The sequence below is a fragment of the Myotis daubentonii genome, chromosome X (genome assembly GCF_963259705.1).
Source record: "Myotis daubentonii chromosome X, mMyoDau2.1, whole genome shotgun sequence".
Lineage (NCBI taxonomy): Eukaryota > Metazoa > Chordata > Mammalia > Chiroptera > Vespertilionidae > Myotis > Myotis daubentonii.
In genome coordinates this window covers 77,787,267-77,931,445 of record NC_081861.1, presented here as the reverse complement: position 1 = coordinate 77,931,445, position 144,179 = coordinate 77,787,267, and positions in this window count along the sequence as shown.

The following is a 144,179-nucleotide window of genomic DNA, read 5'->3' as shown; positions in this document are numbered from 1 at the left end:
CTAAACTAGCCGGAGTTGTAAATATTATCAGTTTTCTGGCTATGTGCCACCTTTCCACTGGTAAACTCCGTGATTGAAAACGGCTGGAAATGTAGTAAGAATCTATTTGCTTTTATTTCAAGTGTTTCTTATAAGTTTTTTATCATTACTGGAAACAATAATTGCGTATTTGAAGAGTTTTACCACAATTAGAGAGTGTTCCTACAACTACATACTTTATCATCAGCATTTTAACTGATTCACACAGGAAACACCAGAGAAATTCGGCCTCCAATTGTTAACATAAACAGTATAGTCTTCACGTACAGTCTTTCTACACAAATTTTGAGCTGAATAAACCTGAATTCCTAATATTTGAAAGCGAACTCAAGTGAAAACTCACCCTAAACTAGACGGAGTTGTAAGTATTATCAGTTTGCTGGTCATGACCCAGCTTTCCACTGGTAAACTCCGTGATTGAAAACGGCTGGAAATGTAGTAAGAATAAATTTCCTTTCATTTCAAGTGTTTCTTACAAGTTTTTTTATCATTTCTGGAACTTATAATTGCGTATTTGAAGAGTTTTACCACAATGAGAGAGTGTTCCTACAACTATATACTGGATTCGTCAGCATTTTAACTGATTCACACAGAAAACGCCAGAGAAATTAGGCCTCAAATGTCAACATAAACAGTATATTGCACACTTACAGTCTTCCTACACAAATTTTGAGCTGTATAAACCTGAAATCCTAATATTTGAAAGCCAATTCAAGTGAAAACTCTCCATAAACCAGCCGGAGTTGTAAATATTATCAGTTTTCTTGTCATGTCGTAGCTTTACACTGAAAACCTCTTTGATTGAAAACGGCTGGAAATGCAGTACGAATCTATTTCTTTTAATTTCACGTGTTTCTTACCAGTTTTTAATCATTTCTGGAAACTATAATTGCGTATTTGAAAGTTTTACCACAATTAGAGAGTTTTCCTACAAGTACATACTGGAATCGTCAGCATTGTAACTGATTCACACAGGAAACACCAAAGAAATTCGGCCTCCAATTGTAAACATAAACTGTATAGTCTTCACTTACAGTCTTTCTACACAAATTTTGAGCTGTATAAACCTAATTCCTAATATTTGAAAGCAAATTCAAGTGAAAACGCTTCCTAAAGTAGTCAGAGTTGTAAATATTATCAGTTTTCTAGTCATTTACGAACTTTCCACTGGTAACCTCCATGATTGAAAATGGCAGGAAATGTAGTAAGAACCTATTTCTTTTTATTTCAAGTGTTTCTTACAAGTTTTTAGTCATTTCCGGAAACTATAATTGGGTATTTGAAGAGTTTGTCCAGAATTAGAGAGTGTTCCTACAACTATATACTGGAATCTTCAGCATTTTAACTGATTCATACAGAAAACGCCAGAGAAATTCGGCCTCCAATTGTAAACATAAACAGTATAGTCCTTACTTACAGTGTTTCTAAACAAATTTTGAGCTCTATAAACCTGAATTCCTAACCTTTGAAAGCAAATTGTGCTGAAAACGCTCCATAAAGTAACCGGAGTTGTAAATATTATCAGTTTTCTGGAAATATCTGAACTTTCCACTGGTAACCTCCGTGATTGAAAACTGCAGGAAATGTAGTAAGAATAAATTTCCTTTCATTTCAAGTGTTTCTTACAAGTTTTTTATCATTTCTGGAAACTATAATTGCATATTTGAAGAATTTTACCACAATTAGAGAGTTTTCCTACAACTACATACTGGAATCGTCAGCATTGTAACTGATTCACACAGGAAAAACCAAAGAAATTCGGCCTCCAATTGTAAACATAAACTGTATAGTCTTCACTTACAGTCTTTCTACACAAATTTTGAGCTGTATAAACCTGAATTCCTAATATTTAAAGCAAACTCAAGTGAAAACTCACCCTAAAATAGACTGAGTTTTAAGTATTATCAGTTTTATGGTCATGACCCAGCTTCCACTGGTAAACTCTGTGATTGAAAACGGCTGGAAATGTAGTAAGAATAAATTTCCTTTCATTTCAAGTGTTTCTTACAAGTTTTTTATCATTTCTGGAAACTATAATTGCGTATTTGAAGAGTTTTACCACAATTAGAGAGTGTTCCTACAACTATATACTGGAATCGGCAGCATTTTAACTGATTCACACAGAAAACGCCAGAGAAATTAGGCCTCAAATGTCAACATAAACAGTATATTGCACACTTACAGTCTTCCTACACAAATTTTGAGCTGTATAAACCTGAAATCCTAATATTTGAAAGCCAATTCAAGTGAAAACTCTCCATAAACCAGCCGGAGTTGTAAATATTATCAGTTTTCTTGTCATGTCGTAGCTTTACACTGAAAACCTCTTTGATTGAAAACGGCTGGAAATGCAGTACGAATCTATTTCTTTTAATTTCACGTGTTTCTTACCAGTTTTTAATCATTTCTGGAAACTATAATTGCGTATTTGAAAGTTTTACCACAATTAGAGAGTTTTCCTACAACTACATACTGGAATCGTCAGCATTGTAACTGATTCACACAGGAAACACCAGAGAAATTCGGCCTCCAATTGTTAACATAAACAGTATAGCCTTCACGTACAGTCTTTCTACACAAATTTTGAGCTGTATAAACCTGAATTCCTAATATTTAAAGCAAACTCAAGTGAAAACTCACCCTAAAATAGACTGAGTTTTAAGTATTATCAGTTTTCTGGTCATGACCCAGCTTCCACTGGTAAACTCCGTGATTGAAAACGGCTGGAAATGTAGTAAGAATAAATTTCCTTTCATTTCAAGTGTTTCTTACAAGTTTTTTATCATTTCTGGAAACTATAATTGCGTATTTGAAGAGTTTTACCACAATTACAGAGTGTTCCTACAACTATATACTGGAATCGGCAGCATTTTAACTGATTCACACAGAAAACGCCAGAGAAATTAGGCCTCAAATGTAAACATAAACAGTATATTGCACACTTACAGTCTTCCTACACAAATTTTGAGCTGTATAAACCTGAAATCCTAATATTTGAAAGCCAATTCAAGTGAAAACTCTCCATAAACTAGCCGGTGTTGTAAATATTATCAGTTTTCTTGTCATGTCGTAGCTTTACACTGAAAACCTCCTTGATTGAAAACGGCTGGAAATGCAGTACGAATCTATTTCTTTTAATTTCACGTGTTCCCTACCAGTTTTTAATCATTTCTTGAAACTATAATTGCGTATTTGAAAGTTTTACCACAATTAGAGAGTTTTCCTACAACTACATGCTGGAATCGTCAGCATTTTAACTGATTCACACAGGAAACACCAGAGAAATTCGGCCTCCAATTGTTAACATAAACAGTATAGTCTTCACGTACAGTCTTTCTACACAAATTTTGAGCTGAATAAACCTGAATTCCTAATATTTGAAAGCGAACTCAAGTGAAAACTCACCCTAAACTAGACGGAGTTGTAAGTAATATCAGTTTGCTGGTCATGACCCAGCTTTCCACTGGTAAACTCCGTGATTGAAAACGGCTGGAAATGTAGTAAGAATAAATTTCCTTTCATTTCAAGTGTTTCTTACAAGTTTTTTATCATTTCTGGAACTTATAATTGCGTATTTGAAGAGTTTTACCACAATGAGAGAGTGTTCCTACAACTATATACTGGATTCGTCAGCATTTTAACTGATTCACACAGAAAACGCCAGAGAAATTAGGCCTCAAATGTAAACATAAACAGTATATTGCACACTTACAGTCTTCCTACACAAATTTTGAGCTGTATAAACCTGAAATCCTAATATTTGAAAGCCAATTCAAGTGAAAACTCTCCATAAACCAGCCGGAGTTGTAAATATTATCAGTTTTCTTGTCATGTCGTAGCTTTACACTGAAAACCTCTTTGATTGAAAACGGCTGGAAATGCAGTACGAATCTATTTTAATTTCACGTGTTTCTTACCAGTTTTTAATCATTTCTGGAAACTATAATTGCGTATTTGAAAGTTTTACCACAATTAGAGAGTTTTCCTACAACTACATACTGGAATCGTCAGCATTGTAACTGATTCACACAGGAAACACCAAAGAAATTCGGCCTCCAATTGTAAACATAAACTGTATAGTCTTCACTTACAGTCTTTCTACACAAATTTTGAGCTGTATAAACCTGAATTCCTAATATTTAAAGCAAACTCAAGTGAAAACTCACCCTAAAATAGACTGAGTTTTAAGTATTATCAGTTTTCTGGTCATGACCCAGCTTCCACTGGTAAACTCCGTGATTGAAAACGGCTGGAAATGTAGTAAGAATAAATTTCCTTTCATTTCAAGTGTTTCTTACAAGTTTTTTATCATTTCTGGAAACTATAATTGCGTATTTGAAGAGTTTTACCACAATTACAGAGTGTTCCTAGAACTATATACTGGAATCGGCAGCATTTTAACTGATTCACACAGAAAACGCCAGAGAAATTAGGCCTCAAATGTAAACATAAACAGTATATTGCACACTTACAGTCTTCCTACACAAATTTTGAGCTGTATAAACCTGAAATCCTAATATTTGAAAGCCAATTCAAGTGAAAACTCTCCATAAACTAGCCGGTGTTGTAAATATTATCAGTTTTCTTGTCATGTCGTAGCTTTACACTGAAAACCTCCTTGATTGAAAACGGCTGGAAATGCAGTACGAATCTATTTCTTTTAATTTCACGTGTTCCCTACCAGTTTTTAATCATTTCTGGAAACTATAATTGCGTATTTGAAAGTTTTACCACAATTAGAGAGTGTTCCTACAACTGTATACTGGAATCGGCAGCATTTTAACTGATTCACACAGAAAACGCCAGAGAAATTAGGCCTCAAATGTCAACATAAACAGTATATTGCACACTTACAGTCTTCCTACACAAATTTTGAGCTGTATAAACCTGAAATCCTAATATTTGAAAGCCAATTCAAGTGAAAACTCTCCATAAACTAGCCGGAGTCGTAAATATTATCAGTTTTCTGGCTATGTGCCACCTTTCCACTGGTAACCTCCGTGATTGAAAACGGCTGGAAATGTAGTAAGAATCTATTTGCTTTTATTTCAAGTGTTTCTTATAAGTTTTTTATCATTACTGGAAACAATAATTGCGTATTTGAAGAGTTTTACCACAATTAAAGAGTGTTCCTACAACTACATACTGGAATCATCAGCATTTTAACTGATTCACACAGGAAACACCAGAGAAATTCGGACTCCAATTGTTAACATAAACAGTATAGCCTTCACGTACAGTCTTTCTACACAAATTTTGAGCAGAATAAACCTGAATTCCTAATATTTGAAAGCGAACTCAAGTGAAAACTCACCCTAAACTAGACGGAGTTGTAAGTATTATCAGTTTGATGGTCATGACCCAGCTTTCCACTGGTAAACTCCGTGATTGAAAACGGCTGGAAATGTAGTAAGAATAAATTTCCTTTCATTTCAAGTGTTTCTTACAAGTTTTTTATCATTTCTGGAAACTATAATTGCGTATTTGAAGAGTTTTACCACAATTAGAGAGTGTTCCTACAACTGTATACTGGAATCAGCAGCATTTTAACTGATTCACACAGGAAACACCAGAGAAATTAGGCCTCAAATGTAAACATAAACAGTATATTGCACACTTACAGTCTTCCTACACAAATTTTGAGCTGTATAAACCTGAAATCCTAATATTTGAAAGCCAATTCAAGTGAAAACTCTCCATAAACTAGCCGGTGTTGTAAATATTATCAGTTTTCTTGTCATGTCGTAGCTTTACACTGAAAACCTCCTTGATTGAAAACGGCTGGAAATGCAGTACGAATCTATTTCTTTTAATTTCACGTGTTCCCTACCAGTTTTTAATCATTTCTTGAAACTATAATTGCGTATTTGAAAGTTTTACCACAATTAGAGAGTTTTCCTACAACTACATGCTGGAATCGTCAGCATTTTAACTGATTCACACAGGAAACACCAAAGAAATTCGGCCTCCAATTGTAAACATAAACTGTATAGTCTTCACTTACAGTCTTTCTACACAAATTTTGAGCTGTATAAACCTGAATTCCTAATATTTAAAGCGAACTCAAGTGAAAACTCACCCTAAAATAGACTGAGTTTTAAGTATTATCAGTTTTCTGGTCATGACCCAGCTTCCACTGGTAAACTCCGTGATTGAAAACGGCTGGAAATGTAGTAAGAATAAATTTCCTTTCATTTCAAGTGTTTCTTACAAGTTTTTTATCATTTCTGGAAACTATAATTGCGTATTTGAAGAGTTTTACCACAATTAGAGAGTGTTCCTACAACTATATACTGGAATCGGCAGCATTTTAACTGATTCACACAGAAAACGCCAGAGAAATTAGGCCTCAAATGTCAACATAAACAGTATATTGCACACTTACAGTCTTCCTACACAAATTTTGAGCTGTATAAACCTGAAATCCTAATATTTGAAAGCCAATTCAAGTGAAAACTCTCCCTAAACTAGCCGGAGTTGTAAATATTATCAGTTTTCTGGCTATGTGCCACCTTTCCACTGGTAAACTCCGTGATTGAAAACGGCTGGAAATGTAGTAAGAATCTATTTGCTTTTATTTCAAGTGTTTCTTATAAGTTTTTTATCATTACTGGAAACAATAATTGCGTATTTGAAGAGTTTTACCACAATTAGAGAGTGTTCCTACAACTACATACTTTATCATCAGCATTTTAACTGATTCACACAGGAAACACCAGAGAAATTCGGCCTCCAATTGTTAACATAAACAGTATAGTCTTCACGTACAGTCTTTCTACACAAATTTTGAGCTGAATAAACCTGAATTCCTAATATTTGAAAGCGAACTCAAGTGAAAACTCACCCTAAACTAGACGGAGTTGTAAGTATTATCAGTTTGCTGGTCATGACCCAGCTTTCCACTGGTAAACTCCGTGATTGAAAACGGCTGGAAATGTAGTAAGAATAAATTTCCTTTCATTTCAAGTGTTTCTTACAAGTTTTTTTATCATTTCTGGAACTTATAATTGCGTATTTGAAGAGTTTTACCACAATGAGAGAGTGTTCCTACAACTATATACTGGATTCGTCAGCATTTTAACTGATTCACACAGAAAACGCCAGAGAAATTAGGCCTCAAATGTCAACATAAACAGTATATTGCACACTTACAGTCTTCCTACACAAATTTTGAGCTGTATAAACCTGAAATCCTAATATTTGAAAGCCAATTCAAGTGAAAACTCTCCATAAACCAGCCGGAGTTGTAAATATTATCAGTTTTCTTGTCATGTCGTAGCTTTACACTGAAAACCTCTTTGATTGAAAACGGCTGGAAATGCAGTACGAATCTATTTCTTTTAATTTCACGTGTTTCTTACCAGTTTTTAATCATTTCTGGAAACTATAATTGCGTATTTGAAAGTTTTACCACAATTAGAGAGTTTTCCTACAAGTACATACTGGAATCGTCAGCATTGTAACTGATTCACACAGGAAACACCAAAGAAATTCGGCCTCCAATTGTAAACATAAACTGTATAGTCTTCACTTACAGTCTTTCTACACAAATTTTGAGCTGTATAAACCTGAATTCCTAATATTTAAAGCAAACTCAAGTGAAAACTCACCCTAAAATAGACTGAGTTTTAAGTATTATCAGTTTTCTGGTCATGACCCAGCTTCCACTGGTAAACTCTGTGATTGAAAACGGCTGGAAATGTAGTAAGAATAAATTTCCTTTCATTTCAAGTGTTTCTTACAAGTTTTTTATCATTTCTGGAAACTATAATTGCGTATTTGAAGAGTTTTACCACAATTAGAGAGTGTTCCTACAACTATATACTGGAATCGGCAGCATTTTAACTGATTCACACAGAAAACGCCAGAGAAATTAGGCCTCAAATGTCAACATAAACAGTATATTGCACACTTACAGTCTTCCTACACAAATTTTGAGCTGTATAAACCTGAAATCCTAATATTTGAAAGCCAATTCAAGTGAAAACTCTCCATAAACCAGCCGGAGTTGTAAATATTATCAGTTTTCTTGTCATGTCGTAGCTTTACACTGAAAACCTCTTTGATTGAAAACGGCTGGAAATGCAGTACGAATCTATTTCTTTTAATTTCACGTGTTTCTTACCAGTTTTTAATCATTTCTGGAAACTATAATTGCGTATTTGAAAGTTTTACCACAATTAGAGAGTTTTCCTACAACTACATACTGGAATCGTCAGCATTGTAACTGATTCACACAGGAAACACCAGAGAAATTCGGCCTCCAATTGTTAACATAAACAGTATAGCCTTCACGTACAGTCTTTCTACACAAATTTTGAGGTGTATAAACCTGAATTCCTAATATTTAAAGCAAACTCAAGTGAAAACTCACCCTAAAATAGACTGAGTTTTAAGTATTATCAGTTTTCTGGTCATGACCCAGCTTCCACTGGTAAACTCCGTGATTGAAAAAGGCTGGAAATGTAGTAAGAATAAATTTCCTTTCATTTCAAGTGTTTCTTACAAGTTTTTTATCATTTCTGGAAACTATAATTGCGTATTTGAAGAGTTTTACCACAATTACAGAGTGTTCCTACAACTATATACTGGAATCGGCAGCATTTTAACTGATTCACACAGAAAACGCCAGAGAAATTAGGCCTCAAATGTAAACATAAACAGTATATTGCACACTTACAGTCTTCCTACACAAATTTTGAGCTGTATAAACCTGAAATCCTAATATTTGAAAGCCAATTCAAGTGAAAACTCTCCATAAACTAGCCGGTGTTGTAAATATTATCAGTTTTCTTGTCATGTCGTAGCTTTACACTGAAAACCTCCTTGATTGAAAACGGCTGGAAATGCAGTACGAATCTATTTCTTTTAATTTCACGTGTTCCCTACCAGTTTTTAATCATTTCTTGAAACTATAATTGCGTATTTGAAAGTTTTACCACAATTAGAGAGTTTTCCTACAACTACATGCTGGAATCGTCAGCATTTTAACTGATTCACACAGGAAACACCAGAGAAATTCGGCCTCCAATTGTTAACATAAACAGTATAGTCTTCACGTACAGTCTTTCTACACAAATTTTGAGCTGAATAAACCTGAATTCCTAATATTTGAAAGCGAACTCAAGTGAAAACTCACCCTAAACTAGACGGAGTTGTAAGTAATATCAGTTTGCTGGTCATGACCCAGCTTTCCACTGGTAAACTCCGTGATTGAAAACGGCTGGAAATGTAGTAAGAATAAATTTCCTTTCATTTCAAGTGTTTCTTACAAGTTTTTTATCATTTCTGGAACTTATAATTGCGTATTTGAAGAGTTTTACCACAATGAGAGAGTGTTCCTACAACTATATACTGGATTCGTCAGCATTTTAACTGATTCACACAGAAAACGCCAGAGAAATTAGGCCTCAAATGTAAACATAAACAGTATATTGCACACTTACAGTCTTCCTACACAAATTTTGAGCTGTATAAACCTGAAATCCTAATATTTGAAAGCCAATTCAAGTGAAAACTCTCCATAAACCAGCCGGAGTTGTAAATATTATCAGTTTTCTTGTCATGTCGTAGCTTTACACTGAAAACCTCTTTGATTGAAAACGGCTGGAAATGCAGTACGAATCTATTTTAATTTCACGTGTTTCTTACCAGTTTTTAATCATTTCTGGAAACTATAATTGCGTATTTGAAAGTTTTACCACAATTAGAGAGTTTTCCTACAACTACATACTGGAATCGTCAGCATTGTAACTGATTCACACAGGAAACACCAAAGAAATTCGGCCTCCAATTGTAAACATAAACTGTATAGTCTTCACTTACAGTCTTTCTACACAAATTTTGAGCTGTATAAACCTGAATTCCTAATATTTAAAGCAAACTCAAGTGAAAACTCACCCTAAAATAGACTGAGTTTTAAGTATTATCAGTTTTCTGGTCATGACCCAGCTTCCACTGGTAAACTCCGTGATTGAAAATGGCTGGAAATGTAGTAAGAATAAATTTCCTTTCATTTCAAGTGTTTCTTACAAGTTTTTTATCATTTCTGGAAACTATAATTGCGTATTTGAAGAGTTTTACCACAATTACAGAGTGTTCCTAGAACTATATACTGGAATCGGCAGCATTTTAACTGATTCACACAGAAAACGCCAGAGAAATTAGGCCTCAAATGTAAACATAAACAGTATATTGCACACTTACAGTCTTCCTACACAAATTTTGAGCTGTATAAACCTGAAATCCTAATATTTGAAAGCCAATTCAAGTGAAAACTCTCCATAAACTAGCCGGTGTTGTAAATATTATCAGTTTTCTTGTCATGTCGTAGCTTTACACTGAAAACCTCCTTGATTGAAAACGGCTGGAAATGCAGTACGAATCTATTTCTTTTAATTTCACGTGTTCCCTACCAGTTTTTAATCATTTCTGGAAACTATAATTGCGTATTTGAAAGTTTTACCACAATTAGAGAGTGTTCCTACAACTGTATACTGGAATCGGCAGCATTTTAACTGATTCACACAGAAAACGCCAGAGAAATTAGGCCTCAAATGTCAACATAAACAGTATATTGCACACTTACAGTCTTCCTACACAAATTTTGAGCTGTATAAACCTGAAATCCTAATATTTGAAAGCCAATTCAAGTGAAAACTCTCCATAAACTAGCCGGAGTCGTAAATATTATCAGTTTTCTGGCTATGTGCCACCTTTCCACTGGTAACCTCCGTGATTGAAAACGGCTGGAAATGTAGTAAGAATCTATTTGCTTTTATTTCAAGTGTTTCTTATAAGTTTTTTATCATTACTGGAAACAATAATTGCGTATTTGAAGAGTTTTACCACAATTAAAGAGTGTTCCTACAACTACATACTGGAATCATCAGCATTTTAACTGATTCACACAGGAAACACCAGAGAAATTCGGACTCCAATTGTTAACATAAACAGTATAGCCTTCACGTACAGTCTTTCTACACAAATTTTGAGCAGAATAAACCTGAATTCCTAATATTTGAAATCGAACTGAAGTGAAAACTCACCCTAAACTAGACGGAGTTGTAAGTATTATCAGTTTGATGGTCATGACCCAGCTTTCCACTGGTAAACTCCGTGATTGAAAACGGCTGGAAATGTAGTAAGAATAAATTTCCTTTCATTTCAAGTGTTTCTTACAAGTTTTTTATCATTTCTGGAAACTATAATTGCGTATTTGAAGAGTTTTACCACAATTAGAGAGTGTTCCTACAACTGTATACTGGAATCAGCAGCATTTTAACTGATTCACACAGAAAACGCCAGAGAAATTAGGCCTCAAATGTCAACATAAACAGTATATTGCACACTTACAGTCTTCCTACACAAATTTTGAGCTGTATAAACCTGAAGTCCTAATATTTGAAAGCCAATTCAAGTGAAAACTCTCCATAAACTAGCCGGAGTTGTAAATATTATCAGTTTTCTGGCTATGTGCCACCTTTCCACTGGTAACCTCCGTGATTGAAAACGGCTGGAAATGTAGTAAGAATCTATTTGCTTTTATTTCAAGTGTTTCTTATAAGTTTTTTATCATTGCTGGAAACAATAATTGCGTATTTGAAGAGTTTTACCACAATTAGAGAGTGTTCCTACAACTACATACTTTATCATCAGCATTTTAACTGATTCACACAGGAAACACCAGAGAAATTCGGCCTCCAATTGTTAACATAAACAGTATAGTCTTCACGTACAGTCTTTCTACACAAATTTTGAGCTGAATAAACCTGAATTCCTAATATTTGAAAGCGAACTCAAGTGAAAACTCACCCTAAACTAGACGGAGTTGTAAGTATTATCAGTTTGCTGGTCATGACCCAGCTTTCCACTGGTAAACTCCGTGATTGAAAACGGCTGGAAATGTAGTAAGAATAAATTTCCTTTCATTTCAAGTGTTTCTTACAAGTTTTTTATCATTTCTGGAACTTATAATTGCGTATTTGAAGTGTTTTACCACAATGAGAGAGTGTTCCTACAACTATATACTGGATTCGTCAGCATTTTAACTGATTCACACAGAAAACGCCAGAGAAATTAGGCCTCAAACGTAAACATAAACAGTATATTGCACACTTACAGTCTTCCTACACAAATTTTGAGCTGTATAAACCTGAAATCCTAATATTTGAAAGCCAATTCAAGTGAAAACTCTCCATAAACCAGCCGGAGTTGTAAATATTATCAGTTTTCTTGTCATGTCGTAGCTTTACACTGAAAACCTCTTTGATTGAAAACGGCTGGAAATGCAGTACGAATCTATTTCTTTTAATTTCACGTGTTTCTTACCAGTTTTTAATCATTTCTGGAAACTATAATTGCGTATTTGAAAGTTTTACCACAATTAGAGAGTTTTCCTACAAGTACATACTGGAATCGTCAGCATTGTAACTGATTCACACAGGAAACACCAAAGAAATTCGGCCTCCAATTGTAAACATAAACTGTATAGTCTTCACTTACAGTCTTTCTACACAAATTTTGAGCTGTATAAACCTGAATTCCTAATATTTAAAGCAAACTCAAGTGAAAACTCACCCTAAAATAGACTGAGTTTTAAGTATTATCAGTTTTCTGGTCATGACCCAGCTTCCACTGGTAAACTCCGTGATTGAAAACGGCTGGAAATGTAGTAAGAATAAATTTCCTTTCATTTCAAGTGTTTCTTACAAGTTTTTTATCATTTCTGGAAACTATAATTGCGTATTTGAAGAGTTTTACCACAATTAGAGAGTGTTCCTACAACTGTATACTGGAATCAGCAGCATTTTAACTGATTCACACAGAAAACGCCAGAGAAATTAGGCCTCAAATGTCAACATAAACAGTATATTGCACACTTACAGTCTTCCTACACAAATTTTGAGCTGTATAAACCTGAAGTCCTATTATTTGAAAGCCAATTCAAGTGAAAACTCTCCATAAACTAGCCGGAGTTGTAAATATTATCAGTTTTCTGGCTATGTGCCACCTTTCCACTGGTAACCTCCGTGATTGAAAACGGCTGGAAATGTAGTAAGAATCTATTTGCTTTTATTTCAAGTGTTTCTTATAAGTTTTTTATCATTACTGGAAACAATAATTGCGTATTTGAAGAGTTTTACCACAATTAGAGAGTGTTCCTACAACTACATACTTTATCATCAGCATTTTAACTGATTCACACAGGAAACACCAGAGAAATTCGGCCTCCAATTGTTAACATAAACAGAATAGTCTTCACGTACAGTCTTTCTACACAAATTTTGAGCTGAATAAACCTGAATTCCTAATATTTGAAAGCGAACTCAAGTGAAAACTCACCCTAAACTAGACGGAGTTGTAAGTATTATCAGTTTGCTGGTCATGACCCAGCTTTCCACTGGTAAACTCCGTGATTGAAAACGGCTGGAAATGTAGTAAGAATAAATTTCCTTTCATTTCAAGTGTTTCTTACAAGTTTTTTATCATTTCTGGAACTTATAATTGCGTATTTGAAGAGTTTTACCACAATGAGAGAGTGTTCCTACAACTATATACTGGATTCGTCAGCATTTTAACTGATTCACACAGAAAACGCCAGAGAAATTAGGCCTCAAACGTAAACATAAACAGTATATTGCACACTTACAGTCTTCCTACACAAATTTTGAGCTGTATAAACCTGAAATCCTAATATTTGAAAGCCAATTCAAGTGAAAACTCTCCATAAACCAGCCGGAGTTGTAAATATTATCAGTTTTCTTGTCATGTCGTAGCTTTACACTGAAAACCTCTTTGATTGAAAACGGCTGGAAATGCAGTACGAATCTATTTCTTTTAATTTCACGTGTTTCTTACCAGTTTTTAATCATTTCTGGAAACTATAATTGCGTATTTGAAAGTTTTACCACAATTAGAGAGTTTTCCTACAAGTACATACTGGAATCGTCAGCATTGTAACTGATTCACACAGGAAACACCAAAGAAATTCGGCCTCCAATTGTAAACATAAACTGTATAGTCTTCACTTACAGTCTTTCTACACAAATTTTGAGCTGTATAAACCTGAATTCCTAATATTTAAAGCAAACTCAAGTGAAAACTCACCCTAAACTAGACGGAGTTGTAAGTATTATCAGTTTGCTGGTCATGACCCAGCTTTCCACTGGTAAACTCCGTGATTGAAAACGGCTGGAAATGTAGTAAGAATAAATTTCCTTTCATTTCAAGTGTTACTTACAAGTTTTTTATCATTTCTGGAAACTATAATTGCGTATTTGAAGAGTTTTACCACAATGAGAGAGTGTTCCTACAACTATATACTGGATTCGTCAGCATTTTAACTGATTCACACAGAAAACGCCAGAGAAATTAGGCCTCAAATGTAAACATAAACAGTATATTGCACACTTACAGTCTTCCTACACAAATTTTGAGCTGTATAAACCTGAAATCCTAATATTTGAAAGCCAATTCAAGTGAAAACTCTCCATAAACCAGCCGGAGTTGTAAATATTATCAGTTTTCTTATCATGTCGTAGCTTTACACTGAAAACCTCTTTGATTGAAAACGGCTGGAAATGCAGTACGAATCTATTTCTTTTAATTTCACGTGTTTCTTACCAGTTTTTAATCATTTCTGGAAACTATAATTGCGTATTTGAAAGTTTTACCACAATTAGAGAGTTTTCCTACAAGTACATACTTTATCATCAGCATTTTAACTGATTCACACAGGAAACACCAGAGAAATTCGGCCTCCAATTGTTAACATAAACAGTATAGTCTTCACGTACAGTCTTTCTACACAAATTTTGAGCTGAATAAACCTGAATTCCTAATATTTGAAAGCGAACTCAAGTGAAAACTCACCCTAAACTAGACGGAGTTGTAAGTATTATCAGTTTGCTGGTCATGACCCAGCTTTCCACTGGTAAACTCCGTGATTGAAAACGGCTGGAAATGTAGTAAGAATAAATTTCCTTTCATTTCAAGTGTTTCTTACAAGTTTTTTATCATTTCTGGAACTTATAATTGCGTATTTGAAGAGTTTTACCACAATGAGAGAGTGTTCCTACAACTATATACTGGAATCGGCAGCATTTTAACTGATTCACACAGAAAACGCCAGAGAAATTAGGCCTCAAATGTCAACATAAACAGTATATTGCACACTTACAGTCTTCCTACACAAATTTTGAGCTGTATAAACCTGAAATCCTAATATTTGAAAGCCAATTCAAGTGAAAACTCTCCATAAACTAGCCGGTGTTGTAAATATTATCAGTTTTCTTGTCATGTCGTAGCTTTACACTGAAAACCTCCTTGATTGAAAACGGCTGGAAATGCAGTACGAATCTATTTCTTTTAATTTCACGTGTTCCCTACCAGTTTTTAATCATTTCTGGAAACTATAATTGCGTATTTGAAAGTTTTACCACAATTAGAGAGTGTTCCTACAACTGTATACTGGAATCGGCAGCATTTTAACTGATTCACACAGAAAACGCCAGAGAAATTAGGCCTCAAATGTAAACATAAACAGTATATTGCACACTTACAGTCTTCCTACACAAATTTTGAGCTGTATAAACCTGAAATCCTAATATTTGAAAGCCAATTCAAGTGAAAACTCTCCATAAACCAGCCGGAGTTCTAAATATTATCAGTTTTCTTGTCATGTCGTAGCTTTACACTGAAAACCTCTTTGATTGAAAACGGCTGGAAATGCAGTACGAATCTATTTTAATTTCACGTGTTTCTTACCAGTTTTTAATCATTTCTGGAAACTATAATTGCGTATTTGAAAGTTTTACCACAATTAGAGAGTTTTCCTACAACTACATACTGGAATCGTCAGCATTGTAACTGATTCACACAGGAAACACCAAAGAAATTCGGCCTCCAATTGTAAACATAAACTGTATAGTCTTCACTTACAGTCTTTCTACACAAATTTTGAGCTGTATAAACCTGAAATCCTAATATTTGAAAGCCAATTCAAGTGAAAACTCTCCATAAACTAGCCGGAGTCGTAAATATTATCAGTTTTCTGGCTATGTGCCACCTTTCCACTGGTAACCTCCGTGATTGAAAACGGCTGGAAATGTAGTAAGAATCTATTTGCTTTTATTTCAAGTGTTTCTTATAAGTTTTTTATCATTACTGGAAACAATAATTGCGTATTTGAAGAGTTTTACCACAATTAAAGAGTGTTCCTACAACTACATACTGGAATCATCAGCATTTTAACTGATTCACACAGGAAACACCAGAGAAATTCGGACTCCAATTGTTAACATAAACAGTATAGCCTTCACGTACAGTCTTTCTACACAAATTTTGAGCAGAATAAACCTGAATTCCTAATATTTGAAATCGAACTGAAGTGAAAACTCACCCTAAACTAGACGGAGTTGTAAGTATTATCAGTTTGATGGTCATGACCCAGCTTTCCACTGGTAAACTCCGTGATTGAAAACGGCTGGAAATGTAGTAAGAATAAATTTCCTTTCATTTCAAGTGTTTCTTACAAGTTTTTTATCATTTCTGGAAACTATAATTGCGTATTTGAAGAGTTTTACCACAATTAGAGAGTGTTCCTACAACTGTATACTGGAATCAGCAGCATTTTAACTGATTCACACAGAAAACGCCAGAGAAATTAGGCCTCAAATGTCAACATAAACAGTATATTGCACACTTACAGTCTTCCTACACAAATTTTGAGCTGTATAAACCTGAAGTCCTAATATTTGAAAGCCAATTCAAGTGAAAACTCTCCATAAACTAGCCGGAGTTGTAAATATTATCAGTTTTCTGGCTATGTGCCACCTTTCCACTGGTAACCTCCGTGATTGAAAACGGCTGGAAATGTAGTAAGAATCTATTTGCTTTTATTTCAAGTGTTTCTTATAAGTTTTTTATCATTGCTGGAAACAATAATTGCGTATTTGAAGAGTTTTACCACAATTAGAGAGTGTTCCTACAACTACATACTTTATCATCAGCATTTTAACTGATTCACACAGGAAACACCAGAGAAATTCGGCCTCCAATTGTTAACATAAACAGTATAGTCTTCACGTACAGTCTTTCTACACAAATTTTGAGCTGAATAAACCTGAATTCCTAATATTTGAAAGCGAACTCAAGTGAAAACTCACCCTAAACTAGACGGAGTTGTAAGTATTATCAGTTTGCTGGTCATGACCCAGCTTTCCACTGGTAAACTCCGTGATTGAAAACGGCTGGAAATGTAGTAAGAATAAATTTCCTTTCATTTCAAGTGTTTCTTACAAGTTTTTTATCATTTCTGGAACTTATAATTGCGTATTTGAAGAGTTTTACCACAATGAGAGAGTGTTCCTACAACTATATACTGGATTCGTCAGCATTTTAACTGATTCACACAGAAAACGCCAGAGAAATTAGGCCTCAAACGTAAACATAAACAGTATATTGCACACTTACAGTCTTCCTACACAAATTTTGAGCTGTATAAACCTGAAATCCTAATATTTGAAAGCCAATTCAAGTGAAAACTCTCCATAAACCAGCCGGAGTTGTAAATATTATCAGTTTTCTTGTCATGTCGTAGCTTTACACTGAAAACCTCTTTGATTGAAAACGGCTGGAAATGCAGTACGAATCTATTTCTTTTAATTTCACGTGTTTCTTACCAGTTTTTAATCATTTCTGGAAACTATAATTGCGTATTTGAAAGTTTTACCACAATTAGAGAGTTTTCCTACAAGTACATACTGGAATCGTCAGCATTGTAACTGATTCACACAGGAAACACCAAAGAAATTCGGCCTCCAATTGTAAACATAAACTGTATAGTCTTCACTTACAGTCTTTCTACACAAATTTTGAGCTGTATAAACCTGAATTCCTAATATTTAAAGCAAACTCAAGTGAAAACTCACCCTAAAATAGACTGAGTTTTAAGTATTATCAGTTTTCTGGTCATGACCCAGCTTCCACTGGTAAACTCCGTGATTGAAAACGGCTGGAAATGTAGTAAGAATAAATTTCCTTTCATTTCAAGTGTTTCTTACAAGTTTTTTATCATTTCTGGAAACTATAATTGCGTATTTGAAGAGTTTTACCACAATTAGAGAGTGTTCCTACAACTGTATACTGGAATCAGCAGCATTTTAACTGATTCACACAGAAAACGCCAGAGAAATTAGGCCTCAAATGTCAACATAAACAGTATATTGCACACTTACAGTCTTCCTACACAAATTTTGAGCTGTATAAACCTGAAGTCCTATTATTTGAAAGCCAATTCAAGTGAAAACTCTCCATAAACTAGCCGGAGTTGTAAATATTATCAGTTTTCTGGCTATGTGCCACCTTTCCACTGGTAACCTCCGTGATTGAAAACGGCTGGAAATGTAGTAAGAATCTATTTGCTTTTATTTCAAGTGTTTCTTATAAGTTTTTTATCATTACTGGAAACAATAATTGCGTATTTGAAGAGTTTTACCACAATTAGAGAGTGTTCCTACAACTACATACTTTATCATCAGCATTTTAACTGATTCACACAGGAAACACCAGAGAAATTCGGCCTCCAATTGTTAACCTAAACAGTATAGTCTTCACGTACAGTCTTTCTACACAAATTTTGAGCTGAATAAACCTGAATTCCTAATATTTGAAAGCGAACTGAAGTGAAAACTCACCCTAAACTAGACGGAGTTGTAAGTATTATCAGTTTGCTGGTCATGACCCAGCTTTCCACTGGTAAACTCCGTGATTGAAAACGGCTGGAAATGTAGTAAGAATAAATTTCCTTTCATTTCAAGTGTTACTTACAAGTTTTTTATCATTTCTGGAAACTATAATTGCGTATTTGAAGAGTTTTACCACAATGAGAGAGTGTTCCTACAACTATATACTGGATTCGTCAGCATTTTAACTGATTCACACAGAAAACGCCAGAGAAATTAGGCCTCAAATGTAAACATAAACAGTATATTGCACACTTACAGTCTTCCTACACAAATTTTGAGCTGTATAAACCTGAAATCCTAATATTTGAAAGCCAATTCAAGTGAAAACTCTCCATAAACCAGCCGGAGTTGTAAATATTATCAGTTTTCTTATCATGTCGTAGCTTTACACTGAAAACCTCTTTGATTGAAAACGGCTGGAAATGCAGTACGAATCTATTTCTTTTAATTTCACGTGTTTCTTACCAGTTTTTAATCATTTCTGGAAACTATAATTGCGTATTTGAAAGTTTTACCACAATTAGAGAGTTTTCCTACAAGTACATACTTTATCATCAGCATTTTAACTGATTCACACAGGAAACACCAGAGAAATTCGGCCTCCAATTGTTAACATAAACAGTATAGTCTTCACGTACAGTCTTTCTACACAAATTTTGAGCTGAATAAACCTGAATTCCTAATATTTGAAAGCGAACTCAAGTGAAAACTCACCCTAAACTAGACGGAGTTGTAAGTATTATCAGTTTGCTGGTCATGACCCAGCTTTCCACTGGTAAACTCCGTGATTGAAAACGGCTGGAAATGTAGTAAGAATAAATTTCCTTTCATTTCAAGTGTTTCTTACAAGTTTTTTATCATTTCTGGAACTTATAATTGCGTATTTGAAGAGTTTTACCACAATGAGAGAGTGTTCCTACAACTATATACTGGAATCGGCAGCATTTTAACTGATTCACACAGAAAACGCCAGAGAAATTAGGCCTCAAATGTCAACATAAACAGTATATTGCACACTTACAGTCTTCCTACACAAATTTTGAGCTGTATAAACCTGAAATCCTAATATTTGAAAGCCAATTCAAGTGAAAACTCTCCATAAACTAGCCGGTGTTGTAAATATTATCAGTTTTCTTGTCATGTCGTACCTTTACACTGAAAACCTCCTTGATTGAAAACGGCTGGAAATGCAGTACGAATCTATTTCTTTTAATTTCACGTGTTCCCTACCAGTTTTTAATCATTTCTGGAAACTATAATTGCGTATTTGAAAGTTTTACCACAATTAGAGAGTGTTCCTACAACTGTATACTGGAATCGGCAGCATTTTAACTGATTCACACAGAAAACGCCAGAGAAATTAGGCCTCAAATGTAAACATAAACAGTATATTGCACACTTACAGTCTTCCTACACAAATTTTGAGCTGTATAAACCTGAAATCCTAATATTTGAAAGCCAATTCAAGTGAAAACTCTCCATAAACCAGCCGGAGTTCTAAATATTATCAGTTTTCTTGTCATGTCGTAGCTTTACACTGAAAACCTCTTTGATTGAAAACGGCTGGAAATGCAGTACGAATCTATTTTAATTTCACGTGTTTCTTACCAGTTTTTAATCATTTCTGGAAATTATAATTGCGTATTTGAAAGTTTTACCACAATTAGAGAGTTTTCCTACAACTACATACTGGAATCGTCAGCATTGTAACTGATTCACACAGGAAACACCAAAGAAATTCGGCCTCCAATTGTAAACATAAACTGTATAGTCTTCACTTACAGTCTTTCTACACAAATTTTGAGCTGTATAAACCTGAAATCCTAATATTTGAAAGCCAATTCAAGTGAAAACTCTCCATAAACTAGCCGGAGTCGTAAATATTATCAGTTTTCTGGCTATGTGCCACCTTTCCACTGGTAACCTCCGTGATTGAAAACGGCTGGAAATGTAGTAAGAATCTATTTGCTTTTATTTCAAGTGTTTCTTATAAGTTTTTTATCATTACTGGAAACAATAATTGCGTATTTGAAGAGTTTTACCACAATTAAAGAGTGTTCCTACAACTACATACTGGAATCATCAGCATTTTAACTGATTCACACAGGAAACACCAGAGAAATTCGGACTCCAATTGTTAACATAAACAGTATAGCCTTCACGTACAGTCTTTCTACACAAATTTTGAGCAGAATAAACCTGAATTCCTAATATTTGAAATCGAACTGAAGTGAAAACTCACCCTAAACTAGACGGAGTTGTAAGTATTATCAGTTTGATGGTCATGACCCAGCTTTCCACTGGTAAACTCCGTGATTGAAAACGGCTGGAAATGTAGTAAGAATAAATTTCCTTTCATTTCAAGTGTTTCTTACAAGTTTTTTATCATTTCTGGAAACTATAATTGCGTATTTGAAGAGTTTTACCACAATTAGAGAGTGTTCCTACAACTGTATACTGGAATCAGCAGCATTTTAACTGATTCACACAGAAAACGCCAGAGAAATTAGGCCTCAAATGTCAACATAAACAGTATATTGCACACTTACAGTCTTCCTACACAAATTTTGAGCTGTATAAACCTGAAGTCCTAATATTTGAAAGCCAATTCAAGTGAAAACTCTCCATAAACCAGCCGGAGTTGTAAATATTATCAGTTTTCTTATCATGTCGTAGCTTTACACTGAAAACCTCTTTGATTGAAAACGGCTGGAAATGCAGTACGAATCTATTTCTTTTAATTTCACGTGTTTCTTACCAGTTTTTAATCATTTCTGGAAACTATAATTGCGTATTTGAAAGTTTTACCACAATTAGAGAGTTTTCCTACAAGTACATACTTTATCATCAGCATTTTAACTGATTCACACAGGAAACACCAGAGAAATTCGGCCTCCAATTGTTAACATAAACAGTATAGTCTTCACGTACAGTCTTTCTACACAAATTTTGAGCTGAATAAACCTGAATTCCTAATATTTGAAAGCGAACTCAAGTGAAAACTCACCCTAAACTAGACGGAGTTGTAAGTATTATCAGTTTGCTGGTCATGACCCAGCTTTCCACTGGTAAACTCCGTGATTGAAAACGGCTGGAAATGTAGTAAGAATAAATTTCCTTTCATTTCAAGTGTTTCTTACAAGTTTTTTATCATTTCTGGAACTTATAATTGCGTATTTGAAGAGTTTTACCACAATGAGAGAGTGTTCCTACAACTATATACTGGAATCGGCAGCATTTTAACTGATTCACACAGAAAACGCCAGAGAAATTAGGCCTCAAATGTCAACATAAACAGTATATTGCACACTTACAGTCTTCCTACACAAATTTTGAGCTGTATAAACCTGAAATCCTAATATTTGAAAGCCAATTCAAGTGAAAACTCTCCATAAACTAGCCGGTGTTGTAAATATTATCAGTTTTCTTGTCATGTCGTACCTTTACACTGAAAACCTCCTTGATTGAAAACGGCTGGAAATGCAGTACGAATCTATTTCTTTTAATTTCACGTGTTCCCTACCAGTTTTTAATCATTTCTGGAAACTATAATTGCGTATTTGAAAGTTTTACCACAATTAGAGAGTGTTCCTACAACTGTATACTGGAATCGGCAGCATTTTAACTGATTCACACAGAAAACGCCAGAGAAATTAGGCCTCAAATGTAAACATAAACAGTATATTGCACACTTACAGTCTTCCTACACAAATTTTGAGCTGTATAAACCTGAAATCCTAATATTTGAAAGCCAATTCAAGTGAAAACTCTCCATAAACCAGCCGGAGTTCTAAATATTATCAGTTTTCTTGTCATGTCGTAGCTTTACACTGAAAACCTCTTTGATTGAAAACGGCTGGAAATGCAGTACGAATCTATTTTAATTTCACGTGTTTCTTACCAGTTTTTAATCATTTCTGGAAACTATAATTGCGTATTTGAAAGTTTTACCACAATTAGAGAGTTTTCCTACAACTACATACTGGAATCGTCAGCATTGTAACTGATTCACACAGGAAACACCAAAGAAATTCGGCCTCCAATTGTAAACATAAACTGTATAGTCTTCACTTACAGTCTTTCTACACAAATTTTGAGCTGTATAAACCTGAAATCCTAATATTTGAAAGCCAATTCAAGTGAAAACTCTCCATAAACTAGCCGGAGTCGTAAATATTATCAGTTTTCTGGCTATGTGCCACCTTTCCACTGGTAACCTCCGTGATTGAAAACGGCTGGAAATGTAGTAAGAATCTATTTGCTTTTATTTCAAGTGTTTCTTATAAGTTTTTTATCATTACTGGAAACAATAATTGCGTATTTGAAGAGTTTTACCACAATTAAAGAGTGTTCCTACAACTACATACTGGAATCATCAGCATTTTAACTGATTCACACAGGAAACACCAGAGAAATTCGGACTCCAATTGTTAACATAAACAGTATAGCCTTCACGTACAGTCTTTCTACACAAATTTTGAGCAGAATAAACCTGAATTCCTAATATTTGAAATCGAACTGAAGTGAAAACTCACCCTAAACTAGACGGAGTTGTAAGTATTATCAGTTTGATGGTCATGACCCAGCTTTCCACTGGTAAACTCCGTGATTGAAAACGGCTGGAAATGTAGTAAGAATAAATTTCCTTTCATTTCAAGTGTTTCTTACAAGTTTTTTATCATTTCTGGAAACTATAATTGCGTATTTGAAGAGTTTTACCACAATTAGAGAGTGTTCCTACAACTGTATACTGGAATCAGCAGCATTTTAACTGATTCACACAGAAAACGCCAGAGAAATTAGGCCTCAAATGTCAACATAAACAGTATATTGCACACTTACAGTCTTCCTACACAAATTTTGAGCTGTATAAACCTGAAATCCTAATATTTGAAAGCCAATTCAAGTGAAAACTCTCCATAAACCAGCCGGAGTTGTAAATATTATCAGTTTTCTTGTCATGTCGTAGCTTTACACTGAAAACCTCTTTGATTGAAAACGGCTGGAAATGCAGTACGAATCTATTTCTTTTAATTTCACGTGTTTCTTACCAGTTTTTAATCATTTCTGGAAACTATAATTGCGTATTTGAAAGTTTTACCACAATTAGAGAGTTTTCCTACAAGTACATACTTTATCATCAGCATTTTAACTGATTCACACAGGAAACACCAGAGAAATTCGGCCTCCAATTGTTAACATAAACAGTATAGTCTTCACGTACAGTCTTTCTACACAAATTTTGAGCTGAATAAACCTGAATTCCTAATATTTGAAAGCGAACTCAAGTGAAAACTCACCCTAAACTAGACGGAGTTGTAAGTATTATCAGTTTGCTGGTCATGACCCAGCTTTCCACTGGTAAACTCCGTGATTGAAAACGGCTGGAAATGTAGTAAGAATAAATTTCCTTTCATTTCAAGTGTTTCTTACAAGTTTTTTATCATTTCTGGAAACTATAATTGCGTATTTGAAGAGTTTTACCACAATTACAGAGTGTTCCTACAACTATATACTGGAATCGGCAGCATTTTAACTGATTCACACAGAAAACGCCAGAGAAATTAGGCCTCAAATGTCAACATAAACAGTATATTGCACACTTACAGTCTTCCTACACAAATTTTGAGCTGTATAAACCTGAAATCCTAATATTTGAAAGCCAATTCAAGTGAAAACTCTCCATAAACTAGCCGGTGTTGTAAATATTATCAGTTTTCTTGTCATGTCGTACCTTTACACTGAAAACCTCCTTGATTGAAAACGGCTGGAAATGCAGTACGAATCTATTTCTTTTAATTTCACGTGTTCCCTACCAGTTTTTAATCATTTCTGGAAACTATAATTGCGTATTTGAAAGTTTTACCACAATTAGAGAGTGTTCCTACAACTGTATACTGGAATCGGCAGCATTTTAACTGATTCACACAGAAAACGCCAGAGAAATTAGGCCTCAAATGTAAACATAAACAGTATATTGCACACTTACAGTCTTCCTACACAAATTTTGAGCTGTATAAACCTGAAATCCTAATATTTGAAAGCCAATTCAAGTGAAAACTCTCCATAAACCAGCCGGAGTTCTAAATATTATCAGTTTTCTTGTCATGTCGTAGCTTTACACTGAAAACCTCTTTGATTGAAAACGGCTGGAAATGCAGTACGAATCTATTTCTTTTAATTTCACGTGTTTCTTACCAGTTTTTAATCATTTCTGGAAACTATAATTGCGTATTTGAAAGTTTTACCACAATTAGAGAGTTTTCCTACAACTACATACTGGAATCGTCAGCATTGTAACTGATTCACACAGGAAACACCAAAGAAATTCGGCCTCCAATTGTAAACATAAACTGTATAGTCTTCACTTACAGTCTTTCTACACAAATTTTGAGCTGTATAAACCTGAAATCCTAATATTTGAAAGCCAATTCAAGTGAAAACTCTCCATAAACTAGCCGGAGTCGTAAATATTATCAGTTTTCTGGCTATGTGCCACCTTTCCACTGGTAACCTCCGTGATTGAAAACGGCTGGAAATGTAGTAAGAATCTATTTGCTTTTATTTCAAGTGTTTCTTATAAGTTTTTTATCATTACTGGAAACAATAATTGCGTATTTGAAGAGTTTTACCACAATTAAAGAGTGTTCCTACAACTACATACTGGAATCATCAGCATTTTAACTGATTCACACAGGAAACACCAGAGAAATTCGGACTCCAATTGTTAACATAAACAGTATAGCCTTCACGTACAGTCTTTCTACACAAATTTTGAGCAGAATAAACCTGAATTCCTAATATTTGAAATCGAACTGAAGTGAAAACTCACCCTAAACTAGACGGAGTTGTAAGTATTATCAGTTTGATGGTCATGACCCAGCTTTCCACTGGTAAACTCCGTGATTGAAAACGGCTGGAAATGTAGTAAGAATAAATTTCCTTTCATTTCAAGTGTTTCTTACAAGTTTTTTATCATTTCTGGAAACTATAATTGCGTATTTGAAGAGTTTTACCACAATTAGAGAGTGTTCCTACAACTGTATACTGGAATCAGCAGCATTTTAACTGATTCACACAGAAAACGCCAGAGAAATTAGGCCTCAAATGTCAACATAAACAGTATATTGCACACTTACAGTCTTCCTACACAAATTTTGAGCTGTATAAACCTGAAGTCCTAATATTTGAAAGCCAATTCAAGTGAAAACTCTCCATAAACTAGCCGGAGTTGTAAATATTATCAGTTTTCTGGCTATGTGCCACCTTTCCACTGGTAACCTCCGTGATTGAAAACGGCTGGAAATGTAGTAAGAATCTATTTGCTTTTATTTCAAGTGTTTCTTATAAGTTTTTTATCATTGCTGGAAACAATAATTGCGTATTTGAAGAGTTTTACCACAATTAGAGAGTGTTCCTACAACTACATACTTTATCATCAGCATTTTAACTGATTCACACAGGAAACACCAGAGAAATTCGGCCTCCAATTGTTAACATAAACAGTATAGTCTTCACGTACAGTCTTTCTACACAAATTTTGAGCTGAATAAACCTGAATTCCTAATATTTGAAAGCGAACTGAAGTGAAAACTCACCCTAAACTAGACGGAGTTGTAAGTATTATCAGTTTGCTGGTCATGACCCAGCTTTCCACTGGTAAACTCCGTGATTGAAAACGGCTGGAAATGTAGTAAGAATAAATTTCCTTTCATTTCAAGTGTTACTTACAAGTTTTTTATCATTTCTGGAAACTATAATTGCGTATTTGAAGAGTTTTACCACAATGAGAGAGTGTTCCTACAACTATATACTGGATTCGTCAGCATTTTAACTGATTCACACAGAAAACGCCAGAGAAATTAGGCCTCAAACGTAAACATAAACAGTATATTGCACACTTACAGTCTTCCTACACAAATTTTGAGCTGTATAAACCTGAAATCCTAATATTTGAAAGCCAATTCAAGTGAAAACCCTCCATAAACCAGCCGGAGTTGTAAATATTATCAGTTTTCTTATCATGTCGTAGCTTTACACTGAAAACCTCTTTGATTGAAAACGGCTGGAAATGCAGTACGAATCTATTTCTTTTAATTTCACGTGTTTCTTACCAGTTTTTAATCATTTCTGGAAACTATAATTGCGTATTTGAAAGTTTTACCACAATTAGAGAGTTTTCCTACAAGTACATACTTTATCATCAGCATTTTAACTGATTCACACAGGAAACACCAGAGAAATTCGGCCTCCAATTGTTAACATAAACAGTATAGTCTTCACGTACAGTCTTTCTACACAAATTTTGAGCTGAATAAACCTGAATTCCTAATATTTGAAAGCGAACTCAAGTGAAAACTCACCCTAAACTAGACGGAGTTGTAAGTATTATCAGTTTGCTGGTCATGACCCAGCTTTCCACTGGTAAACTCCGTGATTGAAAACGGCTGGAAATGTAGTAAGAATAAATTTCCTTTCATTTCAAGTGTTTCTTACAAGTTTTTTATCATTTCTGGAACTTATAATTGCGTATTTGAAGAGTTTTACCACAATGAGAGAGTGTTCCTACAACTATATACTGGAATCGGCAGCATTTTAACTGATTCACACAGAAAACGCCAGAGAAATTAGGCCTCAAATGTCAACATAAACAGTATATTGCACACTTACAGTCTTCCTACACAAATTTTGAGCTGTATAAACCTGAAATCCTAATATTTGAAAGCCAATTCAAGTGAAAACTCTCCATAAACTAGCCGGTGTTGTAAATATTATCAGTTTTCTTGTCATGTCGTACCTTTACACTGAAAACCTCCTTGATTGAAAACGGCTGGAAATGCAGTACGAATCTATTTCTTTTAATTTCACGTGTTCCCTACCAGTTTTTAATCATTTCTGGAAACTATAATTGCGTATTTGAAAGTTTTACCACAATTAGAGAGTGTTCCTACAACTGTATACTGGAATCGGCAGCATTTTAACTGATTCACACAGAAAACGCCAGAGAAATTAGGCCTCAAATGTAAACATAAACAGTATATTGCACACTTACAGTCTTCCTACACAAATTTTGAGCTGTATAAACCTGAAATCCTAATATTTGAAAGCCAATTCAAGTGAAAACTCTCCATAAACCAGCCGGAGTTCTAAATATTATCAGTTTTCTTGTCATGTCGTAGCTTTACACTGAAAACCTCTTTGATTGAAAACGGCTGGAAATGCAGTACGAATCTATTTTAATTTCACGTGTTTCTTACCAGTTTTTAATCATTTCTGGAAACTATAATTGCGTATTTGAAAGTTTTACCACAATTAGAGAGTTTTCCTACAACTACATACTGGAATCGTCAGCATTGTAACTGATTCACACAGGAAACACCAAAGAAATTCGGCCTCCAATTGTAAACATAAACTGTATAGTCTTCACTTACAGTCTTTCTACACAAATTTTGAGCTGTATAAACCTGAAATCCTAATATTTGAAAGCCAATTCAAGTGAAAACTCTCCATAAACTAGCCGGAGTTGTAAATATTATCAGTTTTCTGGCTATGTGCCACCTTTCCACTGGTAACCTCCGTGATTGAAAACGGCTGGAAATGTAGTAAGAATCTATTTGCTTTTATTTCAAGTGTTTCTTATAAGTTTTTTATCATTACTGGAAACAATAATTGCGTATTTGAAGAGTTTTACCACAATTAAAGAGTGTTCCTACAACTACATACTGGAATCATCAGCATTTTAACTGATTCACACAGGAAACACCAGAGAAATTCGGACTCCAATTGTTAACATAAACAGTATAGCCTTCACGTACAGTCTTTCTACACAAATTTTGAGCAGAATAAACCTGAATTCCTAATATTTGAAATCGAACTGAAGTGAAAACTCACCCTAAACTAGACGGAGTTGTAAGTATTATCAGTTTGATGGTCATGACCCAGCTTTCCACTGGTAAACTCCGTGATTGAAAACGGCTGGAAATGTAGTAAGAATAAATTTCCTTTCATTTCAAGTGTTTCTTACAAGTTTTTTATCATTTCTGGAAACTATAATTGCGTATTTGAAGAGTTTTACCACAATTAGAGAGTGTTCCTACAACTGTATACTGGAATCAGCAGCATTTTAACTGATTCACACAGAAAACGCCAGAGAAATTAGGCCTCAAATGTCAACATAAACAGTATATTGCACACTTACAGTCTTCCTACACAAATTTTGAGCTGTATAAACCTGAAGTCCTAATATTTGAAAGCCAATTCAAGTGAAAACTCTCCATAAACTAGCCGGAGTTGTAAATATTATCAGTTTTCTGGCTATGTGCCACCTTTCCACTGGTAACCTCCGTGATTGAAAACGGCTGGAAATGTAGTAAGAATCTATTTGCTTTTATTTCAAGTGTTTCTTATAAGTTTTTTATCATTGCTGGAAACAATAATTGCGTATTTGAAGAGTTTTACCACAATTAGAGAGTGTTCCTACAACTACATACTTTATCATCAGCATTTTAACTGATTCACACAGGAAACACCAGAGAAATTCGGCCTCCAATTGTTAACATAAACAGTATAGTCTTCACGTACAGTCTTTCTACACAAATTTTGAGCTGAATAAACCTGAATTCCTAATATTTGAAAGCGAACTCAAGTGAAAACTCACCCTAAACTAGACGGAGTTGTAAGTATTATCAGTTTGCTGGTCATGACCCAGCTTTCCACTGGTAAACTCCGTGATTGAAAACGGCTGGAAATGTAGTAAGAATAAATTTCCTTTCATTTCAAGTGTTTCTTACAAGTTTTTTATCATTTCTGGAACTTATAATTGCGTATTTGAAGAGTTTTACCACAATGAGAGAGTGTTCCTACAACTATATACTGGATTCGTCAGCATTTTAACTGATTCACACAGAAAACGCCAGAGAAATTAGGCCTCAAACGTAAACATAAACAGTATATTGCACACTTACAGTCTTCCTACACAAATTTTGAGCTGTATAAACCTGAAATCCTAATATTTGAAAGCCAATTCAAGTGAAAACTCTCCATAAACCAGCCGGAGTTGTAAATATTATCAGTTTTCTTGTCATGTCGTAGCTTTACACTGAAAACCTCTTTGATTGAAAACGGCTGGAAATGCAGTACGAATCTATTTCTTTTAATTTCACGTGTTTCTTACCAGTTTTTAATCATTTCTGGAAACTATAATTGCGTATTTGAAAGTTTTACCACAATTAGAGAGTTTTCCTACAAGTACATACTGGAATCGTCAGCATTGTAACTGATTCACACAGGAAACACCAGAGAAATTCGGCCTCCAATTGTTAACATAAACAGTATAGTCTTCACGTACAGTCTTTCTACACAAATTTTGAGCTGAATAAACCTGAATTCCTAATATTTGAAAGCGAACTCAAGTGAAAACTCACCCTAAACTAGACGGAGTTGTAAGTATTATCAGTTTGCTGGTCATGACCCAGCTTTCCACTGGTAAACTCCGTGATTGAAAACGGCTGGAAATGTAGTAAGAATAAATTTCCTTTCATTTCAAGTGTTTCTTACAAGTTTTTTATCATTTCTGGAACTTATAATTGCGTATTTGAAGAGTTTTACCACAATGAGAGAGTGTTCCTACAACTATATACTGGAATCGGCAGCATTTTAACTGATTCACACAGAAAACGCCAGAGAAATTAGGCCTCAAATGTCAACATAAACAGTATATTGCACACTTACAGTCTTCCTACACAAATTTTGAGCTGTATAAACCTGAAATCCTAATATTTGAAAGCCAATTCAAGTGAAAACTCTCCATAAACTAGCCGGTGTTGTAAATATTATCAGTTTTCTTGTCATGTCGTACCTTTACACTGAAAACCTCCTTGATTGAAAACGGCTGGAAATGCAGTACGAATCTATTTCTTTTAATTTCACGTGTTCCCTACCAGTTTTTAATCATTTCTGGAAACTATAATTGCGTATTTGAAAGTTTTACCACAATTAGAGAGTGTTCCTACAACTGTATACTGGAATCGGCAGCATTTTAACTGATTCACACAGAAAACGCCAGAGAAATTAGGCCTCAAATGTAAACATAAACAGTATATTGCACACTTACAGTCTTCCTACACAAATTTTGAGCTGTATAAACCTGAAATCCTAATATTTGAAAGCCAATTCAAGTGAAAACTCTCCATAAACCAGCCGGAGTTCTAAATATTATCAGTTTTCTTGTCATGTCGTAGCTTTACACTGAAAACCTCTTTGATTGAAAACGGCTGGAAATGCAGTACGAATCTATTTTAATTTCACGTGTTTCTTACCAGTTTTTAATCATTTCTGGAAACTATAATTGCGTATTTGAAAGTTTTACCACAATTAGAGAGTGTTCCTACAACTGTATACTGGAATCAGCAGCATTTTAACTGATTCACACAGAAAACGCCAGAGAAATTAGGCCTCAAATGTCAACATAAACAGTATATTGCACACTTACAGTCTTCCTACACAAATTTTGAGCTGTATAAACCTGAAGTCCTAATATTTGAAAGCCAATTCAAGTGAAAACTCTCCATAAACTAGCCGGAGTTGTAAATATTATCAGTTTTCTGGCTATGTGCCACCTTTCCACTGGTAACCTCCGTGATTGAAAACGGCTGGAAATGTAGTAAGAATCTATTTGCTTTTATTTCAAGTGTTTCTTATAAGTTTTTTATCATTGCTGGAAACAATAATTGCGTATTTGAAGAGTTTTACCACAATTAGAGAGTGTTCCTACAACTACATACTTTATCATCAGCATTTTAACTGATTCACACAGGAAACACCAGAGAAATTCGGCCTCCAATTGTTAACATAAACAGTATAGTCTTCACGTACAGTCTTTCTACACAAATTTTGAGCTGAATAAACCTGAATTCCTAATATTTGAAAGCGAACTCAAGTGAAAACTCACCCTAAACTAGACGGAGTTGTAAGTATTATCAGTTTGCTGGTCATGACCCAGCTTTCCACTGGTAAACTCCGTGATTGAAAACGGCTGGAAATGTAGTAAGAATAAATTTCCTTTCATTTCAAGTGTTTCTTACAAGTTTTTTATCATTTCTGGAACTTATAATTGCGTATTTGAAGAGTTTTACCACAATGAGAGAGTGTTCCTACAACTATATACTGGATTCGTCAGCATTTTAACTGATTCACACAGAAAACGCCAGAGAAATTAGGCCTCAAACGTAAACATAAACAGTATATTGCACACTTACAGTCTTCCTACACAAATTTTGAGCTGTATAAACCTGAAATCCTAATATTTGAAAGCCAATTCAAGTGAAAACTCTCCATAAACCAGCCGGAGTTGTAAATATTATCAGTTTTCTTGTCATGTCGTAGCTTTACACTGAAAACCTCTTTGATTGAAAACGGCTGGAAATGCAGTACGAATCTATTTCTTTTAATTTCACGTGTTTCTTACCAGTTTTTAATCATTTCTGGAAACTATAATTGCGTATTTGAAAGTTTTACCACAATTAGAGAGTTTTCCTACAAGTACATACTGGAATCGTCAGCATTGTAACTGATTCACACAGGAAACACCAAAGAAATTCGGCCTCCAATTGTAAACATAAACTGTATAGTCTTCACTTACAGTCTTTCTACACAAATTTTGAGCTGTATAAACCTGAATTCCTAATATTTAAAGCAAACTCAAGTGAAAACTCACCCTAAAATAGACTGAGTTTTAAGTATTATCAGTTTTCTGGTCATGACCCAGCTTCCACTGGTAAACTCCGTGATTGAAAACGGCTGGAAATGTAGTAAGAATAAATTTCCTTTCATTTCAAGTGTTTCTTACAAGTTTTTTATCATTTCTGGAAACTATAATTGCGTATTTGAAGAGTTTTACCACAATTAGAGAGTGTTCCTACAACTGTATACTGGAATCAGCAGCATTTTAACTGATTCACACAGAAAACGCCAGAGAAATTAGGCCTCAAATGTCAACATAAACAGTATATTGCACACTTACAGTCTTCCTACACAAATTTTGAGCTGTATAAACCTGAAGTCCTATTATTTGAAAGCCAATTCAAGTGAAAACTCTCCATAAACTAGCCGGAGTTTTAAATATTATCAGTTTTCTGGCTATGTGCCACCTTTCCACTGGTAACCTCCGTGATTGAAAACGGCTGGAAATGTAGTAAGAATCTATTTGCTTTTATTTCAAGTGTTTCTTATAAGTTTTTTATCATTACTGGAAACAATAATTGCGTATTTGAAGAGTTTTACCACAATTAGAGAGTGTTCCTACAACTACATACTTTATCATCAGCATTTTAACTGATTCACACAGGAAACACCAGAGAAATTCGGCCTCCAATTGTTAACCTAAACAGTATAGTCTTCACGTACAGTCTTTCTACACAAATTTTGAGCTGAATAAACCTGAATTCCTAATATTTGAAAGCGAACTGAAGTGAAAACTCACCCTAAACTAGACGGAGTTGTAAGTATTATCAGTTTGCTGGTCATGACCCAGCTTTCCACTGGTAAACTCCGTGATTGAAAACGGCTGGAAATGTAGTAAGAATAAATTTCCTTTCATTTCAAGTGTTACTTACAAGTTTTTTATCATTTCTGGAAACTATAATTGCGTATTTGAAGAGTTTTACCACAATGAGAGAGTGTTCCTACAACTATATACTGGATTCGTCAGCATTTTAACTGATTCACACAGAAAACGCCAGAGAAATTAGGCCTCAAATGTAAACATAAACAGTATATTGCACACTTACAGTCTTCCTACACAAATTTTGAGCTGTATAAACCTGAAATCCTAATATTTGAAAGCCAATTCAAGTGAAAACTCTCCATAAACCAGCCGGAGTTGTAAATATTATCAGTTTTCTTATCATGTCGTAGCTTTACACTGAAAACCTCTTTGATTGAAAACGGCTGGAAATGCAGTACGAATCTATTTCTTTTAATTTCACGTGTTTCTTACCAGTTTTTAATCATTTCTGGAAACTATAATTGCGTATTTGAAAGTTTTACCACAATTAGAGAGTTTTCCTACAAGTACATACTTTATCATCAGCATTTTAACTGATTCACACAGGAAACACCAGAGAAATTCGGCCTCCAATTGTTAACATAAACAGTATAGTCTTCACGTACAGTCTTTCTACACAAATTTTGAGCTGAATAAACCTGAATTCCTAATATTTGAAAGCGAACTCAAGTGAAAACTCACCCTAAACTAGACGGAGTTGTAAGTATTATCAGTTTGCTGGTCATGACCCAGCTTTCCACTGGTAAACTCCGTGATTGAAAACGGCTGGAAATGTAGTAAGAATAAATTTCCTTTCATTTCAAGTGTTTCTTACAAGTTTTTTATCATTTCTGGAACTTATAATTGCGTATTTGAAGAGTTTTACCACAATGAGAGAGTGTTCCTACAACTATATACTGGAATCGGCAGCATTTTAACTGATTCACACAGAAAACGCCAGAGAAATTAGGCCTCAAATGTCAACATAAACAGTATATTGCACACTTACAGTCTTCCTACACAAATTTTGAGCTGTATAAACCTGAAATCCTAATATTTGAAAGCCAATTCAAGTGAAAACTCTCCATAAACTAGCCGGTGTTGTAAATATTATCAGTTTTCTTGTCATGTCGTACCTTTACACTGAAAACCTCCTTGATTGAAAACGGCTGGAAATGCAGTACGAATCTATTTCTTTTAATTTCACGTGTTCCCTACCAGTTTTTAATCATTTCTGGAAACTATAATTGCGTATTTGAAAGTTTTACCACAATTAGAGAGTGTTCCTACAACTGTATACTGGAATCGGCAGCATTTTAACTGATTCACACAGAAAACGCCAGAGAAATTAGGCCTCAAATGTAAACATAAACAGTATATTGCACACTTACAGTCTTCCTACACAAATTTTGAGCTGTATAAACCTGAAATCCTAATATTTGAAAGCCAATTCAAGTGAAAACTCTCCATAAACCAGCCGGAGTTCTAAATATTATCAGTTTTCTTGTCATGTCGTAGCTTTACACTGAAAACCTCTTTGATTGAAAACGGCTGGAAATGCAGTACGAATCTATTTTAATTTCACGTGTTTCTTACCAGTTTTTAATCATTTCTGGAAACTATAATTGCGTATTTGAAAGTTTTACCACAATTAGAGAGTTTTCCTACAACTACATACTGGAATCGTCAGCATTGTAACTGATTCACACAGGAAACACCAAAGAAATTCGGCCTCCAATTGTAAACATAAACTGTATAGTCTTCACTTACAGTCTTTCTACACAAATTTTGAGCTGTATAAACCTGAAATCCTAATATTTGAAAGCCAATTCAAGTGAAAACTCTCCATAAACTAGCCGGAGTCGTAAATATTATCAGTTTTCTGGCTATGTGCCACCTTTCCACTGGTAACCTCCGTGATTGAAAACGGCTGGAAATGTAGTAAGAATCTATTTGCTTTTATTTCAAGTGTTTCTTATAAGTTTTTTATCATTACTGGAAACAATAATTGCGTATTTGAAGAGTTTTACCACAATTAAAGAGTGTTCCTACAACTACATACTGGAATCATCAGCATTTTAACTGATTCACACAGGAAACACCAGAGAAATTCGGCCTCCAATTGTTAACATAAACAGTATAGCCTTCACGTACAGTCTTTCTACACAAATTTTGAGCAGAATAAACCTGAATTCCTAATATTTGAAATCGAACTGAAGTGAAAACTCACCCTAAACTAGACGGAGTTGTAAGTATTATCAGTTTGATGGTCATGACCCAGCTTTCCACTGGTAAACTCCGTGATTGAAAACGGCTGGAAATGTAGTAAGAATAAATTTCCTTTCATTTCAAGTGTTTCTTACAAGTTTTTTATCATTTCTGGAAACTATAATTGCGTATTTGAAGAGTTTTACCACAATTAGAGAGTGTTCCTACAACTGTATACTGGAATCAGCAGCATTTTAACTGATTCACACAGAAAACGCCAGAGAAATTAGGCCTCAAATGTCAACATAAACAGTATATTGCACACTTACAGTCATCCTACACAAATTTTGAGCTGTATAAACCTGAAGTCCTAATATTTGAAAGCCAATTCAAGTGAAAACTCTCCATAAACTAGCCGGAGTTGTAAATATTATCAGTTTTCTGGCTATGTGCCACCTTTCCACTGGTAACCTCCGTGATTGAAAACGGCTGGAAATGTAGTAAGAATCTATTTGCTTTTATTTCAAGTGTTTCTTATAAGTTTTTTATCATTGCTGGAAACAATAATTGCGTATTTGAAGAGTTTTACCACAATTAGAGAGTGTTCCTACAACTACATACTTTATCATCAGCATTTTAACTGATTCACACAGGAAACACCAGAGAAATTCGGCCTCCAATTGTTAACATAAACAGTATAGTCTTCACGTACAGTCTTTCTACACAAATTTTGAGCTGAATAAACCTGAATTCCTAATATTTGAAAGCGAACTGAAGTGAAAACTCACCCTAAACTAGACGGAGTTGTAAGTATTATCAGTTTGCTGGTCATGACCCAGCTTTCCACTGGTAAACTCCGTGATTGAAAACGGCTGGAAATGTAGTAAGAATAAATTTCCTTTCATTTCAAGTGTTACTTACAAGTTTTTTATCATTTCTGGAAACTATAATTGCGTATTTGAAGAGTTTTACCACAATGAGAGAGTGTTCCTACAACTATATACTGGATTCGTCAGCATTTTAACTGATTCACACAGAAAACGCCAGAGAAATTAGGCCTCAAATGTAAACATAAACAGTATATTGCACACTTACAGTCTTCCTACACAAATTTTGAGCTGTATAAACCTGAAATCCTAATATTTGAAAGCCAATTCAAGTGAAAACTCTCCATAAACCAGCCGGAGTTGTAAATATTATCAGTTTTCTTATCATGTCGTAGCTTTACACTGAAAACCTCTTTGATTGAAAACGGCTGGAAATGCAGTACGAATCTATTTCTTTTAATTTCACGTGTTTCTTACCAGTTTTTAATCATTTCTGGAAACTATAATTGCGTATTTGAAAGTTTTACCACAATTAGAGAGTTTTCCTACAAGTACATACTTTATCATCAGCATTTTAACTGATTCACACAGGAAACACCAGAGAAATTCGGCCTCCAATTGTTAACATAAACAGTATAGTCTTCACGTACAGTCTTTCTACACAAATTTTGAGCTGAATAAACCTGAATTCCTAATATTTGAAAGCGAACTCAAGTGAAAACTCACCCTAAACTAGACGGAGTTGTAAGTATTATCAGTTTGCTGGTCATGACCCAGCTTTCCACTGGTAAACTCCGTGATTGAAAACGGCTGGAAATGTAGTAAGAATAAATTTCCTTTCATTTCAAGTGTTTCTTACAAGTTTTTTATCATTTCTGGAACTTATAATTGCGTATTTGAAGAGTTTTACCACAATGAGAGAGTGTTCCTACAACTATATACTGGAATCGGCAGCATTTTAACTGATTCACACAGAAAACGCCAGAGAAATTAGGCCTCAAATGTCAACATAAACAGTATATTGCACACTTACAGTCTTCCTACACAAATTTTGAGCTGTATAAACCTGAAATCCTAATATTTGAAAGCCAATTCAAGTGAAAACTCTCCATAAACTAGCCGGTGTTGTAAATATTATCAGTTTTCTTGTCATGTCGTACCTTTACACTGAAAACCTCCTTGATTGAAAACGGCTGGAAATGCAGTACGAATCTATTTCTTTTAATTTCACGTGTTCCCTACCAGTTTTTAATCATTTCTGGAAACTATAATTGCGTATTTGAAAGTTTTACCACAATTAGAGAGTGTTCCTACAACTGTATACTGGAATCGGCAGCATTTTAACTGATTCACACAGAAAACGCCAGAGAAATTAGGCCTCAAATGTAAACATAAACAGTATATTGCACACTTACAGTCTTCCTACACAAATTTTGAGCTGTATAAACCTGAAATCCTAATATTTGAAAGCCAATTCAAGTGAAAACTCTCCATAAACCAGCCGGAGTTCTAAATATTATCAGTTTTCTTGTCATGTCGTAGCTTTACACTGAAAACCTCTTTGATTGAAAACGGCTGGAAATGCAGTACGAATCTATTTTAATTTCACGTGTTTCTTACCAGTTTTTAATCATTTCTGGAAACTATAATTGCGTATTTGAAAGTTTTACCACAATTAGAGAGTTTTCCTACAACTACATACTGGAATCGTCAGCATTGTAACTGATTCACACAGGAAACACCAAAGAAATTCGGCCTCCAATTGTAAACATAAACTGTATAGTCTTCACTTACAGTCTTTCTACACAAATTTTGAGCTGTATAAACCTGAAATCCTAATATTTGAAAGCCAATTCAAGTGAAAACTCTCCATAAACTAGCCGGAGTTGTAAATATTATCAGTTTTCTGGCTATGTGCCACCTTTCCACTGGTAACCTCCGTGATTGAAAACGGCTGGAAATGTAGTAAGAATCTATTTGCTTTTATTTCAAGTGTTTCTTATAAGTTTTTTATCATTACTGGAAACAATAATTGCGTATTTGAAGAGTTTTACCACAATTAAAGAGTGTTCCTACAACTACATACTGGAATCATCAGCATTTTAACTGATTCACACAGGAAACACCAGAGAAATTCGGACTCCAATTGTTAACATAAACAGTATAGCCTTCACGTACAGTCTTTCTACACAAATTTTGAGCAGAATAAACCTGAATTCCTAATATTTGAAATCGAACTGAAGTGAAAACTCACCCTAAACTAGACGGAGTTGTAAGTATTATCAGTTTGATGGTCATGACCCAGCTTTCCACTGGTAAACTCCGTGATTGAAAACGGCTGGAAATGTAGTAAGAATAAATTTCCTTTCATTTCAAGTGTTTCTTACAAGTTTTTTATCATTTCTGGAAACTATAATTGCGTATTTGAAGAGTTTTACCACAATTAGAGAGTGTTCCTACAACTGTATACTGGAATCAGCAGCATTTTAACTGATTCACACAGAAAACGCCAGAGAAATTAGGCCTCAAATGTCAACATAAACAGTATATTGCACACTTACAGTCTTCCTACACAAATTTTGAGCTGTATAAACCTGAAGTCCTAATATTTGAAAGCCAATTCAAGTGAAAACTCTCCATAAACTAGCCGGAGTTGTAAATATTATCAGTTTTCTGGCTATGTGCCACCTTTCCACTGGTAACCTCCGTGATTGAAAACGGCTGGAAATGTAGTAAGAATCTATTTGCTTTTATTTCAAGTGTTTCTTATAAGTTTTTTATCATTGCTGGAAACAATAATTGCGTATTTGAAGAGTTTTACCACAATTAGAGAGTGTTCCTACAACTACATACTTTATCATCAGCATTTTAACTGATTCACACAGGAAACACCAGAGAAATTCGGCCTCCAATTGTTAACATAAACAGTATAGTCTTCACGTACAGTCTTTCTACACAAATTTTGAGCTGAATAAACCTGAATTCCTAATATTTGAAAGCGAACTCAAGTGAAAACTCACCCTAAACTAGACGGAGTTGTAAGTATTATCAGTTTGCTGGTCATGACCCAGCTTTCCACTGGTAAACTCCGTGATTGAAAACGGCTGGAAATGTAGTAAGAATAAATTTCCTTTCATTTCAAGTGTTTCTTACAAGTTTTTTATCATTTCTGGAACTTATAATTGCGTATTTGAAGAGTTTTACCACAATGAGAGAGTGTTCCTACAACTATATACTGGATTCGTCAGCATTTTAACTGATTCACACAGAAAACGCCAGAGAAATTAGGCCTCAAACGTAAACATAAACAGTATATTGCACACTTACAGTCTTCCTACACAAATTTTGAGCTGTATAAACCTGAAATCCTAATATTTGAAAGCCAATTCAAGTGAAAACTCTCCATAAACCAGCCGGAGTTGTAAATATTATCAGTTTTCTTGTCATGTCGTAGCTTTACACTGAAAACCTCTTTGATTGAAAACGGCTGGAAATGCAGTACGAATCTATTTCTTTTAATTTCACGTGTTTCTTACCAGTTTTTAATCATTTCTGGAAACTATAATTGCGTATTTGAAAGTTTTACCACAATTAGAGAGTTTTCCTACAAGTACATACTGGAATCGTCAGCATTGTAACTGATTCACACAGGAAACACCAAAGAAATTCGGCCTCCAATTGTAAACATAAACTGTATAGTCTTCACTTACAGTCTTTCTACACAAATTTTGAGCTGTATAAACCTGAATTCCTAATATTTAAAGCAAACTCAAGTGAAAACTCACCCTAAAATAGACTGAGTTTTAAGTATTATCAGTTTTCTGGTCATGACCCAGCTTCCACTGGTAAACTCCGTGATTGAAAACGGCTGGAAATGTAGTAAGAATAAATTTCCTTTCATTTCAAGTGTTTCTTACAAGTTTTTTATCATTTCTGGAAACTATAATTGCGTATTTGAAGAGTTTTACCACAATTAGAGAGTGTTCCTACAACTGTATACTGGAATCAGCAGCATTTTAACTGATTCACACAGAAAACGCCAGAGAAATTAGGCCTCAAATGTCAACATAAACAGTATATTGCACACTTACAGTCTTCCTACACAAATTTTGAGCTGTATAAACCTGAAATCCTAATATTTGAAAGCCAATTCAAGTGAAAACTCTCCATAAACTAGCCGGTGTTGTAAATATTATCAGTTTTCTTGTCATGTCGTAGCTTTACACTGAAAACCTCCTTGATTGAAAACGGCTGGAAATGCAGTACGAATCTATTTCTTTTAATTTCACGTGTTCCCTACCAGTTTTTAATCATTTCTGGAAACTATAATTGCGTATTTGAAAGTTTTACCACAATTAGAGAGTGTTCCTACAACTGTATACTGGAATCGGCAGCATTTTAACTGATTCACACAGAAAACGCCAGAGAAATTAGGCCTCAAATGTAAACATAAACAGTATATTGCACACTTACAGTCTTCCTACACAAATTTTGAGCTGTATAAACCTGAAATCCTAATATTTGAAAGCCAATTCAAGTGAAAACTCTCCATAAACCAGCCGGAGTTCTAAATATTATCAGTTTTCTTGTCATGTCGTAGCTTTACACTGAAAACCTCTTTGATTGAAAACGGCTGGAAATGCAGTACGAATCTATTTTAATTTCACGTGTTTCTTACCAGTTTTTAATCATTTCTGGAAACTATAATTGCGTATTTGAAAGTTTTACCACAATTAGAGAGTTTTCCTACAACTACATACTGGAATCGTCAGCATTGTAACTGATTCACACAGGAAACACCAAAGAAATTCGGCCTCCAATTGTAAACATAAACTGTATAGTCTTCACTTACAGTCTTTCTACACAAATTTTGAGCTGTATAAACCTGAAATCCTAATATTTGAAAGCCAATTCAAGTGAAAACTCTCCATAAACTAGCCGGAGTCGTAAATATTATCAGTTTTCTGGCTATGTGCCACCTTTCCACTGGTAACCTCCGTGATTGAAAACGGCTGGAAATGTAGTAAGAATCTATTTGCTTTTATTTCAAGTGTTTCTTATAAGTTTTTTATCATTACTGGAAACAATAATTGCGTATTTGAAGAGTTTTACCACAATTAAAGAGTGTTCCTACAACTACATACTGGAATCATCAGCATTTTAACTGATTCACACAGGAAACACCAGAGAAATTCGGACTCCAATTGTTAACATAAACAGTATAGCCTTCACGTACAGTCTTTCTACACAAATTTTGAGCAGAATAAACCTGAATTCCTAATATTTGAAATCGAACTGAAGTGAAAACTCACCCTAAACTAGACGGAGTTGTAAGTATTATCAGTTTGATGGTCATGACCCAGCTTTCCACTGGTAAACTCCGTGATTGAAAACGGCTGGAAATGTAGTAAGAATAAATTTCCTTTCATTTCAAGTGTTTCTTACAAGTTTTTTATCATTTCTGGAAACTATAATTGCGTATTTGAAGAGTTTTACCACAATTAGAGAGTGTTCCTACAACTGTATACTGGAATCAGCAGCATTTTAACTGATTCACACAGAAAACGCCAGAGAAATTAGGCCTCAAATGTCAACATAAACAGTATATTGCACACTTACAGTCTTCCTACACAAATTTTGAGCTGTATAAACCTGAAGTCCTAATATTTGAAAGCCAATTCAAGTGAAAACTCTCCATAAACTAGCCGGAGTTGTAAATATTATCAGTTTTCTGGCTATGTGCCACCTTTCCACTGGTAACCTCCGTGATTGAAAACGGCTGGAAATGTAGTAAGAATCTATTTGCTTTTATTTCAAGTGTTTCTTATAAGTTTTTTATCATTGCTGGAAACAATAATTGCGTATTTGAAGAGTTTTACCACAATTAGAGATTGTTCCTACAACTACATACTTTATCATCAGCATTTTAACTGATTCACACAGGAAACACCAGAGAAATTCGGCCTCCAATTGTTAACATAAACAGTATAGTCTTCACGTACAGTCTTTCTACACAAATTTTGAGCTGAATAAACCTGAATTCCTAATATTTGAAAGCGAACTCAAGTGAAAACTCACCCTAAACTAGACGGAGTTGTAAGTATTATCAGTTTGCTGGTCATGACCCAGCTTTCCACTGGTAAACTCCGTGATTGAAAACGGCTGGAAATGTAGTAAGAATAAATTTCCTTTCATTTCAAGTGTTTCTTACAAGTTTTTTATCATTTCTGGAACTTATAATTGCGTATTTGAAGAGTTTTACCACAATGAGAGAGTGTTCCTACAACTATATACTGGATTCGTCAGCATTTTAACTGATTCACACAGAAAACGCCAGAGAAATTAGGCCTCAAACGTAAACATAAACAGTATATTGCACACTTACAGTCTTCCTACACAAATTTTGAGCTGTATAAACCTGAAATCCTAATATTTGAAAGCCAATTCAAGTGAAAACTCTCCATAAACCAGCCGGAGTTGTAAATATTATCAGTTTTCTTGTCATGTCGTAGCTTTACACTGAAAACCTCTTTGATTGAAAACGGCTGGAAATGCAGTACGAATCTATTTCTTTTAATTTCACGTGTTTCTTACCAGTTTTTAATCATTTCTGGAAACTATAATTGCGTATTTGAAAGTTTTACCACAATTAGAGAGTTTTCCTACAAGTACATACTGGAATCGTCAGCATTGTAACTGATTCACACAGGAAACACCAAAGAAATTCGGCCTCCAATTGTAAACATAAACTGTATAGTCTTCACTTACAGTCTTTCTACACAAATTTTGAGCTGTATAAACCTGAATTCCTAATATTTAAAGCAAACTCAAGTGAAAACTCACCCTAAAATAGACTGAGTTTTAAGTATTATCAGTTTTCTGGTCATGACCCAGCTTCCACTGGTAAACTCCGTGATTGAAAACGGCTGGAAATGTAGTAAGAATAAATTTCCTTTCATTTCAAGTGTTTCTTACAAGTTTTTTATCATTTCTGGAAACTATAATTGCGTATTTGAAGAGTTTTACCACAATTAGAGAGTGTTCCTACAACTACATAATTTATCATCAGCATTTTAACTGATTCACACAGGAAACACCAGAGAAATTCGGCCTCCAATTGTTAACCTAAACAGTATAGTCTTCACGTACAGTCTTTCTACACAAATTTTGAGCTGAATAAACCTGAATTCCTAATATTTGAAAGCGAACTGAAGTGAAAACTCACCCTAAACTAGACGGAGTTGTAAGTATTATCAGTTTGCTGGTCATGACCCAGCTTTCCACTGGTAAACTCCGTGATTGAAAACGGCTGGAAATGTAGTAAGAATAAATTTCCTTTCATTTCAAGTGTTACTTACAAGTTTTTTATCATTTCTGGAAACTATAATTGCGTATTTGAAGAGTTTTACCACAATGAGAGAGTGTTCCTACAACTATATACTGGATTCGTCAGCATTTTAACTGATTCACACAGAAAACGCCAGAGAAATTAGGCCTCAAATGTAAACATAAACAGTATATTGCACACTTACAGTCTTCCTACACAAATTTTGAGCTGTATAAACCTGAAATCCTAATATTTGAAAGCCAATTCAAGTGAAAACTCTCCATAAACCAGCCGGAGTTGTAAATATTATCAGTTTTCTTATCTTGTCGTAGCTTTACACTGAAAACCTCTTTGATTGAAAACGGCTGGAAATGCAGTACGAATCTATTTCTTTTAATTTCACGTGTTTCTTACCAGTTTTTAATCATTTCTGGAAACTATAATTGCGTATTTGAAAGTTTTACCACAATTAGAGAGTTTTCCTACAAGTACATACTTTATCATCAGCATTTTAACTGATTCACACAGGAAACACCAGAGAAATTCGGCCTCCAATTGTTAACATAAACAGTATAGTCTTCACGTACAGTCTTTCTACACAAATTTTGAGCTGAATAAACCTGAATTCCTAATATTTGAAAGCGAACTCAAGTGAAAACTCACCCTAAACTAGACGGAGTTGTAAGTATTATCAGTTTGCTGGTCATGACCCAGCTTTCCACTGGTAAACTCCGTGATTGAAAACGGCTGGAAATGTAGTAAGAATAAATTTCCTTTCATTTCAAGTGTTTCTTACAAGTTTTTTATCATTTCTGGAACTTATAATTGCGTATTTGAAGAGTTTTACCACAATGAGAGAGTGTTCCTACAACTATATACTGGAATCGGCAGCATTTTAACTGATTCACACAGAAAACGCCAGAGAAATTAGGCCTCAAATGTCAACATAAACAGTATATTGCACACTTACAGTCTTCCTACACAAATTTTGAGCTGTATAAACCTGAAATCCTAATATTTGAAAGCCAATTCAAGTGAAAACTCTCCATAAACTAGCCGGAGTTGTAAATATTATCAGTTTTCTGGCTATGTGCCACCTTTCCACTGGTAACCTCCGTGATTGAAAACGGCTGGAAATGTAGTAAGAATCTATTTGCTTTTATTTCAAGTGTTTCTTATAAGTTTTTTATCATTACTGGAAACAATAATTGCGTATTTGAAGAGTTTTACCACAATTAAAGAGTGTTCCTACAACTACATACTGGAATCATCAGCATTTTAACTGATTCACACAGGAAACACCAGAGAAATTCGGACTCCAATTGTTAACATAAACAGTATAGCCTTCACGTACAGTCTTTCTACACAAATTTTGAGCAGAATAAACCTGAATTCCTAATATTTGAAATCGAACTGAAGTGAAAACTCACCCTAAACTAGACGGAGTTGTAAGTATTATCAGGTTGATGGTCATGACCCAGCTTTCCACTGGTAAACTCCGTGATTGAAAACGGCTGGAAATGTAGTAAGAATAAATTTCCTTTCATTTCAAGTGTTTCTTACAAGTTTTTTATCATTTCTGGAAACTATAATTGCGTATTTGAAGAGTTTTACCACAATTAGAGAGTGTTCCTACAACTGTATACTGGAATCAGCAGCATTTTAACTGATTCACACAGAAAACGCCAGAGAAATTAGGCCTCAAATGTCAACATAAACAGTATATTGCACACTTACAGTCTTCCTACACAAATTTTGAGCTGTATAAACCTGAAGTCCTAATATTTGAAAGCCAATTCAAGTGAAAACTCTCCATAAACTAGCCGGAGTTGTAAATATTATCAGTTTTCTGGCTATGTGCCACCTTTCCACTGGTAACCTCCGTGATTGAAAACGGCTGGAAATGTAGTAAGAATCTATTTGCTTTTATTCCAAGTGTTTCTTATAAGTTTTTTATCATTGCTGGAAACAATAATTGCGTATTTGAAGAGTTTTACCACAATTAGAGAGTGTTCCTACAACTACATACTTTATCATCAGCATTTTAACTGATTCACACAGGAAACACCAGAGAAATTCGGCCTCCAATTGTTAACATAAACAGTATAGTCTTCACGTACAGTCTTTCTACACAAATTTTGAGCCAAATAAACCTGAATTCCTAATATTTGAAAGCGAACTCAAGTGAAAACTCACCCTAAACTAGACGGAGTTGTAAGTATTATCAGTTTGCTGGTCATGACCCAGCTTTCCACTGGTAAACTCCGTGATTGAAAACGGCTGGAAATGTAGTAAGAATAAATTTCCTTTCATTTCAAGTGTTTCTTACAAGTTTTTTATCATTTCTGGAACTTATAATTGCGTATTTGAAGAGTTTTACCACAATGAGAGAGTGTTCCTACAACTATATACTGGATTCGTCAGCATTTTAACTGATTCACACAGAAAACGCCAGAGAAATTAGGCCTCAAACGTAAACATAAACAGTATATTGCACACTTACAGTCTTCCTACACAAATTTTGAGCTGTATAAACCTGAAATCCTAATATTTGAAAGCCAATTCAAGTGAAAACTCTCCATAAACCAGCCGGAGTTGTAAATATTATCAGTTTTCTTGTCATGTCGTAGCTTTACACTGAAAACCTCTTTGATTGAAAACGGCTGGAAATGCAGTACGAATCTATTTCTTTTAATTTCACGTGTTTCTTACCAGTTTTTAATCATTTCTGGAAACTATAATTGCGTATTTGAAAGTTTTACCACAATTAGAGAGTTTTCCTACAAGTACATACTGGAATCGTCAGCATTGTAACTGATTCACACAGGAAACACCAAAGAAATTCGGCCTCCAATTGTAAACATAAACTGTATAGTCTTCACTTACAGTCTTTCTACACAAATTTTGAGCTGTATAAACCTGAATTCCTAATATTTAAAGCAAACTCAAGTGAAAACTCACCCTAAAATAGACTGAGTTTTAAGTATTATCACATTTCTAGTCATGACCCAGCTTCCACTGGTAAACTCCGTGATTGAAAACGGCTGGAAATGTAGTAAGAATAAATTTCCTTTCATTTCAAGTGTTTCTTACAAGTTTTTTATCATTTCTGGAAACTATAATTGCGTATTTGAAGAGTTTTACCACAATTAGAGAGTGTTCCTACAACTGTATACTGGAATCAGCAGCATTTTAACTGATTCACACAGAAAACGCCAGAGAAATTAGGCCTCAAATGTCAACATAAACAGTATATTGCACACTTACAGTCTTCCTACACAAATTTTGAGCTGTATAAACCTGAAGTCCTAATATTTGAAAGCCAATTCAAGTGAAAACTCTCCATAAACTAGCCGGAGTTGTAAATATTATCAGTTTTCTGGCTATGTGCCACCTTTCCACTGGTAACCTCCGTGATTGAAAACGGCTGGAAATGTAGTAAGAATCTATTTGCTTTTATTTCAAGTGTTTCTTATAAGTTTTTTATCATTACTGGAAACAATAATTGCGTATTTGAAGAGTTTTACCACAATTAGAGAGTGTTCCTACAACTACATACTTTATCATCAGCATTTTAACTGATTCACACAGGAAACACCAGAGAAATTCGGCCTCCAATTGTTAACCTAAACAGTATAGTCTTCACGTACAGTCTTTCTACACAAATTTTGAGCTGAATAAACCTGAATTCCTAATATTTGAAAGCGAACTGAAGTGAAAACTCACCCTAAACTAGACGGAGTTGTAAGTATTATCAGTTTGCTGGTCATGACCCAGCTTTCCACTGGTAAACTCCGTGATTGAAAACGGCTGGAAATGTAGTAAGAATAAATTTCCTTTCATTTCAAGTGTTACTTACAAGTTTTTTATCATTTCTGGAAACTATAATTGCGTATTTGAAGAGTTTTACCACAATGAGAGAGTGTTCCTACAACTATATACTGGATTCGTCAGCATTTTAACTGATTCACACAGAAAACGCCAGAGAAATTAGGCCTCAAATGTAAACATAAACAGTATATTGCACACTTACAGTCTTCCTACACAAATTTTGAGCTGTATAAACCTGAAATCCTAATATTTGAAAGCCAATTCAAGTGAAAACTCTCCATAAACCAGCCGGAGTTGTAAATATTATCAGTTTTCTTATCATGTCGTAGCTTTACACTGAAAACCTCTTTGATTGAAAACGGCTGGAAATGCAGTACGAATCTATTTCTTTTAATTTCACGTGTTTCTTACCAGTTTTTAATCATTTCTGGAAACTATAATTGCGTATTTGAAAGTTTTACCACAATTAGAGAGTTTTCCTACAAGTACATACTTTATCATCAGCATTTTAACTGATTCACACAGGAAACACCAGAGAAATTCGGCCTCCAATTGTTAACATAAACAGTATAGTCTTCACGTACAGTCTTTCTACACAAATTTTGAGCTGAATAAACCTGAATTCCTAATATTTGAAAGCGAACTCAAGTGAAAACTCACCCTAAACTAGACGGAGTTGTAAGTATTATCAGTTTGCTGGTCATGACCCAGCTTTCCACTGGTAAACTCCGTGATTGAAAACGGCTGGAAATGTAGTAAGAATAAATTTCCTTTCATTTCAAGTGTTTCTTACAAGTTTTTTATCATTTCTGGAACTTATAATTGCGTATTTGAAGAGTTTTACCACAATGAGAGAGTGTTCCTACAACTATATACTGGATTCGTCAGCATTTTAACTGATTCACACAGAAAACGCCAGAGAAATTAGGCCTCAAATGTCAACATAAACAGTATATTGCACACTTACAGTCTTCCTACACAAATTTTGAGCTGTATAAACCTGAAATCCTAATATTTGAAAGCCAATTCAAGTGAAAACTCTCCATAAACTAGCCGGAGTTGTAAATATTATCAGTTTTCTGGCTATGTGCCACCTTTCCACTGGTAACCTCCGTGATTGAAAACGGCTGGAAATGTAGTAAGAATCTATTTGCTTTTATTTCAAGTGTTTCTTATAAGTTTTTTATCATTACTGGAAACAATAATTGCGTATTTGAAGAGTTTTACCACAATTAGAGAGTGTTCCTACAACTACATACTTTATCATCAGCATTTTAACTGATTCACACAGGAAACACCAGAGAAATTCGGCCTCCAATTGTTAACATAAACAGTATAGTCTTCATGTACAGTCTTTCTACACAAATTTTGAGCTGAATAAACCTGAATTCCTAATATTTGAAAGCGAACTGAAGTGAAAACTCACCCTAAACTAGACGGAGTTGTAAGTATTATCAGTTTTCTGGTCATGACCCAGCTTCCACTGGTAAACTCCGTGATTCAAAACGGCTGGAAATGTAGTAAGAATAAATTTCCTTTCATTTCAAGTGTTTCTTACAAGTTTTTTATCATTTCTGGAAACTATAATTGCGTATTTGAAGAGTTTTACCACAATTAGAGAGTGTTCCTACAACTGTATACTGGAATCGGCAGCATTTTAACTGATTCACACAGAAAACGCCAGAGAAATTAGGCCTCAAATGTAAACATAAAGAGTATATTGCACACTTACAGTCTTCCTACACAAATTTTGAGCTGTATAAACCTAAAATCCTAATATTTGAAAGCCAATTCATGTGAAAACTCTCCATAAACTAGCCGGTGTTGTAAATATTATCAGTTTTCTTGTCATGTCGTAGCTTTACACTGAAAACCTCCTTGATTGAAAACGGCTGGAAATGCAGTACGAATCTATTTCTTTTAATTTCACGTGTTTCCTACCAGTTTTTAATCATTTCTGGAAACTATAATTGCGTATTTGAAAGTTTTACCACAATTAGAGAGTTTTCCTACAACTACATACCGGAATCGTCATCATTTTAACTGATTCACACAGGAAACAACAAAGAAATTCGGTCTCCAATTGTAAACATAAACTGTATAGTCTTCACTTACAGTCTTTCTACACAAATTTTGAGCTGTATAAACCTGAATTCCTAATATTTGAAAGCGAACTCAAGTGAAAACTCACCCTAAACTAGACGGAGTTGTAAGTATTATCAGTTTCTGGTCATGACCCAGCTTTCCACTGGTAAACTCCGTGATTGAAAACGGCTGGAAATGTAGTAAGAATAAATTTCCTTTCATTTCAAGAGTTTCTTACAAGTTTTTTATCATTTCTGGGACTTATAATTGCGTATTTGAAGAGTTTTACCACAATTAGAGAGTGTTCCTACAACTACATACTGGAATTATCAGCATTTTAACTGATTCACACAGGAAACACCAGAGAAATTCGGCCTCCAATTGTTAACATAAACAGTATAGTCTTCACATACAGTCTTTCTACACAAATTTTGAGCTGAATAAACCTGAATTCCTACTATTTGAAAGCGACCTCAAGTGAAAACTCACCCTAAACTAGACGGAGTTGTAAGTATTATCAGTTTTCTGGTCATGACCCAGCTTCCACTGGTAAACTCCGTGATTGAAAATGGCTGGAAATGTAGTAAGATTAAATTTTCTTTCATTTCAAGTGTTTCTTACAAGTTTTTTATCATTTCTGGAAACTATAATTGCGTATTTGAAGAGTTATACCACAATTAGAGAGTGTTCCTACAACTATATACTGGAATCGGCAGCATTTTAACTGATTCACACAGAAAACGCCAGAGAAATTAGGCCTCAAATGTCAACATAAACAGTATATTGCACACTTACAGTCTTCCTCCACAAATTTTGAGCTGTATAAACCTGAAATCCTAATATTTGAAAGCCAATTCAAGTGAAAACTCTCCATAAACTAGCCGGTGTTGTAAATATTATCAGTTTTCTTGTCATGTCGTCGCTTTACACTGAAAACCTCCTTGATTGAAAACGGCTGGAAATGCAGTACGAATCTATTTCTTTTAATTTCACGTGTTTCCTACCAGTTTTTAATCATTTCTGGAAACTATAATTGCGTATTTGAAAGTTTTACCACAATTAGAGAGTTTTCCTACAACTACATACTGGAATCGTCAGCATTTTAACTGATTCACACAGGAAACAACAAAGAAATTCGGCCTCCAATTGTAAACATAAACTGTATAGTCTTCACTTACAGTCTTTCTACACAAATTTTGAGCTGTATAAACCTGAATTCCTAATATTTAAAGCGAACTCAAGTGAAAACTCACCCTAAAATAGACTGAGTTTTAAGTATTATCAGTTTTCTGGTCATGACCCAGCTTCCACTGGTAAACTCCGTGATTCAAAACGGCTGGAAATGTAGTAAGAATAAATTTCCTTTCATTTCAAGTGTTTCTTACAAGTTTTTTTATCATTTCTGGAAACTATAATTGCGTATTTGAAGAGTTTTACCACAATTAGAGAGTGTTCCTACAACTATATACTGGAATCGGCAGCATTTTAACTGATTCACACAGAAAACGCCAGAGAAATTAGGCCTCAAATGTCAACATAAACAGTATATTGCACACTGACAGTCTTCCTACACAAATTTTGAGCTGTATAAACCTGAATTCCTAATATTTGAAAGCCAATTCAAGTGAAAACTCTCCCTAAACTAGCCGGAGTTGTAAATATTATCAGTTTTCTGGCTATGTGCCACCTTTCCACTGGTAACCTCCGTGATTGAAAACGGCTGGAAATGTAGTAAGAATCTATTTGCTTTTATTTCAAGTGTTTCTTATAAGTTTTTTATCATTACTGGAAACAATAATTGCGTATTCGAAGAGTTTTACCACAATTAGAGAGTGTTCCTACAACTACATACTGGAATCATCAGCATTTTAACTGATTCACACAGGAAACACCAGAGAAATTCGGCCTCCAATTGTTAACATAAACAGTATAGTCTTCACGTACAGTCTTTCTACACAAATTTTGAGCTGAATAAACCTGAATTCCTACTATTTGAAAGCGACCTCAAGTGAAAACTCACCCTAAACTAGACGGAGTTGTAAGTATTATCAGTTTTCTGGTCATGACCCAGCTTCCACTGGTAAACTCCGTGATTGAAAATGGCTGGAAATGTAGTAAGATTAAATTTCCTTTCATTTCAAGTGTTTCTTACAAGTTTTTTATCATTTCTGGAAACTATAATTGCGTATTTGAAGAGTTATACCACAATTAGAGAGTGTTCCTACAACTATATACTGGAATCGGCAGCATTTTAACTGATTCACACAGAAAACGCCAGAGAAATTAGGCCTCAAATGTCAACATAAACAGTATATTGCACACTTACAGTCTTCCTCCACAAATTTTGAGCTGTATAAACCTGAAATCCTAATATTTGAAAGCCAATTCAAGTGAAAACTCTCCATAAACTAGCCGGTGTTGTAAATATTATCAGTTTTCTTGTCATGTCGTCGCTTTACACTGAAAACCTCCTTGATTGAAAACGGCTGGAAATGCAGTACGAATCTATTTCTTTTAATTTCACGTGTTTCCTACCAGTTTTTAATCATTTCTGGAAACTATAATTGCGTATTTGAAAGTTTTACCACAATTAGAGAGTTTTCCTACAACTACATACCGGAATCGTCATCATTTTAACTGATTCACACAGGAAACAACAAAGAAATTCGGTCTCCAATTGTAAACATAAACTGTATAGTCTTCACTTACAGTCTTTCTACACAAATTTTGAGCTGTATAAACCTGAATTCCTAATATTTGAAAGCGAACTCAAGTGAAAACTCACCCTAAACTAGACGGAGTTGTAAGTATTATCAGTTTTCTGGTCATGACCCAGCTTTCCACTGGTAAACTCCGTGATTGAAAACGGCTGGAAATGTAGTAAGAATAAATTTCCTTTCATTTCAAGAGTTTCTTACAAGTTTTTTATCATTTCTGGAACTTATAATTGCGTATTTGAAGAGTTTTACCACAATTAGAGAGTGTTCCTACAACAACATACTGGAATCATCAGCATTTTAACTGATTCACACAGGAAACACCAGAGAAATTCGGCCTCCAATTGTTAACATAAACAGTATAGTCTTCACGTACAGTCTTTCTACACAAATTTTGAGCTCAATAAACCTGAATTCCTAATATTTGAAAGCGAACTCAAGTGAAAACTCACCCTAAAATAGACTGAGTTTTAAGTATTATCAGTTTTCTGGTCATGACCCAGCTTCCACTGGTAAACTCCGTGATTCAAAACGGCTGGAAATGTAGTAAGAATAAATTTCCTTTCATTTCAAGTGTTTCTTACAAGTTTTTTATCATTTCTGGAAACTATAATTGCGTATTTGAAGAGTTTTACCACAATTAGAGAGTGTTCCTACAACTGTATACTGGAATCGGCAGCATTTTAACTGATTCACACAGAAAACGCCAGAGAAATTAGGCCTCAAATGTAAACATAAAGAGTATATTGCACACTTACAGTCTTCCTACACAAATTTTGAGCTGTATAAACCTGAAATCCTAATATTTGAAAGCCAATTCAAGTGAAAACTCTCCATAAACCAGCCGGAGTTGTAAATATTATCAGTTTTCTTGTCATGTCGTAGCTTTACACAGAAAACCTCCTTGATTGAAAACGGCTGGAAATGCAGTACGAATCTATTTCTTTTAATTTCACGTGTTTCCTACCAGTTTTTAATCATTTCTGGAAACTATAATTGCGTATTTGAAAGTTTTACCACAATTAGAGAGTTTTCCTACAACTACATGCTGGAATCGTCAGCATTGTAACTGATTCACACAGGAAACACCAAAGAAATTCGGCCTCCAATTGTAAACATAAACTGTATAGTCTTCACTTACAGTCTTTCTACACAAATTTTGCGCTGTATAAACCTGAATTCCTAATATTTAAAGCAAACTCAAGTGAAAACTCACCCTAAAATAGACTGAGTTTTAAGTATTATCAGTTTTCTGGTCATGACCCAGCTTCCACTGGTAAACTCCGTGATTGAAAACGGCTGGAAATGTAGTAAGAATAAATTTCCTTTCATTTCAAGTGTTTCTTACAAGTTTTTTATCATTTCTGGAAACTATAATTGCGTATTTGAAGAGTTTTACCACAATTAGAGAGTGTTCCTACAACTGTATACTGGAATCGGCAGCATTTTAACTGATTCACACAGAAAACGCCAGAGAAATTAGGCCTCAAATGTCAACATAAACAGTATATTGCACACTGACAGTCTTCCTACACAAATTTTGAGCTGTATAAACCTGAATTCCTAATATTTGAAAGCCAATTCAAGTGAAAACTCTCCCTAAACTAGCCGGAGTTGTAAATATTATCAGTTTTCTGGCTATGTGCCACCTTTCCACTGGTAACCTCCGTGATTGAAAACGGCTGGAAATGTAGTAAGAATCTATTTGCTTTTATTTCAAGTGTTTCTTATAAGTTTTTTATCATTACTGGAAACAATAATTGCGTATTCGAAGAGTTTTACCACAATTAGAGAGTGTTCCTACAACTACATACTGGAATCATCAGCATTTTAACTGATTCACACAGGAAACACCAGAGAAATTCGGCCTCCAATTGTTAACATAAACAGTATAGTCTTCACGTACAGTCTTTCTACACAAATTTTGAGCTGAATAAACCTGAATTCCTACTATTTGAAAGCGACCTCAAGTGAAAACTCACCCTAAACTAGACGGAGTTGTAAGTATTATCAGTTTTCTGGTCATGACCCAGCTTCCACTGGTAAACTCCGTGATTGAAAATGGCTGGAAATGTAGTAAGATTAAATTTCCTTTCATTTCAAGTGTTTCTTACAAGTTTTTTATCATTTCTGGAAACTATAATTGCGTATTTGAAGAGTTATACCACAATTAGAGAGTGTTCCTACAACTATATACTGGAATCGGCAGCATTTTAACTGATTCACACAGAAAACGCCAGAGAAATTAGGCCTCAAATGTCAACATAAACAGTATATTGCACACTTACAGTCTTCCTCCACAAATTTTGAGCTGTATAAACCTGAAATCCTAATATTTGAAAGCCAATTCAAGTGAAAACTCTCCATAAACTAGCCGGTGTTGTAAATATTATCAGTTTTCTTGTCATGTCGTCGCTTTACACTGAAAACCTCCTTGATTGAAAACGGCTGGAAATGCAGTACGAATCTATTTCTTTTAATTTCACGTGTTTCCTACCAGTTTTTAATCATTTCTGGAAACTATAATTGCGTATTTGAAAGTTTTACCACAATTAGAGAGTTTTCCTACAACTACATACCGGAATCGTCATCATTTTAACTGATTCACACAGGAAACAACAAAGAAATTCGGTCTCCAATTGTAAACATAAACTGTATAGTCTTCACTTACAGTCTTTCTACACAAATTTTGAGCTGTATAAACCTGAATTCCTAATATTTGAAAGCGAACTCAAGTGAAAACTCACCCTAAACTAGACGGAGTTGTAAGTATTATCAGTTTTCTGGTCATGACCCAGCTTTCCACTGGTAAACTCCGTGATTGAAAACGGCTGGAAATGTAGTAAGAATAAATTTCCTTTCATTTCAAGAGTTTCTTACAAGTTTTTTATCATTTCTGGAACTTATAATTGCGTATTTGAAGAGTTTTACCACAATTAGAGAGTGTTCCTACAACAACATACTGGAATCATCAGCATTTTAACTGATTCACACAGGAAACACCAGAGAAATTCGGCCTCCAATTGTTAACATAAACAGTATAGTCTTCACGTACAGTCTTTCTACACAAATTTTGAGCTCAATAAACCTGAATTCCTAATATTTGAAAGCGAACTCAAGTGAAAACTCACCCTAAAATAGACTGAGTTTTAAGTATTATCAGTTTTCTGGTCATGACCCAGCTTCCACTGGTAAACTCCGTGATTCAAAACGGCTGGAAATGTAGTAAGAATAAATTTCCTTTCATTTCAAGTGTTTCTTACAAGTTTTTTATCATTTCTGGAAACTATAATTGCGTATTTGAAGAGTTTTACCACAATTAGAGAGTGTTCCTACAACTGTATACTGGAATCGGCAGCATTTTAACTGATTCACACAGAAAACGCCAGAGAAATTAGGCCTCAAATGTAAACATAAAGAGTATATTGCACACTTACAGTCTTCCTACACAAATTTTGAGCTGTATAAACCTGAAATCCTAATATTTGAAAGCCAATTCAAGTGAAAACTCTCCATAAACCAGCCGGAGTTGTAAATATTATCAGTTTTCTTGTCATGTCGTAGCTTTACACAGAAAACCTCCTTGATTGAAAACGGCTGGAAATGCAGTACGAATCTATTTCTTTTAATTTCACGTGTTTCCTACCAGTTTTTAATCATTTCTGGAAACTATAATTGCGTATTTGAAAGTTTTACCACAATTAGAGAGTTTTCCTACAACTACATGCTGGAATCGTCAGCATTGTAACTGATTCACACAGGAAACACCAAAGAAATTCGGCCTCCAATTGTAAACATAAACTGTATAGTCTTCACTTACAGTCTTTCTACACAAATTTTGCGCTGTATAAACCTGAATTCCTAATATTTAAAGCAAACTCAAGTGAAAACTCACCCTAAAATAGACTGAGTTTTAAGTATTATCAGTTTTCTGGTCATGACCCAGCTTCCACTGGTAAACTCCGTGATTGAAAACGGCTGGAAATGTAGTAAGAATAAATTTCCTTTCATTTCAAGTGTTTCTTACAAGTTTTTTATCATTTCTGGAAACTATAATTGCGTATTTGAAGAGTTTTACCACAATTAGAGAGTGTTCCTACAACTGTATACTGGAATCGGCAGCATTTTAACTGATTCACACAGAAAACGCCAGAGAAATTAGGCCTCAAATGTCAACATAAACAGTATATTGCACACTTACAGTCTTCCTACACAAATTTTGAGCTGTATAAACCTGAAATCCTAATATTTGAAAGCCAATTCAAGTGAAAACTCTCCATAAACTAGCCGGAGTTGTAAATATTATCAGTTTTCTGGCTATGTGCCACCTTTCCACTGGTAACCTCCGTGATTGAAAACGGCTGGAAATGTAGTAAGAATCTATTTGCTTTTATTTCAAGTGTTTCTTATAAGTTTTTTATCATTACTGGAAACAATAATTGCGTATTTGAAGAGTTTTACCACAATTAAAGAGTGTTCCTACAACTACATACTGGAATCATCAGCATTTTAACTGATTCACACAGGAAACACCAGAGAAATTCGGCCTCCAATTGTTAACATAAACAGTATAGCCTTCACGTACAGTCTTTCTACACAAATTTTGAGCAGAATAAACCTGAATTCCTAATATTTGAAAGCGAACTGAAGTGAAAACTCACCCTAAACTAGACGGAGTTGTAAGTATTATCAGTTTGATGGTCATGACCCAGCTTTCCACTGGTAAACTCCGTCATTGAAAACGGCTGGAAATGTAGTAAGAATAAATTTCCTTTCATTTCAAGTGTTTCTTACAAGTTTTTTATCATTTCTGGAAACTATAATTGCGTATTTGAAGAGTTTTACCACAATTAGAGAGTGTTCCTACAACTGTATACTGGAATCAGCAGCATTTTAACTGATTCACACAGAAAACGCCAGAGAAATTAGGCCTCAAATGTCAACATAAACAGTATATTGCACACTTACAGTCTTCCTACACAAATTTTGAGCTGTATAAACCTGAAGTCCTAATATTTGAAAGCCAATTCAAGTGAAAACTCTCCCTAAACTAGCCGGAGTTGTAAATATTATCAGTTTTCTGGCTATGTGCCACCTTTCCACAGGTAACCTCCGTGATTGAAAACGGCTGGAAATGTAGTAAGAATCTATTTGCTTTTATTTCAAGTGTTTCTTATAAGTTTTTTATCATTACTGGAAACAATAATTGCGTATTTGAAGAGTTTTACCACAATTAGAGAGTGTTCCTACAACTACATACTTTATCATCAGCATTTTAACTGATTCATACAAGAAACACCAGAGAAATTCGGCCTCCAATTGTTAACCTAAACAGTATAGTCTTCACGTACAGTCTTTCTACACAAATTTTGAGCTGAATAAACCTGAATTCCTAATATTTGAAAGCGAACTGAAGTGAAAACTCACCCTAAACTAGACGGAGTTGTAAGTATTATCAGTTTGCTGGTCATGACCCAGCTTTCCACTGGTAAACTCCGTGATTGAAAACGGCTGGAAATGTAGTAAGAATAAATTTCCTTTCATTTCAAGTGTTTCTTACAAGTTTTTTATCATTTCTGGAACTTATAATTGCGTATTTGAAGAGTTTTACCACAATGAGAGAGTGTTCCTACAACTATATACTGGATTCGTCAGCATTTTAACTGATTCACACAGAAAACGCCAGAGAAATTAGGCCTCAAATGTAAACATAAACAGTATATTGCACACTTACAGTCTTCCTACACAAATTTTGAGCTGTATAAACCTGAAATCCTAATATTTGAAAGCCAATTCAAGTGAAAACTCTCCATAAACTAGCCGGAGTTGTAAATATTATCAGTTTTCTGGCTATGTGCCACCTTTCCACTGGTAACCTCCGTGATTGAGAACGGCTGGAAATGTAGTAAGAATCTATTTGCTTTTATTTCAAGTGTTTCTTATAAGTTTTTTATCATTACTGGAAACAATAATTGCGTATTTGAAGAGTTTTACCACAATTAGAGAGTGTTCCTACAACTACATACTTTATCATCAGCATTTTAACTGATTCACACAGGAAACACCAGAGAAATTCGGCCTCCAATTGTTAACATAAACAGTATAGTCTTCACGTACAGTCTTTCTACACAAATTTTGAGCTGAATAAACCTGAATTCCTAATATTTGAAAGCGAACTGAAGTGAAAACTCACCCTAAACTAGACGGAGTTGTAAGTATTATCAGTTTGCTGGTCATGACCCAGCTTTCCACTGGTAAACTCCGTCATTGAAAACGGCTGGAAATGTAGTAAGAATAAATTTCCTTTCATTTCAAGTGTTTCTTACAAGTTTTTTATCATTTCTGGAACTTATAATTGCGTATTTGAAGAGTTTTACCACAATGAGAGAGTGTTCCTACAACTATATACTGGATTCGTCAGCATTTTAACTGATTCACACAGAAAACGCCAGAGAAATTAGGCCTCAAATGTAAACATAAACAGTATATTGCACACTTACAGTCTTCCTACACAAATTTTGAGCTGTATAAACCTGAAATCCTAATATTTGAAAGCCAATTCAAGTGAAAACTCTCCATAAACCAGCCGGAGTTGTAAATATTATCAGTTTTCTTGTCATGTCTAGCTTTACACAGAAAACCTCCTTGATTGAAAACGGCTGGAAATGCAGTACGAATCTATTTCTTTTAATTTCACGTGTTTCCTACCAGTTTTTAATCATTTCTGGAAACTATAATTGCGTATTTGAAAGTTTTACCACAATTAGAGAGTTTTCCTACAACTACATGCTGGAATCGTCAGCATTGTAACTGATTCACACAGGAAACACCAAAGAAATTCGGCCTCCAATTGTAAACATAAACTGTATAGTCTTCACTTACAGTCTTTCTACACAAATTTTGAGCTGAATAAACCTGAATTCCTAATATTTGAAAGCGAACTCAAGTGAAAACTCACCCTAAACTAGACGGAGTTGTAAGTATTATCAGTTTGCTGGTCATGACCCAGCTTTCCACTGGTAAACTCCGTGATTGAAAACGGCTGGAAATGTAGTAAGAATAAATTTCCTTTCATTTCAAGTGTTTCTTACAAGTTTTTTATCATTTCTGGAACTTATAATTGCGTATTTGAAGAGTTTTACCACAATGAGAGAGTGTTCCTACAACTATATACTGGATTCGTCAGCATTTTAACTGATTCACACAGAAAACGCCAGAGAAATTAGGCCTCAAATGTCAACATAAACAGTATATTGCACACTTACAGTCTTCCTACACAAATTTTGAGCTGTATAAACCTGAAATCCTAATATTTGAAAGCCAATTCAAGTGAAAACTCTCCATAAACTAGCCGGAGTTGTAAATATTATCAGTTTTCTGGCTATGTGCCACCTTTCCACTGGTAACCTCCGTGATTGAAAACGGCTGGAAATGTAGTAAGAATCTATTTGCTTTTATTTCAAGTGTTTCTTATAAGTTTTTTATCATTACTGGAAACAATAATTGCGTATTTGAAGAGTTTTACCACAATTAGAGAGTGTTCCTACAACTACATACTTTATCATCAGCATTTTAACTGATTCACACAGGAAACACCAGAGAAATTCGGCCTCCAATTGTTAACATAAACAGTATAGTCTTCATGTACAGTCTTTCTACACAAATTTTGAGCTGAATAAACCTGAATTCCTAATATTTGAAAGCGAACTGAAGTGAAAACTCACCCTAAACTAGACGGAGTTGTAAGTATTATCAGTTTGCTGGTCATGACCCAGCTTTCCACTGGTAAACTCCGTGATTGAAAACGGCTGGAAATGTAGTAAGAATAAATTTCCTTTCATTTCAAGTGTTTCTTACAAGTTTTTTATCATTTCTGGAACTTATAATTGCGTATTTGAAGAGTTTTACCACAATGAGAGAGTGTTCCTACAACTATATACTGGATTCGTCAGCATTTTAACTGATTCACACAGAAAACGCCAGAGAAATTAGGCCTCAAATGTAAACATAAACAGTATATTGCACACTTACAGTCTTCCTACACAAATTTTGAGCTGTATAAACCTGAAATCCTAATATTTGAAAGCCAATTCAAGTGAAAACTCTCCATAAACCAGCCGGAGTTGTAAATATTATCAGTTTTCTTGTCATGTCGTAGCTTTACACAGAAAACCTCCTTGATTGAAAACGGCTGGAAATGCAGTACGAATCTATTTCTTTTAATTTCACGTGTTTCCTACCAGTTTTTAATCATTTCTGGAAACTATAATTGCGTATTTGAAAGTTTTACCACAATTAGAGAGTTTTCCTACAACTACATGCTGGAATCGTCAGCATTGTAACTGATTCACACAGGAAACACCAAAGAAATTCGGCCTCCAATTGTAAACATAAACTGTATAGTCTTCACTTACAGTCTTTCTACACAAATTTTGCGCTGTATAAACCTGAATTCCTAATATTTAAAGCAAACTCAAGTGAAAACTCACCCTAAAATAGACTGAGTTTTAAGTATTATCAGTTTTCTGGTCATGACCCAGCTTCCACTGGTAAACTCCGTGATTGAAAACGGCTGGAAATGTAGTAAGAATAAATTTCCTTTCATTTCAAGTGTTTCTTACAAGTTTTTTTATCATTTCTGGAAACTATAATTGCGTATTTGAAGAGTTTTACCACAATTAGAGAGTGTTCCTACAACTGTATACTGGAATCGGCAGCATTTTAACTGATTCACACAGAAAACGCCAGAGAAATTAGGCCTCAAATGTCAACATAAACAGTATATTGCACACTTACAGTCTTCCTACACAAATTTTGAGCTGTATAAACCTGAAATCCTAATATTTGAAAGCCAATTCAAGTGAAAACTCTCCATAAACTAGCCGGAGTTGTAAATATTATCAGTTTTCTGGCTATGTGCCACCTTTCCACTGGTAACCTCCGTGATTGAAAACGGCTGGAAATGTAGTAAGAATCTATTTGCTTTTATTTCAAGTGTTTCTTATAAGTTTTTTATCATTACTGGAAACAATAATTGCGTATTTGAAGAGTTTTACCACAATTAAAGAGTGTTCCTACAACTACATACTGGAATCATCAGCATTTTAACTGATTCACACAGGAAACACCAGAGAAATTCGGCCTCCAATTGTTAACATAAACAGTATAGCCTTCACGTACAGTCTTTCTACACAAATTTTGAGCAGAATAAACCTGAATTCCTAATATTTGAAAGCGAACTGAAGTGAAAACTCACCCTAAACTAGACGGAGTTGTAAGTATTATCAGTTTGATGGTCATGACCCAGCTTTCCACTGGTAAACTCCGTCATTGAAAACGGCTGGAAATGTAGTAAGAATAAATTTCCTTTCATTTCAAGTGTTTCTTACAAGTTTTTTATCATTTCTGGAAACTATAATTGCGTATTTGAAGAGTTTTACCACAATTAGAGAGTGTTCCTACAACTGTATACTGGAATCAGCAGCATTTTAACTGATTCACACAGAAAACGCCAGAGAAATTAGGCCTCAAATGTCAACATAAACAGTATATTGCACACTTACAGTCTTCCTACACAAATTTTGAGCTGTATAAACCTGAAGTCCTAATATTTGAAAGCCAATTCAAGTGAAAACTCTCCCTAAACTAGCCGGAGTTGTAAATATTATCAGTTTTCTGGCTATGTGCCACCTTTCCACAGGTAACCTCCGTGATTGAAAACGGCTGGAAATGTAGTAAGAATCTATTTGCTTTTATTTCAAGTGTTTCTTATAAGTTTTTTATCATTACTGGAAACAATAATTGCGTATTTGAAGAGTTTTACCACAATTAGAGAGTGTTCCTACAACTACATACTTTATCATCAGCATTTTAACTGATTCATACAAGAAACACCAGAGAAATTCGGCCTCCAATTGTTAACCTAAACAGTATAGTCTTCACGTACAGTCTTTCTACACAAATTTTGAGCTGAATAAACCTGAATTCCTAATATTTGAAAGCGAACTGAAGTGAAAACTCACCCTAAACTAGACGGAGTTGTAAGTATTATCAGTTTGCTGGTCATGACCCAGCTTTCCACTGGTAAACTCCGTGATTGAAAACGGCTGGAAATGTAGTAAGAATAAATTTCCTTTCATTTCAAGTGTTTCTTACAAGTTTTTTATCATTTCTGGAACTTATAATTGCGTATTTGAAGAGTTTTACCACAATGAGAGAGTGTTCCTACAACTATATACTGGATTCGTCAGCATTTTAACTGATTCACACAGAAAACGCCAGAGAAATTAGGCCTCAAATGTAAACATAAACAGTATATTGCACACTTACAGTCTTCCTACACAAATTTTGAGCTGTATAAACCTGAAATCCTAATATTTGAAAGCCAATTCAAGTGAAAACTCTCCATAAACTAGCCGGAGTTGTAAATATTATCAGTTTTCTGGCTATGTGCCACCTTTCCACTGGTAACCTCCGTGATTGAGAACGGCTGGAAATGTAGTAAGAATCTATTTGCTTTTATTTCAAGTGTTTCTTATAAGTTTTTTATCATTACTGGAAACAATAATTGCGTATTTGAAGAGTTTTACCACAATTAGAGAGTGTTCCTACAACTACATACTTTATCATCAGCATTTTAACTGATTCACACAGGAAACACCAGAGAAATTCGGCCTCCAATTGTTAACATAAACAGTATAGTCTTCACGTACAGTCTTTCTACACAAATTTTGAGCTGAATAAACCTGAATTCCTAATATTTGAAAGCGAACTGAAGTGAAAACTCACCCTAAACTAGACGGAGTTGTAAGTATTATCAGTTTGCTGGTCATGACCCAGCTTTCCACTGGTAAACTCCGTCATTGAAAACGGCTGGAAATGTAGTAAGAATAAATTTCCTTTCATTTCAAGTGTTTCTTACAAGTTTTTTATCATTTCTGGAACTTATAATTGCGTATTTGAAGAGTTTTACCACAATGAGAGAGTGTTCCTACAACTATATACTGGATTCGTCAGCATTTTAACTGATTCACACAGAAAACGCCAGAGAAATTAGGCCTCAAATGTAAACATAAACAGTATATTGCACACTTAAAGTCTTCCTACACAAATTTTGAGCTGTATAAACCTGAAATCCTAATATTTGAAAGCCAATTCAAGTGAAAACTCTCCATAAACCAGCCGGAGTTGTAAATATTATCAGTTTTCTTGTCATGTCTAGCTTTACACAGAAAACCTCCTTGATTGAAAACGGCTGGAAATGCAGTACGAATCTATTTCTTTTAATTTCACGTGTTTCCTACCAGTTTTTAATCATTTCTGGAAACTATAATTGCGTATTTGAAAGTTTTACCACAATTAGAGAGTTTTCCTACAACTACATGCTGGAATCGTCAGCATTGTAACTGATTCACACAGGAAACACCAAAGAAATTCGGCCTCCAATTGTAAACATAAACTGTATAGTCTTCACTTACAGTCTTTCTACACAAATTTTGAGCTGTATAAACCTGAATTCCTAATATTTAAAGCAAACTCAAGTGAAAACTCACCCTAAAATAGACTGAGTTTTAAGTATTATCAGTTTTCTGGTCATGACCCAGCTTCCACTGGTAAACTCCGTGATTGAAAACGGCTGGAAATGTAGTAAGAATAAATTTCCTTTCATTTCAAGTGTTTCTTACAAGTTTTTTATCATTTCTGGAAACTATAATTGCGTATTTGAAGAGTTTTACCACAATTAGAGAGTGTTCCTAGAACTATATACTGGAATCGGCAGCATTTTAACTGATTCACACAGAAAACGCCAGAGAAATTAGGCCTCAAATGTCAACATAAACAGTATATTGCACACTTACAGTCTTCCTACACAAATTTTGAGCTGTATAAACCTGAAGTCCTAACATTTGAAAGCCAATTCAAGTGAAAACTCTCCATAATCTAGCCGGAGTTGTAAATATTATCAGTTTTCTGGCTATGTGCCACCTTTCCACTGGTAACCTCCGTGATTGAAAACGGCTGGAAATGTAGTAAGAATCTATTTGCTTTTATTTCAAGTGTTTCTTATAAGTTTTTTATCATTACTGGAAACAATAATTGCGTATTTGAAGAGTTTTACCACAATTAGAGAGTGTTCCTACAACTACATACTTTATCATCAGCATTTTAACTGATTCACACAGGAAACACCAGAGAAATTCGGCCTCCAATTGTTAACATAAACAGTATAGTCTTCACGTACAGTCTTTCTACACAAATTTTGAGCTGAATAAACCTGAATTCCTAATATCTGAAAGCGAACTGAAGTGAAAACTCACCCTAAACTAGACGGAGTTGTAAGTATTATCAGTTTGCTGGTCATGACCCAGCTTTCCACTGGTAAACTCCGTGATTGAAAACGGCTGGAAATGTAGTAAGAATAAATTTCCTTTCATTTCAAGTGTTTCTTACAAGTTTTTTATCATTTCTGGAACTTATAATTGCGTATTTGAAGAGTTTTACCACAATGAGAGAGTGTTCCTACAACTATATACTGGATTCGTCAGCATTTTAACTGATTCACACAGAAAACGCCAGAGAAATTAGGCCTCAAATGTAAACATAAACAGTATATTGCACACTTACAGTCTTCCTACACAAATTTTGAGCTGTATAAACCTGAAATCCTAAGATTTGAAAGCCAATTCAAGTGAAAACTCTCCATAAACCAGCCGGAGTTGTAAATATTATCAGTTTTCTTGTCATGTCGTAGCTTTACACTGAAAACCTCTTTGATTGAAAACGGCTGGAAATGCAGTACGAATCTATTTCTTTTAATTTCACGTGTTTCTTACCAGTTTTTAATCATTTCTGGAAACTATAATTGCGTATTTGAAAGTTTTACCACAATTAGAGAGTTTTCCTACAAGTACATACTGGAATCGTCAGCATTGTAACTGATTCACACAGGAAACACCAAAGAAATTCGGCCTCCAATTGTAAACATAAACTGTATAGTCTTCACTTAGTCTTTCTACACAAATTTTGAGCTGTATAAACCTGAATTCCTAATATTTAAAGCAAACTCAAGTGAAAACTCACCCTAAAATAGACTGAGTTTTAAGTATTATCAGTTTTCTGGTCATGACCCAGCTTCCACTGGTAAACTCCGTGATTGAAAACGGCTGGAAATGTAGTAAGAATAAATTTCCTTTCATTTAAAGTGTTTCTTACAAGTTTTTTATCATTTCTGGAAACTATAATTGCGTATTTGAAGAGCTTTACCACAATTAGAGAGTGTTCCTACAACTACATACTTTATCATCAGCATTTTAACTGATTCACACAGGAAACACCAGAGAAATTCGGCCTCCAATTGTTAACATAAACAGTATAGTCTTCACGTACAGTCTTTCTACACAAATTTTGAGCTGAATAAACCTGAATTCCTAATATTTGAAAGCGAACTGAAGTGAAAACTCACCCTAAACTAGACGGAGTTGTATTATCAGTTTGCTGGTCATGACCCAGCTTTCCACTGGTAAACTCCGTGATTGAAAACGGCTGGAAATGTAGTAAGAATAAATTTCCTTTCATTTAAAGTGTTTCTTACAAGTTTTTTATCATTTCTGGAAACTATAATTGCGTATTTGAAGAGTTTTACCACAATTAGAGAGTGTTCCTACAACTATATACTGGAATCGGCAGCATTTTAACTGATTCACACAGAAAACGCCAGAGAAATTAGGCCTCAAATGTAAACATAAACAGTATATTGCAAACTTACAGTCTTCCTACACAAATTTTGAGCTGTATAAACCTGAAATCCTAATATTTGAAAGCCAATTCAAGTGAAAACTCTCCATAAACTAGCCGGTGTTGTAAATATTATCAGTTTTCTTGTCATGTCGTAGCTTTACACTGAAAACCTCCTCGATTGAAAACGGCTGGAAATGCAGTACGAATCTATTTCTTTTAATTTCACGTGTTTCCTACCAGTTTTTAATCATTTCTGGAAACTATAATTGCGTATTTGAAAGTTTTACCACAATTAGAGAGTTTTCCTACAACTACATGCTGGAATCGTCAGCATTTTAACTGATTCACACAGGAAACACCAAAGAAATTCGGCCTCCAATTGTAAACATAAACTGTATAGTCTTCACTTACAGTCTTTCTACACAAATTTTGAGCTGTATAAACCTGAATTCCTAATATTTAAAGCGAACTCAAGTGAAAACTCACCCTAAAATAGACTGAGTTTTAAGTATTATCAGTTTTCTGGTCATGACCCAGCTTCCACTGGTAAACTCCGTGATTGAAAACGGCTGGAAATGTAGTAAGAATAAATTTCCTTTCATTTCAAGTGTTTCTTACAAGTTTTTTATCATTTCTGGAAACTATAATTGCGTATTTGAAGAGTTTTACCACAATTAGAGAGTGTTCCTAGAACTATATACTGGAATCAGCAGCATTTTAACTGATTCACACAGAAAACGCCGGAGAAATTAGGCCTCAAATGTCAACCTAAACAGTATATTGCACACTTACAGTCTTCCTACACAAATTTTGAGCTGTATAAACCTGAAATCCTAATATTTGAAAGCCAATTCAAGTGAAAACTCTCCATAAACTAGCCGGAGTTGTAAATATTATCAGTTTTCTGGCTATGTGCCACCTTTCCACTGGTAACCTCCGTGATTGAAAACGGCTGGAAATGTAGTAAGAATCTATTTGCTTTTATTTCAAGTGTTTCTTAAAAGTTTTTTATCATTACTGGAAACAATAATTGCGTATTTGAAAAGTTTTACCACAATTAAAGAGTGTTCCTACAACTACATACTGGAATCATCAGCATTTTAACTGATTCACACAGGAAACACCAGAGAAATTCGGCCTCCAATTGTTAACATAAACAGTATAGCCTTCACGTACAGTCTTTCTACACAAATTTTGAGCTGAATAAACCTGAATTCCTAATATTTGAAAGCGAACTGAAGTGAAAACTCACCCTAAACTAGACGGAGTTGTAAGTACTATCAGTTTGATGGTCATGACCCAGCTTTCCACTGGTAAACTCCGTGATTGAAAACGGCTGGAAATGTAGTAAGAATAAATTTCCTTTCATTTCAAGTGTTTCTTACAAGTTTTTTATCATTTCTGGAAACTATAATTGCGTATTTGAAGAGTTTTACCACAATTAGAGAGTGTTCCTACAACTGTATACTGGAATCGGCAGCATTTTAACTGATTCACACAGAAAACGCCAGAGAAATTAGGCCTCAAATGTCAACATAAACAGTATATTGCACACTTACAGTCTTCCTACACAAATATTGAGCTGTATAAACCTGAAGTCCTAATATTTGAAAGCCAATTCAAGTGAAAACTCTCCATAAACTAGCCGGAGTTGTAAATATTATCAGTTTTCTGGCTATATGCCACCTTTCCACTGGTAACCTCCGTGATTGAAAACGGCTGGAAATGTAGTAAGAATCTATTTGCTTTTATTTCAAGTGTTTCTTATAAGTTTTTTTATCATTACTGGAAACAATAATTGCGTATTTGAAGAGTTTTACCACAATTAGAGAGTGTTCCTACAACTACATACTTTATCATCAGCATTTTAACTGATTCACACAGGAAACACCAGAGAAATTCGGCCTCCAATTGTTAACATAAACAGTATAGTCTTCACGTACAGTCTTTCTACACAAATTTTGAGCTGAATAAACCTGAATTCCTAATATTTGAAAGCGAACTGAAGTGAAAACTCACCCTAAACTAGACGGAGTTGTATTATCAGTTTGCTGGTCATGACCCAGCTTTCCACTGGTAAACTCCGTGATTGAAAACGGCTGGAAATGTAGTAAGAATAAATTTCCTTTCATTTCAAGTGTTTCTTACAAGTTTTTTATCATTTCTGGAAACTATAATTGCGTATTTGAAGAGTTTTACCACAATGAGAGAGTGTTCCTACAACTATATACTGGATTCGTCAGCATTTTAACTGATTCACACAGAAAACGCCAGAGAAATTAGGCCTCAAATGTCAACATAAACAGTATATTGCACACTTACAGTCTTCCTACACAAATTTTGAGCTGTATAAACCTGAAATCCTAATATTTGAAAGCCAATTCAAGTGAAAACTCTCCATAAACTAGCCGGTGTTGTAAATATTATCAGTTTTCTTGTCATGTCGTAGCTTTACACTGAAAACCTCCTTGATTGAAAACGGCTGGAAATGCAGTACGAATCTATTTCTTTTAATTTCACGTGTTTCCTACCAGTTTTTAATCATTTCTGGAAACTATAATTGCGTATTTGAAAGTTTTACCACAATTAGAGAGTTTTCCTACAACTACATACTGGAATCGTCAGCATTGTAACTGATTCACACAGGAAACACCAAAGAAATTCGGCCTCCAATTGTAAACATAAACAGTATAGTCTTCACTTACAGTCTTTCTACACAAATTTTGAGCTGTATAAACCTGAATTCCTAATATTTAAAGCGAACTCAAGTGAAAACTCACCCTAAAATAGACTGAGTTTTAAGTATTATCAGTTTTCTGGTCATGACCCAGCTTCCACTGGTAAACTCCGTGATTGAAAACGGCTGGAAATGTAGTAAGAATAAATTTCCTTTCATTTCAAGTGTTTCTTACAAGTTTTTTATCATTTCTGGAAACTATAATTGCGTATTTGAAGAGTTTTACCACAATTAGAGAGTGTTCCTACAACTGTATACTGGAATCGGCAGCATTTTAACTGATTCACACAGAAAACGCCAGAGAAATTAGGCCTCAAATGTCAACATAAACAGTATATTGCACACTTACAGTCTTCCTACACAAATTTTGAGCTGTATAAACCTGAAATCCTAATATTAGAAAGCCAATTCAAGTGAAAACTCTCCATAAACTAGCCGGAGTTGTAAATATTATCAGTTTTCTGGCTATGTGCCACCTTTCCACTGGTAACCTCCGTGATTGAAAACGGCTGGAAATGTAGTAAGAATCTATTTGCTTTTATTTCAAGTGTTTCTTATAAGTTTTTTATCATTACTGGAAACAATAATTGCGTATTTGAAGAGTTATACCACAATTAGAGAGTGTTCCTACAACTACATACTTTATCATCAGCATTTTAACTGATTCACACAGGAAACACCAGAGAAATTCGGCCTCCAATTGTTAACCTAAACAGTATAGTCTTCACGTACAGTCTTTCTACACAAATTTTGAGCTGAATAAACCTGAATTCCTAATATTTGAAAGCGAACTCAAGTGAAAACTCACCCTAAACTAGACGGAGTTGTAAGTATTATCAGTTTGCTGGTCATGACCCAGCTTTCCACTGGTAAACTCCGTGATTGAAAACGGCTGGAAATGTAGTAAGAATAAATTTCCTTTCATTTCAAGTGTTTCTTACAAGTTTTTTATCATTTCTGGAAACTATAATTGCGTATTTGAAGAGTTTTACCACAATTAGAGAGTGTTCCTACAACTATATACTGGATTCGTCAGCATTTTAACTGATTCACACAGAAAACGCCAGAGAAATTAGGCCTCAAATGTAAACATAAACAGTATATTGCACACTTACAGTCTTCCTACACAAATTTTGAGCTGTATAAACCTGAAATCCTAATATTTGAAAGCCAATTCAAGTGAAAACTCTCCATAAACCAGCCGGAGTTGTAAATATTATCAGTTTTCTTGTCATGTCGTAGCTTTACACAGAAAACCTCCTTGATTGAAAACGGCTGGAAATGCAGTACGAATCTATTTCTTTTAATTTCACGTGTTTCCTACCAGTTTTTAATCATTTCTGGAAACTATAATTGCGTATTTGAAAGTTTTACCACAATTAAAGTGTTCCTACAACTACATACTGGAATCATCAGCATTTTAACTGATTCACACAGGAAACACCAGAGAAATTCGGCCTCCAATTGTTAACATAAACAGTATAGCCTTCACGTACAGTCTTTCTACACAAATTTTGAGCAGAATAAACCTGAATTCCTAATATTTGAAAGCGAACTGAAGTGAAAACTCACCCTAAACTAGACGGAGTTGTAAGTATTATCAGTTTGATGGTCATGACCCAGCTTTCCACTGGTAAACTCCGTCATTGAAAACGGCTGGAAATGTAGTAAGAATAAATTTCCTTTCATTTCAAGTGTTTCTTACAAGTTTTTTATCATTTCTGGAAACTATAATTGCGTATTTGAAGAGTTTTACCACAATTAGAGAGTGTTCCTACAACTGTATACTGGAATCAGCAGCATTTTAACTGATTCACACAGAAAACGCCAGAGAAATTAGGCCTCAAATGTCAACATAAACAGTATATTGCACACTTACAGTCTTCCTACACAAATTTTGAGCTGTATAAACCTGAAGTCCTAATATTTGAAAGCCAATTCAAGTGAAAACTCTCCCTAAACTAGCCGGAGTTGTAAATATTATCAGTTTTCTGGCTATGTGCCACCTTTCCACAGGTAACCTCCGTGATTGAAAACGGCTGGAAATGTAGTAAGAATCTATTTGCTTTTATTTCAAGTGTTTCTTATAAGTTTTTTATCATTACTGGAAACAATAATTGCGTATTTGAAGAGTTTTACCACAATTAGAGAGTGTTCCTACAACTACATACTTTATCATCAGCATTTTAACTGATTCATACAAGAAACACCAGAGAAATTCGGCCTCCAATTGTTAACCTAAACAGTATAGTCTTCACGTACAGTCTTTCTACACAAATTTTGAGCTGAATAAACCTGAATTCCTAATATTTGAAAGCGAACTGAAGTGAAAACTCACCCTAAACTAGACGGAGTTGTAAGTATTATCAGTTTGCTGGTCATGACCCAGCTTTCCACTGGTAAACTCCGTGATTGAAAACGGCTGGAAATGTAGTAAGAATAAATTTCCTTTCATTTCAAGTGTTTCTTACAAGTTTTTTATCATTTCTGGAACTTATAATTGCGTATTTGAAGAGTTTTACCACAATGAGAGAGTGTTCCTACAACTATATACTGGATTCGTCAGCATTTTAACTGATTCACACAGAAAACGCCAGAGAAATTAGGCCTCAAATGTAAACATAAACAGTATATTGCACACTTACAGTCTTCCTACACAAATTTTGAGCTGTATAAACCTGAAATCCTAATATTTGAAAGCCAATTCAAGTGAAAACTCTCCATAAACTAGCCGGAGTTGTAAATATTATCAGTTTTCTGGCTATGTGCCACCTTTCCACTGGTAACCTCCGTGATTGAGAACGGCTGGAAATGTAGTAAGAATCTATTTGCTTTTATTTCAAGTGTTTCTTATAAGTTTTTTATCATTACTGGAAACAATAATTGCGTATTTGAAGAGTTTTACCACAATTAGAGAGTGTTCCTACAACTACATACTTTATCATCAGCATTTTAACTGATTCACACAGGAAACACCAGAGAAATTCGGCCTCCAATTGTTAACATAAACAGTATAGTCTTCACGTACAGTCTTTCTACACAAATTTTGAGCTGAATAAACCTGAATTCCTAATATTTGAAAGCGAACTGAAGTGAAAACTCACCCTAAACTAGACGGAGTTGTAAGTATTATCAGTTTGCTGGTCATGACCCAGCTTTCCACTGGTAAACTCCGTCATTGAAAACGGCTGGAAATGTAGTAAGAATAAATTTCCTTTCATTTCAAGTGTTTCTTACAAGTTTTTTATCATTTCTGGAACTTATAATTGCGTATTTGAAGAGTTTTACCACAATGAGAGAGTGTTCCTACAACTATATACTGGATTCGTCAGCATTTTAACTGATTCACACAGAAAACGCCAGAGAAATTAGGCCTCAAATGTAAACATAAACAGTATATTGCACACTTACAGTCTTCCTACACAAATTTTGAGCTGTATAAACCTGAAATCCTAATATTTGAAAGCCAATTCAAGTGAAAACTCTCCATAAACCAGCCGGAGTTGTAAATATTATCAGTTTTCTTGTCATGTCTAGCTTTACACAGAAAACCTCCTTGATTGAAAACGGCTGGAAATGCAGTACGAATCTATTTCTTTTAATTTCACGTGTTTCCTACCAGTTTTTAATCATTTCTGGAAACTATAATTGCGTATTTGAAAGTTTTACCACAATTAGAGAGTTTTCCTACAACTACATGCTGGAATCGTCAGCATTGTAACTGATTCACACAGGAAACACCAAAGAAATTCGGCCTCCAATTGTAAACATAAACTGTATAGTCTTCACTTACAGTCTTTCTACACAAATTTTGAGCTGAATAAACCTGAATTCCTAATATTTGAAAGCGAACTCAAGTGAAAACTCACCCTAAACTAGACGGAGTTGTAAGTATTATCAGTTTGCTGGTCATGACCCAGCTTTCCACTGGTAAACTCCGTGATTGAAAACGGCTGGAAATGTAGTAAGAATAAATTTCCTTTCATTTCAAGTGTTTCTTACAAGTTTTTTATCATTTCTGGAACTTATAATTGCGTATTTGAAGAGTTTTACCACAATGAGAGAGTGTTCCTACAACTATATACTGGATTCGTCAGCATTTTAACTGATTCACACAGAAAACGCCAGAGAAATTAGGCCTCAAATGTAAACATAAACAGTATATTGCACACTTACAGTCTTCCTACACAAATTTTGAGCTGTATAAACCTGAAATCCTAATATTTGAAAGCCAATTCAAGTGAAAACTCTCCATAAACTAGCCGGAGTTGTAAATATTATCAGTTTTCTGGCTATGTGCCACCTTTCCACTGGTAACCTCCGTGATTGAGAACGGCTGGAAATGTAGTAAGAATCTATTTGCTTTTATTTCAAGTGTTTCTTATAAGTTTTTTATCATTACTGGAAACAATAATTGCGTATTTGAAGAGTTTTACCACAATTAGAGAGTGTTCCTACAACTAGATACTTTATCATCAGCATTTTAACTGATTCACACAGGAAACACCAGAGAAATTCGGCCTCCAATTGTTAACCTAAACAGTATAGTCTTCACGTACAGTCTTTCTACACAAATTTTGAGCTGAATAAACCTGAATTCCTAATATTTGAAAGCGAACTGAAGTGAAAACTCACCCTAAACTAGACGGAGTTGTAAGTATTATCAGTTTGCTGGTCATGACCCAGCTTTCCACTGGTAAACTCCGTGATTGAAAACGGCTGGAAATGTAGTAAGAATAAATTTCCTTTCATTTCAAGTGTTTCTTACAAGTTTTTTATCATTTCTGGAACTTATAATTGCGTATTTGAAGAGTTTTACCACAATGAGAGAGTGTTCCTACAACTATATACTGGATTCGTCAGCATTTTAACTGATTCACACAGAAAACGCCAGAGAAATTAGGCCTCAAATGTAAACATAAACAGTATATTGCACACTTACAGTCTTCCTACACAAATTTTGAGCTGTATAAACCTGAAATCCTAATATTTGAAAGCCAATTCAAGTGAAAACTCTCCATAAACTAGCCGGAGTTGTAAATATTATCAGTTTTCTGGCTATGTGCCACCTTTCCACTGGTAACCTCCGTGATTGAGAACGGCTGGAAATGTAGTAAGAATCTATTTGCTTTTATTTCAAGTGTTTCTTATAAGTTTTTTATCATTACTGGAAACAATAATTGCGTATTTGAAGAGTTTTACCACAATTAGAGAGTGTTCCTACAACTACATACTTTATCATCAGCATTTTAACTGATTCACACAGGAAACACCAGAGAAATTCGGCCTCCAATTGTTAACATAAACAGTATAGTCTTCACGTACAGTCTTTCTACACAAATTTTGAGCTGAATAAACCTGAATTCCTAATATTTGAAAGCGAACTGAAGTGAAAACTCACCCTAAACTAGACGGAGTTGTAAGTATTATCAGTTTGCTGGTCATGACCCAGCTTTCCACTGGTAAACTCCGTCATTGAAAACGGCTGGAAATGTAGTAAGAATAAATTTCCTTTCATTTCAAGTGTTTCTTACAAGTTTTTTATCATTTCTGGAAACTATAATTGCGTATTTGAAGAGTTTTACCACAATTAGAGAGTGTTCCTACAACTATATACTGGAATCGGCAGCATTTTAACTGATTCACACAGAAAACGCCAGAGAAATTAGGCCTCAAATGTCAACATAAACAGTATATTGCACACTTACAGTCTTCCTACACAAATTTTGAGCTGTATAAACCTGAAATCCTAATATTTGAAAGCCAATTCAAGTGAAAACTCTCCATAAACTAGCCGGAGTTGTAAATATTATCAGTTTTCTGGCTATGTGCCACCTTTCCACTGGTAACCTCCGTGATTGAAAACGGCTGGAAATGTAGTAAGAATCTATTTGCTTTTATTTCAAGTGTTTCTTAAAAGTTTTTTATCATTACTGGAAACAATAATTGCGTATTTGAAAAGTTTTACCACAATTAAAGAGTGTTCCTACAACTACATACTGGAATCATCAGCATTTTAACTGATTCACACAGGAAACACCAGAGAAATTCGGCCTCCAATTGTTAACATAAACAGTATAGCCTTCACGTACAGTCTTTCTACACAAATTTTGAGCTGAATAAACCTGAATTCCTAATATTTGAAAGCGAACTGAAGTGAAAACTCACCCTAAACTAGACGGAGTTGTAAGTACTATCAGTTTGATGGTCATGACCCAGCTTTCCACTGGTAAACTCCGTGATTGAAAACGGCTGGAAATGTAGTAAGAATAAATTTCCTTTCATTTCAAGTGTTTCTTACAAGTTTTTTATCATTTCTGGAAACTATAATTGCGTATTTGAAGAGTTTTACCACAATTAGAGAGTGTTCCTACAACTGTATACTGGAATCGGCAGCATTTTAACTGATTCACACAGAAAACGCCAGAGAAATTAGGCCTCAAATGTCAACATAAACAGTATATTGCACACTTACAGTCTTCCTACACAAATATTGAGCTGTATAAACCTGAAGTCCTAATATTTGAAAGCCAATTCAAGTGAAAACTCTCCATAAACTAGCCGGAGTTGTAAATATTATCAGTTTTCTGGCTATATGCCACCTTTCCACTGGTAACCTCCGTGATTGAAAACGGCTGGAAATGTAGTAAGAATCTATTTGCTTTTATTTCAAGTGTTTCTTATAAGTTTTTTTATCATTACTGGAAACAATAATTGCGTATTTGAAGAGTTTTACCACAATTAGAGAGTGTTCCTACAACTACATACTTTATCATCAGCATTTTAACTGATTCACACAGGAAACACCAGAGAAATTCGGCCTCCAATTGTTAACATAAACAGTATAGTCTTCACGTACAGTCTTTCTACACAAATTTTGAGCTGAATAAACCTGAATTCCTAATATTTGAAAGCGAACTGAAGTGAAAACTCACCCTAAACTAGACGGAGTTGTATTATCAGTTTGCTGGTCATGACCCAGCTTTCCACTGGTAAACTCCGTGATTGAAAACGGCTGGAAATGTAGTAAGAATAAATTTCCTTTCATTTCAAGTGTTTCTTACAAGTTTTTTATCATTTCTGGAAACTATAATTGCGTATTTGAAGAGTTTTACCACAATGAGAGAGTGTTCCTACAACTATATACTGGATTCGTCAGCATTTTAACTGATTCACACAGAAAACGCCAGAGAAATTAGGCCTCAAATGTCAACATAAACAGTATATTGCACACTTACAGTCTTCCTACACAAATTTTGAGCTGTATAAACCTGAAATCCTAATATTTGAAAGCCAATTCAAGTGAAAACTCTCCATAAACTAGCCGGTGTTGTAAATATTATCAGTTTTCTTGTCATGTCGTAGCTTTACACTGAAAACCTCCTTGATTGAAAACGGCTGGAAATGCAGTACGAATCTATTTCTTTTAATTTCACGTGTTTCCTACCAGTTTTTAATCATTTCTGGAAACTATAATTGCGTATTTGAAAGTTTTACCACAATTAGAGAGTTTTCCTACAACTACATACTGGAATCGTCAGCATTGTAACTGATTCACACAGGAAACACCAAAGAAATTCGGCCTCCAATTGTAAACATAAACAGTATAGTCTTCACTTACAGTCTTTCTACACAAATTTTGAGCTGTATAAACCTGAATTCCTAATATTTAAAGCGAACTCAAGTGAAAACTCACCCTAAAATAGACTGAGTTTTAAGTATTATCAGTTTTCTGGTCATGACCCAGCTTCCACTGGTAAACTCCGTGATTGAAAACGGCTGGAAATGTAGTAAGAATAAATTTCCTTTCATTTCAAGTGTTTCTTACAAGTTTTTTATCATTTCTGGAAACTATAATTGCGTATTTGAAGAGTTTTACCACAATTAGAGAGTGTTCCTACAACTGTATACTGGAATCGGCAGCATTTTAACTGATTCACACAGAAAACGCCAGAGAAATTAGGCCTCAAATGTCAACATAAACAGTATATTGCACACTTACAGTCTTCCTACACAAATTTTGAGCTGTATAAACCTGAAATCCTAATATTAGAAAGCCAATTCAAGTGAAAACTCTCCATAAACTAGCTGGAGTTGTAAATATTATCAGTTTTCTGGCTATGTGCCACCTTTCCACTGGTAACCTCCGTGATTGAAAACGGCTGGAAATGTAGTAAGAATCTATTTGCTTTTATTTCAAGTGTTTCTTATAAGTTTTTTATCATTACTGGAAACAATAATTGCGTATTTGAAGAGTTATACCACAATTAGAGAGTGTTCCTACAACTACATACTTTATCATCAGCATTTTAACTGATTCACACAGGAAACACCAGAGAAATTCGGCCTCCAATTGTTAACATAAACAGTATAGTCTTCACGTACAGTCTTTCTACACAAATTTTGAGCTGAATAAACCTGAATTCCTAATATTTGAAAGCGAACTCAAGTGAAAACTCACCCTAAACTAGACGGAGTTGTAAGTATTATCAGTTTGCTGGTCATGACCCAGCTTTCCACTGGTAAACTCCGTGATTGAAAACGGCTGGAAATGTAGTAAGAATAAATTTCCTTTCATTTCAAGTGTTTCTTACAAGTTTTTTATCATTTCTGGAACTTATAATTGCGTATTTGAAGAGTTTTACCACAATGAGAGAGTGTTCCTACAACTATATACTGGATTCGTCAGCATTTTAACTGATTCACACAGAAAACGCCAGAGAAATTAGGCCTCAAATGTAAACATAAACAGTATATTGCACACTTACAGTCTTCCTACACAAATTTTGAGCTGTATAAACCTGAAATCCTAATATTTGAAAGCCAATTCAAGTGAAAACTCTCCATAAACCAGCCGGAGTTGTAAATATTATCAGTTTTCTTGTCATGTCGTAGCTTTACACAGAAAACCTCCTTGATTGAAAACGGCTGGAAATGCAGTACGAATCTATTTCTTTTAATTTCACGTGTTTCCTACCAGTTTTTAATCATTTCTGGAAACTATAATTGCGTATTTGAAAGTTTTACCACAATTAGAGAGTTTTCCTACAACTACATGCTGGAATCGTCAGCATTGTAACTGATTCACACAGGAAACACCAAAGAAATTCGGCCTCCAATTGTAAACATAAACTGTATAGTCTTCACTTACAGTCTTTCTACACAAATTTTGCGCTGTATAAACCTGAATTCCTAATATTTAAAGCAAACTCAAGTGAAAACTCACCCTAAAATAGACTGAGTTTTAAGTATTATCAGTTTTCTGGTCATGACCCAGCTTCCACTGGTAAACTCCGTGATTGAAAACGGCTGGAAATGTAGTAAGAATAAATTTCCTTTCATTTCAAGTGTTTCTTACAAGTTTTTTATCATTTCTGGAAACTATAATTGCGTATTTGAAGAGTTTTACCACAATTAGAGAGTGTTCCTACAACTGTATACTTGAATCGGCAGCATTTTAACTGATTCACACAGAAAACGCCAGAGAAATTAGGCCTCAAATGTCAACATAAACAGTATATTGCACACTTACAGTCTTCCTACACAAATTTTGAGCTGTATAAACCTGAAATCCTAATATTTGAAAGCCAATTCAAGTGAAAACTCTCCATAAACTAGCCGGAGTTGTAAATATTATCAGTTTTCTGGCTATGTGCCACCTTTCCACTGGTAACCTCCGTGATTGAAAACGGCTGGAAATGTAGTAAGAATCTATTTGCTTTTATTTCAAGTGTTTCTTATAAGTTTTTTATCATTACTGGAAACAATAATTGCGTATTTGAAGAGTTTTACCACAATTAAAGTGTTCCTACAACTACATACTGGAATCATCAGCATTTTAACTGATTCACACAGGAAACACCAGAGAAATTCGGCCTCCAATTGTTAACATAAACAGTATAGCCTTCACGTACAGTCTTTCTACACAAATTTTGAGCAGAATAAACCTGAATTCCTAATATTTGAAAGCGAACTGAAGTGAAAACTCACCCTAAACTAGACGGAGTTGTAAGTATTATCAGTTTGATGGTCATGACCCAGCTTTCCACTGGTAAACTCCGTCATTGAAAACGGCTGGAAATGTAGTAAGAATAAATTTCCTTTCATTTCAAGTGTTTCTTACAAGTTTTTTATCATTTCTGGAAACTATAATTGCGTATTTGAAGAGTTTTACCACAATTAGAGAGTGTTCCTACAACTGTATACTGGAATCAGCAGCATTTTAACTGATTCACACAGAAAACGCCAGAGAAATTAGGCCTCAAATGTCAACATAAACAGTATATTGCACACTTACAGTCTTCCTACACAAATTTTGAGCTGTATAAACCTGAAGTCCTAATATTTGAAAGCCAATTCAAGTGAAAACTCTCCCTAAACTAGCCGGAGTTGTAAATATTATCAGTTTTCTGGCTATGTGCCACCTTTCCACAGGTAACCTCCGTGATTGAAAACGGCTGGAAATGTAGTAAGAATCTATTTGCTTTTATTTCAAGTGTTTCTTATAAGTTTTTTATCATTACTGGAAACAATAATTGCGTATTTGAAGAGTTTTACCACAATTAGAGAGTGTTCCTACAACTACATACTTTATCATCAGCATTTTAACTGATTCATACAAGAAACACCAGAGAAATTCGGCCTCCAATTGTTAACCTAAACAGTATAGTCTTCACGTACAGTCTTTCTACACAAATTTTGAGCTGAATAAACCTGAATTCCTAATATTTGAAAGCGAACTGAAGTGAAAACTCACCCTAAACTAGACGGAGTTGTAAGTATTATCAGTTTGCTGGTCATGACCCAGCTTTCCACTGGTAAACTCCGTGATTGAAAACGGCTGGAAATGTAGTAAGAATAAATTTCCTTTCATTTCAAGTGTTTCTTACAAGTTTTTTATCATTTCTGGAACTTATAATTGCGTATTTGAAGAGTTTTACCACAATGAGAGAGTGTTCCTACAACTATATACTGGATTCGTCAGCATTTTAACTGATTCACACAGAAAACGCCAGAGAAATTAGGCCTCAAATGTAAACATAAACAGTATATTGCACACTTACAGTCTTCCTACACAAATTTTGAGCTGTATAAACCTGAAATCCTAATATTTGAAAGCCAATTCAAGTGAAAACTCTCCATAAACTAGCCGGAGTTGTAAATATTATCAGTTTTCTGGCTATGTGCCACCTTTCCACTGGTAACCTCCGTGATTGAGAACGGCTGGAAATGTAGTAAGAATCTATTTGCTTTTATTTCAAGTGTTTCTTATAAGTTTTTTATCATTACTGGAAACAATAATTGCGTATTTGAAGAGTTTTACCACAATTAGAGAGTGTTCCTACAACTACATACTTTATCATCAGCATTTTAACTGATTCACACAGGAAACACCAGAGAAATTCGGCCTCCAATTGTTAACATAAACAGTATAGTCTTCACGTACAGTCTTTCTACACAAATTTTGAGCTGAATAAACCTGAATTCCTAATATTTGAAAGCGAACTGAAGTGAAAACTCACCCTAAACTAGACGGAGTTGTAAGTATTATCAGTTTGCTGGTCATGACCCAGCTTTCCACTGGTAAACTCCGTCATTGAAAACGGCTGGAAATGTAGTAAGAATAAATTTCCTTTCATTTCAAGTGTTTCTTACAAGTTTTTTATCATTTCTGGAACTTATAATTGCGTATTTGAAGAGTTTTACCACAATGAGAGAGTGTTCCTACAACTATATACTGGATTCGTCAGCATTTTAACTGATTCACACAGAAAACGCCAGAGAAATTAGGCCTCAAATGTAAACATAAACAGTATATTGCACACTTACAGTCTTCCTACACAAATTTTGAGCTGTATAAACCTGAAATCCTAATATTTGAAAGCCAATTCAAGTGAAAACTCTCCATAAACCAGCCGGAGTTGTAAATATTATCAGTTTTCTTGTCATGTCTAGCTTTACACAGAAAACCTCCTTGATTGAAAACGGCTGGAAATGCAGTACGAATCTATTTCTTTTAATTTCACGTGTTTCCTACCAGTTTTTAATCATTTCTGGAAACTATAATTGCGTATTTGAAAGTTTTACCACAATTAGAGAGTTTTCCTACAACTACATGCTGGAATCGTCAGCATTGTAACTGATTCACACAGGAAACACCAAAGAAATTCGGCCTCCAATTGTAAACATAAACTGTATAGTCTTCACTTACAGTCTTTCTACACAAATTTTGAGCTGAATAAACCTGAATTCCTAATATTTGAAAGCGAACTCAAGTGAAAACTCACCCTAAACTAGACGGAGTTGTAAGTATTATCAGTTTGCTGGTCATGACCCAGCTTTCCACTGGTAAACTCCGTGATTGAAAACGGCTGGAAATGTAGTAAGAATAAATTTCCTTTCATTTCAAGTGTTTCTTACAAGTTTTTTATCATTTCTGGAACTTATAATTGCGTATTTGAAGAGTTTTACCACAATGAGAGAGTGTTCCTACAACTATATACTGGATTCGTCAGCATTTTAACTGATTCACACAGAAAACGCCAGAGAAATTAGGCCTCAAATGTCAACATAAACAGTATATTGCACACTTACAGTCTTCCTACACAAATTTTGAGCTGTATAAACCTGAAATCCTAATATTTGAAAGCCAATTCAAGTGAAAACTCTCCATAAACTAGCCGGAGTTGTAAATATTATCAGTTTTCTGGCTATGTGCCACCTTTCCACTGGTAACCTCCGTGATTGAAAACGGCTGGAAATGTAGTAAGAATCTATTTGCTTTTATTTCAAGTGTTTCTTATAATTTTTTTATCATTACTGGAAACAATAATTGCGTATTTGAAGAGTTATACCACAATTAGAGAGTGTTCCTACAACTACATACTTTATCATCAGCATTTTAACTGATTCACACAGGAAACACCAGAGAAATTCGGCCTCCAATTGTTAACATAAACAGTATAGTCTTCACGTACAGTCTTTCTACACAAATTTTGAGCTGAATAAACCTGAATTCCTAATATTTGAAAGCGAACTCAAGTGAAAACTCACCCTAAACTAGACGGAGTTGTAAGTATTATCAGTTTGCTGGTCATGACCCAGCTTTCCACTGGTAAACTCCGTGATTGAAAACGGCTGGAAATGTAGTAAGAATAAATTTCCTTTCATTTCAAGTGTTTCTTACAAGTTTTTTATCATTTCTGGAACTTATAATTGCGTATTTGAAGAGTTTTACCACAATGAGAGAGTGTTCCTACAACTATATACTGGATTCGTCAGCATTTTAACTGATTCACACAGAAAACGCCAGAGAAATTAGGCCTCAAATGTAAACATAAACAGTATATTGCACACTTACAGTCTTCCTACACAAATTTTGAGCTGTATAAACCTGAAATCCTAATATTTGAAAGCCAATTCAAGTGAAAACTCTCCATAAACCAGCCGGAGTTGTAAATATTATCAGTTTTCTTGTCATGTCGTAGCTTTACACAGAAAACCTCCTTGATTGAAAACGGCTGGAAATGCAGTACGAATCTATTTCTTTTAATTTCACGTGTTTCCTACCAGTTTTTAATCATTTCTGGAAACTATAATTGCGTATTTGAAAGTTTTACCACAATTAGAGAGTTTTCCTACAACTACATGCTGGAATCGTCAGCATTGTAACTGATTCACACAGGAAACACCAAAGAAATTCGGCCTCCAATTGTAAACATAAACTGTATAGTCTTCACTTACAGTCTTTCTACACAAATTTTGCGCTGTATAAACCTGAATTCCTAATATTTAAAGCAAACTCAAGTGAAAACTCACCCTAAAATAGACTGAGTTTTAAGTATTATCAGTTTTCTGGTCATGACCCAGCTTCCACTGGTAAACTCCGTGATTGAAAACGGCTGGAAATGTAGTAAGAATAAATTTCCTTTCATTTCAAGTGTTTCTTACAAGTTTTTTATCATTTCTGGAAACTATAATTGCGTATTTGAAGAGTTTTACCACAATTAGAGAGTGTTCCTACAACTGTATACTTGAATCGGCAGCATTTTAACTGATTCACACAGAAAACGCCAGAGAAATTAGGCCTCAAATGTCAACATAAACAGTATATTGCACACTTACAGTCTTCCTACACAAATTTTGAGCTGTATAAACCTGAAATCCTAATATTTGAAAGCCAATTCAAGTGAAAACTCTCCATAAACTAGCCGGAGTTGTAAATATTATCAGTTTTCTGGCTATGTGCCACCTTTCCACTGGTAACCTCCGTGATTGAAAACGGCTGGAAATGTAGTAAGAATCTATTTGCTTTTATTTCAAGTGTTTCTTATAAGTTTTTTATCATTACTGGAAACAATAATTGCGTATTTGAAGAGTTTTACCACAATTAAAGTGTTCCTACAACTACATACTGGAATCATCAGCATTTTAACTGATTCACACAGGAAACACCAGAGAAATTCGGCCTCCAATTGTTAACATAAACAGTATAGCCTTCACGTACAGTCTTTCTACACAAATTTTGAGCAGAATAAACCTGAATTCCTAATATTTGAAAGCGAACTGAAGTGAAAACTCACCCTAAACTAGACGGAGTTGTAAGTATTATCAGTTTGATGGTCATGACCCAGCTTTCCACTGGTAAACTCCGTCATTGAAAACGGCTGGAAATGTAGTAAGAATAAATTTCCTTTCATTTCAAGTGTTTCTTACAAGTTTTTTATCATTTCTGGAAACTATAATTGCGTATTTGAAGAGTTTTACCACAATTAGAGAGTGTTCCTACAACTGTATACTGGAATCAGCAGCATTTTAACTGATTCACACAGAAAACGCCAGAGAAATTAGGCCTCAAATGTCAACATAAACAGTATATTGCACACTTACAGTCTTCCTACACAAATTTTGAGCTGTATAAACCTGAAGTCCTAATATTTGAAAGCCAATTCAAGTGAAAACTCTCCCTAAACTAGCCGGAGTTGTAAATATTATCAGTTTTCTGGCTATGTGCCACCTTTCCACAGGTAACCTCCGTGATTGAAAACGGCTGGAAATGTAGTAAGAATCTATTTGCTTTTATTTCAAGTGTTTCTTATAAGTTTTTTATCATTACTGGAAACAATAATTGCGTATTTGAAGAGTTTTACCACAATTAGAGAGTGTTCCTACAACTACATAATTTATCATCAGCATTTTAACTGATTCATACAAGAAACACCAGAGAAATTCGGCCTCCAATTGTTAACCTAAACAGTATAGTCTTCACGTACAGTCTTTCTACACAAATTTTGAGCTGAATAAACCTGAATTCCTAATATTTGAAAGCGAACTGAAGTGAAAACTCACCCTAAACTAGACGGAGTTGTAAGTATTATCAGTTTGCTGGTCATGACCCAGCTTTCCACTGGTAAACTCCGTGATTGAAAACGGCTGGAAATGTAGTAAGAATAAATTTCCTTTCATTTCAAGTGTTTCTTACAAGTTTTTTATCATTTCTGGAACTTATAATTGCGTATTTGAAGAGTTTTACCACAATGAGAGAGTGTTCCTACAACTATATACTGGATTCGTCAGCATTTTAACTGATTCACACAGAAAACGCCAGAGAAATTAGGCCTCAAATGTAAACATAAACAGTATATTGCACACTTACAGTCTTCCTACACAAATTTTGAGCTGTATAAACCTGAAATCCTAATATTTGAAAGCCAATTCAAGTGAAAACTCTCCATAAACTAGCCGGAGTTGTAAATATTATCAGTTTTCTGGCTATGTGCCACCTTTCCACTGGTAACCTCCGTGATTGAGAACGGCTGGAAATGTAGTAAGAATCTATTTGCTTTTATTTCAAGTGTTTCTTATAAGTTTTTTATCATTACTGGAAACAATAATTGCGTATTTGAAGAGTTTTACCACAATTAGAGAGTGTTCCTACAACTACATACTTTATCATCAGCATTTTAACTGATTCACACAGGAAACACCAGAGAAATTCGGCCTCCAATTGTTAACATAAACAGTATAGTCTTCACGTACAGTCTTTCTACACAAATTTTGAGCTGAATAAACCTGAATTCCTAATATTTGAAAGCGAACTGAAGTGAAAACTCACCCTAAACTAGACGGAGTTGTAAGTATTATCAGTTTGCTGGTCATGACCCAGCTTTCCACTGGTAAACTCCGTCATTGAAAACGGCTGGAAATGTAGTAAGAATAAATTTCCTTTCATTTCAAGTGTTTCTTACAAGTTTTTTATCATTTCTGGAACTTATAATTGCGTATTTGAAGAGTTTTACCACAATGAGAGAGTGTTCCTACAACTATATACTGGATTCGTCAGCATTTTAACTGATTCACACAGAAAACGCCAGAGAAATTAGGCCTCAAATGTAAACATAAACAGTATATTGCACACTTACAGTCTTCCTACACAAATTTTGAGCTGTATAAACCTGAAATCCTAATATTTGAAAGCCAATTCAAGTGAAAACTCTCCATAAACCAGCCGGAGTTGTAAATATTATCAGTTTTCTTGTCATGTCTAGCTTTACACAGAAAACCTCCTTGATTGAAAACGGCTGGAAATGCAGTACGAATCTATTTCTTTTAATTTCACGTGTTTCCTACCAGTTTTTAATCATTTCTGGAAACTATAATTGCGTATTTGAAAGTTTTACCACAATTAGAGAGTTTTCCTACAACTACATGCTGGAATCGTCAGCATTGTAACTGATTCACACAGGAAACACCAAAGAAATTCGGCCTCCAATTGTAAACATAAACTGTATAGTCTTCACTTACAGTCTTTCTACACAAATTTTGAGCTGAATAAACCTGAATTCCTAATATTTGAAAGCGAACTCAAGTGAAAACTCACCCTAAACTAGACGGAGTTGTAAGTATTATCAGTTTGCTGGTCATGACCCAGCTTTCCACTGGTAAACTCCGTGATTGAAAACGGCTGGAAATGTAGTAAGAATAAATTTCCTTTCATTTCAAGTGTTTCTTACAAGTTTTTTATCATTTCTGGAACTTATAATTGCGTATTTGAAGAGTTTTACCACAATGAGAGAGTGTTCCTACAACTATATACTGGATTCGTCAGCATTTTAACTGATTCACACAGAAAACGCCAGAGAAATTAGGCCTCAAATGTCAACATAAACAGTATATTGCACACTTACAGTCTTCCTACACAAATTTTGAGCTGTATAAACCTGAAATCCTAATATTTGAAAGCCAATTCAAGTGAAAACTCTCCATAAACTAGCCGGAGTTGTAAATATTATCAGTTTTCTGGCTATGTGCCACCTTTCCACTGGTAACCTCCGTGATTGAAAACGGCTGGAAATGTAGTAAGAATCTATTTGCTTTTATTTCAAGTGTTTCTTATAAGTTTTTTATCATTACTGGAAACAATAATTGCGTATTTGAAGAGTTTTACCACAATTAGAGAGTGTTCCTACAACTACATACTTTATCATCAACATTTTAACTGATTCACACAGGAAACACCAGAGAAATTCGGCCTCCAATTGTTAACATAAACAGTATAGTCTTCATGTACAGTCTTTCTACACAAATTTTGAGCTGAATAAACCTGAATTCCTAATATTTGAAAGCGAACTGAAGTGAAAACTCACCCTAAACTAGACGGAGTTGTAAGTATTATCAGTTTGCTGGTCATGACCCAGCTTTCCACTGGTAAACTCCGTGATTGAAAACGGCTGGAAATGTAGTAAGAATAAATTTCCTTTCATTTCAAGTGTTTCTTACAAGTTTTTTATCATTTCTGGAACTTATAATTGCGTATTTGAAGAGTTTTACCACAATGAGAGAGTGTTCCTACAACTATATACTGGATTCGTCAGCATTTTAACTGATTCACACAGAAAACGCCAGAGAAATTAGGCCTCAAATGTAAACATAAACAGTATATTGCACACTTACAGTCTTCCTACACAAATTTTGAGCTGTATAAACCTGAAATCCTAATATTTGAAAGCCAATTCAAGTGAAAACTCTCCATAAACCAGCCGGAGTTGTAAATATTATCAGTTTTCTTGTCATGTCGTAGCTTTACACAGAAAACCTCCTTGATTGAAAACGGCTGGAAATGCAGTACGAATCTATTTCTTTTAATTTCACGTGTTTCCTACCAGTTTTTAATCATTTCTGGAAACTATAATTGCGTATTTGAAAGTTTTACCACAATTAGAGAGTTTTCCTACAACTACATGCTGGAATCGTCAGCATTGTAACTGATTCACACAGGAAACACCAAAGAAATTCGGCCTCCAATTGTAAACATAAACTGTATAGTCTTCACTTACAGTCTTTCTACACAAATTTTGAGCTGAATAAACCTGAATTCCTAATATTTAAAGCAAACTCAAGTGAAAACTCACCCTAAAATAGACTGAGTTTTAAGTATTATCAGTTTTCTGGTCATGACCCAGCTTCCACTGGTAAACTCCGTGATTGAAAACGGCTGGAAATGTAGTAAGAATAAATTTCCTTTCATTTCAAGTGTTTCTTACAAGTTTTTTATCATTTCTGGAAACTATAATTGCGTATTTGAAGAGTTTTACCACAATTAGAGAGTGTTCCTACAACTGTATACTGGAATCGGCAGCATTTTAACTGATTCACACAGAAAACGCCAGAGAAATTAGGCCTCAAATGTCAACATAAACAGTATATTGCACACTTACAGTCTTCCTACACAAATTTTGAGCTGTATAAACCTGAAATCCTAATATTTGAAAGCCAATTCAAGTGAAAACTCTCCATAAACTAGCCGGAGTTGTAAATATTATCAGTTTTCTGGCTATGTGCCACCTTTCCACTGGTAACCTCCGTGATTGAAAACGGCTGGAAATGTAGTAAGAATCTATTTGCTTTTATTTCAAGTGTTTCTTATAAGTTTTTTATCATTACTGGAAACAATAATTGCGTATTTGAAGAGTTTTACCACAATTAAAGAGTGTTCGTACAACTACATACTGGAATCATCAGCATTTTAACTGATTCACACAGGAAACACCAGAGAAATTCGGCCTCCAATTGTTAACATAAACAGTATAGCCTTCACGTACAGTCTTTCTACACAAATTTTGAGCAGAATAAACCTGAATTCCTAATATTTGAAAGCGAACTGAAGTGAAAACTCACCCTAAACTAGACGGAGTTGTAAGTATTATCAGTTTGATGGTCATGACCCAGCTTTCCACTGGTAAACTCCGTCATTGAAAACGGCTGGAAATGTAGTAAGAATAAATTTCCTTTCATTTCAAGTGTTTCTTACAAGTTTTTTATCATTTCTGGAAACTATAATTGCGTATTTGAAGAGTTTTACCACAATTAGAGAGTGTTCCTACAACTGTATACTGGAATCAGCAGCATTTTAACTGATTCACACAGAAAACGCCAGAGAAATTAGGCCTCAAATGTCAACATAAACAGTATATTGCACACTTACAGTCTTCCTACACAAATTTTGAGCTGTATAAACCTGAAGTCCTAATATTTGAAAGCCAATTCAAGTGAAAACTCTCCCTAAACTAGCCGGAGTTGTAAATATTATCAGTTTTCTGGCTATGTGCCACCTTTCCACAGGTAACCTCCGTGATTGAAAACGGCTGGAAATGTAGTAAGAATCTATTTGCTTTTATTTCAAGTGTTTCTTATAAGTTTTTTATCATTACTGGAAACAATAATTGCGTATTTGAAGAGTTTTACCACAATTAGAGAGTGTTCCTACAACTACATACTTTATCATCAGCATTTTAACTGATTCATACAAGAAACACCAGAGAAATTCGGCCTCCAATTGTTAACCTAAACAGTATAGTCTTCACGTACAGTCTTTCTACACAAATTTTGAGCTGAATAAACCTGAATTCCTAATATTTGAAAGCGAACTGAAGTGAAAACTCACCCTAAACTAGACGGAGTTGTAAGTATTATCAGTTTGCTGGTCATGACCCAGCTTTCCACTGGTAAACTCCGTGATTGAAAACGGCTGGAAATGTAGTAAGAATAAATTTCCTTTCATTTCAAGTGTTTCTTACAAGTTTTTTATCATTTCTGGAACTTATAATTGCGTATTTGAAGAGTTTTACCACAATGAGAGAGTGTTCCTACAACTATATACTGGATTCGTCAGCATTTTAACTGATTCACACAGAAAACGCCAGAGAAATTAGGCCTCAAATGTAAACATAAACAGTATATTGCACACTTACAGTCTTCCTACACAAATTTTGAGCTGTATAAACCTGAAATCCTAATATTTGAAAGCCAATTCAAGTGAAAACTCTCCATAAACTAGCCGGAGTTGTAAATATTATCAGTTTTCTGGCTATGTGCCACCTTTCCACTGGTAACCTCCGTGATTGAGAACGGCTGGAAATGTAGTAAGAATCTATTTGCTTTTATTTCAAGTGTTTCTTATAAGTTTTTTATCATTACTGGAAACAATAATTGCGTATTTGAAGAGTTTTACCACAATTAGAGAGTGTTCCTACAACTACATACTTTATCATCAGCATTTTAACTGATTCACACAGGAAACACCAGAGAAATTCGGCCTCCAATTGTTAACATAAACAGTATAGTCTTCACGTACAGTCTTTCTACACAAATTTTGAGCTGAATAAACCTGAATTCCTAATATTTGAAAGCGAACTGAAGTGAAAACTCACCCTAAACTAGACGGAGTTGTAAGTATTATCAGTTTGCTGGTCATGACCCAGCTTTCCACTGGTAAACTCCGTCATTGAAAACGGCTGGAAATGTAGTAAGAATAAATTTCCTTTCATTTCAAGTGTTTCTTACAAGTTTTTTATCATTTCTGGAACTTATAATTGCGTATTTGAAGAGTTTTACCACAATGAGAGAGTGTTCCTACAACTATATACTGGATTCGTCAGCATTTTAACTGATTCACACAGAAAACGCCAGAGAAATTAGGCCTCAAATGTAAACATAAACAGTATATTGCACACTTACAGTCTTCCTACACAAATTTTGAGCTGTATAAACCTGAAATCCTAATATTTGAAAGCCAATTCAAGTGAAAACTCTCCATAAACCAGCCGGAGTTGTAAATATTATCAGTTTTCTTGTCATGTCTAGCTTTACACAGAAAACCTCCTTGATTGAAAACGGCTGGAAATGCAGTACGAATCTATTTCTTTTAATTTCACGTGTTTCCTACCAGTTTTTAATCATTTCTGGAAACTATAATTGCGTATTTGAAAGTTTTACCACAATTAGAGAGTTTTCCTACAACTACATGCTGGAATCGTCAGCATTGTAACTGATTCACACAGGAAACACCAAAGAAATTCGGCCTCCAATTGTAAACATAAACTGTATAGTCTTCACTTACAGTCTTTCTACACAAATTTTGAGCTGTATAAACCTGAATTCCTAATATTTAAAGCAAACTCAAGTGAAAACTCACCCTAAAATAGACTGAGTTTTAAGTATTATCAGTTTTCTGGTCATGACCCAGCTTCCACTGGTAAACTCCGTGATTGAAAACGGCTGGAAATGTAGTAAGAATAAATTTCCTTTCATTTCAAGTGTTTCTTACAAGTTTTTTATCATTTCTGGAAACTATAATTGCGTATTTGAAGAGTTTTACCACAATTAGAGAGTGTTCCTAGAACTATATACTGGAATCGGCAGCATTTTAACTGATTCACACAGAAAACGCCAGAGAAATTAGGCCTCAAATGTCAACATAAACAGTATATTGCACACTTACAGTCTTCCTACACAAATTTTGAGCTGTATAAACCTGAAGTCCTAACATTTGAAAGCCAATTCAAGTGAAAACTCTCCATAATCTAGCCGGAGTTGTAAATATTATCAGTTTTCTGGCTATGTGCCACCTTTCCACTGGTAACCTCCGTGATTGAAAACGGCTGGAAATGTAGTAAGAATCTATTTGCTTTTATTTCAAGTGTTTCTTATAAGTTTTTTATCATTACTGGAAACAATAATTGCGTATTTGAAGAGTTTTACCACAATTAGAGAGTGTTCCTACAACTACATACTTTATCATCAGCATTTTAACTGATTCACACAGGAAACACCAGAGAAATTCGGCCTCCAATTGTTAACATAAACAGTATAGTCTTCACGTACAGTCTTTCTACACAAATTTTGAGCTGAATAAACCTGAATTCCTAATATCTGAAAGCGAACTGAAGTGAAAACTCACCCTAAACTAGACGGAGTTGTAAGTATTATCAGTTTGCTGGTCATGACCCAGCTTTCCACTGGTAAACTCCGTGATTGAAAACGGCTGGAAATGTAGTAAGAATAAATTTCCTTTCATTTCAAGTGTTTCTTACAAGTTTTTTATCATTTCTGGAACTTATAATTGCGTATTTGAAGAGTTTTACCACAATGAGAGAGTGTTCCTACAACTATATACTGGATTCGTCAGCATTTTAACTGATTCACACAGAAAACGCCAGAGAAATTAGGCCTCAAATGTAAACATAAACAGTATATTGCACACTTACAGTCTTCCTACACAAATTTTGAGCTGTATAAACCTGAAATCCTAAGATTTGAAAGCCAATTCAAGTGAAAACTCTCCATAAACCAGCCGGAGTTGTAAATATTATCAGTTTTCTTGTCATGTCGTAGCTTTACACTGAAAACCTCTTTGATTGAAAACGGCTGGAAATGCAGTACGAATCTATTTCTTTTAATTTCACGTGTTTCTTACCAGTTTTTAATCATTTCTGGAAACTATAATTGCGTATTTGAAAGTTTTACCACAATTAGAGAGTTTTCCTACAAGTACATACTGGAATCGTCAGCATTGTAACTGATTCACACAGGAAACACCAAAGAAATTCGGCCTCCAATTGTAAACATAAACTGTATAGTCTTCACTTAGTCTTTCTACACAAATTTTGAGCTGTATAAACCTGAATTCCTAATATTTAAAGCAAACTCAAGTGAAAACTCACCCTAAAATAGACTGAGTTTTAAGTATTATCAGTTTTCTGGTCATGACCCAGCTTCCACTGGTAAACTCCGTGATTGAAAACGGCTGGAAATGTAGTAAGAATAAATTTCCTTTCATTTAAAGTGTTTCTTACAAGTTTTTTATCATTTCTGGAAACTATAATTGCGTATTTGAAGAGCTTTACCACAATTAGAGAGTGTTCCTACAACTACATACTTTATCATCAGCATTTTAACTGATTCACACAGGAAACACCAGAGAAATTCGGCCTCCAATTGTTAACATAAACAGTATAGTCTTCACGTACAGTCTTTCTACACAAATTTTGAGCTGAATAAACCTGAATTCCTAATATTTGAAAGCGAACTGAAGTGAAAACTCACCCTAAACTAGACGGAGTTGTATTATCAGTTTGCTGGTCATGACCCAGCTTTCCACTGGTAAACTCCGTGATTGAAAACGGCTGGAAATGTAGTAAGAATAAATTTCCTTTCATTTCAAGTGTTTCTTACAAGTTTTTTATCATTTCTGGAAACTATAATTGCGTATTTGAAGAGTTTTACCACAATTAGAGAGTGTTCCTAGAACTATATACTGGAATCAGCAGCATTTTAACTGATTCACACAGAAAACGCCGGAGAAATTAGGCCTCAAATGTAAACATAAACAGTATATTGCACACTTACAGTCTTCCTACACAAATTTTGAGCTGTATAAACCTGAAATCCTAATATTTGAAAGCCAATTCAAGTGAAAACTCTCCATAAACTAGCCGGAGTTGTAAATATTATCAGTTTTCTGGCTATGTGCCACCTTTCCACTGGTAACCTCCGTGATTGAAAACGGCTGGAAATGTAGTAAGAATCTATTTGCTTTTATTTCAAGTGTTTCTTAAAAGTTTTTTATCATTACTGGAAACAATAATTGCGTATTTGAAAAGTTTTACCACAATTAAAGAGTGTTCCTACAACTACATACTGGAATCATCAGCATTTTAACTGATTCACACAGGAAACACCAGAGAAATTCGGCCTCCAATTGTTAACATAAACAGTATAGCCTTCACGTACAGTCTTTCTACACAAATTTTGAGCTGAATAAACCTGAATTCCTAATATTTGAAAGCGAACTGAAGTGAAAACTCACCCTAAACTAGACGGAGTTGTAAGTACTATCAGTTTGATGGTCATGACCCAGCTTTCCACTGGTAAACTCCGTGATTGAAAACGGCTGGAAATGTAGTAAGAATAAATTTCCTTTCATTTCAAGTGTTTCTTACAAGTTTTTTATCATTTCTGGAAACTATAATTGCGTATTTGAAGAGTTTTACCACAATTAGAGAGTGTTCCTACAACTGTATACTGGAATCGGCAGCATTTTAACTGATTCACACAGAAAACGCCAGAGAAATTAGGCCTCAAATGTCAACATAAACAGTATATTGCACACTTACAGTCTTCCTACACAAATTTTGAGCTGTATAAACCTGAAGTCCTAATATTTGAAAGCCAATTCAAGTGAAAACTCTCCATAAACTAGCCGGAGTTGTAAATATTATCAGTTTTCTGGCTATATGCCACCTTTCCACTGGTAACCTCCGTGATTGAAAATGGCTGGAAATGTAGTAAGAATCTATTTGCTTTTATTTCAAGTGTTTCTTATAAGTTTTTTTATCATTACTGGAAACAATAATTGCGTATTTGAAGAGTTTTACCACAATTAGAGAGTGTTCCTACAACTACATACTTTATCATCAGCATTTTAACTGATTCACACAGGAAACACCAGAGAAATTCGGCCTCCAATTGTTAACATAAACAGTATAGTCTTCACGTACAGTCTTTCTACACAAATTTTGAGCTGAATAAACCTGAATTCCTAATATTTGAAAGCGAACTGAAGTGAAAACTCACCCTAAACTAGACGGAGTTGTATTATCAGTTTGCTGGTCATGACCCAGCTTTCCACTGGTAAACTCCGTGATTGAAAACGGCTGGAAATGTAGTAAGAATAAATTTCCTTTCATTTCAAGTGTTTCTTACAAGTTTTTTATCATTTCTGGAAACTATAATTGCGTATTTGAAGAGTTTTACCACAATGAGAGAGTGTTCCTACAACTATATACTGGATTCGTCAGCATTTTAACTGATTCACACAGAAAACGCCAGAGAAATTAGGCCTCAAATGTCAACATAAACAGTATATTGCACACTTACAGTCTTCCTACACAAATTTTGAGCTGTATAAACCTGAAATCCTAATATTTGAAAGCCAATTCAAGTGAAAACTCTCCATAAACTAGCCGGTGTTGTAAATATTATCAGTTTTCTTGTCATGTCGTAGCTTTACACTGAAAACCTCCTTGATTGAAAACGGCTGGAAATGCAGTACGAATCTATTTCTTTTAATTTCACGTGTTTCCTACCAGTTTTTAATCATTTCTGGAAACTATAATTGCGTATTTGAAAGTTTTACCACAATTAGAGAGTTTTCCTACAACTACATACTGGAATCGTCAGCATTGTAACTGATTCACACAGGAAACACCAAAGAAATTCGGCCTCCAATTGTAAACATAAACAGTATAGTCTTCACTTACAGTCTTTCTACACAAATTTTGAGCTGTATAAACCTGAATTCCTAATATTTAAAGCGAACTCAAGTGAAAACTCACCCTAAAATAGACTGAGTTTTAAGTATTATCAGTTTTCTGGTCATGACCCAGCTTCCACTGGTAAACTCCGTGATTGAAAACGGCTGGAAATGTAGTAAGAATAAATTTCCTTTCATTTCAAGTGTTTCTTACAAGTTTTTTATCATTTCTGGAAACTATAATTGCGTATTTGAAGAGTTTTACCACAATTAGAGAGTGTTCCTACAACTGTATACTGGAATCGGCAGCATTTTAACTGATTCACACAGAAAACGCCAGAGAAATTAGGCCTCAAATGTCAACATAAACAGTATATTGCACACTTACAGTCTTCCTACACAAATTTTGAGCTGTATAAACCTGAAATCCTAATATTAGAAAGCCAATTCAAGTGAAAACTCTCCATAAACTAGCCGGAGTTGTAAATATTATCAGTTTTCTGGCTATGTGCCACCTTTCCACTGGTAACCTCCGTGATTGAAAACGGCTGGAAATGTAGTAAGAATCTATTTGCTTTTATTTCAAGTGTTTCTTATAAGTTTTTTATCATTACTGGAAACAATAATTGCGTATTTGAAGAGTTATACCACAATTAGAGAGTGTTCCTACAACTACATACTTTATCATCAGCATTTTAACTGATTCACACAGGAAACACCAGAGAAATTCGGCCTCCAATTGTTAACATAAACAGTATAGTCTTCACGTACAGTCTTTCTACACAAATTTTGAGCTGAATAAACCTGAATTCCTAATATTTGAAAGCGAACTCAAGTGAAAACTCACCCTAAACTAGACGGAGTTGTAAGTATTATCAGTTTGCTGGTCATGACCCAGCTTTCCACTGGTAAACTCCGTGATTGAAAACGGCTGGAAATGTAGTAAGAATAAATTTCCTTTCATTTCAAGTGTTTCTTACAAGTTTTTTATCATTTCTGGAACTTATAATTGCGTATTTGAAGAGTTTTACCACAATGAGAGAGTGTTCCTACAACTATATACTGGATTCGTCAGCATTTTAACTGATTCACACAGAAAACGCCAGAGAAATTAGGCCTCAAATGTAAACATAAACAGTATATTGCACACTTACAGTCTTCCTACACAAATTTTGAGCTGTATAAACCTGAAATCCTAATATTTGAAAGCCAATTCAAGTGAAAACTCTCCATAAACCAGCCGGAGTTGTAAATATTATCAGTTTTCTTGTCATGTCGTAGCTTTACACTGAAAACCTCCTTGATTGAAAACGGCTGGAAATGCAGTACGAATCTATTTCTTTTAATTTCACGTGTTTCCTACCAGTTTTTAATCATTTCTGGAAACTATAATTGCGTATTTGAAAGTTTTACCACAATTAGAGAGTTTTCCTACAACTACATGCTGGAATCGTCAGCATTTTAACTGATTCACACAGGAAACACCAAAGAAATTCGGCCTCCAATTGTAAACATAAACTGTATAGTCTTCACTTACAGTCTTTCTACACAAATTTTGAGCTGTATAAACCTGAATTCCTAATATTTAAAGCAAACTCAAGTGAAAACTCACCCTAAAATAGACTGAGTTTTAAGTATTATCAGTTTTCTGGTCATGACCCAGCTTCCACTGGTAAACTCCGTGATTGAAAACGGCTGGAAATGTAGTAAGAATAAATTTCCTTTCATTTCAAGTGTTTCTTACAAGTTTTTTATCATTTTTGGAAACTATAATTGCGTATTTGAAGAGTTTTACCACAATTAGAGAGTGTTCCTAGAACTATATACTGGAATCGGCAGCATTTTAACTGATTCACACAGAAAACGCCAGAGAAATTAGGCCTCAAATGTCAACATAAACAGTATATTGCACACTTACAGTCTTCCTACACAAATTTTGAGCTGTATAAACCTGAAGTCCTAATATTTGAAAGCCAATTCAAGTGAAAACTCTCCATAAACTAGCCGGAGTTGTAAATATTATCAGTTTTATGGCTATGTGCCACCTTTCCACTGGTAACCTCGGTGATTGAAAACGGCTGGAAATGTAGTAAGAATCTATTTGCTTTTATTTCAAGTGTTTCTTATAAGTTTTTTATCATTACTGGAAACAATAATTGCGTATTTGAAGAGTTTTACCACAATTAGAGAGTGTTCCTACAACTACATACTTTATCATCAGCATTTTAACTGATTCACACAGGAAACACCAGAGAAATTCGGCCTCCAATTGTTAACATAAACAGTATAGTCTTCACGTACAGTCTTTCTACACAAATTTTGAGCTGAATAAACCTGAATTCCTAATATTTGAAAGCGAACTCAAGTGAAAACTCACCCTAAACTAGACGGAGTTGTAAGTATTATCAGTTTGCTGGTCATGACCCAGCTTTCCGCTGGTAAACTCCGTGATTGAAAACGGCTGGAAATGTAGTAAGAATAAATTTCCTTTCATTTCAAGTGTTTCTTACATGTTTTTTATCATTTCTGGAACTTATAATTGCGTATTTGAAGAGTTTTACCACAATGAGAGAGTGTTCCTACAACTATATACTGGATTCGTCAGCATTTTAACTGATTCACACAGAAAACGCCAGAGAAATTAGGCCTCAAATGTAAACATAAACAGTATATTGCGCACTTACAGTCTTCCTACACAAAGTTTGAGCTGTATAAACCTGAAATCCTAATATTTGAAAGCCAATTCAAGTGAAAACTCTCCATAAACTAGCCGGAGTTGTAAATATTATCAGTTTTCTGGCTATGTGCCACCTTTCCACTGGTAACCTCCGTGATTGAAAACGGCTGGAAATGTAGTAAGAATCTATTTGCTTTTATTTCAAGTGTTTCTTATAAGTTTTTTATCATTACTGGAAACAATAATTGCGTATTTGAAGAGTTTTACCACAATTAGAGAGTGTTCCTACAACTACATACTGGAATCGTCAGCATTTTAACTGATTCACACAGGAAACACCAGAGAAATTCGGCCTCCAATTGTTAATATAAACAGTATAGCCTTCACGTACAGTCTTTCTACACAAATTTTGAGCTGAATAAACCTGAATTCCTAATATTTGAAAGCGAACTGAAGTGAAAACTCACCCTAAACTAGACGGAGTTGTAAGTATTATCAGTTTTCTGGTCATGACCCAGCTTTCCACTGGTAAACTCCGTGATTGAAAACGGCTGGAAATGTAGTAAGAATAAATTTCCGTTCTTTTCAAGAGTTTCTTACAAGTTTTTTATCATTTCTGGAACTTATAATTGCGTATTTGAAGAGTTTTACCACAATTAGAGAGTGTTCCTACAATTACATACTGGAATTATCAGCATTTTAACTGATTCACACAGGAAACACCAGAGAAATTAGGCCTCAAATGTCAACATAAACAGTATATTACACACTTACAGTCTTCCTACACAAATTTTGAGCTGTATAAACCTAAAATCCTAATATTTGAAAGCCAATTCAAGTGAAAACTCTCCATAAACTAGCCGGTGTTGTAAATATTATCAGTTTTCTTGTCATGTCGTAGCTTTACACTGAAAACCTCCTTGATTGAAAACGGCTGGAAATGCAGTACGAATCTATTTCTTTTAATTTCACGTGTTTCCTACCAGTTTTTAATCATTTCTGGAAACTATAATTGCGTATTTGAAAGTTTTACCACAATTAGAGAGTTTTCCTACAACTACATACCGGAATCGTCAGCATTTTAACTGATTCACACAGGAAACAACAAAGAAATTCGGCCTCCAATTGTAAACATAAACTGTATAGTCTTCACTTACAGTCTTTCTACACAAATTTTGAGCTGTATATACCTGAATTCCTAATATTTGAAAGCGAACTCAAGAGAAAACTCACCCTAAAATAGACTGAGTTTTAAGTATTATCAGTTTTCTGGTCATGACCCGGGTTCCACTGGTAAACTCCGTGATGGAAAACGGCTGGAAATGTAGTAAGAATAAATTTCCTTTCATTTCAAGTGTTTCTTACAAGTTTTTTATCATTTCTGGAAACTATAATTGCGTATTTGAAGAGTTATACCACAATTAGAGAGTGTTCCTACAACTATATACTGGAATCGGCAGCATTTTAACTGATTCACACAGAAAACGCCAGAGAAATTAGGCCTCAAATGTCAACATAAACAGTATATTGCACACTTACAGTCTTCCTACACAAATTTTGAGCTGTATAAACCTGAAATCCTAATATTTGAAAGCCAATTCAAGTGAAAACTCTCCATAAACTAGCCGGAGTTGTAAATATTATCAGTTTTCTGGCTATGTGCCACCTTTCCACTGGTAACCTCCGTGATTGAAAACGGCTGGAAATGTAGTAAGAATCTATTTGCTTTTATTTCAAGTGTTTCTTATAAGTTTTTTATCATTACTGGAAACAATAATTGCGTATTTGAAGAGTTTTACCACAATTAGAGAGTGTTCCTACAACTACATACTGGAATCGTCAGCATTTTAACTGATTCACACAGGAAACACCAGAGAAATTCGGCCTCCAATTGTTAACATAAACAGTATAGCCTTCACGTACAGTCTTTCTACACAAATTTTGAGCTGAATAAACCTGAATTCCTAATATTTGAAAGCGAACTCAAGTGAAAACTCACCCTAAACTAGACGGAGTTGTAAGTATTATCAGTTTTCTGGTCATGACCCAGCTTTCCACTGGTAAACTCCGTGATTGAAAACGGCTGGAAATGTAGTAAGAATAAATTTCCTTTCATTTCAAGAGTTTCTTACAAGTTTTTTATCATTTCTGGAACTTATAATTGCATATTTGAAGAGTTTTACCACAATTAGAGAGTGTTCCTACAACTACATACTGGAATCGTCAGCATTTTAACTGATTCACACAGGAAACACCAGAGAAATTCGGCCTCCAATTGTTAACATAAACAGTATAGTCTTCATTTACAGTCTTTCTACACAAATTTTGAGCTGTATAAACCTGAATTCCTAATATTTGAAAGCGAACTCAAGTGAAAACTCACCCTAAAATAGACTGAGTTTTAAGTATTATCAGTTTTCTGGTCAGGACCCAGCTTCCACTGGTAAACTCCGTGATGGAAAACGGCTGGAAATGTAGTAAGAATAAATTTCCTTTCATTTCAAGTGTTTCTTACAAGATTTTTTATCATTTCTGGAAACTATAATTGCGTATTTGAAGAGTTTTACCACAATTAGAGAGTGTTCCTACAACTATATACTGGAATCGGCAGCATTTAAACTGATTCACACAGAAAACGCCAGAGAAATTAGGCCTCAAATGTCAACATAAACAGTATATTGCACACTTACAGTCTTCCTACACAAATTTTAAGCTGAATAAACCTGAATTCCTAATATTTGAAAGCGAACTGAAGTGAAAACTAACCCTAAACTAGACGGAGTTGTAAGTATTATCAGTTTTTTGGTCATGACCCAGCTTCCACTGGTAAACTCCGTGATTGAAAACGGCTGGAAATGTAGTAAGAATAAATTTCCTTTCATTTCAAGTGTTTCTTACAAGTTTTTTATCATTTCTGGAAACTATAATTGCGTATTTGAAGAGTTTTACCACAATTAGAGAGTGTTCCTACAACTGTATACTGGAATCGGCAGCATTTTAACTGATTCACACAGAAAACGCCAGAGAAATTAGGCCTCAAATGTCAACATAAACAGTATATTGCACACTTACAGTCTTCCTACACAAATTTGGAGCCGTATAAACCTGAAATCCTAATATTTGAAAGCCAATTCAAGTGAAAACTCTCCCTAAACTAGCCGGAGTTTAAATATTATCAGTTTTCGGGCTATGTGCCACCTTTCCACTGGTAACCTCCGTGATTGAAAATGGCTGGAAATGTAGTAAGAATCTATTTGCTTTTATTTCAAGTGTTTCTTATAAGTTTTTTATCATTACTGGAAACAATAATTGCGTATTTGAAGAGTTTTACCACAATTAGAGCGTGTTCCTACAACTACATACTGGAATCGTCAGCATTTTAACTGATTCACACAGGAAACACCAGAGAAATTCGGCCTCCAGTTGTAAACATAAACAGTATAGTCCTCACTTACAGTCTTTCTACACAAATTTTGAGCTGAATAAACCTGAATTCCTAATATTTGAAAGCGAACTCAAGTGAAAACTCACCCTAAACTAGACGGAGTTGTAAGTATTATCAGTTTTCTGGTCATGACCCACCTTCCCACTGGTAAACTCCGTGATTGAAAACGGCTGGAAATGTAGTAAGAATAAATTTCCTTTCATTTCAAGAGTTTCTTACAAGTTTTTTATCATTTCTGGAACTTATAATTGCGTATTTGAAGAGTTTTACCACAATTAGAGAGTGTTCCTACAACTACATACTGGAATTATCAGCATTTTAACTGATTCACACAGGAAACACCAGAGAAATTCGGCCTCCAATTGTTAACATAAACAGTATAGTCTTCACATGCAGTCTTTCTACACAAATTTTGAGCTGAATAAACCTGAAATCCTCATATTTGAAAGCGAACTGAAGTGAAAACTCACCCTAAACTAGACGGAGTTGTAAGTATTATCAGTTTTCTTGTCATGACCCAGCTTCCACTGGTAAACTCCGTGATTGAAAACGGCTGGAAATGTAGTAAGAATAAATTTCCTTTCATTTCAAGTGTTTCTTACAAGTTTTTTTTATCATTTTTGGAAACTATAATTGCGTATTTGAAGAGTTATACCACAATTAGAGAGTGTTCCTACAACTATATACTGGAATCGGCAGCATTTAAACTGATTCACAGAGAAAACGCCAGAGAAATTAGGCCTCAAATGTAAACATAAACAGTATATTGCACACTTACAGTCTTCCTCCACAAATTTTGAGCTGTATAAACCTGAAATCCTAATATTTGAAAGCCAATTCAAGTGAAAACTCTCCATAAACTAGCCGGTGTTGTAAATATTATCAGTTTTCTTGTCATGTCGTAGCTTTACACTGAAAACCTCCTTGATTGAAAACGGCTGGAAATGCAGTACGAATATATTTCTTTTAATTTCACGTGTTTCCTACCAGTTTTTAATCATTTCTGGAAACTATAATTGCGTATTTGAAGAGTTTTACCACAATTAGAGAGTGTTCCTACAACTATATACTGGAATCGACAGCATTTTAACTGATTCACACAGAAAACGCCAGAGATTAGGCCTCAAATGTCAACATAAACAGTATATTGCACACTTACAGTCTTCCTACACAAATTTGGAGCCGTATAAACCTGAAATCCTAATATTTGAAAGCCAATTCAAGTGAAAACTCTCCCTAAACTAGCCGGAGTTTAAATATTATCAGTTTTCGGGCTATGTGCCACCTTTCCACTGGTAACCTCCGTGATTGAAAATGGCTGGAAATGTAGTAAGAATCTATTTGCTTTTATTTCAAGTGTTTCTTATAAGTTTTTTATCATTACTGGAAACAATAATTGCGTATTTGAAGAGTTTTACCACAATTAGAGCGTGTTCCTACAACTACATACTGGAATCGTCAGCATTTTAACTGATTCACACAGGAAACACCAGAGAAATTCGGCCTCCAGTTGTAAACATAAACAGTATAGTCCTCACTTAGAGTCTTTCTACACAAATTTTGAGCTGAATAAACCTGAATTCCTAATATTTGAAAGCGAACTCAAGTGAAAACTCACCCTAAACTAGACGGAGTTGTAAGTATTATCAGTTTTCTGGTCATGACCCAGCTTCCCACTGGTAAACTCCGTGATTGAAAACGGCTGGAAATGTAGTAAGAATAAATTTCCTTTCATTTCAAGAGTTTCTTACAAGTTTTTTATCATTTCTGGAACTTATAATTGCGTATTTGAAGAGTTTTACCACAATTAGAGAGTGTTCCTACAACTACATACTGGAATTATCAGCATTTTAACTGATTCACACAGGAAACACCAGAGAAATTCGGCCTCCAATTGTTAACATAAACAGTATAGTCTTCACATGCAGTCTTTCTACACAAATTTTGAGCTGAATAAACCTGAAATCCTCAGATTTGAAAGCGAACTGAAGTGAAAACTCACCCTAAACTAGACGGAGTTGTAAGTATTATCAGTTTTCTGGTCATGACCCAGCTTCCACTGGTAAACTCCGTGATTGAAAACGGCTGGAAATGTAGTAAGAATAAATTTCCTTTCATTTCAAGTGTTTCTTACAAGTTTTTTTTATCATTTTTGGAAACTATAATTGCGTATTTGAAGAGTTATACCACAATTAGAGAGTGTTCCTACAACTATATACTGGAATCGGCAGCATTTAAACTGATTCACAGAGAAAACGCCAGAGAAATTAGGCCTCAAATGTAAACATAAACAGTATATTGCACACTTACAGTCTTCCTCCACAAATTTTGAGCTGTATAAACCTGAAATCCTAATATTTGAAAGCCAATTCAAGTGAAAACTCTCCATAAACTAGCCGGTGTTGTAAATATTATCAGTTTTCTTGTCATGTCGTAGCTTTACACTGAAATCTCCTTGATTGAAAACGGCTGGAAATGCAGTACGAATATATTTCTTTTAATTTCACGTGTTTCCTACCAGTTTTTAATCATTTCTGGAAACTATAATTGCGTATTTGAAGAGTTTTACCACAATTAGAGAGTGTTCCTACAACTATATACTGGAATCGGCAGCATTTTAACTGATTCACACAGAAAACGCCAGAGATTAGGCCTCAAATGTCAACATAAACAGTATATTGCACACTTACAGTCTTCCTACACAAATTTTGAGCCGTATAAACCTGAAATCCTAATATTTGAAAGCCAATTCAAGTGAAAACTCTCCCTAAACTAGCCGGAGTTTAAATATTATCAGTTTTCGGGCTATGTGCCACCTTTCCACTGGTAACCTCCGTGATTGAAAATGGCTGGAAATGTAGTAAGAATCTATTTGCTTTTATTTCAAGTGTTTCTTATAAGTTTTTTATCATTACTGGAAACAATAATTGCGTATTTGAAGAGTTTTACCACAATTAGAGCGTGTTCCTACAACTACATACTGGAATCGTCAGCATTTTAACTGATTCACACAGGAAACACCAGAGAAATTCGGCCTCCAGTTGTAAACATAAACAGTATAGTCCTCACTTACAGTCTTTCTACACAAATTTTGAGCTGAATAAACCTGAATTCCTAATATTTGAAAGCGAACTCAAGTGAAAACTCACCCTAAACTAGACGGAGTTGTAAGTATTATCAGTTTTCTGGTCATGACCCAGCTTCCCACTGGTAAACTCCGTGATTGAAAACGGCTGGAAATGTAGTAAGAATAAATTTCCTTTCATTTCAAGAGTTTCTTACAAGTTTTTTATCATTTCTGGAACTTATAATTGCGTATTTGAAGAGTTTTACCACAATTAGAGAGTGTTCCTACAACTACATACTGGAATTATCAGCATTTTAACTGATTCACACAGGAAACACCAGAGAAATTCGGCCTCCAATTGTTAACATAAACAGTATAGTCTTCACATGCAGTCTTTCTACACAAATTTTGAGCTGAATAAACCTGAAATCCTCATATTTGAAAGCGAACTGAAGTGAAAACTCACCCTAAACTAGACGGAGTTGTAAGTATTATCAGTTTTCTTGTCATGACCCAGCTTCCACTGGTAAACTCCGTGATTGAAAACGGCTGGAAATGTAGTAAGAATAAATTTCCTTTCATTTCAAGTGTTTCTTACAAGTTTTTTTTATCATTTTTGGAAACTATAATTGCGTATTTGAAGAGTTATACCACAATTAGAGAGTGTTCCTACAACTATATACTGGAATCGGCAGCATTTAAACTGATTCACAGAGAAAACGCCAGAGAAATTAGGCCTCAAATGTAAACATAAACAGTATATTGCACACTTACAGTCTTCCTCCACAAATTTTGAGCTGTATAAACCTGAAATCCTAATATTTGAAAGCCAATTCAAGTGAAAACTCTCCATAAACTAGCCGGTGTTGTAAATATTATCAGTTTTCTTGTCATGTCGTAGCTTTACACTGAAAACCTCCTTGATTGAAAACGGCTGGAAATGCAGTACGAATATATTTCTTTTAATTTCACGTGTTTCCTACCAGTTTTTAATCATTTCTGGAAACTATAATTGCGTATTTGAAGAGTTTTACCACAATTAGAGAGTGTTCCTACAACTATATACTGGAATCGGCAGCATTTTAACTGATTCACACAGAAAACGCCAGAGATTAGGCCTCAAATGTCAACATAAACAGTATATTGCACACTTACAGTCTTCCTACACAAATTTTGAGCTGTATAAACCTGAAATCCTAATATTTGAAAGCCAATTCAAGTGAAAACTCTCCATAAACTAGCCGGAGTTGTAAATATTATCAGTTTTCTGGCTATGTGCCACCTTTCCACTGGTAACCTCGGTGATTGAAAACGGCTGGAAATGTAGTAAGAATCTATTTGCTTTTATTTCAAGTGTTTCTTATAAGTTTTTTATCATTACTGGAAACAATAATTGCGTATTTGAAGAGTTTTACCACAATTAGAGAGTGTTCCTACAACTACATAATGGAATCTTCAGCATTTTAACTGATTCACACAGGAAACAACAAAGAAATTCGGCCTCCAATTGTTAACATAAACAGTATAGTCTTCACATACAGTCTTTCTACACAAATTTTGAGCTGAATAAACCTGAATTCCTAATATTTGAAAGCGAACTCAAGTGAAAACTCACCCTAAACTAGACGGAGTTGTAACTATTATCAGTTTGCTGGTCATGACCCAGCTTTCCACTGGTAAACTCCGTGATTGAAAACGGCTGGAAATGTAGTAAGAATAAATTTCCTTTCATTTCAAGTGTTTCTTACAAGTTTTTTATCATTTCTGGAAACTATAATTGCGTATTTGAAGAGTTTTACCACAATTAGAGAGTGTTCCTACAACTGTATACTGGAATCGGCAGCATTTTAACTGATTCACACAGAAAACGCCAGAGAAATTAGGCCTCAAATGTAAACATAAACAGTATATTGCACACTTACAGTCTTCCTACACAAATTTTGAGCTGTATAAACCTAAAATCCTAATATTTGAAAGCCAATTCAAGTGAAAACTCTCCATAAACTAGCCGGTGTTGTAAATATTATCAGTTTTCTTATCATGTCGTAGCTTTACACTGAAAACCTCCTTGATTGAAAACGGCTGGAAATGCAGTACGAATCTATTTCTTTTAATTTCACGTGTTTCCTACCAGTTTTTAATCATTTCTGGAAACTATAATTGCGTATTTGAAAGTTTTACCACAATTAGAGAGTTTTCCTACAACTACATACTGGAATCGTCAGCATTTTAACTGATTCACACAGGAAACACCAAAGAAATTCGGCCTCCAATTGTAAACATAAACTGTATAGTCTTCACTTACAGTCTTTCTACACAAATTTTGAGCTGTATAAACCTGAATTCCTAATATTTGAAAGCGAACTCAAGTGAAAACTCACCCTAAAATAGACTGAGTTTTAAGTATTATCAGTTTTCTGGTCATGACCCAGCTTCCACTGGTAAACTCCGTGATGGAAAACGGCTGGAAATGTAGTAAGAATAAATTTCCTTTCATTTCAAGTGTTTCTTACAAGTTTTTTATCATTTCTGGAAACTATAATTGCGTATTTGAAGAGTTTTACCACAATTGGAGAGTGTTCCTACAACTACATACTGGAATCATCAGCATTTTAACTGATTCACACAGGAAACACCAGAGAAATTAGGCCTCAAATGTCAACATAAACAGTATATTGCACACTTACAGTCTTCCTACACAAATTTTGAGCTGTATAAACCTAAAATCCTAATATTTGAAAGCCAATTCAAGTGAAAACTCTCCATAAACTAGCCGGTGTTGTAAATATTATCAGTTTTCTTGTCATGTCGTAGCTTTACACTGAAAACCTCCTTGATTGAAAACGGCTGGAAATGCAGTACGAATCTATTTCTTTTAATTTCACGTGTTTCCTACCAGTTTTTAATCATTTCTGGAAACTATAATTGCGTATTTGAAAGTTTTACCACAATTAGAGAGTTTTCCTACAACTACATACCGGAATCGTCAGCATTTTAACTGATTCACACAGGAAACAACAAAGAAATTCGGCCTCCAATTGTAAACATAAACTGTATAGTCTTCACTTACAGTCTTTCTACACAAATTTTGAGCTGTATAAACCTGAATTCCTAATATTTGAAAGCGAACTCAAGAGAAAACTCACCCTAAAATAGACTGAGTTTTAAGTATTATCAGTTTTCTGGTCATGACCCGGGTTCCACTGGTAAACTCCGTGATGGAAAACGGCTGGAAATGTAGTAAGAATAAATTTCCTTTCATTTCAAGTGTTTCTTACAAGTTTTTTATCATTTCTGGAAACTATAATTGCGTATTTGAAGAGTTTTACCACAATTAGAGAGTGTTCCTACAACTATATACTGGAATCGGCAGCATTTTAACTGATTCACACAGAAAACGCCAGAGAAATTAGGCCTCAAATGTCAACATAAACAGTATATTGCACACTTACAGTCTTCCTACACAAATTTTGAGCTGTATAAACCTGAAATCCTAATATTTGAAAGCCAATTCAAGTGAAAACTCTCCATAAACTAGCCGGAGTTGTAAATATTATCAGTTTTCTGGCTATGTGCCACCTTTCCACTGGTAACCTCCGTGATTGAAAACGGCTGGAAATGTAGTAAGAATCTATTTGCTTTTATTTCAAGTGTTTCTTATAAGTTTTTTATCATTACTGGAAACAATAATTGCGTATTTGAAGAGTTTTACCACAATTAGAGAGTGTTCCTACAACTACATACTGGAATCGTCAGCATTTTAACTGATTCACACAGGAAACACCAGAGAAATTCGGCCTCCAATTGTTAACATAAACAGTATAGCCTTCACGTACAGTCTTTCTACACAAATTTTGAGCTGAATAAACCTGAATTCCTAATATTTGAAAGCGAACTCAAGTGAAAACTCACCCTAAACTAGACGGAGTTGTAAGTATTATCAGTTTTCTGGTCATGACCCAGCTTTCCACTGGTAAACTCCGTGATTGAAAACGGCTGGAAATGTAGTAAGAATAAATTTCCTTTCATTTCAAGAGTTTCTTACAAGTTTTTTATCATTTCTGGAACTTATAATTGCATATTTGAAGAGTTTTACCACAATTAGAGAGTGTTCCTACAACTACATACTGGAATCGTCAGCATTTTAACTGATTCACACAGGAAACACCAGAGAAATTCGGCCTCCAATTGTTAACATAAACAGTATAGTCTTCACTTACAGTCTTTCTACACAAATTTTGAGCTGTATAAACCTGAATTCCTAATATTTGAAAGCGAACTCAAGTGAAAACTCACCCTAAAATAGACTGAGTTTTAAGTATTATCAGTTTTCTGGTCATGACCCAGCTTCCACTGGTAAACTCCGTGATGGAAAACGGCTGGAAATGTAGTAAGAATAAATTTCCTTTCATTTCAAGTGTTTCTTACAAGGTTTTTTATCATTTCTGGAAACTATAATTGCGTATTTGAAGAGTTTTACCACAATTAGAGAGTGTTCCTACAACTATATACTGGAATCGGCAGCATTTAAACTGATTCACACAGAAAACGCCAGAGAAATTAGGCCTCAAATGTCAACATAAACAGTATATTGCACACTTACAGTCTTCCTACACAAATTTTAAGCTGAATAAACCTGAATTCCTAATATTTGAAAGCGAACTGAAGTGAAAACTAACCCTAAACTAGACGGAGTTGTAAGTATTATCAGTTTTTTGGTCATGACCCAGCTTCCACTGGTAAACTCCGTGATTGAAAACGGCTGGAAATGTAGTAGGAATAAATTTCCTTTCATTTCAAGTGTTTCTTACAAGTTTTTTATCATTTCTGGAAACTATAATTGCGTATTTGAAGAGTTTTACCACAATTAGAGAGTGTTCCTACAACTGTATACTGGAATCGGCAGCATTTTAACTGATTCACACAGAAAACGCCAGAGAAATTAGGCCTCAAATGTCAACATAAACAGTATATTGCACACTTACAGTCTTCCTACACAAATTTTGAGCCGTATAAACCTGAAATCCTAATATTTGAAAGCCAATTCAAGTGAAAACTCTCCCTAAACTAGCCGGAGTTTAAATATTATCAGTTTTCGGGCTATGTGCCACCTTTCCACTGGTAACCTCCGTGATTGAAAATGGCTGGAAATGTAGTAAGAATCTATTTGCTTTTATTTCAAGTGTTTCTTATAAGTTTTTTATCATTACTGGAAACAATAATTGCGTATTTGAAGAGTTTTACCACAATTAGAGCGTGTTCCTACAACTACATACTGGAATCATCAGCATTTTAACTGATTCACACAGGAAACACCAGAGAAATTCGGCCTCCAGTTGTAAACATAAACAGTATAGTCCTCACTTACAGTCTTTCTACACAAATTTTGAGCTGAATAAACCTGAATTCCTAATATTTGAAAGCGAACTCAAGAGAAAACTCACCCTAAAATAGACTGAGTTTTAAGTATTATCAGTTTTCTGGTCATGACCCGGGTTCCACTGGTAAACTCCGTGATGGAAAACGGCTGGAAATGTAGTAAGAATAAATTTCCTTTCATTTCAAGTGTTTCTTACAAGTTTTTTATCATTTCTGGAAACTATAATTGCGTATTTGAAGAGTTTTACCACAATTAGAGAGTGTTCCTACAACTGTATACTGGAATCGGCAGCATTTTAACTGATTCACACAGAAAACGCCAGAGAAATTAGGCCTCAAATGTAAACATAAACAGTATATTGCACACTTACAGTCTTCCTACACAAATTTTGAGCTGTATAAACCTAAAATCCTAATATTTGAAAGCCAATTCAAGTGAAAACTCTCCATAAACTAGCCGGTGTTGTAAATATTATCAGTTTTCTTATCATGTCGTAGCTTTACACTGAAAACCTCCTTGATTGAAAACGGCTGGAAATGCAGTACGAATCTATTTCTTTTAATTTCACGTGTTTCCTACCAGTTTTTAATCATTTCTGGAAACTATAATTGCGTATTTGAAAGTTTTACCACAATTAGAGAGTTTTCCTACAACTACATACTGGAATCGTCAGCATTTTAACTGATTCACACAGGAAACACCAAAGAAATTCGGCCTCCAATTGTAAACATAAACTGTATAGTCTTCACTTACAGTCTTTCTACACAAATTTTGAGCTGTATAAACCTGAATTCCTAATATTTGAAAGCGAACTCAAGTGAAAACTCACCCTAAAATAGACTGAGTTTTAAGTATTATCAGTTTTCTGGTCATGACCCAGCTTCCACTGGTAAACTCCGTGATGGAAAACGGCTGGAAATGTAGTAAGAATAAATTTCCTTTCATTTCAAGTGTTTCTTACAAGTTTTTTATCATTTCTGGAAACTATAATTGCGTATTTGAAGAGTTTTACCACAATTGGAGAGTGTTCCTACAACTACATACTGGAATCATCAGCATTTTAACTGATTCACACAGGAAACACCAGAGAAATTAGGCCTCAAATGTCAACATAAACAGTATATTGCACACTTACAGTCTTCCTACACAAATTTTGAGCTGTATAAACCTAAAATCCTAATATTTGAAAGCCAATTCAAGTGAAAACTCTCCATAAACTAGCCGGTGTTGTAAATATTATCAGTTTTCTTGTCATGTCGTAGCTTTACACTGAAAACCTCCTTGATTGAAAACGGCTGGAAATGCAGTACGAATCTATTTCTTTTAATTTCACGTGTTTCCTACCAGTTTTTAATCATTTCTGGAAACTATAATTGCGTATTTGAAAGTTTTACCACAATTAGAGAGTTTTCCTACAACTACATACCGGAATCGTCAGCATTTTAACTGATTCACACAGGAAACAACAAAGAAATTCGGCCTCCAATTGTAAACATAAACTGTATAGTCTTCACTTACAGTCTTTCTACACAAATTTTGAGCTGTATAAACCTGAATTCCTAATATTTGAAAGCGAACTCAAGAGAAAACTCACCCTAAAATAGACTGAGTTTTAAGTATTATCAGTTTTCTGGTCATGACCCGGGTTCCACTGGTAAACTCCGTGATGGAAAACGGCTGGAAATGTAGTAAGAATAAATTTCCTTTCATTTCAAGTGTTTCTTACAAGTTTTTTATCATTTCTGGAAACTATAATTGCGTATTTGAAGAGTTTTACCACAATTAGAGAGTGTTCCTACAACTATATACTGGAATCGGCAGCATTTTAACTGATTCACACAGAAAACGCCAGAGAAATTAGGCCTCAAATGTCAACATAAACAGTATATTGCACACTTACAGTCTTCCTACACAAATTTTGAGCTGTATAAACCTGAAATCCTAATATTTGAAAGCCAATTCAAGTGAAAACTCTCCATAAACTAGCCGGAGTTGTAAATATTATCAGTTTTCTGGCTATGTGCCACCTTTCCACTGGTAACCTCCGTGATTGAAAACGGCTGGAAATGTAGTAAGAATCTATTTGCTTTTATTTCAAGTGTTTCTTATAAGTTTTTTATCATTACTGGAAACAATAATTGCGTATTTGAAGAGTTTTACCACAATTAGAGAGTGTTCCTACAACTACATACTGGAATCGTCAGCATTTTAACTGATTCACACAGGAAACACCAGAGAAATTCGGCCTCCAATTGTTAACATAAACAGTATAGCCTTCACGTACAGTCTTTCTACACAAATTTTGAGCTGAATAAACCTGAATTCCTAATATTTGAAAGCGAACTCAAGTGAAAACTCACCCTAAACTAGACGGAGTTGTAAGTATTATCAGTTTTCTGGTCATGACCCAGCTTTCCACTGGTAAACTCCGTGATTGAAAACGGCTGGAAATGTAGTAAGAATAAATTTCCTTTCATTTCAAGAGTTTCTTACAAGTTTTTTATCATTTCTGGAACTTATAATTGCATATTTGAAGAGTTTTACCACAATTAGAGAGTGTTCCTACAACTACATACTGGAATCGTCAGCATTTTAACTGATTCACACAGGAAACACCAGAGAAATTCGGCCTCCAATTGTTAACATAAACAGTATAGTCTTCACTTACAGTCTTTCTACACAAATTTTGAGCTGTATAAACCTGAATTCCTAATATTTGAAAGCGAACTCAAGTGAAAACTCACCCTAAAATAGACTGAGTTTTAAGTATTATCAGTTTTCTGGTCATGACCCAGCTTCCACTGGTAAACTCCGTGATGGAAAACGGCTGGAAATGTAGTAAGAATAAATTTCCTTTCATTTCAAGTGTTTCTTACAAGGTTTTTTATCATTTCTGGAAACTATAATTGCGTATTTGAAGAGTTTTACCACAATTAGAGAGTGTTCCTACAACTATATACTGGAATCGGCAGCATTTAAACTGATTCACACAGAAAACGCCAGAGAAATTAGGCCTCAAATGTCAACATAAACAGTATATTGCACACTTACAGTCTTCCTACACAAATTTTAAGCTGAATAAACCTGAATTCCTAATATTTGAAAGCGAACTGAAGTGAAAACTAACCCTAAACTAGACGGAGTTGTAAGTATTATCAGTTTTTTGGTCATGACCCAGCTTCCACTGGTAAACTCCGTGATTGAAAACGGCTGGAAATGTAGTAGGAATAAATTTCCTTTCATTTCAAGTGTTTCTTACAAGTTTTTTATCATTTCTGGAAACTATAATTGCGTATTTGAAGAGTTTTACCACAATTAGAGAGTGTTCCTACAACTGTATACTGGAATCGGCAGCATTTTAACTGATTCACACAGAAAACGCCAGAGAAATTAGGCCTCAAATGTCAACATAAACAGTATATTGCACACTTACAGTCTTCCTACACAAATTTTGAGCCGTATAAACCTGAAATCCTAATATTTGAAAGCCAATTCAAGTGAAAACTCTCCCTAAACTAGCCGGAGTTTAAATATTATCAGTTTTCGGGCTATGTGCCACCTTTCCACTGGTAACCTCCGTGATTGAAAATGGCTGGAAATGTAGTAAGAATCTATTTGCTTTTATTTCAAGTGTTTCTTATAAGTTTTTTATCATTACTGGAAACAATAATTGCGTATTTGAAGAGTTTTACCACAATTAGAGCGTGTTCCTACAACTACATACTGGAATCATCAGCATTTTAACTGATTCACACAGGAAACACCAGAGAAATTCGGCCTCCAGTTGTAAACATAAACAGTATAGTCCTCACTTACAGTCTTTCTACACAAATTTTGAGCTGAATAAACCTGAATTCCTAATATTTGAAAGCGAACTCAAGAGAAAACTCACCCTAAAATAGACTGAGTTTTAAGTATTATCAGTTTTCTGGTCATGACCCGGGTTCCACTGGTAAACTCCGTGATGGAAAACGGCTGGAAATGTAGTAAGAATAAATTTCCTTTCATTTCAAGTGTTTCTTACAAGTTTTTTATCATTTCTGGAAACTATAATTGCGTATTTGAAGAGTTTTACCACAATTAGAGAGTGTTCCTACAACTATATACTGGAATCGGCAGCATTTTAACTGATTCACACAGAAAACGCCAGAGAAATTAGGCCTCAAATGTCAACATAAACAGTATATTGCACACTTACAGTCTTCCTACACAAATTTTGAGCTGTATAAACCTGAAATCCTAATATTTGAAAGCCAATTCAAGTGAAAACTCTCCATAAACTAGCCGGAGTTGTAAATATTATCAGTTTTCTGGCTATGTGCCACCTTTCCACTGGTAACCTCCGTGATTGAAAACGGCTGGAAATGTAGTAAGAATCTATTTGCTTTTATTTCAAGTGTTTCTTATAAGTTTTTTATCATTACTGGAAACAATAATTGCGTATTTGAAGAGTTTTACCACAATTAGAGAGTGTTCCTACAACTACATACTGGAATCGTCAGCATTTTAACTGATTCACACAGGAAACACCAGAGAAATTCGGCCTCCAATTGTTAACATAAACAGTATAGCCTTCACGTACAGTCTTTCTACACAAATTTTGAGCTGAATAAACCTGAATTCCTAATATTTGAAAGCGAACTCAAGTGAAAACTCACCCTAAACTAGACGGAGTTGTAAGTATTATCAGTTTTCTGGTCATGACCCAGCTTTCCACTGGTAAACTCCGTGATTGAAAACGGCTGGAAATGTAGTAAGAATAAATTTCCTTTCATTTCAAGAGTTTCTTACAAGTTTTTTATCATTTCTGGAACTTATAATTGCATATTTGAAGAGTTTTACCACAATTAGAGAGTGTTCCTACAACTACATACTGGAATCGTCAGCATTTTAACTGATTCACACAGGAAACACCAGAGAAATTCGGCCTCCAATTGTTAACATAAACAGTATAGTCTTCACTTACAGTCTTTCTACACAAATTTTGAGCTGTATAAACCTGAATTCCTAATATTTGAAAGCGAACTCAAGTGAAAACTCACCCTAAAATAGACTGAGTTTTAAGTATTATCAGTTTTCTGGTCATGACCCAGCTTCCACTGGTAAACTCCGTGATGGAAAACGGCTGGAAATGTAGTAAGAATAAATTTCCTTTCATTTCAAGTGTTTCTTACAAGGTTTTTTATCATTTCTGGAAACTATAATTGCGTATTTGAAGAGTTTTACCACAATTAGAGAGTGTTCCTACAACTATATACTGGAATCGGCAGCATTTAAACTGATTCACACAGAAAACGCCAGAGAAATTAGGCCTCAAATGTCAACATAAACAGTATATTGCACACTTACAGTCTTCCTACACAAATTTTAAGCTGAATAAACCTGAATTCCTAATATTTGAAAGCGAACTGAAGTGAAAACTAACCCTAAACTAGACGGAGTTGTAAGTATTATCAGTTTTTTGGTCATGACCCAGCTTCCACTGGTAAACTCCGTGATTGAAAACGGCTGGAAATGTAGTAGGAATAAATTTCCTTTCATTTCAAGTGTTTCTTACAAGTTTTTTATCATTTCTGGAAACTATAATTGCGTATTTGAAGAGTTTTACCACAATTAGAGAGTGTTCCTACAACTGTATACTGGAATCGGCAGCATTTTAACTGATTCACACAGAAAACGCCAGAGAAATTAGGCCTCAAATGTCAACATAAACAGTATATTGCACACTTACAGTCTTCCTACACAAATTTTGAGCCGTATAAACCTGAAATCCTAATATTTGAAAGCCAATTCAAGTGAAAACTCTCCCTAAACTAGCCGGAGTTTAAATATTATCAGTTTTCGGGCTATGTGCCACCTTTCCACTGGTAACCTCCGTGATTGAAAATGGCTGGAAATGTAGTAAGAATCTATTTGCTTTTATTTCAAGTGTTTCTTATAAGTTTTTTATCATTACTGGAAACAATAATTGCGTATTTGAAGAGTTTTACCACAATTAGAGCGTGTTCCTACAACTACATACTGGAATCGTCAGCATTTTAACTGATTCACACAGGAAACACCAGAGAAATTCGGCCTCCAGTTGTAAACATAAACAGTATAGTCCTCACTTACAGTCTTTCTACACAAATTTTGAGCTGAATAAACCTGAATTCCTAATATTTGAAAGCGAACTCAAGTGAAAACTCACCCTAAACTAGACGGAGTTGTAAGTATTATCAGTTTTCTGGTCATGACCCAGCTTCCCACTGGTAAACTCCGTGATTGAAAACGGCTGGAAATGTAGTAAGAATAAATTTCCTTTCATTTCAAGAGTTTCTTACAAGTTTTTTATCATTTCTGGAACTTATAATTGCGTATTTGAAGAGTTTTACCACAATTAGAGAGTGTTCCTACAACTACATACTGGAATTATCAGCATTTTAACTGATTCACACAGGAAACACCAGAGAAATTCGGCCTCCAATTGTTAACATAAACAGTATAGTCTTCACATGCAGTCTTTCTACACAAACTTTGAGCTGAATAAACCTGAAATCCTCATATTTGAAAGCGAACTGAAGTGAAAACTCACCCTAAACTAGACGGAGTTGTAAGTATTATCAGTTTTCTGGTCATGACCCAGCTTCCACTGGTAAACTCCGTGATTGAAAACGGCTGGAAATGTAGTAAGAATAAATTTCCTTTCATTTCAAGTGTTTCTTACAAGTTTTTTTTATCATTTTTGGAAACTATAATTGCGTATTTGAAGAGTTATACCACAATTAGAGAGTGTTCCTACAACTATATACTGGAATCGGCAGCATTTAAACTGATTCACAGAGAAAACGCCAGAGAAATTAGGCCTCAAATGTAAACATAAACAGTATATTGCACACTTACAGTCTTCCTCCACAAATTTTGAGCTGTATAAACCTGAAATCCTAATATTTGAAAGCCAATTCAAGTGAAAACTCTCCATAAACTAGCCGGTGTTGTAAATATTATCAGTTTTCTTGTCATGTCGTAGCTTTACACTGAAAACCTCCTTGATTGAAAACGGCTGGAAATGCAGTACGAATATATTTCTTTTAATTTCACGTGTTTCCTACCAGTTTTTAATCATTTCTGGAAACTATAATTGCGTATTTGAAGAGTTTTACCACAATTAGAGAGTGTTCCTACAACTATATACTGGAATCGGCAGCATTTTAACTGATTCACACAGAAAACGCCAGAGATTAGGCCTCAAATGTCAACATAAACAGTATATTGCACACTTACAGTCTTCCTACACAAATTTTGAGCTGTATAAACCTGAAATCCTAATATTTGAAAGCCAATTCAAGTGAAAACTCTCCATAAACTAGCCGGAGTTGTAAATATTATCAGTTTTCTGGCTATGTGCCACCTTTCCACTGGTAACCTCGGTGATTGAAAACGGCTGGAAATGTAGTAAGAATCTATTTGCTTTTATTTCAAGTGTTTCTTATAAGTTTTTTATCATTACTGGAAACAATAATTGCGTATTTGAAGAGTTTTACCACAATTAGAGAGTGTTCCTACAACTACATAATGGAATCTTCAGCATTTTAACTGATTCACACAGGAAACACCAGAGAAATTCGGCCTCCAATTGTTAACATAAACAGTATAGTCTTCACATACAGTCTTTCTACACAAATTTTGAGCTGAATAAACCTGAATTCCTAATATTTGAATGCGAACTCAAGTGAAAACTCACCCTAAACTAGACGGAGTTGTAAGTATTATCAGTTTGCTGGTCATGACCCAGCTTTCCACTGGTAAACTCTGTGATTGAAAACGGCTGGAAATGTAGTAAGAAAAAATTTCCTTTCATTTCAAGTGTTTCTTACAAGTTTTTTATCATTTCTGGAAACTATAATTGCGTATTTGAAGAGTTTTACCACAATTAGAGAGTGTTCCTACAACTGTATACTGGAATCGGCAGCATTTAAACTGATTCACACAGAAAACGCCAGAGGAATTAGGCCTCAAATGTAAACATAAACAGTATATTGCACACTTACAGTCTTCCTACACAAATTTTGAGCTGTATAAACCTAAAATCCTAATATTTGAAAGCCAATTCAAGTGAAAACTCTCCATAAACTAGCCGGTGTTGTAAATATTATCAGTTTTCTTGTCATGTCGTAGCTTTACACTGAAAACCTCTTTGATTGAAAACGGCTGGAAATGCAGTACGAATCTATTTCTTTTAATTTCACGTGTTTCCTACCAGTTTTTAATCATTTCTGGAAACTATACTTGCGTATTTGAAAGTTTTACCACAATTAGAGAGTTTTCCTACAACTACATACCGGAATCGTCAGCATTTTAACTGATTCACACAGGAAACAACAAAGAAATTCGGCCTCCAATTGTAAACATAAACTGTATAGTCTTCACTTACAGTCTTTCTACACAAATTTTGAGCTGTATAAACCTGAATTCCTAATATTTGAAAGCGAACTCAAGATAAAACTCACCCTAAAATAGACTGAGTTTTAAGTATTATCAGTTTTCTGGTCATGACCCAGGTTCCACTGGTAAACTCCGTGATGGAAAACGGCTGGAAATGTAGTAAGAATAAATTTCCTTTCATTTCAAGTGTTTCTTACAAGTTTTTTATCATTTCTGGAAACTATAATTGCGTATTTGAAGAGTTTTACCACAATTAGAGAGTGTTCCTACAACTATATACTGGAATCGGCAGCATTTTAACTGATTCACACAGAAAACGCCAGAGAAATTAGGCCTCAAATGTCAACATAAACAGTATATTGCACACTTACAGTCTTCCTACACAAATTTTGAGCTGTATAAACCTGAAATCCTAATATTTGAAAGCCAATTCAAGTGAAAACTCTCCATAAACTAGCCGGAGTTGTAAATATTATCAGTTTTCTGGCTATGTGCCACCTTTCCACTGGTAACCTCCGTGATTGAAAACGGCTGGAAATGTAGTAAGAATCTATTTGCTTTTATATCAAGTGTTTCTTATAAGTTTTTTATCATTACTGGAAACAATAATTGCGTATTTGAAGAGTTTTACCACAATTAGAGAGTGTTCCTACAACTACATACTGGAATCGTCAGCATTTTAACTGATTCACACAGGAAACACCAGAGAAATTCGGCCTCCAATTGTTAACATAAACAGTATAGCCTTCACAGATAGTCTTTCTACACAAATTTTGAGCTGAATAAACCTGAATTCCTAATATTTGAAAGCGAACTCAAGTGAAAACTCACCCTAAACTAGACGGAGTTGTAAGTATTATCAGTTTTCTGGTCATGACCCAGCTTTCCACTGGTAAACTCCGTGATTGAAAACGGCTGGAAATGTAGTAAGAATAAATTTCCTTTCATTTCAAGAGTTTCTTACAAGTTTTTTATCATTTCTGGAACTTATAATTGCGTATTTGAAGAGTTTTACCACAATTAGAGAGTGTTCCTACAACTACATACTGGAATTATCAGCATTTTAACTGATTCACACAGGAAACACCAGAGAAATTCGGCCTCCAATTGTTACCATAAACAGTATAGTCTTCACGTACAGTCTTTCTACACAAATTTTGAGCTGAATAAACCTGAATTCCTAATATTTGAAAGCGAACTCAAGTGAAAACTCACCCTAAACTAGACGGAGTTGTAAGTATTATCAGTTTTCTGGTCATGACCCAGCTTCCACTGGTAAACTCCGTGATTGAAAACGGCTGGAAATGTAGTAAGAATAAATTTCCTTTCATTTCAAGTGTTTCTTACAAGTTTTTTATCATTTCTGGAAACTATAATTGCGTATTTGAAGAGTTATACCACAATTAGAGAGTGTTCCTACAACTATATACTGGAATCGGCAGCATTTAAACTGATTCACACAGAAAACGCCAGAGAAATTAGGCCTCAAATGTCAACATAAACAGTATATTGCACACTTACAGTCTTCCTACACAAATTTTGAGCTGTATAAACCTGAAATCCTAATATTTGAAAGCCAATTCAAGTGAAAACTCTCCCTAAACTAGCCAGAGTTGTAAATATTATCAGTTTTCTGGCTATGTGCCACCTTTCCACTGGTAACCTCCGTGATTGAAAACGGCTGGAAATGTAGTAAGAATCTATTTGCTTTTATTTCAAGTGTTTCTTATAAGTTTTTTATCATTACTGGAAACAATAATTGCGTATTTGAACAGTTTTACCACAATTAGAGAGTTTTCCTACAAGTACATACTTTATCATCAGCATTTTAACTGATTCACACAGGAAACACCAGAGAAATTCGGCCTCCAATTGTTAACATAAACAGTATAGTCTTCACGTACAGTCTTTCTACACAAATTTTGAGCTGAATAAACCTGAATTCCTAATATTTGAAAGCGAACTCAAGTGAAAACTCACCCTAAACTAGACGGAGTTGTAAGTATTATCAGTTTGCTGGTCATGACCCAGCTTTCCACTGGTAAACTCCGTGATTGAAAACGGCTGGAAATGTAGTAAGAATAAATTTCCTTTCATTTCAAGTGTTTCTTACAAGTTTTTTATCATTTCTGGAAACTATAATTGCGTATTTGAAGAGTTTTACCACAATTAGAGAGTGTTCCTACAACTGTATACTGGAATCGGCAGCATTTTAACTGATTCACACAGGAAACACCAGAGAAATTCGGCCTCCAATTGTTAACATAAACAGTATAGCCTTCACAGATAGTCTTTCTACACAAATTTTGAGCTGAATAAACCTGAATTCCTAATATTTGAAAGCGAACTCAAGTGAAAACTCACCCTAAACTAGACGGAGTTGTAAGTATTATCAGTTTTCTGGTCATGACCCAGCTTTCCACTGGTAAACTCCGTGATTGAAAACGGCTGGAAATGTAGTAAGAATAAATTTCCTTTCATTTCAAGAGTTTCTTACAAGTTTTTTATCATTTCTGGAACTTATAATTGCGTATTTGAAGAGTTTTACCACAATTAGAGAGTGTTCCTACAACTACATACTGGAATTATCAGCATTTTAACTGATTCACACAGGAAACACCAGAGAAATTCGGCCTCCAATTGTTAACATAAACAGTATAGTCTTCACATACAGTCTTTCTACACAAATTTTGAGCTGAATAAACCTGAATTCCTAATATTTGAAAGCGAACTCAAGTGAAAACTCACCCTAAACTAGACGGAGTTGTAAGTGTTATCAGTTTTCTGGTCATGACCCAGCTTCCACTGGTAAACTCCGTGATTGAAAACGGCTGGAAATGTAGTAAGAATAAATTTCCTTTCATTTCAAGTGTTTCTTACAAGTTTTTTATCATTTCTGGAAACTATAATTGCGTATTTGAAGAGTTATACCACAATTAGAGAGTGTTCCTACAACTATATACTGGAATCGGCAGCATTTAAACTGATTCACACAGAAAACGCCAGAGAAATTAGGCCTCAAATGTCAACATAAACAGTATATTGCACACTTACAGTCTTCCTACACAAATTTTGAGCTGTATAAACCTGAAATCCTAATATTTGAAAGCCAATTCAAGTGAAAACTCTCCCTAAACTAGCCAGAGTTGTAAATATTATCAGTTTTCTGGCTATGTGCCACCTTTCCACTGGTAACCTCCGTGATTGAAAACGGCTGGAAATGTAGTAAGAATCTATTTGCTTTTATTTCAAGTGTTTCTTATAAGTTTTTTATCATTACTGGAAACAATAATTGCGTATTTGAAGAGTTTTACCACAATTAGAGAGTTTTCCTACAAGTACATACTTTATCATCAGCATTTTAACTGATTCACACAGGAAACACCAGAGAAATTCGGCCTCCAATTGTTAACATAAACAGTATAGTCTTCACGTACAGTCTTTCTACACAAATTTTGAGCTGAATAAACCTGAATTCCTAATATTTGAAAGCGAACTCAAGTGAAAACTCACCCTAAACTAGACGGAGTTGTAAGTATTATCAGTTTGCTGGTCATGACCCAGCTTTCCACTGGTAAACTCCGTGATTGAAAACGGCTGGAAATGTAGTAAGAATAAATTTCCTTTCATTTCAAGTGTTTCTTACAAGTTTTTTATCATTTCTGGAAACTATAATTGCGTATTTGAAGAGTTTTACCACAATTAGAGAGTGTTCCTACAACTGTATACTGGAATCGGCAGCATTTTAACTGATTCACACAGAAAACGCCAGAGAAATTAGGCCTCAAATGTAAACATAAACAGTATATTGCACACTTACAGTCTTTCTACACAAATTTTGAGCTGAATAAACCTGAATTCCTAATATTTGAAAGCGAACTGAAGTGAAAACTCACCCTAAACTAGACGGAGTTGTAAGTATTATCAGTTTTCTGGTCATGACCCAGCTTCCACTGGTAAACTCCGTGATTGAAAACGGCTGGAAATGTAGTAAGAATAAATTTCCTTTCATTTCAAGTGTTTCTTACAAGTTTTTTATCATTTCTGGAAACTATAATTGCGTATTTGAAGAGTTTTACCACAATTAGAGAGTGTTCCTACAACTATATACTGGAATCGGCAGCATTTTAACTGATTCACACAGAAAACGCCAGAGAAATTAGGCCTCAAATGACAACATAAACAGTATATTGCACACTTACGGTCTTCCTACACAAATTTTGAGCTGTATAAACCTGAAATCCTAATATTTGAAAGCCATTTCAAGTGAAAACTCTCCCTAAACTAGCCGGAGTTGTAAATATTATCAGTTTTCTGGCTATGTGCCACCTTTCCACTGGTAACCTCAGTGATTGAAAACGGCTAGAAATGTAGTAAGAATCTATTTGCTTTTATTTCAAGTGTTTCTTATAAGTTTTTTATCATTACTGGAAACAATAATTGCGTATTTGAAGAGTTTTACCACAATTAGAGAGTGTTCCTACAACTACATACTGGAATCATCAGCATTTTAACTGATTCACACAGGAAACACCAGAGAAATTAGGCCTCAAATGTCAACATAAACAGTATATTGCACACTTACAGTCTTCCTACACAAATTTTGTGCTGTATAAACCTAAAATCCTAATATTTGAAAGCCAATTCAAGTGAAAACTCTCCATAAACTAGCCGGTGTTGTAAATATTATCAGTTTTCTTGTCATGTCGTAGCTTTACACTGAAAACCTCCTTGATTGAAAACGGCTGGAAATGCAGTACGAATCTATTTCTTTTAATTTCACGTGTTTCCTACCAGTTTTTAATCATTTCTGGAAACTATAATTGCGTATTTGAAAGTTTTACCACAATTAGAGAGTTTTCTTACAACTACATACGGGAATCGACAGCATTTTAACTGATTCACACAGGAAACAACAAAGAAATTCGGCCTCCAATTGTAAACATAAACTGTATAGTCTTCACTTACAGTCTTTCTACACAAATTTTGAGCTGTATAAACCTGAATTCCTAATATTTAAAGCGAACTCAAGTGAAAACTCACCCTAAAATAGACTGAGTTTTAAGTATTATCAGTTTTCTGGTCATGACCCAGGTTCCACTGGTAAACTCCGTGATGGAAAACGGCTGGAAATGTAGTAAGAATAAATTTCCTTTCATTTCAAGTGTTTCTTACAAGTTTTTTATCATTTCTGGAAACTATAATTGCGTATTTGAAGAGTTTTACCACAATTAGAGAGTGTTCCTACAACTATATACTGGAATCGGCAGCATTTTAACTGATTCACACAGAAAACGCCAGAGAAATTAGGCCTCAAATGTCAACATAAACAGTATATTGCACACTTACAGTCTTCCTACACAAATTTTGAGCTGTATAAACCTGAAATCCTAATATTTGAAAGCCAATTCAAGTGAAAACTCTCCCTAAACTAGCCAGAGTTGTAAATATTATCAGTTTTCTGGCTATGTGCCACCTTTCCACTGGTAACCTCCGTGATTGAAAACGGCTGGAAATGTAGTAAGAATCTATTTGCTTTTATTTCAAGTGTTTCTTATAAGTTTTTTATCATTACTGGAAACAATAATTGCGTATTTGAAGAGTTTTACCACAATTAGAGAGTTTTCCTACAAGTACATACTTTATCATCAGCATTTTAACTGATTCACACAGGAAACACCAGAGAAATTCGGCCTCCAATTGTTAACATAAACAGTATAGTCTTCACGTACAGTCTTTCTACACAAATTTTGAGCTGAATAAACCTGAATTCCTAATATTTGAAAGCGAACTCAAGTGAAAACTCACCCTAAACTAGACGGAGTTGTAAGTATTATCAGTTTGCTGGTCATGACCCAGCTTTCCACTGGTAAACTCCGTGATTGAAAACGGCTGGAAATGTAGTAAGAATAAATTTCCTTTCATTTCAAGTGTTTCTTACAAGTTTTTTATCATTTCTGGAAACTATAATTGCGTATTTGAAGAGTTTTACCACAATTAGAGAGTGTTCCTACAACTGTATACTGGAATCGGCAGCATTTTAATTGATTCACACAGAAAACGCCAGAGAAATTAGGCCTCAAATGTAAACATAAACAGTATATTGCACACTTACAGTCTTTCTACACAAATTTTGAGCTGAATAAACCTGAATTCCTAATATTTGAAAGCGAACTGAAGTGAAAACTCACCCTAAACTAGACGGAGTTGTAAGTATTATCAGTTTTCTGGTCATGACCCAGCTTCCACTGGTAAACTCCGTGATTGAAAACGGCTGGAAATGTAGTAAGAATAAATTTCCTTTCATTTCAAGTGTTTCTTACAAGTTTTTTATCATTTCTGGAAACTATAATTGCGTATTTGAAGAGTTTTACCACAATTAGAGAGTGTTCCTACAACTATATACTGGAATCGGCAGCATTTTAACTGATTCACACAGAAAACGCCAGAGAAATTAGGCCTCAAATGACAACATAAACAGTATATTGCACACTTACGGTCTTCCTACACAAATTTTGAGCTGTATAAACCTGAAATCCTAATATTTGAAAGCCATTTCAAGTGAAAACTCTCCCTAAACTAGCCGGAGTTGTAAATATTATCAGTTTTCTGGCTATGTGACACCTTTCCACTGGTAACCTCAGTGATTGAAAACGGCTAGAAATGTAGTAAGAATCTATTTGCTTTTATTTCAAGTGTTTCTTATAAGTTTTTTATCATTACTGGAAACAATAATTGCGTATTTGAAGAGTTTTACCACAATTAGAGAGTGTTCCTACAACTACATACTGGAATCATCAGCATTTTAACTGATTCACACAGGAAACACCAGAGAAATTAGGCCTCAAATGTCAACATAAACAGTATATTGCACACTTACAGTCTTCCTACACAAATTTTGAGCTGTATAAACCTAAAATCCTAATATTTGAAAGCCAATTCAAGTGAAAACTCTCCATAAACTAGCCGGTGTTGTAAATATTATCAGTTTTCTTGTCATGTCGTAGCTTTACACTGAAAACCTCCTTGATTGAAAACGGCTGGAAATGCAGTACGAATCTATTTCTTTTAATTTCACGTGTTTCCTACCAGTTTTTAATCATTTCTGGAAACTATAATTGCGTATTTGAAAGTTTTACCACAATTAGAGAGTTTTCTTACAACTACATACGGGAATCGACAGCATTTTAACTGATTCACACAGGAAACAACAAAGAAATTCGGCCTCCAATTGTAAACATAAACTGTATAGTCTTCACTTACAGTCTTTCTACACAAATTTTGAGCTGTATAAACCTGAATTCCTAATATTTAAAGCGAACTCAAGTGAAAACTCACCCTAAAATAGACTGAGTTTTAAGTATTATCAGTTTTCTGGTCATGACCCAGGTTCCACTGGTAAACTCCGTGATGGAAAACGGCTGGAAATGTAGTAAGAATAAATTTCCTTTCATTTCAAGTGTTTCTTACAAGTTTTTTATCATTTCTGGAAACTATAATTGCGTATTTGAAGAGTTTTACCACAATTAGAGAGTGTTCCTACAACTATATACTGGAATCGGCAGCATTTTAACTGATTCACACAGAAAACGCCAGAGAAATTAGGCCTCAAATGTCAACATAAACAGTATATTGCACACTTACAGTCTTCCTACACAAATTTTGAGCTGTATAAACCTGAAATCCTAATATTTGAAAGCCAATTCAAGTGAAAACTCTCCATAAACTAGCGGGTGTTGTAAATATTATCAGTTTTCTAGCTATGTGCCACCTTTCCACTGGTAACCTCCGTGATTGAAAACGGCTGGAAATGTAGTAAGAATAAATTTCCTTTCATTTCAAGAGTTTCTTACAAGTTTTTTATCATTTCTGGAACTTATAATTGCGTATTTGAAGAGTTTTACCACAATTAGAGAGTGTTCCTACAACTACATACTGGAATTATCAGCATTTTAACTGATTCACACAGGAAACACCAGAGAAATTCGGCCTCCAATTGTTAACATAAACAGTATAGTCTTCACGTACAGTCTTTCCACACAAATTTTGAGCTGTATAAACCTGAATTCCTAATATTTAAAGTGAACTCAAGTGAAAACTCACCCTAAAATAGACTGAGTTTTAAGTATTATCAGTTTTCTGGTCATGACCCAGCTTCCACTGGTAAACTCCGTGATTGAAAACGGCTGGAAATGTAGTAAGAATAAATTTCCTTTCATTTCAAGTGTTTCTTACAAGTTTTTTATCATTTCTGGAAACTATAATTGCGTATTTGAAGAGTTATACCACAATTAGAGAGTGTTCCTACAACTATATACTGGAATCGGCAGCATTTAAACTGATTCACACAGAAAACGCCAGAGAAATTAGGCCTCAAATGTAAACATAAACAGTATATTGCACACTTACAGTCTTCCTCCACAAATTTTGAGCTGTATTAACCTGAAATCCTAATATTTGAAAGCCAATTCAAGTGAAAACTCTCCATAAACTAGCCGGTGTTGTAAATATTATCAGTTTTCTTGTCATGTCGTAGCTTTACACTGAAAACCTCCTTGATTGAAAACGGCTGGAAATGCAGTACGAATCTATTTCTTTTAATTTCACGTGTTTCCTACCAGTTTTTAATCATTTCTGGAAACTATAATTGCGTATTTGAAAGTTTTACCACAATTAGAGAGTTTTCCTACAACTACATACGGGAATCGACAGCATTTTAACTGATTCACACAGGAAACAACAAAGAAATTCGGCCTCCAATTGTAAACATAAACTGTATAGTCTTCACTTACAGTCTTTCTACACAAATTTTGAGCTGTATAAACCTGAATTCCTAATATTTAAAGTGAACTCAAGTGAAAACTCACCCTAAAATAGACTGAGTTTTAAGTACTATCAGTTTTCTGGTCATGACCCAGCTTCCACTGGTAAACTCCGTGATTCAAAACGGCTGGAAATGTAGTAAGAATAAATTTCCTTTCATTTCAAGTGTTTCTTACAAGTTTTTTATCATTTCTGGAAACTATAATTGCGTATTTGAAGAGTTTTACCACAATTAGAGAGTGTTCCTACAACTATATACTGGAATCGGCAGCATTTTAACTGATTCACACAGAAAACGCCAGAGAAATTAGGCCTCAAATGTAAACATAAACAGTATATTGCACACTTACAGTCTTCCTACACAAATTTTGAGCTGTATAAACCTGAAATCCTAATATTTGAAAGCCAATTCAAGTGAAAACTCTCCCTAAACTAGCCGGAGTTGTAAATATTATCAGTTTTCTGGCTATGTGCCACCTTTCCACTGGTAACCTCCGTGATTGAAAACGGCTGGAAATGTAGTAAGAATAAATTTCCTTTCATTTCAAGTGTTTCTTACAAGTTTTTTATCATTTCTGGAAACTATAATTGCGTATTTGAAGAGTTTTACCACAATTAGAGAGTGTTCCTACAACTATATACTGGAATCGGCAGCATTTTAACTGATTCACACAGAAAACGCCAGAGAAATTAGGCCTCAAATGTAAACATAAACAGTATATTGCACACTTACAGTCTTCCTACACAAATTTTGAGCTGTATAAACCTGAAATCCTAATATTTGAAAGCCAATTCAAGTGAAAACTCTCCCTAAACTAGCCGGAGTTGTAAATATTATCAGTTTTCTGGCTATGTGCCACCTTTCCACTGGTAACCTCCGTGATTGAAAACGGCTGGAAATGTAGTAAGAATCTATTTGCTTTTATTTCAAGTGTTTCTTATAAGTTTTTTATCATTACTGGAAACAATAATTGCGTATTTGAAGAGTTTTACCACAATTAGAGAGTGTTCCTACAACTACATACTGGAATCGTCAGCATTTTAACTGATTCACGCAGGAAAAACCAGAGAAATTCGGCCTCCAATTGTTATCATAAACAGTATAGTCTTCACATACAGTCTTTCTACACAAATTTTGAGCTGAATAAACCTGAATTCCTAATATTTGAAAGCGAACTCAAGTGAAAACTCACCCTAAACTAGACGGAGTTGTAAGTATTATCAGTTTTCTGGTCAGGACCCAGCTTTCCACTGGTAAACTCCGTGATTGAAAACGGCTGGAAATGTAGTAAGAATAAATTTCCTCTCATTTCAAGAGTTTCTTACAAGTTTTTTATCATTTCTGGAACTTATAATTGCGTATTTGAAGAGTTTTACCACAATTAGAGAGTGTTCCTACAACTACATACTGGAATTATCAGCATTTTAACTGATTCACACAGGAAACACCAGAGAAATTCGGCCTCCAATTGTTACCATAAACAGTATAGTCTTCACGTACAGTCTTTCTACACAAATTTTGAGCTGAATAAACCTGAATTCCTAATATTTGAAAGCGAACTGAAGTGAAAACTCACCCTAAACTAGACGGAGTTGTAAGTATTATCAGTTTTCTGGTCATGACCCAGCTTCCACTGGTAAACTCCGTGATTGAAAACGGCTGGAAATGTAGTAAGAATAAATTTCCTTTCATTTCAAGTTTTTCTTACAAGTTTTTTTATCATTTCTGGAAACTATAATTGCGTATTTGAAGAGTTTTACCACAATTAGAGAGTGTTCCTACAACTGTATACTGGAATCGGCAGCATTTTAACTGATTCACACAGAAAACGCCAGAGAAATTAGGCCTCAAATGTAAACATAAACAGTATATTGCACACTTACAGTCTTCCTCCACAAATTTTGAGCTGTATAAACCTGAAATCCTAATATTTGAAAGCCAATTCAAGTGAAAACTCTCCATAAACTAGCGGGTGTTGTAAATATTATCAGTTTTCTAGCTATGTGCCACCTTTCCACTGGTAACCTCCGTGATTGAAAACGGCTGGAAATGTAGTAAGAATAAATTTCCTTTCATTTCAAGAGTTTCTTACAAGTTTTTTATCATTTCTGGAACTTATAATTGCGTATTTGAAGAGTTTTACCACAATTAGAGAGTGTTCCTACAACTACATACTGGAATTATCAGCATTTTAACTGATTCACACAGGAAACACCAGAGAAATTCGGCCTCCAATTGTTAACATAAACAGTATAGTCTTCACGTACAGTCTTTCTACACAAATTTTGAGCTGTATAAACCTGAATTCCTAATATTTAAAGTGAACTCAAGTGAAAACTCACCCTAAAATAGACTGAGTTTTAAGTATTATCAGTTTTCTGGTCATGACCCAGCTTCCACTGGTAAACTCCGTGATTGAAAACGGCTGGAAATGTAGTAAGAATAAATTTCCTTTCATTTCAAGTGTTTCTTACAAGTTTTTTATCATTTCTGGAAACTATAATTGCGTATTTGAAGAGTTATACCACAATTAGAGAGTGTTCCTACAACTATATACTGGAATCGGCAGCATTTAAACTGATTCACACAGAAAACGCCAGAGAAATTAGGCCTCAAATGTAAACATAAACAGTATATTGCACACTTACAGTCTTCCTCCACAAATTTTGAGCTGTATTAACCTGAAATCCTAATATTTGAAAGCCAATTCAAGTGAAAACTCTCCATAAACTAGCCGGTGTTGTAAATATTATCAGTTTTCTTGTCATGTCGTAGCTTTACACTGAAAACCTCCTTGATTGAAAACGGCTGGAAATGCAGTACGAATCTATTTCTTTTAATTTCACGTGTTTCCTACCAGTTTTTAATCATTTCTGGAAACTATAATTGCGTATTTGAAAGTTTTACCACAATTAGAGAGTTTTCCTACAACTACATACGGGAATCGACAGCATTTTAACTGATTCACACAGGAAACAACAAAGAAATTCGGCCTCCAATTGTAAACATAAACTGTATAGTCTTCACTTACAGTCTTTCTACACAAATTTTGAGCTGTATAAACCTGAATTCCTAATATTTAAAGTGAACTCAAGTGAAAACTCACCCTAAAATAGACTGAGTTTTAAGTACTATCAGTTTTCTGGTCATGACCCAGCTTCCACTGGTAAACTCCGTGATTCAAAACGGCTGGAAATGTAGTAAGAATAAATTTCCTTTCATTTCAAGTGTTTCTTACAAGTTTTTTATCATTTCTGGAAACTATAATTGCGTATTTGAAGAGTTTTACCACAATTAGAGAGTGTTCCTACAACTATATACTGGAATCGGCAGCATTTTAACTGATTCACACAGAAAACGCCAGAGAAATTAGGCCTCAAATGTAAACATAAACAGTATATTGCACACTTACAGTCTTTCTACACAAATTTTGAGCTGTATAAACCTGAAATCCTAATATTTGAAAGCCAATTCAAGTGAAAACTCTCCCTAAACTAGCCGGAGTTGTAAATATTATCAGTTTTCTGGCTATGTGCCACCTTTCCACTGGTAACCTCCGTGATTGAAAACGGCTGGAAATGTAGTAAGAATCTATTTGCTTTTATTTCAAGTGTTTCTTATAAGTTTTTTATCATTACTGGAAACAATAATTGCGTATTTGAAGAGTTTTACCACAATTAGAGAGTGTTCCTACAACTACATACTGGAATCGTCAGCATTTTAACTGATTCACGCAGGAAAAACCAGAGAAATTCGGCCTCCAATTGTTATCATAAACAGTATAGTCTTCACATACAGTCTTTCTACACAAATTTTGAGCTGAATAAACCTGAATTCCTAATATTTGAAAGCGAACTCAAGTGAAAACTCACCCTAAACTAGACGGAGTTGTAAGTATTATCAGTTTTCTGGTCAGGACCCAGCTTTCCACTGGTAAACTCCGTGATTGAAAACGGCTGGAAATGTAGTAAGAATAAATTTCCTCTCATTTCAAGAGTTTCTTACAAGTTTTTTATCATTTCTGGAACTTATAATTGCGTATTTGAAGAGTTTTACCACAATTAGAGAGTGTTCCTACAACTACATACTGGAATTATCAGCATTTTAACTGATTCACACAGGAAACACCAGAGAAATTCGGCCTCCAATTGTTACCATAAACAGTATAGTCTTCACGTACAGTCTTTCTACACAAATTTTGAGCTGAATAAACCTGAATTCCTAATATTTGAAAGCGAACTGAAGTGAAAACTCACCCTAAACTAGACGGAGTTGTAAGAATTATCAGTTTTCTGGTCATGACCCATCTTCCACTGGTAAACTCCGTGATTGAAAACGGCTGGAAATGTAGTAAGAATAAATTTCCTTTCATTTCAAGTTTTTCTTACAAGTTTTTTTATCATTTCTGGAAACTATAATTGCGTATTTGAAGAGTTTTACCACAATTAGAGAGTGTTCCTACAACTGTATACTGGAATCGGCAGCATTTTAACTGATTCACACAGAAAACGCCAGAGAAATTAGGCCTCAAATGTAAACATAAACAGTATATTGCACACTTACAGTCTTCCTCCACAAATTTTGAGCTGTATAAACCTGAAATCCTAATATTTGAAAGCCAATTCAAGTGAAAACTCTCCATAAACTAGCCGGTGTTGTAAATATTATCAGTTTTCTTGTCATGTCGTAGCTTTACACTGAAAACCTCCTTGATTGAAAACGGCTGGAAATGCAGTACGAATCTATTTCTTTTAATTTCACGTGTTTCCTACCAGTTTTTAATCATTTCTGGAAACTATAATTGCGTATTTGAAAGTTGTACCACAATTAGAGAGTTTTCCTACAACTACATACTGGAATCGTCAGCATTTTAACTGATTCACACAGGAAACACCAAAGAAATTCGGCCTCCAATTGTAAACATAAACTGTATAGTCTTCACTTACAGTCTTTCTACACAAATTTTGAGCTGTATAAACCTGAATTCCTAATATTTGAAAGCGAACTCAAGTGAAAACTCACCCTAAAATAGACTGAGTTTTAAGTATTATCAGTTTTCTGGTCATGACCCAGCTTCCACTGGTAAACTCCGTGATTGAAAACGGCTGGAAATGTAGTAAGAATAAATTTCCTTTCATTTCAAGTGTTTCTTACAAGTTTTTTATCATTTCTGGAAACTATAATTGCGTATTTGAAGAGTTTTACCACAATTAGAGAGTGTTCCTACAACTATATACTGGAATTGGCAGCATTTTAACTGATTCACACAGAAAACGCCAGAGAAATTAGGCCTCAAATGTCAACATAAACAGTATATTGCACACTTACAGTCTTCCTACACAAATTTTGAGCTGTATAAACCTGAAATCCTAATATTTGAAAGCCAATTCAAGTGAAAACTCTCCATAAACTAGCCGGAGTTGTAAATATTATCAGTTTTCTGGCTATGTGCCACATTTCCACTGGTAACCTCCGTGATTGAAAACGGCTGGAAATGTAGTAAGAATCTATTTGCTTTTATTTCAAGTGTTTCTTATAAGTTTTTTGTCGTTACTGGAAACAATAATTGCGTATTTGAAGAATTTTACCACAATTAGGGAGTGTTCCTACAACTACATACTGGAATCATCAGCATTTTAACTGATTCACACAGGAAACACCAGAGAAATTCATCCTCCAATTGTTATCATAAACAGTATAGTCTTCACATACAGTCTTTCTACACAAATTTTGAGCTGAATAAACCTGAATTCCTAATATTTGAAAGCGAACTCAAGTGAAAACTCACCCTAAACTAGACGGAGTTGTAAGTATTATCAGTTTTCTGGTCAGGACCCAGCTTTCCACTGGTAAACTCCGTGATTGAAAACGGCTGGAAATGTAGTAAGAATAAATTTCCTCTCATTTCAAGAGTTTCTTACAAGTTTTTTATCATTTCTGGAACTTATAATTGCGTATTTGAAGAGTTTTACCACAATTAGAGAGTGTTCCTACAACTACATACTGGAATTATCAGCATTTTAACTGATTCACACAGGAAACACCAGAGAAATTCGGCCTCCAATTGTTACCATAAACAGTATAGTCTTCACGTACAGTCTTTCTACACAAATTTTGAGCTGAATAAACCTGAATTCCTAATATTTGAAAGCGAACTGAAGTGAAAACTCACCCTAAACTAGACGGAGTTGTAAGTATTATCAGTTTTCTGGTCATGACCCAGCTTCCACTGGTAAACTCCGTGATTGAAAACGGCTGGAAATGTAGTAAGAATAAATTTCCTTTCATTTCAAGTTTTTCTTACAAGTTTTTTTATCATTTCTGGAAACTATAATTGCGTATTTGAAGAGTTTTACCACAATTAGAGAGTGTTCCTACAACTGTATACTGGAATCGGCAGCATTTTAACTGATTCACACAGAAAACGCCAGAGAAATTAGGCCTCAAATGTAAACATAAACAGTATATTGCACACTTACAGTCTTCCTCCACAAATTTTGAGCTGTATAAACCTGAAATCCTAATATTTGAAAGCCAATTCAAGTGAAAACTCTCCATAAACTAGCCGGTGTTGTAAATATTATCAGTTTTCTTGTCATGTCGTAGCTTTACACTGAAAACCTCCTTGATTGAAAACGGCTGGAAATGCAGTACGAATCTATTTCTTTTAATTTCACGTGTTTCCTACCAGTTTTTAATCATTTCTGGAAACTATAATTGCGTATTTGAAAGTTGTACCACAATTAGAGAGTTTTCCTACAACTACATACTGGAATCGTCAGCATTTTAACTGATTCACACAGGAAACACCAAAGAAATTCGGCCTCCAATTGTAAACATAAACTGTATAGTCTTCACTTACAGTCTTTCTACACAAATTTTGAGCTGTATAAACCTGAATTCCTAATATTTGAAAGCGAACTCAAGTGAAAACTCACCCTAAAATAGACTGAGTTTTAAGTATTATCAGTTTTCTGGTCATGACCCAGCTTCCACTGGTAAACTCCGTGATTGAAAACGGCTGGAAATGTAGTAAGAATAAATTTCCTTTCATTTCAAGTGTTTCTTACAAGTTTTTTATCATTTCTGGAAACTATAATTGCGTATTTGAAGAGTTTTACCACAATTAGAGAGTGTTCCTACAACTATATACTGGAATTGGCAGCATTTTAACTGATTCACACAGAAAACGCCAGAGAAATTAGGCCTCAAATGTCAACATAAACAGTATATTGCACACTTACAGTCTTCCTACACAAATTTTGAGCTGTATAAACCTGAAATCCTAATATTTGAAAGCCAATTCAAGTGAAAACTCTCCATAAACTAGCGGGTGTTGTAAATATTATCAGTTTTCTAGCTATGTGCCACCTTTCCACTGGTAACCTCCGTGATTGAAAACGGCTGGAAATGTAGTAAGAATAAATTTCCTTTCATTTCAAGAGTTTCTTACAAGTTTTTTATCATTTCTGGAACTTATAATTGCGTATTTGAAGAGTTTTACCACAATTAGAGAGTGTTCCTACAACTACATACTGGAATTATCAGCATTTTAACTGATTCACACAGGAAACACCAGAGAAATTCGGCCTCCAATTGTTAACATAAACAGTATAGTCTTCACGTACAGTCTTTCTACACAAATTTTGAGCTGTATAAACCTGAATTCCTAATATTTAAAGTGAACTCAAGTGAAAACTCACCCTAAAATAGACTGAGTTTTAAGTATTATCAGTTTTCTGGTCATGACCCAGCTTCCACTGGTAAACTCCGTGATTGAAAACGGCTGGAAATGTAGTAAGAATAAATTTCCTTTCATTTCAAGTGTTTCTTACAAGTTTTTTATCATTTCTGGAAACTATAATTGCGTATTTGAAGAGTTATACCACAATTAGAGAGTGTTCCTACAACTATATACTGGAATCGGCAGCATTTAAACTGATTCACACAGAAAACGCCAGAGAAATTAGGCCTCAAATGTAAACATAAACAGTATATTGCACACTTACAGTCTTCCTCCACAAATTTTGAGCTGTATTAACCTGAAATCCTAATATTTGAAAGCCAATTCAAGTGAAAACTCTCCATAAACTAGCCGGTGTTGTAAATATTATCAGTTTTCTTGTCATGTCGTAGCTTTACACTGAAAACCTCCTTGATTGAAAACGGCTGGAAATGCAGTACGAATCTATTTCTTTTAATTTCACGTGTTTCCTACCAGTTTTTAATCATTTCTGGAAACTATAATTGCGTATTTGAAAGTTTTACCACAATTAGAGAGTTTTCCTACAACTACATACGGGAATCGACAGCATTTTAACTGATTCACACAGGAAACAACAAAGAAATTCGGCCTCCAATTGTAAACATAAACTGTATAGTCTTCACTTACAGTCTTTCTACACAAATTTTGAGCTGTATAAACCTGAATTCCTAATATTTAAAGTGAACTCAAGTGAAAACTCACCCTAAAATAGACTGAGTTTTAAGTATTATCAGTTTTCTGGTCATGACCCAGCTTCCACTGGTAAACTCCGTGATTCAAAACGGCTGGAAATGTAGTAAGAATAAATTTCCTTTCATTTCAAGTGTTTCTTACAAGTTTTTTATCATTTCTGGAAACTATAATTGCGTATTTGAAGAGTTTTACCACAATTAGAGAGTGTTCCTACAACTATATACTGGAATCGGCAGCATTTTAACTGATTCACACAGAAAACGCCAGAGAAATTAGGCCTCAAATGTAAACATAAACAGTATATTGCACACTTACAGTCTTCCTACACAAATTTTGAGCTGTATAAACCTGAAATCCTAATATTTGAAAGCCAATTCAAGTGAAAACTCTCCCTAAACTAGCCGGAGTTGTAAATATTATCAGTTTTCTGGCTATGTGCCACCTTTCCACTGGTAACCTCCGTGATTGAAAACGGCTGGAAATGTAGTAAGAATCTATTTGCTTTTATTTCAAGTGTTTCTTATAAGTTTTTTATCATTACTGGAAACAATAATTGCGTATTTGAAGAGTTTTACCACAATTAGAGAGTGTTCCTACAACTACATACTGGAATCGTCAGCATTTTAACTGATTCACGCAGGAAAAACCAGAGAAATTCGGCCTCCAATTGTTATCATAAACAGTATAGTCTTCACATACAGTCTTTCTACACAAATTTTGAGCTGAATAAACCTGAATTCCTAATATTTGAAAGCGAACTCAAGTGAAAACTCACCCTAAACTAGACGGAGTTGTAAGTATTATCAGTTTTCTGGTCAGGACCCAGCTTTCCACTGGTAAACTCCGTGATTGAAAACGGCTGGAAATGTAGTAAGAATAAATTTCCTCTCATTTCAAGAGTTTCTTACAAGTTTTTTATCATTTCTGGAACTTATAATTGCGTATTTGAAGAGTTTTACCACAATTAGAGAGTGTTCCTACAACTACATACTGGAATTATCAGCATTTTAACTGATTCACACAGGAAACACCAGAGAAATTCGGCCTCCAATTGTTACCATAAACAGTATAGTCTTCACGTACAGTCTTTCTACACAAATTTTGAGCTGAATAAACCTGAATTCCTAATATTTGAAAGCGAACTGAAGTGAAAACTCACCCTAAACTAGACGGAGTTGTAAGTATTATCAGTTTTCTGGTCATGACCCAGCTTCCACTGGTAAACTCCGTGATTGAAAACGGCTGGAAATGTAGTAAGAATAAATTTCCTTTCATTTCAAGTTTTTCTTACAAGTTTTTTTATCATTTCTGGAAACTATAATTGCGTATTTGAAGAGTTTTACCACAATTAGAGAGTGTTCCTACAACTGTATACTGGAATCGGCAGCATTTTAACTGATTCACACAGGAAACACCAGAGAAATTAGGCCTCAAATGTCAACATAAACAGTATATTGCACACTTACAGTCTTCCTACACAAATTTTGAGCTGTATAAACCTAAAATCCTAATATTTGAAAGCCAATTCAAGTGAAAACTCTCCATAAACTAGCCGGTGTTGTAAATATTATCAGTTTTCTTGTCATGTCGTAGCTTTACACTGAAAACCTCCTTGATTGAAAACGGCTGGAAATGCAGTACGAATCTATTTCTTTTAATTTCACGTGTTTCCTACCAGTTTTTAATCATTTCTGGAAACTATAATTGCGTATTTGAAAGTTTTACCACAATTAGAGAGTTTTCTTACAACTACATACGGGAATCGACAGCATTTTAACTGATTCACACAGGAAACAACAAAGAAATTCGGCCTCCAATTGTAAACATAAACTGTATAGTCTTCACTTACAGTCTTTCTACACAAATTTTGAGCTGTATAAACCTGAATTCCTAATATTTAAAGCGAACTCAAGTGAAAACTCACCCTAAAATAGACTGAGTTTTAAGTATTATCAGTTTTCTGGTCATGACCCAGGTTCCACTGGTAAACTCCGTGATGGAAAACGGCTGGAAATGTAGTAAGAATAAATTTCCTTTCATTTCAAGTGTTTCTTACAAGTTTTTTATCATTTCTGGAAACTATAATTGCGTATTTGAAGAGTTTTACCACAATTAGAGAGTGTTCCTACAACTATATACTGGAATCGGCAGCATTTTAACTGATTCACACAGAAAACGCCAGAGAAATTAGGCCTCAAATGTCAACATAAACAGTATATTGCACACTTACAGTCTTCCTACACAAATTTTGAGCTGTATAAACCTGAAATCCTAATATTTGAAAGCCAATTCAAGTGAAAACTCTCCATAAACTAGCGGGTGTTGTAAATATTATCAGTTTTCTAGCTATGTGCCACCTTTCCACTGGTAACCTCCGTGATTGAAAACGGCTGGAAATGTAGTAAGAATAAATTTCCTTTCATTTCAAGAGTTTCTTACAAGTTTTTTATCATTTCTGGAACTTATAATTGCGTATTTGAAGAGTTTTACCACAATTAGAGAGTGTTCCTACAACTACATACTGGAATTATCAGCATTTTAACTGATTCACACAGGAAACACCAGAGAAATTCGGCCTCCAATTGTTAACATAAACAGTATAGTCTTCACGTACAGTCTTTCTACACAAATTTTGAGCTGTATAAACCTGAATTCCTAATATTTAAAGTGAACTCAAGTGAAAACTCACCCTAAAATAGACTGAGTTTTAAGTATTATCAGTTTTCTGGTCATGACCCAGCTTCCACTGGTAAACTCCGTGATTGAAAACGGCTGGAAATGTAGTAAGAATAAATTTCCTTTCATTTCAAGTGTTTCTTACAAGTTTTTTATCATTTCTGGAAACTATAATTGCGTATTTGAAGAGTTATACCACAATTAGAGAGTGTTCCTACAACTATATACTGGAATCGGCAGCATTTAAACTGATTCACACAGAAAACGCCAGAGAAATTAGGCCTCAAATGTAAACATAAACAGTATATTGCACACTTACAGTCTTCCTCCACAAATTTTGAGCTGTATTAACCTGAAATCCTAATATTTGAAAGCCAATTCAAGTGAAAACTCTCCATAAACTAGCCGGTGTTGTAAATATTATCAGTTTTCTTGTCATGTCGTAGCTTTACACTGAAAACCTCCTTGATTGAAAACGGCTGGAAATGCAGTACGAATCTATTTCTTTTAATTTCACGTGTTTCCTACCAGTTTTTAATCATTTCTGGAAACTATAATTGCGTATTTGAAAGTTTTACCACAATTAGAGAGTTTTCCTACAACTACATACGGGAATCGACAGCATTTTAACTGATTCACACAGGAAACAACAAAGAAATTCGGCCTCCAATTGTAAACATAAACTGTATAGTCTTCACTTACAGTCTTTCTACACAAATTTTGAGCTGTATAAACCTGAATTCCTAATATTTAAAGTGAACTCAAGTGAAAACTCACCCTAAAATAGACTGAGTTTTAAGTACTATCAGTTTTCTGGTCATGACCCAGCTTCCACTGGTAAACTCCGTGATTCAAAACGGCTGGAAATGTAGTAAGAATAAATTTCCTTTCATTTCAAGTGTTTCTTACAAGTTTTTTATCATTTCTGGAAACTATAATTGCGTATTTGAAGAGTTTTACCACAATTAGAGAGTGTTCCTACAACTATATACTGGAATCGGCAGCATTTTAACTGATTCACACAGAAAACGCCAGAGAAATTAGGCCTCAAATGTAAACATAAACAGTATATTGCACACTTACAGTCTTCCTACACAAATTTTGAGCTGTATAAACCTGAAATCCTAATATTTGAAAGCCAATTCAAGTGAAAACTCTCCCTAAACTAGCCGGAGTTGTAAATATTATCAGTTTTCTGGCTATGTGCCACCTTTCCACTGGTAACCTCCGTGATTGAAAACGGCTGGAAATGTAGTAAGAATAAATTTCCTTTCATTTCAAGTGTTTCTTACAAGTTTTTTATCATTTCTGGAAACTATAATTGCGTATTTGAAGAGTTTTACCACAATTAGAGAGTGTTCCTACAACTATATACTGGAATCGGCAGCATTTTAACTGATTCACACAGAAAACGCCAGAGAAATTAGGCCTCAAATGTAAACATAAACAGTATATTGCACACTTACAGTCTTCCTACACAAATTTTGAGCTGTATAAACCTGAAATCCTAATATTTGAAAGCCAATTCAAGTGAAAACTCTCCCTAAACTAGCCGGAGTTGTAAATATTATCAGTTTTCTGGCTATGTGCCACCTTTCCACTGGTAACCTCCGTGATTGAAAACGGCTGGAAATGTAGTAAGAATCTATTTGCTTTTATTTCAAGTGTTTCTTATAAGTTTTTTATCATTACTGGAAACAATAATTGCGTATTTGAAGAGTTTTACCACAATTAGAGAGTGTTCCTACAACTACATACTGGAATCGTCAGCATTTTAACTGATTCACGCAGGAAAAACCAGAGAAATTCGGCCTCCAATTGTTATCATAAACAGTATAGTCTTCACATACAGTCTTTCTACACAAATTTTGAGCTGAATAAACCTGAATTCCTAATATTTGAAAGCGAACTCAAGTGAAAACTCACCCTAAACTAGACGGAGTTGTAAGTATTATCAGTTTTCTGGTCAGGACCCAGCTTTCCACTGGTAAACTCCGTGATTGAAAACGGCTGGAAATGTAGTAAGAATAAATTTCCTCTCATTTCAAGAGTTTCTTACAAGTTTTTTATCATTTCTGGAACTTATAATTGCGTATTTGAAGAGTTTTACCACAATTAGAGAGTGTTCCTACAACTACATACTGGAATTATCAGCATTTTAACTGATTCACACAGGAAACACCAGAGAAATTCGGCCTCCAATTGTTACCATAAACAGTATAGTCTTCACGTACAGTCTTTCTACACAAATTTTGAGCTGAATAAACCTGAATTCCTAATATTTGAAAGCGAACTGAAGTGAAAACTCACCCTAAACTAGACGGAGTTGTAAGTATTATCAGTTTTCTGGTCATGACCCAGCTTCCACTGGTAAACTCCGTGATTGAAAACGGCTGGAAATGTAGTAAGAATAAATTTCCTTTCATTTCAAGTTTTTCTTACAAGTTTTTTTATCATTTCTGGAAACTATAATTGCGTATTTGAAGAGTTTTACCACAATTAGAGAGTGTTCCTACAACTGTATACTGGAATCGGCAGCATTTTAACTGATTCACACAGAAAACGCCAGAGAAATTAGGCCTCAAATGTAAACATAAACAGTATATTGCACACTTACAGTCTTCCTCCACAAATTTTGAGCTGTATAAACCTGAAATCCTAATATTTGAAAGCCAATTCAAGTGAAAACTCTCCATAAACTAGCGGGTGTTGTAAATATTATCAGTTTTCTAGCTATGTGCCACCTTTCCACTGGTAACCTCCGTGATTGAAAACGGCTGGAAATGTAGTAAGAATAAATTTCCTTTCATTTCAAGAGTTTCTTACAAGTTTTTTATCATTTCTGGAACTTATAATTGCGTATTTGAAGAGTTTTACCACAATTAGAGAGTGTTCCTACAACTACATACTGGAATTATCAGCATTTTAACTGATTCACACAGGAAACACCAGAGAAATTCGGCCTCCAATTGTTAACATAAACAGTATAGTCTTCACGTACAGTCTTTCTACACAAATTTTGAGCTGTATAAACCTGAATTCCTAATATTTAAAGTGAACTCAAGTGAAAACTCACCCTAAAATAGACTGAGTTTTAAGTATTATCAGTTTTCTGGTCATGACCCAGCTTCCACTGGTAAACTCCGTGATTGAAAACGGCTGGAAATGTAGTAAGAATAAATTTCCTTTCATTTCAAGTGTTTCTTACAAGTTTTTTATCATTTCTGGAAACTATAATTGCGTATTTGAAGAGTTATACCACAATTAGAGAGTGTTCCTACAACTATATACTGGAATCGGCAGCATTTAAACTGATTCACACAGAAAACGCCAGAGAAATTAGGCCTCAAATGTAAACATAAACAGTATATTGCACACTTACAGTCTTCCTCCACAAATTTTGAGCTGTATTAACCTGAAATCCTAATATTTGAAAGCCAATTCAAGTGAAAACTCTCCATAAACTAGCCGGTGTTGTAAATATTATCAGTTTTCTTGTCATGTCGTAGCTTTACACTGAAAACCTCCTTGATTGAAAACGGCTGGAAATGCAGTACGAATCTATTTCTTTTAATTTCACGTGTTTCCTACCAGTTTTTAATCATTTCTGGAAACTATAATTGCGTATTTGAAAGTTTTACCACAATTAGAGAGTTTTCCTACAACTACATACGGGAATCGACAGCATTTTAACTGATTCACACAGGAAACAACAAAGAAATTCGGCCTCCAATTGTAAACATAAACTGTATAGTCTTCACTTACAGTCTTTCTACACAAATTTTGAGCTGTATAAACCTGAATTCCTAATATTTAAAGTGAACTCAAGTGAAAACTCACCCTAAAATAGACTGAGTTTTATGTACTATCAGTTTTCTGGTCATGACCCAGCTTCCACTGGTAAACTCCGTGATTCAAAACGGCTGGAAATGTAGTAAGAATAAATTTCCTTTCATTTCAAGTGTTTCTTACAAGTTTTTTATCATTTCTGGAAACTATAATTGCGTATTTGAAGAGTTTTACCACAATTAGAGAGTGTTCCTACAACTATATACTGGAATCGGCAGCATTTTAACTGATTCACACAGAAAACGCCAGAGAAATTAGGCCTCAAATGTAAACATAAACAGTATATTGCACACTTACAGTCTTTCTACACAAATTTTGAGCTGTATAAACCTGAAATCCTAATATTTGAAAGCCAATTCAAGTGAAAACTCTCCCTAAACTAGCCGGAGTTGTAAATATTATCAGTTTTCTGGCTATGTGCCACCTTTCCACTGGTAACCTCCGTGATTGAAAACGGCTGGAAATGTAGTAAGAATCTATTTGCTTTTATTTCAAGTGTTTCTTATAAGTTTTTTATCATTACTGGAAACAATAATTGCGTATTTGAAGAGTTTTACCACAATTAGAGAGTGTTCCTACAACTACATACTGGAATCGTCAGCATTTTAACTGATTCACGCAGGAAAAACCAGAGAAATTCGGCCTCCAATTGTTATCATAAACAGTATAGTCTTCACATACAGTCTTTCTACACAAATTTTGAGCTGAATAAACCTGAATTCCTAATATTTGAAAGCGAACTCAAGTGAAAACTCACCCTAAACTAGACGGAGTTGTAAGTATTATCAGTTTTCTGGTCAGGACCCAGCTTTCCACTGGTAAACTCCGTGATTGAAAACGGCTGGAAATGTAGTAAGAATAAATTTCCTCTCATTTCAAGAGTTTCTTACAAGTTTTTTATCATTTCTGGAACTTATAATTGCGTATTTGAAGAGTTTTACCACAATTAGAGAGTGTTCCTACAACTACATACTGGAATTATCAGCATTTTAACTGATTCACACAGGAAACACCAGAGAAATTCGGCCTCCAATTGTTACCATAAACAGTATAGTCTTCACGTACAGTCTTTCTACACAAATTTTGAGCTGAATAAACCTGAATTCCTAATATTTGAAAGCGAACTGAAGTGAAAACTCACCCTAAACTAGACGGAGTTGTAAGTATTATCAGTTTTCTGGTCATGACCCAGCTTCCACTGGTAAACTCCGTGATTGAAAACGGCTGGAAATGTAGTAAGAATAAATTTCCTTTCATTTCAAGTTTTTCTTACAAGTTTTTTTATCATTTCTGGAAACTATAATTGCGTATTTGAAGAGTTTTACCACAATTAGAGAGTGTTCCTACAACTGTATACTGGAATCGGCAGCATTTTAACTGATTCACACAGAAAACGCCAGAGAAATTAGGCCTCAAATGTAAACATAAACAGTATATTGCACACTTACAGTCTTCCTCCACAAATTTTGAGCTGTATAAACCTGAAATCCTAATATTTGAAAGCCAATTCAAGTGAAAACTCTCCATAAACTAGCCGGTGTTGTAAATATTATCAGTTTTCTTGTCATGTCGTAGCTTTACACTGAAAACCTCCTTGATTGAAAACGGCTGGAAATGCAGTACGAATCTATTTCTTTTAATTTCACGTGTTTCCTACCAGTTTTTAATCATTTCTGGAAACTATAATTGCGTATTTGAAAGTTGTACCACAATTAGAGAGTTTTCCTACAACTACATACTGGAATCGTCAGCATTTTAACTGATTCACACAGGAAACACCAAAGAAATTCGGCCTCCAATTGTAAACATAAACTGTATAGTCTTCACTTACAGTCTTTCTACACAAATTTTGAGCTGTATAAACCTGAATTCCTAATATTTGAAAGCGAACTCAAGTGAAAACTCACCCTAAAATAGACTGAGTTTTAAGTATTATCAGTTTTCTGGTCATGACCCAGCTTCCACTGGTAAACTCCGTGATTGAAAACGGCTGGAAATGTAGTAAGAATAAATTTCCTTTCATTTCAAGTGTTTCTTACAAGTTTTTTATCATTTCTGGAAACTATAATTGCGTATTTGAAGAGTTTTACCACAATTAGAGAGTGTTCCTACAACTATATACTGGAATTGGCAGCATTTTAACTGATTCACACAGAAAACGCCAGAGAAATTAGGCCTCAAATGTCAACATAAACAGTATATTGCACACTTACAGTCTTCCTACACAAATTTTGAGCTGTATAAACCTGAAATCCTAATATTTGAAAGCCAATTCAAGTGAAAACTCTCCATAAACTAGCCGGAGTTGTAAATATTATCAGTTTTCTGGCTATGTGCCACATTTCCACTGGTAACCTCCGTGATTGAAAACGGCTGGAAATGTAGTAAGAATCTATTTGCTTTTATTTCAAGTGTTTCTTATAAGTTTTTTGTCGTTACTGGAAACAATAATTGCGTATTTGAAGAATTTTACCACAATTAGGGAGTGTTCCTACAACTACATACTGGAATCATCAGCATTTTAACTGATTCACACAGGAAACACCAGAGAAATTCATCCTCCAATTGTTATCATAAACAGTATAGTCTTCACATACAGTCTTTCTACACAAATTTTGAGCTGAATAAACCTGAATTCCTAATATTTGAAAGCGAACTCAAGTGAAAACTCACCCTAAACTAGACGGAGTTGTAAGTATTATCAGTTTTCTGGTCAGGACCCAGCTTTCCACTGGTAAACTCCGTGATTGAAAACGGCTGGAAATGTAGTAAGAATAAATTTCCTCTCATTTCAAGAGTTTCTTACAAGTTTTTTATCATTTCTGGAACTTATAATTGCGTATTTGAAGAGTTTTACCACAATTAGAGAGTGTTCCTACAACTACATACTGGAATTATCAGCATTTTAACTGATTCACACAGGAAACACCAGAGAAATTCGGCCTCCAATTGTTACCATAAACAGTATAGTCTTCACGTACAGTCTTTC